Below are 144,179 nucleotides of genomic sequence, written 5' to 3'. Positions count from 1 at the left end.
ACTTAATGTAAATGTAAAATGTTACTCCCAACACCGCTGGCCATAATATAAGATGCCTTGTCTGCTGTTACTGAAGGTGTGTTTTGTTTTTTTGCATTGTGATGTTTTAGATTAGCTTCCATCACAGAGGCGAGTCATAGACAAAAGTTATGACAACTGCGATGTGATGGGTCACAATGTTAAAGAGTCAGACAAACTGATCAATTATAAGTGAAGTTCTGCATTTAGCTTGCAGACAACATAAATTTAGAAATCCTCCTTTGATAAGGAGTCTTTCCACTACCACTCTGTGGTCGGCACTATGAGAACCGGCATTTCCTCCAGCTCCAGCATGAGGGTAAGCTTCTTTGCTTTGAGAATACACCAAACAATTGTTGGATGAATTGTGACAAAATTTGGTACAACATTCAGTTCTACACTGAATGAATAGCAATTGCAACACGTTGGTTCATGGCCCAAAACGAACACTAGTCTTTAAAGGTGTGCTTAAATAGACTCTTTTGTGTGTTTCTAATTTGCTAATTCAATAGCTAATTTATTCCCAAGAATATTCAAAGGACAAAGATGCTGCTGGTCCAAGTAAATAAAGATTGTAAGCCAAGGTTGGCAAATAGCCCATGAGAGTCTTATTTCCCTCAAACCTCACTATTAAAGCTGGGCCAGGATTACTAACAACACTCTCTCATGTTACTTCAACATATGTCCAAGCACTGTTAATGAAGCTATGCTTACACTTACACACTGAGCATGAAGACAATCTGCAGTGCACGTTCAGTTCTATGAACCCATGTGATTATGTATATCATTAGCATAAAACGTCACTAGCTGCTGTAGTTTGAATTAGAAACATGCTATCTTTTTAAAAATAAAACGAGAAAAACAGCGCTACTTGGTAAGCCTGCTGCCATTTTCAGTCAACAATAAATAAAGTTTGGATCGTTTGACTAGCCACCACTCGTCACTTTCCATCTGCATATATTGATCATGTCTCATCCACCACTGGGAACGTGTAGCTGTGTTACTGAATTGAAACCTTCAATTGGGTCCTCTGGGTGCCATTGCAGCCATCAGAGCATGTAGCTACAGAAAAAAGAAGATATATTCCAGCTCCAGCTGATGCTTTGGAGCTGATAAATTTTAAGATGTGAAAAAGAGTGACAACATTTCTTTACCCGAGTCGTTTCTGACACATTCATGACAGAAACACAATAAACAATAAATTTGTTTTTAGTATATCAGTAAAATTCATATATTTCTTTAAGCTCATTTAAAAACAAAGTGCTTGTCGGTCAAGGTCTCGGGTATAATGGTTAATTTATTATTTACGAAAATCGTCGTAATTGATATGTTGGAAATTTAATTTTGGATTACGTATTTATTGTTTTGTTCAGGACACCACTTACATAAAAGTTATTTAGAGGAGCTATTCTTGTGAAAAGTCTAGGGCAGAAATAAAGAACGTAATAAGTTTAATCCATAAACCAAGTTTAGCTTTCTTTTGAATGAGGGTTCAAGTATTTAGTATTAGTCAGTGAAAAAATAGTTGTATTAATTAATTTTAATATCGGCGTGAATGCTGATGGGCTGCAATAAACTACAATGAGGAAGGATGGGAATAAGGAGGCCACCTCCCTGTGCTCAACCACAAATTTCCCTTCCTGCACAAATGTCCCCTTCAGCACCTTTACCCCAGCCCACAAGTTACAGAAAAGGTCTCAAGTCTAAAAATACCACATGTGGGTGCAAAGCATGCCAGGGGCTCCTGCGTGCAATTTTGGACATAAACTGACAAAATTTATACCATTACAAGATAGGGGGGGAGTAATTTCTGGCAAAAAGAATAAAAAATAGCCCATAAAACACTGTCTGAGAGGATGGACATGAGTAATAAATTTCACCAAGAAATGACTGAAGTCCTTGCGGCTGCCCTCATGGTTGACTTGAGAGACCAGTGAGCTTAAAAATAACTTGTTTACAGTCAGTTAAAAGGTCTTCAGGTGATTCTTGTTTTGCAGTGAGTCTGGCAATACTGACAGGTCATTAAAATAAAAAGGTCACAAATCATCATCCCATCTTCTTATAGGCACTTATATTTTGGCTTGGATAAATTGAGGCTTCAGGTGAATCATATTTATTAAATAAAAGAACATAAACAACATAATTTGACCACAAAACAAGTAGCTGAGTGCAACTGACAATCTTTTGTTATTCTAATTAAATTTTATTTACGCTTTTCTGACACTTTACCAGCAATATTTTAATATACAAATAGGAGTAGCTGCTATCTGAAAAATTTGTACATAAAATGCTGTATTGTGTGTATTTTTTACTACCTTTCTTTAAATATATCAAGTAAGCATAGTTGTCCTATGTTGATTGTTTTTGGTGTTTGGAAATAAAACGTGTTAAAAAGAATCTTTTTCATCTGACATTTTTGCAGTACATTAAAAATATGCTTTAAATATTAAAGTGGTTCATTCAACAATATGCTGATTAAGCACACAGCAGCAGTGTTTCAGGGGATTAATCAGTAACTTTAAGGTCACAGTATTACCTTATTAATTATGCAACATCTCAGAGTCACTCGTTGATAATTAGTACAAATCCTCAAGGTTATGAAAGTAGGACATATATACAGCCGTATACAGTAGTATTCTGAGCTATCCATACATGATTGAAGGATGGTTAAAGCCCAACAGGTAATCATTACACATATTCATTCAGTTATTTTTGAATAATTGAGACTAATTTTATGAGTTGTTTAAAAAAGAAAATGTGAAAAACCAAAAAACAGAAATAATAACTACGGTATTTAAAGATTTGAATTTGTATTTTATATCTTTTCGGTGAAATTTCACATATGAGGCCCAGAGAAATATCAACGCACGTGTAAAAGGCCACCATTACACTGAAAAAACAAAATAAACCCATCAGAGAGATGCCAGATCTTTAGGAGAAACCTGATGCTTTCTTAAAAAGAAGAAATGCACTGGCCAGCTCAGCAACATCAAAAAGCTTAAAAGATCACAGAGGACAACTAAAGTGCATCATGACAAAATAGGAAAACAACTTCACATCTAGCCAAGTCAAGAACACTCTCAATGAGGTAGGTGTAGCATTGACAAGGTCTACAATCAAGAAATGCCTTCAGGAATGGAAATACAGCTTGTTCACAACAAGATGCAAACCACTGGTTGCATTCAAGATCAACAAGGTCAGATCTTTCTGTAAAAAGATCGTTGAACAGATGAAACCAAGATTTACTTGTACTACAATGCTGCAAAGAGAAAAGTGTATACCACATTATCCGTCTAACATGACTTTCCATAATAATTACCTAATACAACAAAACACACCTTTCAGCTTTTCATGTATTTTGAAACTTTTTTTCAAGACCTGGAATATAAATGTGCCTGTCACTAAAGCGCTTTGGGTCAGCTTCTGTTGGTTAAATGTGCAATGAGCTATAAATAAAACAGACGTAACTTTCAGCACAAAAAGGTTTGGACATTTTCTATCCAATACCATCATTGGTGTCAATAGTATTAATATTTAGATCGATCACCACCTCTACTGCTCAGTTTAGGTCAAATAGTGCAGAACTGTTCAGACAGCCCTTCACAATGCAAATAGATATAGACCTAAAGCATACTGCAAAAGCAACCCAAGAGTTTCTCAAGGCAAAAAAAAGGATATTAGATACAAAACCTAAGAAAAAGAGACCCCAAATTAAGCAGAAATTGAAGTAAAGACCTAGCAGAGCGTCTCAGACGGGAAACGTAGTATTTGGTGATGTTCGTAGGTTCTAGACATCAGGCAGTAATTAACCTTAAAGGATTTTAATTTTAAAGTATCATAACATAAAACTGTGCTAGTCCATTTTGAGTCACTGATAATGAGACTGTGTATAAAAATGGATGTAATTCATGAACAGTTAATATTAAATTGTTGTACAAAACCCTTAAATTGAAGCTGAAAGTTTGCACTTTAATCACATATTGATTCCTTGACTCTAATCACACTGTGGTGGTGTGCTCATCCAAATGCTTTGTTCCACAAAGACACAATTTTCCCCTTATTTTCTTTTTGGCATATGATCTCTTAAGTATATTTCTCTATGTTGTCATATAACAGTGATATCATAACATTATATTGTTAGAGAACATTTAATATCATGGGGACTTCTCGACCCATTAAGCTACTAACAGAGGCTGTGCAGGGTTCAGAAAATAGGTTGAAGTAAAATTGGAGTCAAATAAACAACCTAATCACATTGAGTTTACCTGCCTGAAAAATTCAGGGGCTGAAAATCTTTGAAATCTTGTGGAAAAGAACGAAATAAGATAACAATGGTAAGTGAAAATCACCAATCCTTTAATATCCTGTCTCATTTGCCAAAAGAAATACACTTGGTTTATACATTTGGCTTTTGTTCCTTTCAAATATCATTTCAGCTGTCTAAGTGTCTATGACATTGCACGTGTAATTATATTTTATATGCAGTTGTTGTGACACCCAATCATAATGTACTGAACAGAAACTGGAAGGTTACTGGATGTAAGTGAAGATAATGTACTTTTTCTTCAGTGGCAAGTTATAAACTTAACAGCCATTAACCCTCTCAGGCCCAAATTAAGTTTTTTGTTGCTAATGCACAACCAAGTCCTGCAGTGGTACTTCTGAGTAAAAAAAACCTCATAAAATATGTATGTGGGGTAATCAGGTTGTTAGTTCTTAACTGTTGCAAATCTGCAACGTCTGCCTGGAGAGGGTTAAAACCACTGGGCACTTTATAGTTTAATAGTTTAATGGAACACCTTAGATTCTACTAAGAAATAATGGATGGGTACAAATTGGTCTGGAAATTTTAAGTGGCATTAAAAACAACAGCTTTTTAGGCTGGATACACAGCTCATTTGTCTCTAGTGCTTAAAAAAATATTTTTTGAGACATACTGGTGCATATCATGGGTTCATCAGAGTGTAATTCTAATGTTATCGTCCACAACCTTTGTATAATTACATCAAGTACCAATCTGTTTGCTTGGGTTGTGTTTGTTTCCCAATATGCTGCTCTACTGTTGCTTTTGCTGGCAGCAGCAAAGAGTCTTATAAGAATACATCACACAGCTTTCTTTGAGACACAATATGTGTTTTTGAGTGGTGAACTTACTGAGCTCGCATCTGTTCTGGGACATAAACAGTGATAGATTCAACCCCAAGAATGATGGCAGATGGTCAAAAATGTGCACACACACACACCGTTTTTATATATGAATAGACATGCACACACATGCGTTTCTTGGTTTTTTTAGGCCCCAAGCAAAGTGCAGGCTTGTAGCCCTTTTACAATTTTGCTGAATGGAATAATAACTAGTTATCCAAAAATGTTTGAATCAGGCCCATTTTGGGTAACAAAGCAAAAGGTGATGGACCCTAGCAACTCATGCTAATCATATTTGAAATTACTTGCATGAAAAAATCTGTTTCTTTTTATTTATTTGTAAGCTCCTCTTACATTTATTAGTGTAAGTGCTAATTTTACAAGAGGAACACTATCAGCACAGTTAATATTAGACAAAAAATAAGGTTTTAAATGATGAATTCATTTATTTAAGAGAAAAAAATGTATTTGCAGAATTGTTTTAATTCACCTGCATTGGAGTGCTTTTGAGCAGGAAGCCCCATTTAAGGTCAGACTTTGACTGAAAACTTCAAAAACTTACTTTTTCACTTTTTTCGCATAAGATCAGGTAGTTTTGGCAGGTTTTTTTCTCTTGTGAGCAAGCACTTAGCGACAACGGGAAGGAAAAACTGCCTTTTAACAGGGAGATGTCTCAGGCAGGGAGGGCTTGAAGGGACAGAGACAGGACAAAAAGAGAGCCAGAAATTAAAAATAACTATTAAATGCAGAGCTGTCATAAATTAAACCCTGTTTCTTTAACTAGGATGTATTTAAACAATTTTACAATCAGATGAGGATCAGAATAATTTTATGACATGAAAAACATAAAGCTGTAGAATTCAAAGGTGACTTTCTTTTCTAAAATGACTATGTAACCCCTGAAGGGAGGGCACCGTCTTAAAACACCTTACAGCGGTGCAGGATAACATAGATCACTACGAAACACTTAGGGGTAAGCCTGCTCATTAACTTACATGCTTTTCAACACAACAACTGTTCTGTTTACTGATGCTGGCATCAGTAATGGCACCGTAGGCTATGGCCAACACAAATGTAAGTGGGCAGTTGGCAGTGCTGCAATCTCATTTCACAGAAAGCACAAGATTTCTTTTTGCTCAAGGAAAAAATATCTTTAAACTTTTTGAGCAAATGAATTCAGTTGGCTCCACATTTTAGTGTTAATATAGTTTATCATTTACAACTTATGATTTCGAGCCTTTAAGTAAATAGTCCATGAGATATAGAATGCCTTTTGTTTTATAAAATACACAAATTCTACACTTGAAATCACAAGATGGTTTTGCTGATCAAACTTTTCTGTTCATTAACCTTTCCTTCTACAGATATTGGGGAAAACGATATGGATAAAAATCATTTTAAGCATATAAAATTTATATTTATATATATATTTAATCGGGAAGAGAATAAAGTATAATATATGCAGCTTGTGTAGTGATACTGGGTACAACAAATGCTAAACCTTCATTATGATTCAAATTCAATGTCATCTGTGGCTGGAACAAAGCAGATGAACTGTCCAAAAGCTGGACAAAATTTGGCCATTTTCGCTCATTACTTCACACTTTTTAGTATTTTGGATTGGCATTTCTTTTTTTTTTTTGGTTATGTGAAATAAAATATTCAGTTGGTTTACCATTTTAAATCTTTTAGGACAGCTGAATACAAAGCTGTTGTGTTTTTTCTTTGTAATATACACAATGATGCATGTAATCTGAATCTATTAAGAATACACAGTACAAAAGTGTCTCTCCAATTTCAAATTCTCCTCCATTTTTCTTTTTTACAAATCCAGCACTCACTTGGATTTCACATAATGACAAATGTGACTATACTGATTACAACTGTAAAGGGATCATGTGGTTCACAGCAGTAACTGCACATTAGTGCCTCTGACAGGGTACCTCAAAGAATGAAGTTATAATCACTGAGAGCTGACTGATCAACTTTATGATGCCTGAATTACAGCATCTAAGAGAAGGCAAGATGCAGGTTGTGTAAACTCAAGAAAGAAATATTCCATGGTGATCTTGAATGTCATTTGAAGGTACAGGAGGTGGTTACACACATAACTGTCTTCGTATATATCAAATGTGATGTGCATGTGTAGGTTTTTGTTGACAGTTAAACAGCTCACCAATCAGCCCCCAGCAGCTGAACTGCTTCAATTAATCACTGCAGAGTATGAGCTGAAAGTCTTAGAGCACCTCCCATTGATACATGAAATTTGCTTGGAGCATAAGTAATTGATTTTTTGCAATGGATGCATAACTCTTTCTTATGTACGGTCTGGCGAAAGCTGAGTTCATCTTCACTCTTCATAAGAGGCCTTTTAAGTGCACACAGAGAAACTAATCATCATAGTAGTACCTTTTATATTGTTAATGCTTCTGCACAGCAGTGATAGAATGCAAAGCGAAATATAAATTCATCATGTCTTCAGAGAACAGAGCCCAACAAAGAATGCAAACCTGGAGACTTAGTTTCCATCATGTTACCTTTTTGTCAACCATTGACTTATATGCATTGCAGAAGCCCCAAGAAGTGGCATGCCTTAATGTATTTTGTGCTTTCATTAATTTTCAGATGCACTGTTGACGTCGCCCCATTTAAATGATGAATATTCTGCTTTTCAAGAAGATTTCATGTCAAAAAAGAACCAAAAAGTAAAAGTGTATGAGTGCAGAAAAACACTCCTCATCACTTTACATTCTCATTGTTAAATCATAAGTTGAATTACCTGACTTGACCTGAGGTGAACACGCCTACCTGTACTATGAACAAAGCACGGTATCTTACTTTAGTAAGCTATTTTCACCATGTAGTGGCTACAATGGGTAGCTGATTTAGCAGCAAGGTTAATTTTGACAGCAAATTTCCATTTAGTTTTAGTCATAATTTAGGCATCTAAATGATTTTCATTTTCTTAGACTAAATGTCATTACAGTAGACTAAATCTAAAGTTGACTCAATTAACTAACATATTAAATTTGAACGTTTGTCATGTTTTAACCAGTGAGAGCAAGCATCTTATTTTCCTTGGCCATATGTGACATACGTGTGATATGAAGTTTGTCCATATATCTTCTCCTTATTTTCCTCCCAGGAACAGATATTTTGTTGCCTTTTCATGAGAAACACAAAGTATGGGAGTTAATAAAGCTTGCTTTTGGTTCTGTAGCTATCTAGATTCATGTTTTCGGTTCCGGTAGAAAAACCTTTGATAATTTGTTTTCCTTTCTAACTTTGGTTGTTTAAATGTGTAAGACCCAGAAATTCAGTGGTATTGAATGCTCTGATAAAGCAGGCAGAAGTAATGCCAGCCTAATTTAGTTATTACATTAAAAAATTTGCTGGCACAGACATTTGGATTCATTAGTGTCTTTGTGTAATTAATGCATTGTAAAATTTTTATGTGTTGAAAAAAAAAAAAATCATCCACCGTAACTGTACATTTTTTTCTTTTTTCATATTATTTATTTATATATTAATTAAAGTTTAAGGGCTCCTCAACAGGGAATAGAAGTCAGAGATGAACGGAAACCACCGCCAATAATTATTCAATTTACTAGTTAGTTTTTGGAAAGACGCTGTTTCAGTTAGTAAATTTAAAGCCTCGTTTTTAAGCTATGAGCAATATTCCCATGACAAGGAAGAAAGGCCATTCTTGCTCTTTTAATTCTTGCTCACTGGGGGCCTCATTACTCAGTGGTTGTAGTGAGAAAACACCAAGCTAAACAAGAAATGTCTTCTGCTTCAGCAACTTCTGCAACATCTTTTTCAGAGAGTTTGGCCACTCATAAGCCTGTTTAAATGATCTCCTGGTTTTGTGGCTTGGGTAATTGATGCATGTCTCATTACTGGCAAATTTGAGAGTACTTGCTGAACCTGTTTCAGAGAACTAGTGAGAGATCTCTCATCTTTAATTAACCTATACAAATCAGATGCAGTGCGTGTCATGTAGCAGTGAAAGAGAGAGATGTCAGTGCTGTGAACAGGTGAATGCCATCAGATTAGTAGGAATAAGGATTAAAGATGTATTTTAGGAATACCCCTCTCCAATATATACAGTAGGTGCCCCTCATTATATAATATTATAATGGGTGGTACCTCTGTGAGATTTTAGATTTTTAATCTGTTTGCTTGTAGGTTGTTTTAATTCCCCTGGTTTCCTTAAGTGTTAAATTGTTCGGTTTTTAGTCTGTGTATTGTTTAGTTACCTGTATTGCATATTTTGCATTTAGTCTTTCTTCCCCTTTGTTTCTGTTCACCTGTTCTTCACTTGTGTGTGCATGTTCACCTTCTCTCATTACATTGTGTATTTTTTCAACACTACACTTCTTTTATTCTCAATCAGATTGTCTGTGTATGCTCCCTGCCTGAATTCATTTAGCTGTTTCACTATTTGGGTTATTTTATATGAATTTTGTTGTTTGGTTAGGACTATCCACTGAATTCCTTTTCAGTTAATTCAGCTTGTCTCCATTTGGGCCCTCATCTGGCATATGTCAAAGCAAGAGATGGATACGGCTGTAAAGTTACTTAAAGATGAAATTCTGTTTTAAACCTTGACTGGAGAATTTAGGTAATAGTGTTTGGTCTTTTGAAACTGGACGGGAGAGATGAGAAGAGCTGACAGAGACACCAGGAACCGTCTTGGCTCGCTTAATTGAGCAGTAAAGCTCAGACATCGATAGTTGTCACTGCCACAATATTCACACCCTGCTGTATTGTGTGTTTTACTTTAGATGGCACCATAATTTACAAAATTGCCATCATTATTATTAATTACAATTATCATTATCAACCATCATTCTGTATGTACTGGCTCTGTAGTGCAGTGTGAATAAATGAGCTGCTTCTTCTCATCATTCTGTACATACAGTAATATGACTTAAAACTAAAGATTGAGACAATGAATGTGTTGCTAATGTCTGTATTGTACTGAGATAATTGTGGAAGTGAGAGGTACATTTTCTCTGATGTTTCCATACGACTAGAATCTTTATTTTTAAAGCCAAAGTATTTGTCCATTTTATCTACTAGAAACAAGTGTGCTAGTGCAGGTTTAAGGCATGTCTGCATTGCCTTCACATTTCAAACCCAAGGCTACATCCATTTTTTATTTAGTCTAGCACAATATGTACTACAATATGTTAACAAGATGCAGTATAGTCAGCCACAGATGTGCTGCATTTGTGTAGGAGGGCTGTTACTTTATTATAGCTGTGCTCCAGCGTTGTGCCAGGCTGTGTTGTATCACATCACAGATCATGATCTGGCAGTCTTTACATCATAAAGGTCCGGGCCTTTCTCTGATTTGAGCCTGATGATAATCCTTTCTCAGTCGGTATTGTGACAGGTTTGTGTCTGCTGTTCACAGACAGCTGAGCTTGTTTGTTTTCTGCCAGCCACATCCAGCCACTTGTCCTTTATCCTAGACCTTGCCATTACACCAGCATCCATCAGGCCATCCATCTATTTATCCAGGGCCACACTGAGGTAGTAGCTGGCACTGTAAAGAAGTCCAGCATTCCTCTTTCCAGCAAGGTCTTCCCAAGCTAGATAAGAAATCCAATCTGCCTAGTGTTCGGAGTCTATCCCAGAGTGTCCTTCCACACGAACGTGCCCAGAAAACTCTATAAAGTACATGTAGGACTGCCTCCATGTACTTGTTCAATGCGTAACGATCTATTTTCCTAATCTTATATTGAAAAGTCAGATAATGCCCTTTCATTCAGTTGCACTTAGATCAAATCACTGTTCCACTGTTTGAAAACTATGAGAGGACTCAAACAAGACAACCCTCAATTAGAAGGCTATGAAAAGAGGACTGTGATACCAAGGAACAAAAAAAACAGGATGGGAACAACACGAGATGTCCTGAGTAATAGATTTCATTACCCACACTGGGGAACAAGACATTGGTTGAACATTTAGAATAATTGAGATCGTTCTTTGTGCTTAGGGGAGTTGTGTAATGATGTGGATAGATTGGTCGAGAGGCTGTCATCCATGGAGTCAGATCACAGACGACCTCAACGTAAAAAGGACTTGACAGTGATGAAGTGACTTTTTGAAGCAATACCTGGAAGCAGATTTAAACGGTATTTCTTTGTAAGTGAATGGGAAAACAGGGTGAGCTTCTCCGGATAAGTAGCCTTCACAACACTGCAGCCACCTTTTACCTTATTGCAAATGTTTAACAGCATAAATGTATATTTTTTTAATATTCTGAGAACTAATTTCTATCAATATTTTTTTAAACGGGACAGAAAGATAACAGTTTAACTATATCTGAGGGTTTAGCAGATTTTTTTTCTGATAACCGGATTTTATCTGAGGTTATTTCACATTATAATTAGTTTTTTCCCACAATGACAGTATCGCCAATCACAGTTTGCGAGGATTCAAAATTTAAGATTCACCACTACTCATCATTGACAGGACGAACATTAATTCAACCATTCAAGGTAGTGACTGGTGTGCCATTAATGCAGCAAATACAAGCACTGAAGACCAAATCCTAACATTGTTTTCAATATGCTACTAAATTATATTAAAAAAGAAAATAGGTGGGAAAAGTTTAAGAAGAGACCCAAAAAACAGTCAGTATCAAAACTTCTCAGTTCTTTTTAAACATATAAATAACCTTTGGTGATTTGGTAATTAAAACTTTAATTAATTTAAATGTGATTGTGGGGGTCTTGTATAGAACACATTGAGCTCATTATGCACTAATTATGTGCAATTTGAAGTCTATTTCACAGTTGAGCAGGCTACTGAACTTTGTCTTTATCCTGCAGTTAACTGTTTACAACCACAATGAGAAGCTATGGACTCTGGATAAAGTCTGGGGTGAGTGAGAACATTCATGACCATCATCCAAGGTTTGCTGTAGCTGGACAGATTAAGAGATATACTGTGCTTAGTTTAGGACACCTTGCCTATTGCAATAATTAACAGATTGATTCTGCTCTTCTATTTAACACTGACTGATATGCTGAAGGTTGGGGTCGGGGGTGGAAACATGACATTTTAAGGTGCAGGTAACTGATAAAGTTGTAGTAACCAACAATAATTTGAAATGGCATCTGTATCAAATAGGAACTGGAGAGTGTGCTTAGTTTGTATGCAAGTGTTTTGGGTGTGTGTATGCTGTGCAGATGAGTGTACATGTGTGACAAATTGGTAAAAGATGATGCTGTCATTTTAGATTAAGTAGAGTGACAAGCTTCAGAGCTTCATTTTACACAAGAATCCATTGGATCAAAACTCCCACATACCTGCCAGGTTTATACCATCTCTACCTCTGCTTCTCAAACACTGCAGAGAAACCACAATTGCAGGCGCTGGCAGTGTACATTCAAACAGAAAACATTTCACTCTGTAGAATCTGCCATAAATTCCTACACAGCATTGTTTTGGGGCTGTGGGGGCACATTATCACTAATTATTTAGCAGTGCATTAATTCTATTAGTTTCTATCTGTGAGTAGTATTGATGTCTACATCTATATTGACATGTATCACAAAGTATTAAGGTCTTCTACCACAAATCTTTTTGTGTGTGTCATCATACTGTTGTTTTTCTTCCATTACTTATTCTGTTATTTATTTTGAATTTAAGTATCAGTCACCCAAAAAAGTAAGGACCCACTTAAAACATAAAAGCTTTAGCCCTATAAATAGTAAAAGAACAGAATGAAGCTACAGCACAAAAAAGCATTTTAATTTTCATATTTAGAGCAAACAATCCTTGCACATCCTCCTTATTTTTCGGGGCAGGTTTTTTGCCATATTTCAGAATTGTTCAAAATGATGCAAACACAGACGTGTGATGGGAAATAACCAGTGTTGGGAAGGTTACTTTTAAAATGTATTCCATTACAGAATACAGAATACATGCCCTAAAATGTATTCTGTAACGTATTCCGTTACGTTACTCAATGAGAGTAACGTATTCTGAATACTTTGGATTACTTAACATATTATCATGCATTTTACAACTACATGAATGTGATTTATTACTATTACTGAAGGTCCGCGGCTCCGAACCGTAGTTGTCACGGCGAGTGAGAAGAGCCGTGTGGAAAAGGAAAAAGAGGATCCAAACGCAGGCAGTCGTGAAGGTGTGAAGGTGATTTATTGAACACGAAATATAGAGAGGCAAACGGCGAAACGGAAAACTAAACTATACTGGGACAACTAAACTACAGAGCATGAACAAGAACACGAACATAAAGGAAGGAAGGAAGACGATGGTACATGATGGTGACGGCAGGGAACACACGGATGAAACATGGTGGGAACGCAGACAGACCAGCAACTACGATGACAGAGGACACGACTTAAATACACACAGAGAAACATGGGAATTACACACAGGTGGTGGACACAGCTGGGAATAATCAACAAGACGAGACAGAGGGAAAACTGAACACACTCACATGAGACGCAAACCTTCACAATAAAACAGGAAACGAGAACACTACACCAAGACGCAGACCTGAGAGACAGACAGACAGAATGACACATGGAACCTGAACTAAACTAAATGTGAGATACAACCGAGAACAAATCCTTAACATGAATAAACAGAAACATAGAATTCTAATAATAATAATCCTCATAGTGCCCAAAACCACGACAATTATTCAAAAATAAACTAACAATCCAAAACTCAAAATACTGGGTCGAAACTGACCCAGAACTGTGACAGTAGTAAAGGGACCTCTGACTAATACGGTTCTGTGTCGGGCTCGTAGCCGAAAACTAGCTTTACTTTGTTGTCTGGGTCAACTATGCTTGCAAGAGACAGAGAGAGGCGTTGAAAGGCTGCTCCAACGGAACTTATTGTTTCGGAGGAAAACACGAACACAGCGTACAGTCGAGTCTTAATAGCTTACTTACAACTGGGCTTGTCAGGCACTCTTCTTGGCTGCAGTGGTCATTATTATATTTACACACCGGTTGCACTTCCAGCTCCCGTTTTTGCTCGATGACAGCTCGTACTTTTCCTTTTTCTCCCTCCCTCGCTCACAGACACATAACAGGTATGGCAGTCCATTCTCCCTGCAGCACGGACTACACTGCCTATGATGCTACATTCTTTAGAGCTATGCCTGTAGCATTCTGCCTATTAGCTTAGCTTAGAATGTCAAATTAAAGCATAATATGTGGCATAAAACTGACACTTCTAATGAACCTTGTAAGTAACCCCCCCCCCCCCCCCCCCCCCACACACACACACACACACACACACACACAAATAGACTTAAGAGAGGTATGCTAAAAACTGCAAAACACTAACCTTCTGCAATTGTATCAATAGTTGATGAACAATACATTACATTGTGTTCTTTCTGCCATGGGTTGCAAGTTAGAGGAACCAAATACAGACACATGAAGCAGGTTGATTGAAAAGTCAAAGTCAAAGAATTACTACTACACAGAGACTATAGTAAACAAAAGGAACACACTGAGAAAACAAAGCACAAATAACAGACTGTATGCACAGTAACTGGAACTCAAATAAAATAAGAACAAAAAGGATTAAAATAAGAGTGTACAAATAGTTCAAAACCCCAAACAAAAACAAGCTAACAACAAAAAATCTCAGCGAAACCATGTGAAAAAATACCAAAAAATAATCAAAATGTCAATACATTATACTAGGACACAAGTACGGTTAGAATAGTACAACCTGTAGCTTAATTTGTTCTATTTGACTATTGGCGCATAGACGGAAAGCTGCCCACACAAGAGCTTAAAATACCATGCTGCCTAACAACAACAAAACACAATAGTGGAGCGTTCGCACTAAATTAGAACAGTGTGAGAAGGAAGGACTACAACTGCCACTTATGGGGTGCAACCACGTCAGTAGGAGAAACACAATTTGAAGGAAAGTGGCTAGTTAAATAAAAGCCGTGTGAGCTATCTGTAAAGCTTAAAGTAAAACATTAATTGACTATTTTGGTGCATGGATTGTGACTTTTTTTTGCTTTTTTTTTGCTTTCATTAAAAGCTCCATTTGATGTTGTTGACCAGTTTTCCTACACATCCGGCAGACGACTGCTGCAGACTTTTTAAAAATATATTCAAACCTTCTGGGAGTCTGGATGGATGATGATGGAAAATGGTCCCTTGGAGACTGAGTATTTTTCAATCTTGTAGTTGATAGGTTTATAAAGCAGAAAGTCATGGTGTGATTTACTATATAACTGCTTTTTATTTATCTAAATCCTTCATAAAAATTTACTTCCTATATGCCTGTGTATAGCAGTGGGGGTACACGCAGCCAATCACAAACAGATCTAGGTGTGCTGATATAAATTTACCGATCTTGATATGAAGCACTGTGAGTGAAGAAGACTGCGGTGACAAGGACAATGATAGGCAACAGTAGGCGCTTAGCACACACCTGTCACACACAGTGAATCAGGGTTGACAACCCCTCAACTATTGGCAAGACGGGTGACAGAGCAGCAGAGAGACCAAAGAAAAAAGTGAGAAAAGAGTGAGAGGGAGGAAAAAAGAATAAACAGTTAGAGATAAGAGTGGGGGTTGTAAACACTGGATAAACAATTGCCTTGTGTGAAATGGAAAGCACAGAGCAGTTGCATTAGTGACCCCATGAGAGTGAGTGATATAGAGAGAGACTGTTGGCATCAGATGCTCACACTGTCAGCAGTAAACACAACTTTCAGCAACTGAAGATTACAACTTCTGCAAGTGCCAGGTCAAATACACACTCTCAGCATTGAGCTTGTTCTCCGGTTTTTTCCATTCAGCCTCCTTTGCTAAACACAATCATTTTCATGAGTGCAATGCATTTGCGTATCTAAGCATATGTATTATGTTGCTTTAACCTCCTAGGACCCGGCGTCCACATATGTGGACATCACATTTTGGGTATTTAGACCAAAATACTCAATTTTGCTCTACATGGGCCTGATATCCACTTACGAGGACATTATACTGCTGCTGTTCTATCAAAATTTTAAATGAATATCCTCATTTGTGGCTGTTATTTTTCTTAAAAACAAAAATAAGGTAAAAAAAAAAATCTGGTAATTCTTTGTTTTTATATTCATCGGGCCCCAATATGCCCAAATATCAAAGAGAAATTAAAAATGCATTTCGTGGAAGAGTTCGGGTCTTAGGAGGTTAAGTCATTTCCTTGTGTCATACATGACCTGATAATTAACATAATTTACAAGTGTTAGAATGAAGTGCAAGAAAAATGCCTTTTCTTATCAGTCAGATAATAAAGGACACGAGAAGATGACAGAAAATACAAGTCTTACAACTAACTACAACCCCAAAAAGTTTAAGTGGGAAAATAACTGCAATATTTAATATACAACCACATTTCTTGGACAAAAAGATGTGCATGAGAACAATAAATACACAGAGTGATTCAGCAGACCAGAGGAGGGGATAATAACAATCAACAGAAACACACAAGGCATGACATAATAACACTAATAACTCTGTCTTACCACCCCTACAATTTACAGTGCAAATGTGTCCCCTGGTCAAATGTTAATTTGTATTGTGGTGTCATGGTGCATTTGTGGCTCAGATTAGATAGAAATGCATTGGGTGTGCTTGTGGTATACAATCTGGCTACATGTGTAAGTCTTACTGTATAATTTGTTGAATATTGTGATTAGCAGTTATTTTTCAAACTTTTTAAAAAAAGAATCAGTGAGTGTTGTAAAACTGCAAAATTTAGCTGTGATTCAAAAATATTACTGATATAGTCAAAATGATAGTATTGTCATCCTGAAACTTTCAAAACAAGTAAGTGACAGTGTTGTTCTTTTACCTGCCCCATCATAAATAAGTACAAGCCTATAATACAGAAAGTGGAATAAATAAAAGCTACTGGTCTGTACCTTAAACTGCACATGCAGGGCAACATAAATGACAGACACTTTACTCAGACACCCATCGATCCATTTTCTGGACTTATCCAGGTCTGGGTCACAGTGATAGCAGTCTAAACAGAGACACCTACGTCTCCCTCTCCCCGGCCACCTACTCCAGCTCTTCAGGCAGGACGCCATGCCATTCCCGACCCAGCAGAGCGATATAATCTCTCCAAGCGTGTCCTGAGTTTGCCTTGTCCCAGTTGGACATGCCTAAAACACCTCACGTACGAGGAGTCCCAGTCAGAAGCCTGAATTGCCTCACCTTGCTTCTGTCATTATGGAGGAGTAGAGCTCATCTCTGAGCCCCTCCCCTAACAAGGTCCTACCATATCTGAGAGAGCACAGACACCCTTTGAAGGACACTCACTTCTGCCACTTGTGTTGTCAGTGTCATTCTCTCGGTCACTACCTGCAGCTCGTGGCCATAGGTGAAGGTAGGAACTCAGATCGACCTCGAAATCGACAGCTTCACGTTAATGCTCAGCTCTCTCTTCACCATAACAGATTGGTACAGTGTCCGCATCGCTGCAGACACTACTCCAATCCATCTGTCACTCCACTCTCCCCTCACTTGTGAACGGGACCATGAGATACTTGAACTCCTCTACTTAGGATGACAGATTGTTCCTCTTTATGTGTGACTGCACAGCATTTTTCCCTCCCTGTCCCCTTGCCTATCCCACAACTTGAGACAATGAACAAGATTTTAAATAGTTCACATTTTGACTAGAATGGATTTTAGCCAATGTATATGAAGGGAAGGCTTTATATTATAGTCGTAAGAAGGTTAGTGTCTCTAACGCCATACTCAGGGCATCAGGGGAAGTTACAAGTCACTGAAAATTCACAAGCTTTGCAAATTATGTCGAATATGATGGAAACTAGCGCACGAAAAATCAAGCTGCAGTACATTCTGAGAAATAGAGTTTTTGTCTTTTTGTTCAAGTTATTTTTCAATTTCACATGGGGGGAAAATATCAGTGTATGTGTGGATAATTGCATAAAAATTGCTGTCAGCTATAGCTCAAAAATCGTATGCCAATTTAAGTAAACACCCAAAAAGTGTTCCCAGACAGAAGAGTAAAATAATAGTACAATAAAATTCAGACATCTTGGCAATTTGGCATTGAATTCAGACATAAAACTCAGCAGTGTCGAGACTGCATCGACAAAAACACAGTGTTTGCCTCATATTCACTGTGTTGGGATACGGTCACCCCACCACCACTTGGGTCACCAGCTTAGAGGGAGCACTTACACCCTTTTCCAGCAGGCTTGGCAGTGCTAATTCTAATCCCAGGCACTTCATACTCAGTTGTAAATCACCCAAGTACGAGTTGGAGATCATCTCTAGAAGAAACCAACAGGACCACATCCTCTTCAAAAGCAGAGATGAAATACGGAGAAGATCTACACGGACATCATCCACCTGATCATCCACCCTCTAGCTAAGCTATAGAAATTCTGACCATAAAAGAATAAAGAACAGCCCTGGCAGAGTCCAGCATCCACCAAGATTGAGTCTGACTAATTGCTGCCAATGCAAACTAAGGTGTCAGTACAGTTGTAGATGGACCAAATAGCATATGACAACGGACGGATACCTCATACTCTTACTCCCTGAAACACCTACTGAATGTCCTCTCAGTCAACAAAACACACATAGACTGAAACTTTTATTATCATAATGAAGCTATGATAACACAAAGAACATTACAGATGGTTGAGTAATATTTAAAAATTAAGAATTTTCCACTGAAAAATATCAGATGTTTACTATTTCTATCAAAATATTTCCACAGTGAAAACTGACATTAGCGTGTTGTTTTCAGGCCATGTGCTGTTCCAAATCAACAAGCATGGAAAAGGAAAGTGGCTTATAAAATGCTTCACAGAATCTGTACTGATGCAGGCTTACAAACCATAAGCTGTGAATGCGTAGCACCTGTTTTGTCTCTGATATGGAGGAAACACTTCATGAAGAAAAGCGCTTCATAAATCATGTTTTTTCTTTTTTTGATTTTCTTAATAAATCCGTCTGACAGCAGCATAAATAACTGAAGACGTTGGTTGAAGTTCATTTCTCTGTTGCAGAAAGAAGAAGGCCTCTCCAACCTTGCTGTATTTCTACCATTTAATTAAAAGGCCCTTCAAATTTTACAAGTGTGACCCTAAGCCAAGTTACTCTCACCGTGGAGTGGGAGGGCACTGGTGCCAGACTGGACTTGGACCAGAAAGAAGTGCAGGGACACTTTGATGCAGTATTAATCTGGGATATTTCCAAAGAATAGTGCTTGTTATTGTCTTTTGCTTTTTTAGATAAATGTATTTTTAAACTCTTTTAAACACTCACAAGTATTCATGTATTAGCACAAGGTTTTGTACATTCACATGACTGTATTTGGTGGATGTTGACAGAAGAGAACTGAACCTAATTTAAAGACAACTGAACTGGAAATTAAGCTGATCTGCCCATTCAGTTCCCCTTTTGTGTAGTTTTTGTTCTGTTGTGTCTGGATTGATGCTCTGAATAGTTTGTATGTATTTGAGTTCATGCATTAATGTAATGTAATGTAAAACAGCAATGAACTAAGCAATGCCCCCCCCCCCCCCCTTTAATGCATATGCAGGTGAAGAATGGTAGGAAGTTTCATAATGTAAAACTTCTAATATTTTTAGTACATTAGCGGGTTGCTTTGTTTTTAAGGACATAATAATCTGGCAGAGAACACAGAGTTATCTTTTGGGTTATTTATCCTGGGAAGTAAAAATCACGTTTACAGTCAATAATGCAAATAAATGTAAAAAGAAAAAAAATAACCTGCACAGATGTAATTACTGTAGTATACATACTTTCCCAGTGCTCAGTCCCAAGTTGTGCAGAAGATCCAAGGCCTGTGTTACTGGTGCAACGACATTAAAATGCATAGGACTGCAGAAAGAGTGCAAGACAGAAAAAAACACTGAACAAGAAGTGCCAAAATATCTGCGGTGGCTTAGCCTAATATAACACACTTAGTCAAACAAAACAAAGCAACCCGCTAATGTACTAAAAATATTAGAAGTTTTACATTATGAAACTTCCTACCATTCTTCACCTGCATATGCATGAAAAGGGGGGGGGGGAGGGGGGAGATGACTTATAAAATTAAGTACTCATCAAATAATTTATAATTGACACAATGTGCCCTTTAGAACTCTTCTGTCATTGTAGCAGACAGATACTCATTAATCTCTACTGTATGTACTCGCACAGCAGCAGATTGAGGGCATGGCAACGAAGCATGTCTGCCAAAAGTCAGCAATTTCTGTTTGGATTTGGGGGAAGAGCAGGGGAAACAAAAACAATGTTGGGGTCGTGTCAATTCACCTAACAATGATAAACACGTAACACAAAATGACATGCTGTCCTCCATCACTGCAGCAGATCCAGACAGCCATCTGCGAGGAGTAATGCAGCCTGTCTAGTCTCTGCTCCCCGCCAGTTACTCTTCTGCTCAGTTGTTTATTTATTTCAAAGTTGGGAGGAAAGTGCATTGTCATCCAATATTTGCTCTTTGGAAATATTATCAGTAAGGACAGACTGAAACAATAACTCCATTGCAGCACACTCTGTGTTCCAACAACCACATGATGCTGCGTGTTGATGCAATATGTGCAAGTCATGAATTTGTCCATTGGAAGGGAAGTTTCAGATTAGATCTTTTTTTTTTTAATGGAAAAGACCAACAAGTCTATCAGAATAATGACAAAAGTGATACAAAAACAGCATCTAAAATAGACCAAGCATGTAAATAACTGTAAGAAATTAGTTCAAATTGGGTGTACACCGCCTCTGGCCCTGTGGTAGCTGGGATAAGCTACCGTGATCAACCAAGTTACTGATCTAGAGCATAAAGTAAGCACCATTGTATTTGAGAGAGTGCCAGACAGACAAACACATGGAGAATAGAAAAAGTGACTTTCATGAAAGGATTCGCAATACAGAGTTCAGGAAATAGAGTGTGATTACATTCGCCGAGCAGTGAGAACTGGATCCCTGTTGTCACTGCTTATAACCTACTGTTTCCTGCCAAGCAGATGCAGGTGGGAAGTCTGTACCATGAAGAGAGCCAGCCGAGAAAATCAAAGACATCCAAAGAAATAGTTTTTACTGCTGTCAATCTGTCAAATATAAAGTATACATCAAACACCTCAACTGTGACTTTACATGCTGTGGGATTTAGAATTTGTGTAAGCAATTATACAAAGTCAGTCACTATCAGTACCAAGCAAAGAGGTCTTAATTAGAAACACAACAGCTTTAAACATGTTGCCTCCTGCTTGCTGGATGGAATCCATTACCATTATATCTGGCTTTTTAACATAATCAGTATCGCAGCATTATATCCAAAGCTCTATTTTACATTTTTTTTCACACATCTAATGTCTTCAGGGACAAAGAAAGTTTTCCTTGTTTTACTTTCCAGGTCTGCAAATTATTTCCTGCCAAGACTTTCCTGTACATTGTCCCAGCCATACAATTTCCATAGCAGCCCCAAAAGAGCCAGCGTTACTGTGCTCAAAATTAGATTTAAGGCTCCTAAAAACACAAATGGAGCTGATTCACTTTGTCTGCAGCATTATACTTAACTCAATAGAGAAGTGTAGCTCAATTTGGAAGAATGACAGCCTAATAACATGTACTAAAAATGATGGTTTTGACCACTCTGACTGACAATACTTGTAACCATGTCTCAAACTGCAATTATGATATTTGTTTACCTTCGGTTTTGCTTTGATTGCGGATTATGTTTAGTTTCATTTTGCATTTTTCACATTCTCCTCCCTTGATTTTAGTTCTAAAGTTAAAAGAAGAAAGAAAAACTTTTTAAAGAGAAGAAGATGGATTTTTATTATCTTTTTAAGTTTCTTATGAGCAGTGTTCAACAGTAATGTGTTAAGCATATTTTATTTACCATGAGTAATCTAAGAAATTACTATTTCTAAAACAGTTATGCTGCAGGTAGTACTGCTGGATTATTGCAGTAGCAGTTTTTATCAGATCTGTTTTTGTTTTTGTTCGTTTTCCTTGCCATCACCACAGGTCCGCTCGGGTCACGTCAGCCACACGGCAAAAAGCTAAATGAAGAATGCAAGAAGATGTGAAGAGAGAAAATTGTACTTTGAACAGCTGGAATATTTTCAATATTTTTAGTTTGTCTCGGTCAGAAATGCACAGAATATTGTCAATTCTTTTTTAACTTTGTTTCAGCAGGAGCACCTTTCAACCGTGAAAGCTATCTGATTTGATAGCTCAACAATGTGAAATTTGCTGAAAAATACACTCGCATTGACAGGAAGGCCTCTACCATCGGTAATGCAGACTCATATAAATTGGATTTTAGAGCAGGACACGGAGGTGGAAAGACCTTAATTGAACAAGATTTGAAAAGGCTCGGCACTTGTCAGGATTCATTGGCTTCAAGATAGCAGTTTGGGTGACTGTTGACTTCTCCAAGATCAATAAATGGAAATGATTCAGGCTTAACAATTTTTTAAAGCAGGATGGTTAATGAAAGCCATATAACAACAACAATAATAATAATAATAATAATAATAATAATAATAATAATAAAAAATAATAGGAAAGTAGTTGTATATCTTTTTTAAAGAATTAGGTAACGATAAGTAACATTACAAAGTAATACCTGAGAGCTCGTGGGTTTTAAGCATAGCTTTACACGCGTCTAAGCCATGGCAGCTTATGCTCAAGTGGAGCTTGTTTTGCAGACAAGCTGAAACCGCACATCATAAATCTCATGTTAGTATAAATTTACACATCGAGGCACATGTAGACAGAGGTGTGACTGAATACACACGCCTCGAGGGAAACAAATGGAGAAGAAATGAAGAGAAGATGATCGTGTCATCTGTGGGTGACAACACTTCCAGAGGAAGCACGATGATGATGATGCCACACTCAAAGTATAACATTTGAAGAAGGCTCCGATCTCTCACAGCTCCATTGCCATGGTAACAGCAAAGTGATGCAAAAGCTGGATCTCGCTATAAACTCCTGAAAGTTCTTTAGGGTCAGAATGCTGCAGCGGATTTATATGTACTGTTTTATATCCTACATTTGAATTCTGTTTGCAGTGGATCAAATGATTAATTTTTAGTTTGTGACCTATCGATCTGCATATATGCTTCTTATTTGATGAAGAATAAAAATGCAGTAGAAGACACATCACGGTGGTAGTCATTAGTCATCTAGCTTTTGATATAGGGGCAGTGGAAAGGCAGCAGAGATCTGATGTGTTTTAGCTATTTCCATATCTCTTAACCACTCCCAGCAGCTCTGTTTTAGAAGTAGTACAGAATCTTAAGGTGCATTTCCACCAGAGAAGTTATTCGATCCAGCGCTGCTGTGGATAAACTTAGCTAGCACCTGCATTATTGCATACTGTATTATTGTTAGCCTGCCAAAATAAATGAACATAAGTTGATGGATATGAGTGGAACAAAGTTTAACATTGGACTGGAACAATGGAATTTGTTTTCTTTCTTCTTTTTATTTTTTTTTTTAGTTTGATTAACTCGATTCAGGCTCGTTTCTCAGAACAAATATCAGGTTAATAGAAACTGTAAAAAGCTTACATATATAGGAAAGCTTAAGTGGTAGAGCTTGTAGTGATATCCAGATTCGGTTTTAGTTAAAAATGATTGATTACCACTTGTTTCAAAGCTGTTTTTAATCACTGGCTTTTCATCTCAGAAGACACTCACACAAAACACATTTTGTACTGAAACAATACACATTTCCTACTGAAGCAGGAATGGGTGAAAGTGATTGAATCTTGGCACTATTTCAGCTTTTGCCATAGGCTTGATTTGAAATAATAGAGAGTATTTATAAAAAGAAACTAAAAGGGCCGATAACTGCCTCAGGAGTCAGTGAAGACCAATAAAGAAATGATTTGATAAAAAGTAATATATCAGTTTTACTTAATATTAACGATTAAAAGTATATGTGAACTATGCACTAGCTATTCATTCAATGCCTTAAAACCAGTAAAACAAGGTCCAGTGTATTCTTTGTCTGACTAAAAGCAATTTAATGTATTAATTATAACAATCAGTCATCAATATTCTCATACAATAAACATTTGTATGAAGACTTTTACAGCAACCCACGTTGTTCCCTGTCATCTTGGTTTACACCAAATATTTGGAAATATTTGTTTTACATTATTACATTTACATGAGCAATTTATCAGGTAAAATCTGTCAAATTTCCTTGATAATTATACTTTTACAAAGAAATAGCTTTAACTTGTCTTGGTAAACCTGAATCCAATAAATAAAAGTAGTAAAAACAACAACAAAAAATATACTCTACAGGCAAAATGTACTGTTGTTGAACAGACACAGGATTTACTAATTAACAAGCACTATTTGATTTAATGCCTCTAAATCAGTTCTACATTTGCATTGGCATATATTAGGGATGTACCGATACCGGTATCGGTATCGGGTATCGGCCTCGATACCACATTTTCTAAAGTACTCGTACTTGTTAAAAGTCCCCCGATACCGGGGACCGATACCACGGTCTGAGACCTGTCTATGTTTGAGCGGCATGTAAGGGGTTAATCACAGGCCCCGAGTGCCCGCCCCCAGGCCCCGGCTGCAGCTCAGAGCTGAGAGAAGGGCAGGCGAGACAAGTCAGCCGTGTGGAACTATTACAAAGTGAACGAAGACGCGAAAACAAAGGCGGACTGCAAATTGTGCTCAGCGAAATTGTCCAGAGGAGGCTCAAAAGGTAGTGCATTTAACACAAGTAATTTAATCAAGCACCAAAATCCCAACACGACAACGAGTACAAAGAGTTTGCCCACGCTTATTTACCCATGTGGTACCCTGTGGGTGGCCAATCCTTCAAGCTCGGGTCCTCTACCAGAGGCCTGGGAGCTTGAGGGTCCTGCGCAGTATCTTAGCTGTTCCCAGGACTTCACTCTTCTGGACGAAGATCTCCGCTGTTGTTCCCGGGATCTGCTGGAGCCACTCGCCTAGCTTGGGAGTCACCGCACCTAGTGCTCCGATTACCACTGGGACCACCGTCACCTTCATCCTCCACATCTTCTCGAGCTCTTCTCTGAGCCCTTGGTATTTCTCCAGCTTCTCGTGTTCCTTCTTCCTGATGTTGCTGTCATTCGGAACCGCTACATCGATCACTACGGCTGTCTTCTCATGTTTGTCTACCACCACTATGGTTGGTTAGCCACCACCATTTTGTCCGTCTGTATCTGGAAGTCCCACAGGATCTTAGCTCGGTCATTCTCCACCACCCTTGGGGGCGTCTCCCATTTTGACCCCGGGACTTCCAGGTTATACTCGGCACAGATGTTTCTGTATACTATGCCGGCCACTTGGTTATGGTGTTCCATGTATGCCCTGCCTGCTAGCATCTTGCACCCTGCTGTTATATGCTGGATTGTCTCTGGAGCATCTTTACACAGCCTGCACCTGGGGTCTTGCCTGGTGTGATAGACCCCAGCCTCAATGGATCTTGTGCTTAGTGCTTGTTCTTGTTCTGCCATGATTGTTGCTTAGGATTTCTGGGTATCAGCCACCTTCTCTATCTGCCGGTGGTACATACCGTGCAGGGGCCTGTCCTTCCATGATGGTTCCTTGCCTTCCTCCACTTTCTTGGGTTTCTGCTGCCTGAGGTATTCACTGAGCACGCTGTCAGTTGGGGCCAACTTCGTGATGTATTCGTGGATGTTCGTTGTCTCATCCTGGACTGTGGTGCTGACACTCACCAGTCCCCGGCCTCCTTCCTTCCACTTAGCGTACAGCCTCAAGGTGCTGGACTTGGGGTGAAACCCTCCATGCATGGTAAGGAGCTTTCTTGTCTTTATGTCAGTGGCTTCTATCTCCTCCTTTGGCCAGCCTATTACCCCAGCTGGGTACCTGATCATGGGCAGGGCGTAGGTGTTGATGGCCCGGATCTTGTTCTTACCGTTCAGCTGACTCCTCAGGACTTGCCTGACCCTCTGCAGGTACTTGGTGGTTGCAGCTTTCCTAGCGGCCTCTTCATGGTTCCCATTCGCCTTATTTACCCATGCTTATTAGCACAGAGGAGCATAGCTGATGCTATAGCAGTGCGACGGAAAATAGTTGGGCATTTTAAACATTCCGCCTTAGCCTACTCTCGCCTCGAGGACATTCAGGGACAGCTCAACCAGCCAATAAAGAGACTGCAGCAGGACGTACAGACGCGCTGGAACAGCATGTATTACATGCTCCAGTCCCTCATTGAGCAAAAGCGAGGGCTGGGCGTGTATGTGTCCGAGCACGAACTCCCTGACTATCTCACCGCTCACCAATGGGCTCTTATGGAGACGACTGTTGCCATCCTCGCCCCCTTTGAGGAACTAACTAAAAAAGTGAGCAGCTACGACGCACTAGCCTCTGATGTCATCCCAGCTGTGACTGTGCTTGTGAGACTTCTAAACAGAGAAACAGACGAGTAAATACCTCGCAGCCCCATGTAACAGTGTGGAAAGTGAAAGGCTTTCTAGCTCAGTGTCACACATTATAGATGAAAACAGAAACAGTCTGGCTGCTGATAATGCAGAAAAGCTACTTTTCTTAAAAAAAAAACCCTGCCACTCACTTTTTCTCTCCATTAAGTGAGTCATCTTAGACTTGATGTTAATACCTACCTCAGTTGCACTGACTGCCACAGTTCTATGTTGGTGGATGTTGTTAGTTTATTCAAATATTGTGCACTAAATAGCAAAGATGTTTATTAATGTCCCTTGTGTTGTCCAAAGCGGCAGAGTTTACAATAAACTGAAAGCAATACTTGAGTTGCACTGTCACTGTTTAAATTTTTTTTTCACAATTATTTATTCTGTAATATGTTGCATACAACATGCTTTTCATTTTAAATAAATGTTCTTAATTCCAAACCAGTCCCTTGTTGGGTTTTTTTTGTTAAATTATAGGACTAAAGCTGTTACCTGTAAATTTAAATCATGTTTTTATTAAGTACTCGGTATCGGTATCGGCGAGTACTGAAATACAAGTACTCGTACTCGTTTCCAAAAAAGTGGTATCGGTGCATCCCTAGCATATATATATATATATATATATATATATATATATATATATATATATATATATATATATATATTAGGGGTGCAACGATACTCGTATCGATATTGAACCGTTCGATACAGTGCTTTCGGCTCGGTACACATACGTATCGAACAATACAAAATTTTAAATTTATTTTATCAACTTTCCTTCTGACGGTGCTGTCTGTGTTGAGCGCTCAGTGGATCTGCGCTTGTCAGTGCAGCCTAGGCGGAGTAGTCGAACGCAGATTAACTAACCGCAGGGCAAGCTAGCGAGACTGAAGTTAAGCTCTCCTTGCAACATGGCAAATTGAACCTCCCCCACCCTCATTCAGATCTGGCGTTTGGAACTATTTTGGTCTTCATGTGAAGTATGACCCTGAAGGTAAGCGCGTCATGGACAAAAGTAAAACAGTATGTTGGATGTGCCACGCAATGCTCAATTACATGGGTGGGAACTAGTGCGTTAGTGCAGTTAGCTTGTTAACGTGTTGACGCCGTCCAGCCCCATGCACGGGGCAATCCGCGGTAACTCGTTAACGGAGATTTGCCGTGTTGTGGCGTTAACCTCATTTCAGATTAACGCTGACAGCACTAGTGGGAACACAACGAATATGACTGCACATTTATTCTGACATCATCCTAGTGCAAAGACAAGTGGAAGCAGACAAAAACAACAAGCACGCATGCTACAAACTTTACCCGAGTCATTTAGACAGCCGTTGACTCAGCACATGATTCTCCTTATGAGGACCTGATATGTTTAAAATGCTGCTGAGAATATAGCCCAGAAGAAGCGTATAGTATAGCTTTTATTTTGGAAAGAGCCATTTCTCTGTAATAAATTCTCTTTTCCAAAGATGAGTGATTTCTCAATCAGATAGATTTATTTTTTTATTACTTTGTTGTTTCAGCAACATTAAATTTAAAAACTGCACTTTTGAGTTAAAATATATATTTATAATTTTAATAAATGACAAATTAAAAAGGCATGAACATTTTTTTTTGTATCGAAAAAATATCGAACCGTGACACCAAAGTATCGAACCGAACCGAACCGAACCGTGAATTTTGTGTATCGTTGCACCCCTAATATATATATATATATATATATATATATATATATATATATATATATATTTATATAACCCTCCATGCATGGTAAGGAGCTTTCTTGTCTTTATGTCAGTGGCTTCTATCTCCTCCTTTGGCCAGCCTATTACCCCAGCTGGGTACCTGATCACGGGCAGGGCGTAGGTGTTGATGGCCCAGATCTTGTTCTTACCGTTCAACTGACTCCTCAGGACTTGCCTGACCCTCTGCAAGTACTTGGTGGTTGCAGCTTTCCTAGCGGCCTCTTCATGGTTCCCATTCGCCTGCGGGATCCTACAGGTAACTGTCCTCTATGTCTGCAATGTTGCCTTCTGGTAGTTTGATCCCCTCCGTTCCTTCCCTGTCTTTGTTACCATCTGACTACAGTTCTATATATACATATATAGGCCTATATACATATATATATACACACACACACGCACACACACACACACACACATATATATATATATATATATATATATATATATATATATATAATTTTTGTTTTATTTTTAAAGAGGCTGTTGAGTTGTTCAGGAATGTCTTTTTTTCCTTAAGTTGAAATATATACAACCATATTGTACACTTATTGTGCATATTTCAGCTACTCCATGCTCATTTATTCTCTCTTTTACAGTTACAATTAAATGCTTGTCAGTCCTGAGTTGGTTGATTCCTTTATTACCTACTTAATGCAATTATCTGCACACACACAGCTCCTTTTTTTAATCGTTCATGTCATCGTATCTGAAAGACTCCCTGGGCCTAACAGATTGAACAGTGTCTATCTGCATATCAATTAAAACTGTTGAATTGTCACAGTTGCATAACACTGTATTAATAATATTTTCCAAATCATTAAAACCATTACAATCCCCTCGCTAGCTCAGCAGTCATTATTTTGTCATTTCCTGTCACAGTCTCATGGTGTTTGCTGTTTGTAAAGCATTGTTTGAATCTCTCCTTCCAGACAATCCTCTGCAGACTTTGGTTTCAAGATAAATGTGTTTCATGCCATTCAGTCAGAGAGAGACTCTCTAGTGAAATAAATACCAAAGCACATGTCTATTCATACCTCATTAAAGCTAATGTAATACTTACAATAACAGCATGGGCCAGCAAGAGCTTGACAACACAATTTTGAATGTTCATTAGAAGAATGCAATCAAAACACTCAGCTAATTGGCTTGACTAGTGTAATAGCATCAGATTTATGTGGCGAATCAGCTCTTCTTGTGGTCACTAATGACACTGGAGAAAAAAGAAATGAATGAAAAGGATATCCATGACGGTGTGCGCATTTGTGCACTGATCCCTGTGATCCAAAGGGTAAAACAGTGTTGCTGTATATGGGCTTATTTTTCGGCTTGCTCATTTAAATATCCAAGCTGAGTATTTGTATCTGAAAGACAAAAGCTAGAGCTAGCCTCCTTTGAAGTGTGATTTACTGTTGTGCTGGTTTTTAAGCCTCGCCTTTAGGTGCCTTTTGAAACACAAAGCACAAAACTGCAGCTTGAAATGTACAGAATAAAAAAAACAATGATAATAAATTGAACATCAATAAATGCAAAGTAACTCTATTTTTCATTTTCGCAGCAAAGTTTCTCAGGTGATGGAAGTATTTTTGATTAGCAGGTGGTCACCAGCCAAGCAATTTGCATTCAAATTGTGTTTGCTTACCAGCTTAATCCTGGAAGAAGAACAAGATGCTTTATTAATTCTGCTTCGCTCGTCAGTTAGTAAACAGCTTTAGGCTATTAAACAAGATGGTAATGGCAGTTTCTTTTATGTAGCCCTCAACTATTGCCTTTGCTAATGACTTTTAATATTAGCTCTGTGTGTCTTCTTAGGAGAAACCCTGTGATGCCATGTGTGTTCCAAATATGAGCTTTTATATATTGTTATAAACAACATTATATTGTTTCAACAATTTTTAAGTCACATAGAAGTCAGATATGTTTAATTTTGTATGTTGTTATTCCAAGCACCCAAATGTGATTCAAATGCAGACTTTCAACTTTAATGCAAAGGCTTAAACAAATTCAGGTTGCTATAACTAAAAAATAGTTATTTACACTATTTTCACACAATCAAAAGTAACTGAACAGACTAAAATTGATTTTTTTTTTTTTTTGTATAAATAAAAGAAATGAGTGCCTGAAGTCTAGAACAGATGGGCATGAGTAAATGATGTGGTCCCTCCCTTGAGATGTCTTTCCCTAGAACTTTACTGCAGTCACCTTATTTGCTGCTTATTTGGGGTCTTTCAGCTTTTAGTATTGTCTTCACTAATTGAAATTTCTGTTCTCTTGGTTCGCAATTAAGTAAGTGACTTGACCATTTCTTTGCCTTTAGGAACTCTCGGGTTGCTTTTGAAGTATGCTTTGGGTCATTTACGCTGCATAAGAGCATAAGAGAGTACAGCTCTGAACCCTAAACAATGGTTAACTTGCTCCATTGACAGCCATATGTGCCCATTCCATAACATTACCTCCACCATGTTTGACAGATAATGTTCTATGCTTTGGATCAGGAGCTGTTTCCGTGCTTCTCCATACTTTTGGCTTCCCATTATTCTGGTACAAGCTAATCTTGGTTTCATCTGTCCAAAGACTTTTTTCAGAACAAGGCACCTCTTGATTGTAGACTCTAACAATGCTACGGCTAACTCACGAAGAGTGTTGTTAACTATATTGTAAAGGGTTTTTTTCTTTTTCTTTTTTTTCTTTTAAATTCTACTTTAGTAATCTTTCGGGGTATTTCAGATCTTTTGCTCAGCACAGCGCATTCCTTCATTTCCAAAATGTAACCAATTATAGGTTTGGCCACTTTTCACGTTTTTGCTATCTCTGATAGATTTATTTTGGTTTCTGAACCTCATGTTGAGAGTTCCACAGAAAAGCTACCAAATACAAAGCTCTATCCCTCCCTTTAATCTCTCAAATTAATGTTGAAAGTCTACAACTCAATCAGAACAAACCATCAGTAGTGGCTGTTTGATATAAAATCAACTGTGGTGGTGTACAGAGGGTAAAATACAAAAACTGGGTCATTTTCCAATCTCTCATGGGCCTGATTGCAGTCCCGTTTGCTGGTGTTCCTGGTGTTTGATAGTTTATAGACCTGAAACCTCACAGTGTGTAACATTAAAGATCAAATACAAAAAATGATTTATTTATTTATTTTTTAACTACGATAGTCTCTATACCATTGTCTACTCATCAGATGTCTGATCAGTCCACCATTGTGGTCCTGACTAATCACATTCATAATTCTGAATCATGAAGTTTGTCGGCTGCTCCCAGCAGTTATTCTGTACGTACTTTCCTTTGTTGTTTTCTCAGACTTAGACACTAAAACCACTTGGGTATGGTTAGAAAAAGCTTTGAGTTAAAATTCACCCTTCAACAATGTTAACACTCAAGTTAATAATTGAACTAAAGGGTACCCCATGCATTAAAATGTCATGTTACCCATGCATTTGTATGTGAGGTCTGGGTAGAGAGATTAGCTATCCATTAATGATGCCGTATTGATTTTCAGAGAATCAAACAGCAGCTTCACACTGTAAACCTTTGAACTGGTAGAGCTCATTAAAATCATTTGATGGGCAACCATAAAGGACACGATTAAGTGGGAAGTATAAGGGCTTTCATGAAATTAACCATTTCAGATAAGTCAATAAAATCCTGATTGTTATAAAAGGTAAAGGACAGCAGTATGATGCTGATTTGCACAGCCAAGACAGTTTGCAAAATAGAAAGGGAAACATGCTGAGAGAGAGCAGCGGACATACTGTATGATATGAGGGTTTTTTTTTTAACATTTCTTCAGCACACATACCTGGATGGAGTGAACCATTCAACACTATGAATCTGTCCTTATCACTATAGACTAACTGCAGACCTACGGGGTGAGAGGCCCACCAGGAAAATGTCTATCCAGATGGTCAGTCCACCACACAGTGTGAAAAATGGAAAGGATATATTTAAGAACTGTCTTGTGTGACGGTTAGGAAATTTTATATATGGATTATCAATAATGATTTGAATGAAATAATGACAAAAACAAAACAAAAAAATCAATATATCACCTTGGATTTGTTTTCTTTTTAATCATTGCTTTTTTGTGTGTGTCTGCGCTGGAGTGGCAGTTTCAGCTCATGAATTGTGATTCACTAGCATAGAATAAATATATTTTCCAAACCCCCAAATCAAATTCAGTTTAAAGCCACCATTTGGTGTTGGGCTTTACTGTTCTGTCCCTATCATTTATCAGACACGTGTGTGGCAAGGGTTCACCAAAGTACAGCTTCTCACAGAGCTGGAAGCATCAACACTGCCACCAACAGGTCTTAAGCAGTATTCTAAATGTCAGTTTCTACCCCCAAAACCCCAATCATCTATGTGCAAGTGATTTAAACTCACATCTTCTGCCTTTGTCCACCTGTTTTTTTCTTTTTCTTTAAAGACAGGGGGGGAACACACTGAAAAAAATTCCTTCTGTTTGTTTGATGTGTGCATTGAGCATCTGGTTTAAGAAAAAGAAGCTAAAAAACAAAATAAAAATGAGCACAGGTCGAAAAAGCAGACAAAATAAGAACAGTTTCAAAAATAAAATCCGACTGATTGTTACTCCTACTGCATCTGGTTTTAGGCTTTCTCACTGCCCCAAGGCTTATTTGAGATTCTCTTATGATAATCAGAATTGCTGCTGGAGTTTATAACTGGAGGTTTGGACATAACACCTACACAGCTTCCTTTTTTCCCCAGGAAATTAAATCTAAATATGTGAAAGACTGAGAGAAGAGTTTAAGGACATAAGGAGAACTTTCATAAATAAATAAATAAACACATGCAAAGTGCATAAAATGGAAGGTAACTAGAAGGCAAGAGAAGTATATTGAAAAAACGCCAATGAAAAATGACAGTGATTTCCCTTTAGAAGATCTTGTTCACTACTGAATGCAATCTTTGTACTAAAAGATTGAAATCAGAATCATGAACTGTATTTTAATTACTTCACATCAATCTATTCTTCTTCAGTTTTAATTTGCTATCTGTACTAATCAGTAGCGGTTTTAGATACGGGCGACACGGGCGGTTGCCCGGGGCGGCATCCGCCTGTGTTGCTCGTACTAATGCTGCTCCAACATCAGCCAGCGCATATTGGGAATGGCATGGGCACCGATCGGTTTTCTATCGCCCATTTGCTGAGAGTAAGGACGCCCTCCGTTTGCGAAGTGCGCCTGCTGCTTGCGGCACAGGGAGGAGAGGGCGGGGCGGCGGGGGATTCTCTGGCTGGCTGGAGCGGCATCTAATAACCAACTCGCAAAATAAAACAAAATAAAAACAAACTAACAAACACGAAAACACCAGACATTATGATACAGACTTATAATTTGCACCGATGTTTTTGGTTTTTTTTTTCGAAATTCTATACACGAAAAGTGAGCGCGAGAGCCCTCGGTGCGCCTGCTCGCTGCTGAAGTCAAAGTAAACTTTACTGTCATCTCCGCTACATACAGTCCAGTATAAAGAGAGACGAGACAAGGCTCCAGTTACAGCAGTGCAAGTAAACAAACAATAAATAGCCTATAAGAAGAGTAAGAAAATAAATATACACTTTAGGACCAGGGGTAAAGGGATCAATAACAATTTTAAATTTATAATTTACCGTTTGCTGATTTACAGTCTCACACACAACCTGTCGAAAGGGGAGGGGGGCGGCTGTTTCCAAATAGAGCGCATTTCATTTATAATGATGTAAATCCAAGCCCATTATGTATTCATGATTTGAATCCTGGGTTGGGCGAAATCCCAGAAATACACCTTAGACAAAGCGAATCTGTGAACTAAGGTGTAGGTCTGTTAGGTCTACTGATCCAATAGTTGAGAGATGGGTGTTCATACTGGAGTGCAAAATTAAAACCGATGGAAGATGGACAAGAAAAGTTCAAAGCCATCAGGTGCTCAGTTTAGAAATAAGAGAAAAGAAGAGGAGAAACGAGCAAAAGATACAGGTAAGCAGATGTGTCATTGGATAATGGCAGGTCATCCTGAAACAATCAGAATCAGAATACTTTATTAATCCCTAAGGAAATAATGTGGATTACAGTTGCTCCAAAAAGTAATGGTAAAAATAGCAACAGTAACAGACTAATTAGACTAAATTCAGTATGATTCCGACAACAGTTTTATCCTTAATATGTTTTGTGTGTGTGTGTGTGTGGGGGGGGGGGGGGGGGGGGGGGTGTTTGCCCAGGGCACCAAACAGGCTCCACCACTGGTACTGATATTGAACAAACATAAATGAAAACTCATATCTGAGGTTGCTTATTGGCTCAGGGACAAATTCTTTGTGAACAAAGTTCTTTCCGTGGTGCCTTAAATCTTGCAGTATTTTTAATTGTAAGCAATTTTCCATCTTATTAAATATATACACACATGAGTGCTGATAGAAAAAGGCAAATCAAATCTTTGTTCTGTTCCTCACGCACTGGGGTCCCCCCAGGTTTCTGGGCTGATGTGCCATTAGAGTTTACATTATCCAATCTCTTGTAGTTTACAATGACGGTAGATTAAACGTTCTGCTGTTTTCATGCTGTTTTCCATTCACAGGTCTCAGCTGAGTGCAAAGACCTCTAACTGTGCAGCTTGTTATTATTATTATTATTTTTCTGAAGGGTCTGTTGAATAAATGAGCCAGCGGTTTAGAGAGGGAACAATGAATATGTTTTGAATTCAGTTCTGGTTTTAGCCACTTTTATATGTTCACTGTGTTCTCAAAATCTTCCCTAAGGACAGCTCTAAAGCTGGTTTGCGAATGGAAAAATGTGCAGTTATATCAACCTCTAGTCCAAACCCTTTGTTTAGTTTGTGTCTATTTGATTGATTGACTGATTGCAGTTTTGTTTAAAAATATTTCAGACAAAAGACAAACCATGCCACTTTATTATCGTAGTATATTTAGCTTAGTTTAGTTATCAAACTGACAGGGGACACTTGGGACCAGGAGAACCATGTGGTCACTGGAGATTTAAGAAAAATGTGATGAAGCTGGGACTCTTAGTCTACTGTGTGCACTGAATGTAATGAAAACTTCAGGAAATAGCAACAGGGTATATACACAAAGCACAGAGGTGCTGTGGAGTAGACATTTACCCTAGCCTGCCTGATAAGTTGACTTGGCCATGGTCACTGCTTGCTGCTGGGTATGAGGCTGAAATGGAGCATCAGATAAATACCAAGTTAGTCATCTGCTAATAAATACCAAGTCTGCCAGGTGAGTGCTCATTCCCCCCAGAGGGCTGTAAATGTCACAAGACTGTTTCCTACGCACATGGCCAAAAAGGTAAAGAAAAAAAATGTCTCTGTATGATATGCCAAAAACACTGTGCACACAAACAGACCTACACCGCACGTTTCTCTCTGTGGATTGCGTAGTAAAAACTCAATAAAAGCAAAAGCTGTGAACCTGTGAAATTAATCTTTTTTTTTAACCTTCATATAGTTTTTTGTTTGTTTCATCTTTTTTTAGAAACAGTGTTTGATTTAAAATAAACAAGGCGTGGCAAAAACATAAAAGTCAAAAGACTTTTCTGCCGTGATGCTCATCTCCCTACACAAACACATACGCTAATAGAAGTGGGTTTTAATATCTACAAGATCATGAAATCAAACGAGGCTTAGGATAATCAAAATCTGATAAGACTCTAGAGGAATGCAAACTTCTCTTCAATCTGCATCACTAAACAACAACAGTTACAGCATATCTGTTGGTAAATAAATTTCTGCTTTGCAGCAAGGCATCCACAAAACAATAGTGTTCTGTGTCAAACTGCCATCTAGTGTTCAAACATTTCAACGTGGTAGCAAGTTCCCATAGCTGGTCCTCCTTTGCCCCCTTGGTAAAATGAAACCGCCTCATCTTTTTATGTTATGGATCACTGCAGTCTTCGACAGCCTTCTATCATCTTCATCAGCTCTACACAGAGGTAGTCTTACCTGCTCTGGGAGCATTTTATGTATCAGCACTGACATGCACTTTCACACCTCCAGTCTTCTGGTCTGTCTTCTTCCTCTCTCTCCAGCACTGTCAGGGTTGTGATCGGCGATGCCTCCAGGAGTCGATGAGGTTCATCTACTCCAGCTTTGCCTTGTCAGTGTCAGTTATCTCAGCCTCACTCTTGAATACCAGAGGAGCCTTGGGCTGTTGCATAAAGCTCAATCATCTGCCTCACCGTGCGAGCAAGATCAGCTCTAATAAAAGATCAATTCTGCCATGCCGTTAAGCCTAGAGGGATATGCGGCAAATGATTAAGCTATTAAAAATGATTCCTTTTGATTGATTGGATTATCCTTGACTCTTTCTATTTTTTTTCTTGGGATTTTTCATGTCTGGATAAAAGTACAGATGTTTCTTCTTTTCTCTTATTATCCCAAAGCAATTTTAATTTTAAGTCAGACTGTCAAGGTAAGAGCAACCGGCCAAGGTCCTAACATTGTAGGGTAAAGACAAGAGAAGGTTTGATACATAAAAATTACAGGATCATTTTGTTCAGTCTTTCAATAATGTACTATGTTTACTGGTAATTAGATTACTCTCACATGCTAAAGATTAAGGTCAGTCTTTCACAGAAAAACAGAGAAAGCACACTTCCTCTGAAGAGGCCAGAAAAGGTATTTTGCTTTATAATATATTTTCTCAGGTTTCTTTTTTATATGTGCAGTTGTCATCTAGGCTTCTTTTGGCAGCTTGTTGTCAGCCAGGAATAAATTGCCACACCGCATTTGGATGAAAATTTCCCTAATTTCCCTCATGGATATGTGGATATCCATGACAAAACATGATGAGAATGGTTTTGGATCTGCGGGGCCTGATGGACAAAAGAACTGTGCTTGGAGAGTGTTTCTTTCCTGTCCCTGTGAAACCAAATGAAACAGAGAAAAGTGTTTTTTCCTGCCAGATGAATGTACAACAACACAGCAATCAAGACTGTGCCAGTTTTTTTTATAAAAAAAGAAACTTTTACTTGAATGCAGAATGAAGAAAGACTGCGAAAGTTGAATGTCAGTACAAAAACATGCATTTTTAAATCACAACACACTGAACTATAGAAGCCTTAAGTGTTACGGTCACCTTTTCGGAGCTGAAAAATGCTTCAGAATGACAAATAACTGCATGCATTTGCCTCAAAAAGGCGAAGGTAACTTTAAATTTCATGCAGAATGCCTTTCTATCTATGTGATCTTATACTCAAATGCCAAGCAGAGAGACTGCGGCAGAAATTAGAGTGGTACGAAAGGCAGAGTCAAAACACCCTTTGTTTTAATTGCAGTCTCAACAGGGCAATGTCTGACAGCCAGGCAAACACAGAGACTATTAATTTGCCCTCTTGCGCTGTTTTGGAGGCTCGAGCCATCTTCACATTTCACTGCGATGCGTTTGTTTACACAGTATCTCAGGGTATAGTTGACCACGAGCACAACATTTATTTTATTTTCAAACAACTTAGAGATAGAGATCTTACATAGCTTATCTAGCAGAGCGTACGTGATGATTAGACCTTCATCCGCAATGGTTGAATTCTCCCTAAATTCAGTAACAAGCTCCCAGTAAATAAGACTTTTCAAGAGGAACCTCCATATTTATGGGTGTTTTGTGGGGGGACGGGTGCTATTTCAGTTTCATTTCACAGAGCTTTCAGCTACTTTTTTACAGCTTCTGACTGGAAATTGATCTTGGTAGAGAGGGGGCCTGGTCCTAGGTAATTATATATTTAATAATGTTATCTCCAGTTGCTTGGCAAGAGCCTAAGGTGAGGAGACAGGGAAGCTGGAAAGACTTCACACTCACATTTGGAAGGTGGGAAAAAGAAATGGTCAGGATTTTCAGAGGGGCTGGTAGTACTGCCATCCATCTTTCAAAAAAAGTAATGGATTCAGCCTAAAGTAAAAAGCTAAAAAAGTCTTGAGAGGGGTTATACTGCAAACTCTTTTTTTTTTAGCCTCGACTCTTATCTGACAAGTAGTATTCACTGCCATTCTGTGCATCCTACTCTGCAATCAAAGCCACACATCAATCAGTTTGCTGCATGGCAGACAATTTAAAGAACATTGTTGTGTTTAGTTGAATGACAGGGTAAATGTAAAAACGATTAACTTCAGGCAAGTACATCTTGTAACATAACCCTTTCAAATCATAATGCCCTTAGCAGCATGTAGCATGCTTAATGATCATATCTCTAAAATGTTGCAAGTATGCCGCAAACTGTATTTAATGCACCTTTTTTTATTCTGTCTATATTCATTGAAAGTGGTGAGGTGATGGATATTAAGGTTATTTCTCACTTAAAAACAGAAAACTGTATGTAATGTATATGAATTTAAATTAAAAAAAAAATACAGCTTTATCCTTTATCTTTTGATACACCTTTACTCTGATGTTTATTTCCTCCGCCAAGGAGGTTATGTTTTTTGCAGTCATTGCATGCACATGTGCCATTCTTCCTGTCTGTAAGCACGATTGGTTGAAAAGTTTTGATTGAATACAGATGACACTTTGTAGGGGTGCCTTACATCCACCAGCTTAATGATTTATAGGTCAAAAATGGACAAAACAAACTCTAGAAACTAGTGTGTTGTGTATTGTCAACATATAAAAAGAATCATATAAAAATTACAAATTTAAAATACCCTCATTTGTATTTTTATTTAAAATTTTTATTTAATTTAAAATTCCCTAATTTGACTCTGACATCACTTTTACATCTCACATCCTTCTTTCTTTCAAAACACTCAGAATACACATCTGTCATGCTTCCCTTGTCTAACTTTTACTGCTCTACAAACTTCCAAAGTAGGTATGAAAAGAACAAAAAAAAACTGCCTTGATATAGCCTGTTAAAAGTAAACACCGCCCAGAAAGTGTGATGCCTTGGTGGAGGTTTGTGTTTTGAAGTGCTTCTTGTTAGTCTAGCAGATGGATGACGGATGACTTCAGGTGAATCCCACTGAACATGCAGAATGAACTTGGATACGGAACAAGAAGAGGATCATTAAACCAGAGTGGCAATGGCTGTGGAAAAGCACAAAAAAAGATTCATGCATGTTGAAGTGAGAAAAAAGAACAATGCAAATTCTATTAAACATCGCAGTTACAGTGCCACTTTGACTGGTGTATAAAGAGCTGAATCGGCTTGTGGAATTTGACTGTTTGGCTTTGATGTTTGCTAAATTTTTGCACCACTTCTGTATTATTTATTGCAGGTTTTCCAAATTCATTTGATGCAATTTCTTCTCAAAACAGAGCCTCTTGAGAAGAAATTGCAGTTGAATCCGTGGAAGAATATTAGACACGAAGAGCTGTGATAAATTTATGGTCACCTACTGCTTCACATGCATCTTTTATGGCAGCATTTTTGGACTCCGTAGGCTACAAGATCAGTGCTGTTTTAAAAACTTGTTCCAATTCTCCAATTCATGCCAAAAATACACTATTTTAAGTTTGTACCTCTTTATTCTTGTTAAAGTCAACATAATATTGACTGCAGTCTATCCCAAATAATACTGCAGGGTTTTGTTGTTGTTTCAACAATGGTTTTTTTTTTTTTTTTTTTGGCTTTCTGTGTTCTGTTTTGTGAGATTTAAGCATAAGAAAGTTTCTCTGCAGGAATCTGTAAAGGTCATTACTTGAAGTGTTAAGTCCCTTTGCACCCACATGTATGAGTAGGAGCAGAGTTAATCTTATCAGCTGAGACAATATTTAGATGAGCGAGGATTTCATCTTTGCACTTGCCTCTGTGCTGCAGGGTCGTAAATAACTGCAGGATTAATGAGGTGTTTCACATGTAGGGGCTTACATTTACTTCCCAATAAACCTGTGCCACGGACAACATCCCTCCCTTTATCTAATAATGGCATTTTAATAGGTACTCATTTCAAAACACTGCACCATTAACACAAGGGATGGTAGCAGGTGCGGGGGCTGTGGAAGTAAGAAGGGCATTTACCTTTGTATGGCTTCTTCTGTGCCAGTTAAGTAATAATGGGGGGAGGATTATAAAATGAGAGAGACCACAGGAGACAAACATAATACCACTTTAAATTGTTAAATACTAAGTTCACAGGAGGCAGACCTACAGGCATGTATTTGAAATCTAATGGATTTACTTAAATGTGATACGTAGGATGGCTATTGTTAAATACAGCCTCTGAAAGTCAAACAAATCAAAAATATTTGGCTTCTTAATTGATTAGTTTTGGGGCAATCAAGCTACTGCACACAAACAAACTTATCTCCTGCATATTAAGCTCATAAACGACTACCATCTCTTGGCGGTGTGTTCAGCTGAATCTATGGGTGAACATAATAAGTTGGGAGTAAAGTTCATTTTCCCTCATGAATTCCATTCAGAGACCAAAAAAACACTGCTGATGTTATTAGGACGGGTGCGTGGGCAATTTACACACATGAAAAAAATGTGGTTTGATTTTGATGAACACAGTATCTCATCAGTCCCCTTGTTAAAACTGTTTTATTATCCCAAGGGAAAAGCAAGGCCCTTAAATTCTGTACATAATTTTCTCAGAACAACTGTACCAAGTAATAGTATTATTTGTGCTGTGTGTGAAAAGTTTCTCCAATGCCCTCTTAAAAAGAACATATGAAAAATGAGTGATTCTTGTGGATAAATCCATTGGAATGAAACCAAATATATAAAAGAAATTACTTTGTAATTGAAGTGATAAAAGACTTTATTTCTGTAGACATACTTCACCCAAGTCAGTTTGAAGTGCTTCCTGTTGTAAAAGATAAATAAAAGCAAGAATTTATTATAAAACTCACCTAAATCTTCTTTTCTGTTGTTCAAAACTCCCCTATGAACAACTAATTCTTGGACATATTTTAAAATAAATTCAGGTTTGTAGAATTACTTCAGCATAAACTGCATTAGATATTTATTAAACGTTTCCAAAGAAGTACATTTTCCTGCTGGAAAGGAGATCCAGGAGATGGCCAATAAAGATACTGAGCACTGAGCCAAATAGGGGTAAATTAAATGGTTTATAAAAATTGCTCTGAAGGAGAGAGATGTTGAGGAGAAGCAATGAGGATATAAAGGAGTAAGAGTTAAAGCAAACAAGGTTTCATTTGCATATTGTCCTCTAGGTTTAACTACAGGGTGACACACCTACCCCGTAACTGAACTTGGGAAATGGATGCACCCTTTTTAAGGATCCTTTGACGAGCCACCATAAACATGCAGGTAGAGTTTGCTGAGGCTCAGTGCCAAGAGTCTACAGCTTTTATAGAGGACCTGACATTTGTCTCAAAGCTAGTATGAAAGGTTCCACATGTTCCCCTTTGCATTATCAGCATATATTTGATGGTAGATGAGAAGGCGTGGTTCGCAGTCTCCACTTTAATTTATCCCAAAGGTGTTCTGTTGGGTTGAGGTCAGGACTCTGTGCAGGCCAGTCGAGTTCTTCCACACCAAACTCACTCGTCCATGTCTTTATGGACCTTGCTTTGTGCGTTGGTGCGCAGTGATGTTGTAACAGGAAGGAGTCATTCTCAAACTGTTCCCACAAAGTTGGGAGCATGAAATTGGCCAAAATCTCTTGGTATGCTGAAGCATTAAGAGTTCCTTTTACTGGAACTAAGGTGCAGAGCCCAACTCCTGAAAAACTAAACCACATCATAATTCCCCCTTCAATAAACTTTGCACTTGACATAGCGCAGTCAGACAAGTACTGTTCTCCTCCTCCACTGGATTGGCAGACAGAGACACACACAGACTGAGACTCTACACACTGTTCTTGAGATACTTTGAAGGCCATAGGAAGTTTGGAGGCCTGTAGAGATCGACTCTGTAGAAGGTTGGCGACCTCGTTGAAGAATAACACTAACAGCTGACTTTGGAATAGTAGTGAGAATATTTCACACTGGACTTGTTGCACAGGTGGCATCCTTTCACAGTACCATCTTGGAATTCACTGAGCTCCTGAGAGCGACCCATTCTTTCACAAATGTTTGCAGATGCAGTCTGCATGCCTCACCTCTTGATTTTATACACCTGTGGCCGTGGAAGTAATTGAAACACATGTATTAAATACACTAGATTGGTGAGCAGTGTTGGGGAGTAACGGAATACATGTACCGCCGTTACGTATTTAAAATACAAAATATGAGTAACTGTATTCTGTTACAGTTACTGTTTAAAAAGGTGGTATTTAGAATACAGTTACTTTGTTGAAATAAATGGATTACACGGCGGTACTTCCCTGTTTCATATTGTCGCGGGTCAGGTCTGTTTGGGTTTTGTTTGACAGCTACGTTCTGCTGTTCCAGGTGGCAGCGTTACGGTTGCCATGGTTACAGGGTGACGCTTCGTGTTTCCTGGGTGAGAGAGGTCTTTTTGTTGTTGTTGTGCTAAGCTAATAGGCAGAATGCTACCGGTATAGCTCTAAAGAATGTAGCATCATGGGCAGTGTAGTCCGTGCTGCAGGGAGAATGGACTGCCATACACGTTATGTGTCTGTGAGCGAGGGAGGGAGAAAAAGGAAAAGTACGAGCTGTCATCGAGCAAAAACGGGAGCTGGAAGCATGTAAATATAATAATAACCACTGCAGCCAAGAAGAGTGCCTGACGAGCCCAGTTGTAAGTAAGCTATTAAGACTCGACTGTACACCGTGTTCGTGTTTTCCTCCAAAAACAATAAGTTCCATTGGAGCAGCCTTTCAACGCCTCTCTCTGTCTCTCGCTAGCAAACCTGACCCAGACAACAAAGTAAAGCTATTTTTCGGCTACGAGCTGACACAGAACCCACCGTATTAGCCAGAGGTCCCTTTACTACGGTTCGGAGCCGCGGACCTTCAGTAACAGTAATAAATCACAGCAATAGTACATTCATGTAGTTGTAAACAGCATGATAATATATTAAGTAATCCAAAGTATTCAGAATACGTTACTCTCATTGAGTAATGTAACGGAATACGTTACAGAATACATTTTGGGGCATGTATTCTGTATTCTGTAATGGAATACATTTTAAAAGTAACCTTCCCAACACTGTTGGTGAGTGAATACTTCTGGCAATATATCTGAGCGTAAATGAAGAATGTAAGTTCACCCATAATAGGGAAGTATTGAAATACTGAAAGTTCTGCAACTCAAAAGTCTCTGAGGCAGTTATTCATGTCTTCAAAGTATGAAAGGGGAGAACAGTAAAGGTCCTGGCTGTCACTCAGATGTAGCTAAGGCACAAGGTCTACTGGAGATGTCGAGATGTCACTACTTAAAAAAATGAAGGCAAAGAATGAGATTTTGCCAGTCCAGGATGAGTTGGAAGCTTCAGTCATAGAGGAGTCAGTCAGCAGGATGGCTGGAACGTGACAGCAGGGACCCTGAACAAGAGAAGAGCACTTGATGGACTGCAAAGAAAAGAAAAATGGCTTATACACTTCATAATCTTCTAATGATCCCTGTGCCAATTGATATCCTCATCTTTACTTTACTCTACTTTAAGTGTTTAATCTTATTCTGTTGTAGTTATGTACATAGACTCAAATTTATATAGTACTTTTCTAGTCTCAACTCTGAGTACTTTAGATTTTATATCACCCTATAGCTGCATGTTCATACAGTGCTTCATGCAGGATGGCTTCATGCAGAATCTACCCAGGTCCATTGAGGATGTACAAAAAGACTTAAACTGACTTAGAGATTCTAACAAGGAACCGTCTTGCTGTGAGATGAGAGTGCCGGACTAGCCTACCAAGGTATAGCTTGTTCAGAACTAGTTGGTGTTAATGTTTTAGGGAGGCAGACTAAGTTCATCTCATCTTTTTGTACTGGAGTAAGGTTTATCAACAATATGTAAAGCACAGATAGATTTTTGCTTTTGCATATGTTTAAACTGTTATAACGGCATTTGATGTTGATCTGTCCAAAAGCTTGGACACATATAGAGAATGAAAAAGAGAATTTATTCATATGAGCCAGACTTGACATCGATCAGTTGTAGTTATGGGGGTGGACATAATAATGTACCTACCCTTGAGTGACATGCATCGACATCCAGTTGCAGGAAACAGTAGGTAAGGTGCTATCAAAAATGTGACTATTGTTTTTCCTGTCAGGTATCAAGTAAAAATTTTTCCAGTAAAAAAAATTATGGAGTTGCTTGTCTGCTTGAACAGCAGGCACAGTGGCATAAAAGCCAAAACTAGTCTTGCTAACACCATTTCTCCATCCTCCCCCCAAAAAGATCCAGAGCTGTGAATATTCTGTTGTGAATATTGTGTTTTATTTAAACCCATGTCAAAAAAATTTAAATATAAGCTTAATTATTTGTTACATATATTATTACTCATGTTTTGCAGTAGTTGCACAGTCACTTTGTCGTGAGAATCACAAATTAACTGAAATCCAGTACCTCAGATCAAAGACAGAGGGCAGCATTGCGCGCAAATCCACTGCTGTCATTCCCATTAAAAGAAAGATGCTGCTCAGTCCTTCAGGTCTTTAGTATATAATTGTAAATAATTACATGGCATTGGATGACATTATTCTAAAAATGAGGACAGGGATATTGTGTAATGCTTACTAAAAAGGGGGGGGGGGGGGGGGGGTAAATAGCTCATAGACAGGTTATAAAGTAACAGGCTAGTAATGTGGCTTGTTGTTGGGGGGAGAATAGAAACACTGACACATGCAGTAGTCAAAAACTGTTCCTAAGTGGAATGAGGACAGAGTAGAGAGGACCACCTACTCACAGTGCATACTTCAGCTTGGGGTGCATGTGCGTTTGGCATAACTGGGAAACCTACTAAATGAATGGTTTACAACGCATGTTGACATATGAGCAATAGGAAGACAGAAAGGCATCTATGATACTACTTTATATATACTATCAATATTTTGATATCAACCATGAGTGTTTGTGTGCTTTGGTTTTGAGAAGCAGTGTTTCCAAATGCGTGCGTGCCATGACTCCAGGTTACAGCTCCCAGTGTGGGCTTCTTTCTATCCACAACACTCGTCAGAGAAATCACTCCTGTGAATGGGCTCCACTGATCCAAGCTGCAGCTGACTGACACCCTGTGGTGCAGAGCCAGCACAAAAAATGTTAGATTTGTTTATATGCTGACAATCATACTCTGAGCAACCCTGACAGGCAGTGAGACACATAAACAATGTTTTTGCTCTGAATCTCCAAATGAACTGAAATATGGATTTTAGGCGTATTGGGATGACCTGGCTGTTTTGATGATTACCAGTTATTTCTTATACAATTGAAATGGATCGAAAACAAAGTAGAAAAAAATTTCTTTTTTAATAATTGTTTTTTAATGATTAAAAATAAAGGCTTAAATAATTTGCAGTATTTTTACAGAAATATAAATGCTTGTTATACTTAATACACCACATAGTTTAAAATTGGTGTTTAGTTCCTCTTTAAATGCCCAATACTGGGGGAGTTATCACTCAACGTTTTATTTTATAAAGTAGTCAGTGGTGATGGTAGCTGGTGGTGGAAAATCAAATCAGTTTTTTATGGTCATATGATAATATTATTCACATTTTATGTGAATAGAAATGGGCTGATTTATAAAGCAGTTTAAGAAAACTGTTATGATCACCTCCTTACAAAATACTTGAACTCCTGGGCTTTCATATGTTTTATTCAGTCTGGCCTATTTCTGGGCAATTCCACCCAGTGAAAACTTCCATCTCTAAGCAATTCTTTTGGGCCCCTGGCAAAAATCATGTGTAATGTCACACATGCCCAGTTTGCAAAGGTCGCTTTGCGATACATTACTGCATTTAACAAAAGCAGGTTTTGTTCATCTGTGAAAGTTGATGAATTATGCTGGAACTGGTAAATATGAGAAAAATGTAGAAATGTAAATCAAGAGCAGAGACGAAATATACAAAATTTACTATTTTACTGATAGTTGATCCAAGAAATGACTGTTCTCCAATATTGCATATTTACAATATGAGTTCCCACTGGTCAAAGCTCTAACCAATACTCATAACACATGTAACCACAGAGAGATTTAGTATGTAAATATATACTGAGGACTCAGGCAAAAAAGCACTTATTTCCATGGGTCGCAGCTAACACAGTGCAAGGACTCTTAGACAGATGCAGCGATAATAGCCAAAGACAGATCCACCTAACATAGGCTCAATTGTGCAAGAGCTACATCAGATAAACAATAGCATTCAGTGCTTGTTTTAACAGTGGGAAAGTGATTTGACCTTGTGTCACAAAGGCACAAATAGACTAGGGTAGATAAAAGCTTTTCTGGGTGATTGGTATTATGGGAGGAACTTAACATAAATAACAAGCTGAGAATTTCTGATCAATTTGAACCAATACATTTTTAGTGCAGAAAATAAAACTTTTTGTGTCATGTGCAATAACAAATGGAGAAAACTCAAGGGTAGATCTTGTTTTCACAAGGGATTAGATATTCATTCTGCCTGTAAATAACAGACAACCTCAGATTATTTTTTGTAAGCATGTTAATTTAAAAAAAAAAAAAAGAATTTAAGTTGTGGCTGGTTTTACCTTTTAGGTTTCTGCTTTCCAGAAACAGATGGATGCATTGCCATCTGCTTTCAATTCGCATGGGTTTGTCCGATCTGGAAAGCGCACCTCCAGTTCAGTGTAGTGTGTATTTTTTTAAGACCTGCTTTCTTATTTGATTGTGTTTTCCCAAATCAATGTTTGGCAAGAGGATATTGCTTCATATAGTGATAAATAAGGGTATAATTAGATCAAAAATCCCCCAAACATGCTCGGAATCGTATGTTAAAAAAGATCTGAATGAACAAATTCCTCATATTCACGTTGCAGGTAATGCTTTGCATTTGCCACATGCATTTCATATGCCACATGTTACATGCATATCTATTGCACTATAATTACCAACTCTAGACGAAATGCTATTCTAATTCAACTCGTCGTGATTTGCAGTATTGAATTCTTGAGTTTGGTATTTGGTTCAGCTGTTATCAAATAGCCTTTGCATGCTTGTATTAATTCTTGGTTAAAGTCTTGAAATGAGAAGGGAAATAAAACATGTAAGAAAAAATTAAACTGAAATGAAAGAAATTGCCACTTGATGTGTGTATAAGCGGGTTCTCGTCTTGGTTTAAAGTCTTGAATTGATTTTACCTTGACACTAGTTCACTCATATGGTCCACAGTTTGACTTATGTAATTCACACCATTCATTATACAGTGTTTTTAATAGTAAATGAGCTGTAACATCTGTCAGCAAAAGCACTCAAAGGGAGGCAATTAGCAGAGTGACCCGCACCTATTTGTTTGTTCTTTTATGGAATGACTGAGTGACTTACAAGGTCTGTTGTTTTTAAAGTTTTGTGTTACACGGAGCACAAGACAAATGTCGTTTGGAGTCGCACATCAACATGATGTAAGGTTAATGTTTTTGAGCTTTTGCAGTGGCTCCAGTTATGACTTTAGTTATACAATCAGTCTGCTTTTTCTCTCTACATTTCTCCAAACACGCATCACGCCATGAAAGGTAGCAGTGTTCAGTTCCACATTCTCGCATAAGGTCAGTGGCAAAAGTCTGGGGTTCATTTTCTTTAAGTTTAAAAGTTTTTTAAAAAAAAAAAGATTAATGACCTGACCTGATCAGCAAAAAAGTCAGAAGTAGGCCTAAATTGTTTATAGAATAAGAATTTAAAAAGCCCTCAGAGCTAAATATTATATCCCTGCATTCTGTTATTCTTGGCCTTTTGACCTATTTGGACAAACAAAGCAGATAAAGGCTGAACAATGACACGCAGAGAAATGTCTGTTTCAGGCTTTTAGTGAACAGAAGTTGAAGCTGAAGTATAATTCTTCTCTGTGAAAAGGAAGTGCCCTCTTAGCCTCAGAAGTTAATATTAGCTCTTTGAGCTAAAATAGGTCGTTGCAGCCATTTTGCATAATTGCACAGCAGTCTCTGATATAGCCTCTGAAAATGTTCACTACTTTTCCATGTTAAATTCCTTCAGTGCAAGATCTCAAATCCTGCCAACAACATTTCAATGGGATTCAAATCTCAGCTGTGATTAGTCTGCTGCATGGCTTTATTCTTCTTCTAAGCTATTCCTTGGTTGTTTTTTAGCTGAGCTTCAGATACCCAAATGGAACAAGTTCAGCCTTTGGACACTTTCATGTTATTTTTTGTAGCATTTGCTGATCCAGTGATTCAGTGATTTGTCTGTCCCAAAAAAGCCTGGAGTCTCCTTTATGAGAGAGTGTGTACGATCCATGCAAAAAAAATCTGCACGAGCACATAAGAGGAAATTGGAGTGAGGAAAAAAGACAGAAAATGCAAAAAATGAATAAATCAAAAATCTGCCAGTCAAACATGTCGAGCTACCTGCTGTGTGCCGCTCTTGTCAGCAAGAGCACATCTGAAAGTAGCTATGTATGCTGTGCTTGTAATGATAATATGTAGTGTAATAATAATTTTAGGAGATCTGTCTGCTGGCCTTGTTTCCTAACTGGAAATTTACATAATAGCTGTTATGCTGCTATACTGTAGTATAGCAGCATAACAGCACTATCACCTCACAGTAACAAGGTCCTAGATTTGAATCCAGCATGGAGCCTATGTGATCTCCTCCAACAGTCCAAAGACATCCACGTTTTAAGCGATGAGTCTACAATATCTGTAAGTACTGAAAGCGAGTGAGTGAGTGTGTGTCTGTGTGAGACCTGCAAGAGACTGGCAAGTTGTTCAGAGTGTACCCCACCTCTTGCCATGAGTAGGGATGGGTATTGATAAGATTTTCACGATTCCGATTCCATTTTCAATTCTGTTTAACGATTCGATTCTTTATCGATTCTCTTATCGATTCTTTTTAAAAAAGGAGAACACTAAGGTCAAATAGCTTAGAACTTTGTTTTATATCTTCTCTTTGAACGAGATAGAAATTTAGGAGTAACATGGCCTTACAAACCCAACAGTGAGATCTTAAGAGATCCACAGCCTACGGCTTTTCGATGGGGTGTCACAGGGTCCCCAGGAAAAAAATTGTAAATGTAAAATAATAAAATAAATATTCTTCTGTAGCAATAACACAAGAATATCCTGTAATGTCCCTGCCTACAATTAAACACATTCACTTACCTAAAATCGGGGCATCTGCTGTGGCAAATGGGTGCAAGCCTTTGACCACAAACTTAGTCACTGCTCGGTGACATTCGTCTATCCTGGCCTGAAAGGAGACGCTAACGGTAGACTGCAGTGACAACTGCCAGCATCTGAGCCAGACTATGTCTGTCTCTCTCATCATGGTCACCTAAATGCACAGTAATGGCAGGTTTTGTAATAAGGCAGATCGCGCTAACATAATGTGCACTGTTAGTTGATTATTTACCTGCCGCATTAACGGGAGAGGACGTGCAAACGTTACCGCTGCTGCTGGGTTGAGATTCACGAGTCCGGAGCGGAATTAAAAACACGACATTCATTTAAGGTCATCGCGTGTTTTGTGAGCAAATGCTTTTGCATATTCGTAGTGTTTCCTCCCTTAAATAAAATATCTACTTTGCAAGTATTGCAAGTTGCCCTGTTGTCATCCGTTCTCGTAAAGTATAACCAAACTCTTGAGCGTTTGAGCCGCTTAGGCGCCGTGTTTCCTGCCAGGTAAATGACGCTCCGCAACGTGGTGACATCATTCGGGGCGACTGGAATCGATAAGGGAATCGTTTGCAAAAATGGCAAACAATTCCAAGGAATTGAAACAGTGGGAACCGGTTCTCAACAAGAACCGGTTTTCGATACCCATCCCTAGCCATGAGACAGGCTCCAGTCCCCAAAACCCTGAATTGGGTAAGTGAAAGAAAATGTAGCGATGGATGGAAATGTTTTATCTTTTAAAAGGTTGTGATGGTGCTGATATTCCTGGTAAGAAGACAAAGTGTGTAAGAGCCATCACATTGTCTCCAGACAGTAAGGCAAAAATACACATTATGCACAGACTTATAAGTGACACCCACGGCTGCCTTTCCTGTCACCTGCTGCATCCTGTCATCATCCTGTGATGCTGCTGTAAGTGCTACAATGTGTGTCTGTAGGACACAGTCTTGTTCTCTCCTCTACACTTTGGGTATAAAAAATGTGATGAGGAAAGTTTAAAATAACGAGTGGAACTGAAGATTTGATTTGGCTCATATGTATGGGTTACTCACCCTGCTGAATTTATGTGGGTGTAATAATGATTTCTTGAATTTAATATTGAATTTCAGTTCACTCCTTTAACACCTGTATCTACAGGTTCCCCTCTTTCAACAGACTTAGATTTGTGCATTGCCTTCTTTTTGTGCATAAGCCACATTTATAAATGAGAAACCAGAATCAGTATGGATCCGCACTAGACCTGTAGACTTTGCCTGTATGTTCACTGGCAAACTGTAGCTGTCTAGCCTGCCTCACATAAATGTAATTGTCTGAGTTCTCTTTGACTACGTGTGTAAAAGGGGTAACTTTCAGATGCCATGTCTTCACCTTCTTCTTCCAGCACACCGATGCCGGTGGAGCCAGTCCTGAAAGAAACAGCAGTTTGAATTCGACCCTGTAGCTGATATCACTTACAGAGTAATGATTTACTAAAGTATGTTTAATGCAAGACATGCACAAATGTGTGAAAAGCTGTAAGGATGTGATTTACATTTTCCATGCATCTTACTTTTTTGCTTTTTAAATAAAAACAAACATAAATTTGTCTTTAACAATCAGAAAGGATCAGATAAAGTTAGCATATTCCATGGGCTGTACTGTACTTGTTGTTACCCAATATAACACTTAGAATAACTCAGAATCACTGCCCTAATTTTGCTCATGCATGTCAGCACATCAAGCACATAGCCACTCCTAAATAAAAGCACAAACTAACAAGTCACTCAGCGTTTCCTGTTAATGTAACAAATCAATTATCTCTCATTTCCTGTACATCTAAAGAGCCAGTTTGCTCCGGTTTCCTGTTTGTGTCTCGAAGGAAAGATATTTGCCAGCAGAGCAGCTGTCTTGTTTGTGACAGACCACATGCACACATCAAACAACTTCTAATAGCTGTCTTATCACATTAACATCACATAAACATGCCATGAACCCATGGAGGGCAGCATGTGTACGTGTGTGTGCCCACTCCTTTGTTCAGTTGATACTGCTGTACCTAAAGCTGATGGATCTAAAAAACATGTTAGCTAACAGATGGCTATTTATACATCCAGCAGACATAGGGCACACAGCATTAACATTCATTTGGTCTCATTTTCACCTGATGAAATATTCATACATCTCTGGTGAAAAACAACAACTAGAAACAGATATGCGCAATTTAGCTGCTAAATGGTCCTCTATACTCAGCGGAGTTTTCACTGTGCTGGTGCTGGGCAGGTCATACAGGAAGAGCTTATGTGAGCTTGATCACTGAAAACAGCTGCCTGTTGGAACTGAGGGTTGTACACATGATAATGGGACTGGAGCGTAAACCTGTTGACCGTTAAATAAAAAGATTTTTGAAGGAATCCGAAAGGTTTTAAGTGTTGGGAAGCTGTTCGTTTGTTTGTTGTGATGAGTAACACCTTTAAGGTACATAAAATAATTTGATCTATACTTAATATAACACTGCTTATTTTGCTGTAAAAATTTCTGTCCCCTGACTTTCCACGGATTTGCTTCACAGCAAAGAACGAGCACCGAAGACCAATTTTAAATCCAGATAAATATTTTATTGTTGCCATCTCGTGCCATAAATGAAATGTGAAGGTCGTAAAGCACTACGCAGTCTGCTCATGTAGTCAGTTTAATTATTATTGCCATGATATGCATTTGAAATTACACTGAAAGAACATTTGAAAAACAAGGCATTTTGGCATCATGGTGAGATGAAATATATAAAAACAAAAGCCACAGGGAATGTTTCACATGGCTAACAGCAAAACTACAGTTTTAAATAAATAAAAAATGAATGAATGCTATGTAAAACACACGCGCGCGCACGCCCAGACACATCCACATGAATTCTTTCAGCAAACATATACATCAAAGCAGTCGATAACACTAATAAAGTACAATACAATCACCTGTCCCTTTCAAAAATGTAATTTCAGTGAGACACATGACATGGGGCTATGGTGGTTAGTTCCTGATTTTGTTTCAAAAATATACTGCATATCTATTTATACTTTTCCATATAAACAACAATGCTTCTGATAATCTTCATTTTTTTAATAATTCTAAAATACTTCTATAATATTCAAAAGGCATATGTACAATTTTCTCCCCGCAGCAGGTTTTTATGTAATTAAATCAGATTCTTCTAAAATAGAAGAATAAATTAAAGTCTGAGCACTCGTGTTTGCAAGCCCAGTGGGTTTAAGAGCCGATAGATGTTGTTTGTCCCACACACGTACTCTTACACAGATACTCAAAGGACATGTGGTCCCAGTTGCTGTTGGAGAAAATATTTAAGCTGAAAAATTACTTAAGTGATTTCTCAAATTTTCAGAGCAACTAATAGCTGTCTACTATAACTGTGTAACCCAGCAAGGCACTGATGAGTTGTGTAATTAGTGATAACACTACCTCTATTTGAGCTTCTTGTTTTCCCTACTGCATACTCTGTGCTCACTCTGTGTAAATTACGTGAAACACAGACCTTTATGTTTCAAGTTATATGAACTCGCATGCACATTAAAGCCCAATCTGTAAAGAGATGAGCCCTACTGCCATGCCTTTTCAGTTCACTTCCAACATAGCAAACTTTCTGTGCCCAAACATCCATGGAGTGAACAGCTAGACCAGACTTTTTTTTTTTTAAGAGCAGTACATTTGAAACCGCGTACGTGTACCAGTTTTATTTAGAGTCCTTATAACCATTTTACTAGAGGGCCACAGTCCATATCTGTGAGATCACTATAGGTAGTGTGAGGAGGAAGCTCAGTAAAGACAACGAGAAGATCGAAGGCGCTGGTGCTGCTGAAGGAACACGATGATAGTTGTACTGGCTTTGGATTCTGTCAGGCGGCTGCACCGTGATGTAACCATTGATGATGCGAACCACTGGGGGAGGCGGGGACTGCACCACAGAGCTGTAGAGAGAAAAGAGGCAAAAACATGGATTTAATAATGAAGATTTATAATATTTCTCAATTAAATGATGGGTCCTAAATGATGAACACAAAACAGAATGATTTTAATTGGTATAATTAACGAGGATCCTACATTCATTCTTTATTTGCATTTCTTTCACTGGTTTGTGGGCAAAGGGAATGAGTATTAGTGTGGGTAATACCCCACCCCCACCCCCCACGCGCTCCCCAACTGAAAAAACAATTAGTTGCACAATGATGCTGCACATTGCACACTGACACAAATTAACACTCATTAATGCAAAATAATTACATTTCTGTCAACTACATCATGGTTTAGCCTTTTAAGGGTTAATTGAATGATGGCTTTCACAATGAACCCATCTTCACTGCTGCAACATTAACGTTTGCTTACATTCATTGATTTTTTTTCACTCTTTTTATTACAGGAAAAACAAAACAACATCAGATTTTAATTTCAGAGGCTTTAAAACTCTGTATGCTGCAATTAGTAAACTACACCATAATTTTTCTACAGGCACTGGCTCCCATTTTGCAATTTAGAGTCACTACAGACTGGGTAGGGTCTTATTAATTCCAGACTTTTACTTTTTTTTTAAACAAAAAGCATTTTGTTTTGTTTCTGCACTGTACAATTCTTTGGTACTGTAGGGGAAATTGTGGCAGGATCAGCAGGAAAACCAGCCTCTCCACATCCACACATTGTCAAAAATTGCCAGAGAAAATATGCAGACTTGAGAAAGTCAACAATGGAAACATTAATGATGATGAAAGCCACAAAGGAAAAGTTCTCTGACAGAATTTCTGGGTGCTCAAATCACTGATTGTCACATGACCAACTGCCAATAAACCTGAAAGCTATTATGCCCTTTGTCACTCTTCCTTCACTCCCCAAATTACACAGACTGAAGTGTCTGTGAGGCAATGACTGCTTTGAGGTGGTCAAAACCACACAAACATCATAGCATTTCCATTTTTATTAAAAAGAAACACTCCTAACATAATGCCACTTTGCCCCAAATTTACATTACTCTTCGTACTTATTTGCATTCAGCCAAATACTCAAGGGGCATAGTTTTAGAGAAATTAACTTTAGTTTGTGTGAAAATGCCTTAAGAGGTGTAAAGAAACCAGGTGTGACATATCACTGTGTGGCCACACAACAGAAAACTGTGAGACTGGAATTGCTTCTTTTTCTCGAATTGCCTTACTTTCTCTTACTCAGCCACCTTTTTAGACATTAAAATATACAGGAACGTGCATAACATTGTAACGTCCATGCACAAAGAGTCCGTTTCATTTCTGCTCAAAATACCGGATCTTGCGGATTTAGAGAAAACACTTCTGCAGAAATAATGTACACAAATGTTCACAAACCTCCTCTGTTCACATGGAGAAGTGACACTATTTATTTAGCCTTTTCTTTCCATCACTAATTTGGACTAGTGCATACTGCATATTGAAATAATAATTACGGGTAGCACAAGTTCAGTTTTACAAACTGCTGTCTGCAACAACTTCTTAAGTCCAGATCTACATCTGAATAATGCTAATGTTAGCTGTTCACCCATTCTCTGTTTCAATTAAGATAAAATTTCTCTCTGTTTTGTGTCAAGATCACATGTTGTCCTTTTGTCTTTTCTCTTGCAACCCAAATTTGGGCAAGGCCATGGAAAATTTAAATTCCCCAAAGGTGTGACTGAATAGATTAGGACTAAGTTTATGTGTTGAAGTTCATATTAGCGTTACTGCTTCCAACCCAATGACAAAACTGTGTTTTGCCATTGCAAAAAAAATGCAGGGATGTTTCCACATGGCAGACCACACCTTGTGCAAAAGATTCCTCTTTGTCTGAAAGGTGATCTTATCGTGTTGTCCTGTGAGTTCCTGCCTGGAGCTACTGTGAGACCAAATCCCGATACTTAGCAGGAATTCCCAGGTCGCTCTTTTCATAACCAAGACACCTACACTAGCTTGGAACTAGTCAGGACTCATATACCACTGCAGGGCACATATGTGTATGTGCTGAAGTTTATGCAAACTGCATGAAGTGCATGGTGATGTGATATGGTGGCAGTTTGAGCCTGCAGCACTGCACCAGGAAGTGTCAGTTTTATTCTATATACAAGTGTGAGTTACACATTTCCCCTGACATCCTCTGTGGCTTGTTTCTGAGCTCTTGCTATCATACTCTCATTTCACCTGTGGCCTTTCATCTCAAGTCATTGATAACCCATATATAGAGAAGAAAGACCTTCACCTCTTTACTCCTCTTTCTTTCATCTTACCTCTCCTCTATCCGAACCCAGAGGTCATTAAAATGCCTGTGCCGCTGTTTCTTCTGCTTATTCCTCCTCTTTTTCTTTAGCATTTTTCTCTCAGATTTCTCCAGGACCTCCAGGCTATCTGGTGGCAGAAGCATGTGGGGTAACAGATCCTCCTCCAGAGTATGCCCCTGACCCTCCTCTTTGTGAGGAAGCTCGTGCAAGAAAGGTTCCAGCTGAGGCGACTCATCGTAATGGTCCTCCAGCTCTGGTGAGACGGGTCCAGATGATGATCGCCTAGAGGATGCACATTACAGTAGGGTAAGATGCTTTAGAAAGAAAGAGAAAAGGGGTTCGTTGCATGTCACTTTTATAATAAAATCATCAACTTTAGTCTTTAATTATCTTTAATCCTGCCAACGATGGTGCCAAGCCTGTCTGCAAAAGAGGAAGAGTAGTTACCCTGCCTAGGTGATCAGAAGCAGAAAACTGGGGATACAAGGCAAGCAGCCATATGAAGATTATAAGATGATGTTTGCCTGTCCTAAGCAAAAGCAAAAACTTGAAATCTTTATGCTGAAAACACATTTTTGTGGCTGTTTGAATCAAATCACGTGGGACAAAAAGAGATCATTGTTGAAGAACTCATCAAGTGTGGTGAACTATATGAGCTCCAATTAACAATGACCATGGATACGAAGGTGATGCTGGACTATACTGGCAATGAAGCCAGTGTTGGTTTCACACTTCACACTGCAGCCTCTGCACATTTCACCCTGCATATGATTGCCTGGAGGGCTTTACCATAAATGGAACTTCCATAATGCACCAAAGAAGATGCAGATGAAACAAACTGAGCACATCTTACAGCCTCTGTGCCTTGTCCAAGGATATTGCCATGGACACCAAAGAATGTAAGGACAAGGTCTGTTTTGCTGTTACAGGCAAAATAAACATCACATTTTCCTGTGAGGTCACTGAAACATGACATTATAGTCTCATGGGAGAGTCTACAAGTGCAGAGAAAGTGCTGAGCAAAAGTAGCAAAGTGCTGAAAGCAGGTTAGAGTGTTTTTATGCAGGCCAGGAGTTTATTCCACCTGACAGTCCTGTTAAAGAGCCTGCCAATAAAACATTAACATGACAGTTTAAAGTGAATATTTGATCATAATAAGTAAATGGCAGTGAAACAAGCAGGAGAAATACACTTTCAAATCAAGAGCAGAGCGAAGTAGAGCAAAAATTATTATTAATTATTAATATTATATATTATTATAAACAGGTCTCCATTCTTTCTCCATTCAGGATGCAATGGAAGGACAAAAAACTAAATACAGTCTAATAGTTAACATAGCTTCTTTTAGTGGAAGAACAAATTGCAAGTTGGGAAGCATGACAGAAAAACCTAAACTCTTCTTTTTGATACTATTTGACACTAGTTTTCCTTTCAAGACACGTTAATCACCATGAATAAACCAATACTGGTAACAAAGAGAGTAAATACACTTAGACCTGAAAACTGTGATGTCAGATATATTAATGAGAAGTCGAATAATAAATTGTTATACATGGATATAATGAAGGCTGTCTGTTCTCTCAAGACAACATCAAGGTAGTCTATGAACAGGCAAGATGTGGGTTCATCGCAGGCTCATAATACCGTATCAAACACGGGGGCTGTGTGTGAGAAAGTAGAATTACCTATTCATTCACTCAGACACAGGAACAAGAACACAGATTTAAAGTGAGATTACCACCCTCAGTGTGCCAAGGTAGACTGCATTACATGCTTCACAGCAGGAGGTGAGAACCCTACTTAAGTTGGCCTTTTCAACACCACTTCATTGGTGGCCAGCGGGGAATTTGTGACACTTATCTTCCAGTACAATCTAAGCTGAAACAAGAGAAGACTTGCAAAAAGCACACAGGCGGGGAGACCGAAAACACCATATAGTATATGAGAAACTGCATCAAAAAGCCGTGGATGTCTTACGGTCCAGTCCCGTTAAACATATAGCAGCACTATGATGATGATTAGACTGAAGCAAACTCACCGGTTTATGGGCTGCCCAGCAGGTGTGTGCTCCACCTCATATCCCTGACGACGAAGCACGTCAATAACTGTGTTGTTACCCAGAAAGTGACCTGCAACCAACAAGTAGAAAATGATAAATTTGCTGTTCTGAAGGGAGATGATGAGCTATCTCAAACTAAAATAAGCAGAACATTGTCAGGACAGCACCAATGCCAGCGACAGCTCTGTTAGTTCTCTTTCTCGTTTAACTTAAGAGTAAAACAAAAAGCAAGCCTGACATCACCAATCAAAATATTACGCATACATTTATATATCTGCTTCTGTCATCATTACAAAACTTATGATTCCTACATAAGTAAGTTGAGTGTTGCTTTTCTCTGCATCTCCTATCCACTTGTCATTGCCTCTTCTTTTCCCATTCCTCTTCCACGTCCTTTACTTCGAGCTTTCTTCCTCCATTCTTAATTAATCTTCTACCCTCCATATTATATCTCTTTTCTTCCCTTTCCATTTTCTTCTCTCTGCTCTCCTTCTTTCTTATCTCCAACTTCCCCTCTTCTCCTTTTTTCCCCTTTCATTCTCGTTGTGACCCTCTCAGCTAGGTGAAGTAGGGGCATTGAGGCTTCAGGTTGCCATGTCAAGAGGTCTCCATTCTTCCTCTCACTCTGACAAAAGGGAGCGGGGGTCCATTGTTTGGGCCTGCTCAGCCGTGGCACCACAGAGCTGTGTAAACAATGAGCCCCAGCACTTTAATCTGGCCTAGAGCCATCGATAGAGAGAGAGGTTAGCTTAGATGCACTATGGGTGTCGTGATGCTGCCCAGAGACTTGGACTGAATGCTGGTTAAAACAATGTCACATTATGTCCCAGCCATAGAAAAAGGCCAGAGAAGGGACTTCTACAATGTTTGCATATGATCTGCTAGAGTAAAACACTTAAACGATTTGTGAGTGTGAATTTTGTGAGTTTAGTCTTAGAAAAAGTCATTTTGATCCCATGAGCCCTATTTTCTTCTAAAGCCTTTTCTTTTTCCTACGCTACAAGCTAACTGTATATTTCTAATGTATAAACAGAAAAAATACCATTAATTATGCTTTCATATCTTATGTTTTCTGTCTTAAGGCACATTTACCTAATTCAGGTTTGCTAAAACGTGTAGGAGAAAAAACGCAGTTGCCACATAAAAAGACATTTTTTGTACTTGTCCAGTAATCATTAGCATGGTCGGCTAAATATCCAGAAGCCCTTAAACTCACAATGAGAGCTGAACCAGAACGAAACAGAGACAGAGACACTGTTTTCCAGCTTGCCCAGGTTTAGAAACAACTCAGCGTGATTTATGCAAGTTTAAGTCAGGGGATTAAGGTGGGATAAATGGAGCTGTTGAGCACAATATAGAGCCATAGAGAGGTGGGCGGACTTCAGACCTTCAAAGGAGCACAATTCACACACATACGTACACACACGCAAGCGCTAAGGAGGTAAGCCATCAATTCTGTCATGTCCCCAAAGGCCAGTGTGTTCACGGGGAGTGAGAGCATGTTTGACAAGATGAAAAAAAAGTAGAGTTCATTTATTCCTGAGTTTAAAAAAGTTTTTTTTTTAAATCCTGTGGCAAAAGAAAATAAAATAGAAAGTGACATTTGTGTGCTTTAAATAATTTTTTTTTTTTTAATAATATGCTATCTTATCAACATGCAACCAATGCTTTAAAGCAGATTTTAGGGCATGCTTAATCAATATAATAGAAAACACGAGTGGTGAGACTTTAAACTTTCACATGCTTGTTTCAGAGGGACATTTTTATTTTAGGCGTTTTTTTGGATGCCATGCAGCAAACCCTTCACACAAAGACCATTTTATAAGTGTTCCATTTAGCATGAAACATGGGAAACTTGCACTCTAATGGTGCACCCAACTCATGAAATTACAAACAAAAACAAAATGTAGACATCTTTGATTAAAAATGATTGATGCCCCAAGAAAAAGGTATAAAGTGGGAAAAGAAAATTACGTGTTAGGCCTGGATTTTGATGAAATATGACCTGTGTATGCTGTAACATTTGGCCACTGGCATGAACCTTATGGCTTTAACCTTATAGGCTATTTCTTTTGTAGATACTAGTTTCATTTGTGTTATATTAATGCAAATTGTCCAGAGAAACAACATTGCTCATTAATTATATTTATTTTAATTAAGATAAATAAAAACTAAGATTCTTACTTTTGGATACATTTCATTTTAGTACACTCTGTGCCTTTTGATAATAAGATGAAGCAATATTATCACTAAGTTAATGGAAAAAGTTAGCCTACACGAACTTAACAAAACATATACAAGGCCACACCCAGATGTAAGATTATTCCATAAAATATGATTCTTCAGTGAAAGCAAATTCTTCTTAGTATGTGTAATTTGTATGGATAAAAAATTACTAAAGTTACCAGTGCCCTGTATAATGTACCCTGCTCTCGCCCTGTGACTCCTGGGATAGGCTCCAGCCCCCCAGTGATCCTGAATTGGATAAGTGGTTAAGAAAATGGAAATGGGTGGATGGACAGAAAAAAGGAAGGCAGTGTTCTACTGCATACGTGAGAGATCATATCTAAAGGTATCAACAAGCAGAGCTCCACTACGGCTGCCTCCAGCACAGTTTAACTCCTGGTTGTCTCAAGCTAAATCAAAACAAACATATCTTTGTACCATAGTTATAAAAGTTGCAAATGTTAGGGTTTTTTAGAGTCTACTGGCTCACCATGTTTCTCATTACTAATTAAGTTTAGAGTTTAAGTTAAGGTGTTGTTACGTGTTGTTTTGGGTTGGGTACATAAGCAGTAGTTTATATTTATAGGGTCCCATTCAAAACAGAGCTGCAGGCTGCCGCCCAGCATACAGCCCACGCCACAGTTTTAAGAGCACACTTCTAGAATAACATGTGTGACATCTGACATATTTTCACTGATTACTCATTTAGACCAATTTCATACATTTTACATTTATGAAATTGGCTCTTACTTTCTGTCCTATTGCACAATATATTCACTGTATGGTTTATTTTGTACCACTGAGAGGGGGGAGATGGTACAGATAAAGACCTGTGACCTGAAAGCTTTCATTCACAGCTAACGTCCTTCATGGAGCTACATGCATACATGAATGGACCTCTGAGTTGGAGTACCATGGACCAGTTCATGTTATGGTTATATAAAAGTGACATCTTTTGTAATCATCTACCAGCAGAGTCTAACAATAACCATAAAAACTAAAATCTTTCAAAACACATCTTATAACATTGTGTCTGAAAGCTGTTACAGGGTAGTCATTTGCATTGTTGCAAAGACTTTTGCTGGAAAGATGGATACATCAGCGGCTAGTCTAGTTCTTACATCCACTTTCCCACACTGTCAAACTCAATGCCGACATCATTGCTCTAGTCCAGTCATTTTCTTGCCTGGTTTCTGTAAGCCAGTTTACCCTCCATTCTGTGTGCTGTAAATATCACTGCTCATTTGTCATTCTGCCATTCAGGCTCTAATTTGTTCAGCCCATCTCTGCCTCACCGTAGTCACTTAAAACTCTATACAAACCTCCATCTTCACCTGCACCACCACCAGCGTCTAAACTCCAAGGGGTCCTGGCCTAAATCCTATCGTAGCCGGGACTCTGTTGTTATGATGGGTCATCTGAGTCTCATCACCAAACAGAATAACTGAATTCTGTATCTCAATAAATTATGTTTCTCTTTATTGAACTTTTATTATGATATTGAGATAACATTACTTTCCTGGTTGACACTATAAAACCAGGAAAGTAACTCTATATAGTCCTGTGAAATACCAAGTACACCCTTAAAGCTTCCATAGGAATCAAGGGGGTAAGTAGATGCTGCTAATCAAATGCACACGATTAACCGATCAAGTGTGAGCATCTCTGTATAAGCAATAGTTTTGGCAGTTTGGTGGTCTGGAGCATGTGTGTTAACATAACAGGTTAACGTGAGGCCACATAATGCCACAGTCTTCCCTGCAAATTCATCACTAACGTCATAACGTGCAATGCTCAAAGAAGCTGCGAATAAACCGGGAGCTATTTCTCAGCATGTCAAAACAGTTAGAAAAAAACTGAACAGATATGCCTTATTTGGCATGGTTGCCAGGGGAAAGACTCTTCTCAAAAAAAGAACATGACAGCTTAGGAATTGCAAAGTTGCAAATGAACAAACAACCAAACTTCTGGTAACGATTTTAGCTTGTTTTGCAACCACAGGGCCTGGAGTCTAGAGCTAAAGGCTAATTGCAAGGCAATCTATCTACCAGCTAAAGAATGGTCAACATTTGGTGACATAGCAGATACCAAGCACACCAGCAAATCTACAGAAGAAACACTGGCTAAACAAATCAGTTTTGTTGCAATGACCCAATCAAAGTGAGACTGTGAGTCCTGTGGCAGAACCTTGAGAGAGGGATATGTAAAGAAATATCTGCAACCTTTAAGGAACTGAATCAACACTGTAAAGAACAGTGGTCAAAATTCTTCCACAACCATGTGAAAGACTTAGAAAGCCATACAAAAAAAATTATTACTTCGTTATTGCTGCTAAAGGTGGTGCTACTAGCTAGTTACAAGCTAGGTTCTACATGCTAGACTCTGCAGTCCACAGGACCTTTTCACATGACTTTAAGTGCTAAATGTGAATATTTGTCTGTAACATGAACAAAATACATTTTTGCTAACTCACACAGCAGTATTTGTCCTTAAATGCTTATCCAGTTTTCAGAATCAGTGTGTCAAATTATTAGAACATATGGTAAGCTTTAAATACTGTTCCTTTTCCATACACATCAATATTTACATTACAACTTGTAACTAAGGCTGAAGCAGCAGTTCTCATAACATTACAGCATGCTGGATAAACAAACTCTACATGTATAGGCACCACTGAGGACATTCTGCCCTACATAGCCTTTTCTTTCCGTTTATGTACACATGTTCCTTGCTAGTCAGCTGGACCCAGCAGCCCATAATCATGACCACTGAGCACTGAATAAAGCCTTTTACTGAAGACGATGACAAAAAGATATCTGATGTGTGGAGCGTTTGGTTTGCTTCTTTCGGGAAGATACTATTATTGGCCAAGACGTAGAGCCACAATCTTTGGCTCGAATGGTCATTTTCAGTTTTTCTATTCTTGTTCAGATATTTGACACTACAGCGGTTTCCTGAACATCAACTGTGCATAAATTACAGCACAGAGACAAAGAGAGCTATAAAAACAGAGAGATTCAGACTATTAAAATAACAAACTGAATTTCATGATCTGACATCTCTAGGACGTCGGAAGTACTAACCTGCCAAAGATTTTACTGGAAAATCACAGTTTTGGCTCTTTGAGCTGCTAAAAGTTGAGCAAAACCTCAGTGCCTTCAACTGTCAAGGAGACTTAGCCATCCATGGAGGCAACAGTCATGTCAAAGGCAAATGACAAGAAAATGACTGGTTATCAACTCACATAGAAATCACACAGCCATCCTGGTGTTTTTCAAACAATGCCAGCTCAGTATTAACACACATATCAAGTGTCTGGAAATACGGGCTCTGCTTACACTGCACTTTTTTAATCTCTAGTTAAGTCATAGATTTGCACGTCCTTGATGGACAGTCAATTCCTCCTTGTATTAAGCTGAAATACATGCAATTTGGTTGAAAAGAACAGGACACCGTTGGAAGTAATATCAAACCACAGGCATGATGATTAAACACTGTCAAGCTAGTTAAGAGTAATTACACACAGTGCCTTGTAATACAGTCTATCAATCTTCACTTTATTATTCTATGATAATTTGTAGACGGATAAAACATTTCATTGGATACAGCTGAAAATACTGGATTTCTTTTTTGTGAATGGTTTGTTTCACTGATTTCAAAGCAGGCTTCATGACTTTTTTCTTTCTATTTTAAGGAAAAAATGAACAATTGGCGTACAACCATGAAATCAAAAAAGCTTTACATAAAAGTGCTGCTTACTTTCAAGAAACTAAAATCTGACTCAAAAGTTTAGATTGGAGCAAAACAAATGAGTATTAAATAATTAATAAATATTGATGCAGTGATTTTTGTTTCTTTTTAAACAAAAGAAAAGTTGCAAGAAAGTTGGTGGCAAATCTACTTAACACTTTGAATAAGATGCGTGATATCACGTGATGCAGGTATTCCATCTTACTTTAACTAAAAAATGTTTGTAGTGACCACAGATATAAAAGTACAGTACGCTGAGGGTGATGGGAAATTAAATCACTTTGGGTAATAAAACCAAAGTACTGGTCATATAAGAAGTTCTGGTATAATATGACTTGATATATTGTTAACTAAAATAATAGAATAGTATAATTTTATTGAACAAAAGACCCTGAGAATTTTACAATAGCAAATCAAATACCTACCCAGAGAAATGCATAGTTGGTACTAGAGCTACACTGATAACACTGCTGTTGAAGGTGACAGAATGGAAATACATGAAATAACCACTGAGTGTTTAATCTGAATACCACAGTGTGATTGCACAGCAACAGCTGTTGTTGTACATACATGAAACTTTCATAATCTTCCTACAACGCACAAAGTCACAACTCCTCTTATACATTCAAAAGATAAACAACCAAAATATTGCCAAGCAACTGTCTACAGATGACCAATTTGTACCAATTATGCACATATTATGCACATATAAAACCATCAAATCATTTTAATTTCACAACAAGTAGAGTGCAATTTATATCCAAGGTACTTTTCGTGATGCATGACTTTAGCATGCAGCCTAGCAACCACCTACTAATGGGCTAAAACATTTGGTTTTTTAAACATGAACTATAAAATGCTAAAGTATTTCACTTTAAATATATTCACTTTATAGTTTGACCGTTTTTGACATTTAATTTCTATCTACAAAAATGCTATTATGCAAGATATGTTATGATGCCACCATGGTCTAAAATCACAGCCCAAATAATCCTGTATCAGAGGCATGCACTAGATTATCTAATGCAGCCAGCTTGTGGGCACTGTGATTTTTTTACCATTGGATGAGTCATGGAAAAAAACTTTTTTTTAATGTCAATGTCATTGCCTGGAATAAATTTAGCATGATGTTACATGCAAATATGTGTTGTCATTTTGATCCAAACCCCCTGCAGGATAAGGGTACTCTTTTCGTGAAAACATAAGAGAGAACGCCAAAGCCAAGACAGCTTTGGTTAAATGGGTGTGCATACAAGCCAGCGGATTTAGTCCCCACCCAAGTCTCAAGCCTTTTATTGGAGTACACCAACTTTCTAACTGTTGATTATATTACATTGTAACTCTGAACAGTTTTATCTCTTGCAGGTCCTTCAAAAACATAACTTACCACAAAGACTTTAAAAATGGTGGACTCTATAGCAGCAGAGCAGTCCAGCTCAGAGGACAGCGGTAGAGCTCCACGTGTTGTTTTAGTCAGACTCGACAACATATTACATCATTACAATCAGACCTCGTCCATTCAAACTCCTCCAGGATGTGGTTTTGAAAGGGAGATGCCAGTGATAAGAGAAAGCTGTGATAAATGATGGTTGTGATACGGCTGTAAGAATTTGAAAGACAAGCAGGAGTGATCATACACAAGAGAAAGCCACACACCACGTACCTTTATAGAGTTAGGCCAAAGAATGCTAACATCTCCACCAATACCAAAACATTTCTCCTTGTACTTCTCTCAGGCATGTTACTGTGTGACAGACAGTTCACTAATAGGCTTAATTCAGTGAAATAAAACAATTTACAATCAAACTGATAGCAATCAGGAATATGTAAACAGACACAGCTGTTGAAGTAGAGATGACAAAGAAAAAACGAGACACACAGGGAAGGGAAAACAAAGAGGCTAGACATAAATGAGGACAGAAAACAAGGCAATTCAAGACAGAAGCAGAAACAAAAGAGCAGATTTATCCTTCTTACAAAAGAAAAACAGATTGCAATGCAATACAGGAATGTGAAGACTTTAGATGCCAGACTGTGATAGCAGAGGACAAGAGCATCCTTTAAGGCCACAGTTTTACAGCTAAAACAAACTATTGAGATTCTGTAGACTCATCTACAGTATCTTGAAGCTGTGCCCATGCAAAGTTGGCTTACTACCACCAACCTGAAAAAATGAGTGGTGACGAGACAGTTTGAAGCGCGGTGTTAGCTTGGTGGTGGTTTTCAAACAATTAACCAAATATCTTGAGCTCAAGCTAAACTAGGGAAATGTGAATTTGAGAAGACATTACAACTAGACGTGAACTCCTCATTCACATAATTTCGATCAGAAAAGTTTTAGGTGCTTCAGAGGAAATCGATTACATTGCCTTCATCTCCTCTGACACTGTTTGTTACCACCAATTTGTTATTTAATGATCGGCGTCTCTGTCCCAGACAAGTGTTTTTCGTAATAATGGTCTCTTTAATGTGGATGTTATTTGGGAGAATGTGAGAGAAAGTACATGGAGTTGCATTGCTTAGTGCAAATTTGCTGCAACTTTGTCCGCACTTGCAAGATTGATGAAGACGGATCATTAAATGTGTTTGTCATTTAATTGTTTTGTCTTGCTTTGTGCATTTTTTTGTTTTTTTTAAACATGAACCATGCTTATAATTAGTGTGATAGCCGCTCAAGTGTCTGCAAGAAGTTTTTAAGATTGTGCTGAGCAACTGCAGCTTTAAATTTATGCTGAGCCTAAATGAAAAACAGGGCACATAAGAGGTATGTGGTGTGAGGTTGTTTTTTAAATAAACCCTCACTTGAAAATTTGTGGTGGCACACAGCACTTTGGAGCCGTGTTGGGGATTACATCTGTCAGGCTGCAATAGTCTACACTCTCTCGCTCAGCGCAGTCCTCATTTTTAGCTCCTTCTGCCAAGACATTAAGGGACTTGAGTACACACCGGCTCATTCACTGTGAAAAAGTGATCAAAGTTGGAAAATTCTTTACAAGCGAGCAGTTCTGACAAAATAAACCGTAGCAATGCCAATTCTGAAAGCCCCTACCACTGAATATCTCATTTTACAAATAAAGTTTCAGAGAATATTTAATAGGGGATGGTGCTGGGCCACCTGTCCACCTACAGCCTGGAACTGAATGAAGTAGACTTAAATAGCGTAAAGTGTAATGCTCAAAGTAATGCTCCTAAAAAACTGTACTCGTCACTTTCCAGTGCTCAAGCGCCAAGAAGGAGAAAAAAACATTGTGTTTGAATACCCGTGACTGAGAACGCTCTCTTACTGATATACAGTCTTTGGATTTCATGTTAAATTTTATTGTTTCTTCAGCTGCATGGTAGAGACTTTTTGAAACGGCAAAGTGAGACAGATGAAAAATGTATGCAAATTGAAGACATTTATATAAAGAAAGAGAAGTCAATTTGTGCAGATATATTCTTTTGAGAAAAAGAAACAGACTTTGTAAAAGATGCCTAGTTTAAATTAGCATTGCAACTTCAATATTATACAAGCTTACATACTCACCAGGTTCACCTAGCTAGTATTAGGTTAGGCCAACTTTTCTCTTCAGAACTCTCCTAATTCTTCATGGTACAGACTGAACAAGGTGCTGTACACATTCCTCACAGATTTGGGTCGATATCGAAATGATAGCATCAGAAAGTTGCTTCAGATTCATCAGCTGTACAGTCATAATATAAATCTGCTGTTCTACCACACTGCAAAGGTGATATGTTGGATGTAGACCAGGGGTGTCCAACGTCAGGCCTCGAAGGCTGGTGTCCTGCAGGTTTTAGATGTGTCCTTGATCCAACACAGCTGATTTAAATGGCTAAATTTCCTCCTCAACATGTCTTGAAGTTCTCCAGAGGCCTGGTAATGAACTAATCATTTGAATCAGGTTTGTTGACCCAGGGTGAGATCTAAAACCTGCAGGACACCAGCCCTTGGGGCCTGGAGTTGGACACCCCTGATTTAGACTGATGTCTGTGGAGGCCATTTGAGTACAGTGAACTCTTTGTTATGAGTTGTCCCAGTTTGAGATGATTTGAGATGACAAGGTGCATTATCCTGTAGAAAGCAACCAATCAGGAGATGGATACACTGTGGTCCCAAAGGGATGTGCATGGTAGGTATGCACCACACCATTACACCACCACCACTGGCTGGATGGAGCCACTCATCCACCCTACTGTTGCAGCAGAAATTGAGACTCATCAGGCCAGGCATCAGCTTTCCATTCTTTTGTTATCCAACTTTGGTGAGCCTGTTGAAATTGTAGCCTCACTTTTCTGTTTTTAGCTGAAAGGAATGGCATCGTGCTTCAAGGTTCGATGTGTTGTGTTCAGAGATACGCTTCTGCATACCTTGGTTGCAACAAGGCATACAACAGGCATTTTTGTATTGGCATCAACTGGGCATGTTCTCTTTTTCAGATCATTCTCTGTAAACCCTAGAGAAGTTTATGTGGGAAAATCCCAGTAGATCAGCAGTTTCTAAAATACTCAGACCAGCCTATCTGGCACCAACTATCATTCCATGTTCAAAGTCCCTTAAATTCTTCCCAAATTCTGACACTAAACAATTCTGACGCTGAACTGGCTGAAACCACATGCAAATGTATTTAGGCATGTACATATAGTTAAGTTGCAGCCATGTGACTGGCTGATTAGATATTTGAGATTTGGGATATTTAATAAGCAGGTAAATGAGTGAGTATGAGTATGTAACTATTATTATCATTTCTTCTGGGTCTGTTTGACCAGTGGTTCACAATCTCATGGTCAGGACACTGGAAGCTAATAAAAAGGTAGACGAGTGTACTTGTCAGCAAGCACACAAAGCTTTGTTCTGTGTGAGCAACACATACTGCAGACTTTGATGACCGTTATACTGAATCCAGAAAAGCCAGAACATTTTAAAGACTGTCAAAAGTTATCAGTTGTTGTTTTTTTACAGCAAAGAATGAAAAACTGTCTACACAACATGACCAGTTATGTTACACTCTGCCACCAGAATGTATTCCTGGAGGTTGCATACTGTAGCCTCAAAAACCACTTCCTCTCAAACAAAAACAAGACAGACACACACACACACACACACACACACACACACACACACACACACACACACACACACACACACACAAACCTCTGCGATCCTGCTGTGAGTCTCTGCTCAGGTTTTCAACTGTTTGAGCACAGAAAAAAATATACCAAGGGGAGTCGAGTGCCCTCTCACTTTTTAAAAAGAATTCCAGATCGTCATTTTTCTCAGACGTTTTCTCACAGGACTTCCATCAAAAACATGTGGCTTGGAGTGCAATTTTGTGCCTATTTAGTTTGAGTAATCTGCAAGAGCTGTAGCAGTTGTCCAGCGTGGCCTGCATATTGTCTTTGCTTTAGGTCTGTGTTATAACTAGAAGCAGATCCACGGGACAGAGTATTTTAAAGTCTCACTGGACGTTTGTGACTGCCATGTTGCCTTTACATCACAATCACTTTTCTTTTTCTCCTTTTTTTGACAAATTCAAAAGCACTTTTTTCAGACAGTTTTCCAGTTGTTCGTCCTCTGTCTCTATTCACTCTTGTTTTATCCTTCACTACCTATTTAAAAAGTTTGTGACCTGCATTGAACTGTGAGCCTACATCCTCCAGCTTTCTGATTTTAGCTTCATAAGAAAACATACCCACGTTTAACTTCTGCAGCAGCTAAAACATCTGAAGCAGCTTGGGCAAAACTTGAAAATGATGTTTTTCTGATTAAAACCTCTCATTCACTCCAGATCTTTTTAAATGCCAAACAGAAGTTATGACCCACAAAAGAGTAATTTCAGCACATGTTAATTAAAACCATACCATCTTAAGCTGATTATTTTGTTCTTTCTGCATCTTTAGCAGGAGCAGGAGCAGCAATGAATTTTTAAAGCTCCCTGCTTCCTTCATTTTCCTAATGCTTATAATTTAGGACACATGAAACTCACTCATTTATCAAGTCATTCATTTTAGGACTCTAATGAAGCTAACGACTATTTGTACTCTGTTCAACTAAAACAGTAGTTCATTAACTTCCTTGCTTCTTCTTTGCACAAACAGTATTGTGGGAACATTGTAAGACCAAGTTCTCCTCTTGCAGAAATAATCTTTGAGAGGACACAGATGTAAAACACAAAATAAAAATGCATTTGTTATGGAAATGACATCAATCAAGTATTTCTACAAAAAAAGATGAGCACATGTTCGGGCAGGCTAGGTCGTCCAGTTCCGTAGGCTATACTCTCACAGGGAGTTAGAGGACGGCCCCTCGCTTCAGAGCTTGTCTGTGTTTACTCTTCTTTCTAGAGAAGGTGATTTCTACTCCCCAGCTTCAGTATGCCCAACCTTCATACTTCTGCAGACATAAATAGAAGTTGCATAGGCAGAAGTTCCAAGATCACCCACAGTGTCATGTCCTAATGTTACAGAAAAGAATCCCCTGAGCATAATCTTTAAGGCCTCCCCCAAATAGTAAAAGCTAGAATGACCTACATTTCTTGAGCAGAAATAATCTTTCAGCAATAAGCGGTCAGAGAAATATCATCAGTTAGACATGTTATTCATGTAATTTCTTTTTTTACATGTATGTTCATTAACATGCACTGTCCCAAATAAATTGAATTAAATTAGTAAGGTACAGCTCCCTTGTTCAGCCATGAGCAAAGGTAACCTCTCTGAGTGCCTCGTTGATCTACTCTCCTCCTCGCTCGGTTACCCTGTCAGCTCTGGTATGTGTTTGAACTCTTACTTAATCCCACAGACTGCAGATAAAAATTGAGAAAGCCACTGTGATATCACCCATTAGTTAGTTAAGTCCCATTGTGAAGCCTTAAGGTCCCAATCCGCAGACCTAGAAACCAGCTGACAACTCCTTGGCAACCACTTGTTTCTAGGGAAAAGTTTGTATTGCCCGACTGGTTGGTGAGTGGTTGCTGGCTGTCTGTGAAACTTAAAACTCCAGTTAGACTAGGGCTGCTCGATTATGGCAAAAATGATAATCACGATTATTTTCACTGAAATTGAGATCTCGATTAGTTGACGATATTTATTTAACAATAACAATGTATTGAATAATGACTTTAAAGATTGTCAAAATATAATATAAAATAGTGTGCAAATACTGATAACAGTGCAAATGTTTGCAATATAAAAAATAAATGAAATATGTAAACATCTATGTTTAGTGAACTTTGCAGTGTTGCTCTGTGGTGCAGCTACGACACTGTAGCAAAGTTTACACACTATGTCTACTTGATCCACGTCTGACTCCGCGAACCCATAATGTTTCCACACCACTGAAGTTTTTTTTACCTCTCTTTTCAACCAATGGCAGTCACTCTCCTCTCCAAATAACTTCTGCTTAGCTTTCCGAGCTTCCCTCGGGTCCTCTTAATTGTTGTGATGTGTGTTCGAAATGCAGAGAGGTGCGCTCGATTTGGCACACGGAGCAGCGCAAGAGTAAAGCACGAGGGAGGTGCTAATAATCGGCTCAGTCATTTTTAATGATCGTTGAAAGCCCAGATCGTAATTTAGATTAAAATTCGATTAATTGAGCAGCCCGAAGTTAGACCTAGAGATCAATCAGTGAACCCTTGTAACATCTGGTTGCTAAGAAAACATCTGTGTTCCTCGACTGGTTGGTGAGTGGTTGCTGGCTGTCTGTGAAACTTAAAACTCCAGTTAGACCTAGAGATCAATCAGTGAACCCTGGTAACATCTGGTTGCTAAGAAAACATCTGTGTTCCCCAGACTGGTTGGAAAGTGGTTGCTGGCAATCTCAAAATGAAATAGGTCACCAAAAGACATATGGTGCTGCACCAAAACCCTGCCGGCAAATGCTTGGTTGCTGGCAGGTTGCTGCTGTCACTGTAGCTTGCATGGAAGATTCTGACTTGTAAAACAATGAATGAAGGAAACAGACACCATTTGCTTTAAAAGTAAAAGGTGCACGTTTTGAAACATCTTGGTTGCAGCTGCAAGGGAACAACTTTTACTTTGAAGGTGAAGATTCTCCATTTCTCTTTTGTGTTGCAGTAGTTTCACTGCAGCTCGGCTAGTAGTTCGCAAGCATCTTTGATTCTAACTGTGCACAACCATGGCAACATAATCAAAACCATCACAAAGAGGTTTTTGGTGCTACATGCCAGCAATAGCCAGCAACCTCTAGCAAACACTTGCCAACCAGTTGGGTAATACATTTTTTTTCGCTAACAGCCAGAGGTTGCCAGGGTGTCCTCTACCTGTCTTAAGGTCTGTGTGACTGAAGCCTGAGCTGTGAGTTTTTGCCATCTTTTCAAATCAAATTAGACCCAAATTAATACGTCTCCTATGAGTTTTCCTACATCAAAGCCAATGTAGCATTTTCCAAAAGATTACTAAAAATAAAACAGACTTCATTTTGCACCCAGTGGAGTTGCCCCCTGTTGGTCATTAGCAGGAATCCAAGTTTAAATCACTTAGCCTTCACTTTTGACCTAGAAGTCAGGGGCGATTTTAGCCCATTTTTGGGGGTGCTCAAAGCACTCCCAAAGATTTCTTACTTTTTTGACAATATTTGCTGTTTGTGTGACACACTACTAAAAATATAAAAAGCATTCAGTACTTGGTTGAGACGTAACATTTTAACAACAAAAGTATAGATACGCCCCCCCCCCCCCCCCCCCTTCCAAAATGGTTTGTTCCAGCTCTCCCCTGCTCTGGCTCTAGCGCTGTTGCTGTCAGAGTGATGGTGGCTGAGACCCAGCGGAGCAGAGGTGTAAGTGCCCGGCTTAAAACAGGACATATTAGCTGCATTTAACCTTCAGTTACTCTTCATATAGTTAGGTAGGAGTCAGGCCATGTTTCTTTTTAGCTGAAAAACATTACACCAGGTAACCTGCAGTGTTGAAAACGTGTTTTCCAATTGCTACCCTACAATCCGTCCTGCTCAGTAAAATCAGCAACATTTGACCGTCCTGTTGCTCCCATTGAAATTTATATAGCATATTTAAAATCTAAAACTTAAAATTGTCCGTAGCCTGCTGTTGTTACCACTATCCTGTTCGAAATGGAATGAGAGAATCTGGTTATTTTGTCATTTGTGCCAATATTAAACTCAGGAGCCACATTCAGGTAAAAGTGTAAGAAGAAATGATCTGTCAATCAAGAATAATGTTGGATGTACATGTGGTTTTGTTATTTGCCTTTTGGGTGAAAGTACACTGAGAGAAGACTTTTTTTATTAGTGATCTTAATAATATTTTTTTTCATATTAATGTAATTTTATTTATCTAATTGAATACAATCTATTTGTGTATGATTATCAGTCCAAAGAGGAAGAGAGGAAAGAGGGGAACATGAGGAGAAAGTGCAAGGTCAGGAAGAACCAGGTAAGGAAACAGAGAGGGAACAGTGACAGGCAAAACAAACTGTTAAACTGCTTGAGAGAGTTGACCACCAAAACGTGGTATATATATAATAGATAGATATAGATATATATAAATCTTATAAAGTTTGTATCTGTCTTGTGTGAAACTTGTATGAAAAGCGAAAACAGATATAAGATCCCTTGAAAATTATATAAACGAAACTTGTATGTTTTGGATACTTACTAAAACAACATATGAAAGTAATGAGAAAGTGGCCACTTTCATGAGTAAATCATATAAGTTTTTACTATTTCTTTTCCATATGGGATCTGCAGTAAAGATCTTCTCATACATTGTATACATTGTACCATAGGCAAAGTTGCCTCCATTTTAATATTTTTTTATCAATATTTTGTACATTTGTACATTTCAAGGACTCTATTTTTAGAGTGTATTTTTTATTTATCTGTATTATATTACACATACACATTAAAAGTGAATCTCTGTCAAAAAAATGCACTCAGTTTACTTCTTACTCACTATGAGTGTCATTCATTATTCTCCCGCAGTAATTAAGGTTAGGATATGTATTTTTTTTTTATTCCAATCCATTCTTCGTTTGCAGCATTTAAATAACCTTTATCAGATTTGATGGTTTTGTTACAGACTTTGAAAAAAGTGTTTTGCTTTTCTTTCACAAATGTGGGGATTACATTGTGTTAAAATGTACAAAACAGTGATGTCATGTTTTGTGACGAGGACCCAGGCACAGAGAGACTTGATGAATTTAAAAATCTTATGATTTAATAAAGAAATTTGCAGACTTGCACAGAGATGGTAAAATTATGATGACTGATAATGGAGATGAAGACAACAGACGATGAAGACAGGGAGGAACAGGGGTTTAAATGCACCAAGGAGACAGTCAGAGAAAACTCGGGACAACTGGAGACATTTAGGGATGCAGGGACTGACAGAGACAGGGAAGAAGTCTCATTGTGATGAGTAAAGTTTATCTTGCCTGGATGGGCAGCTCTCTGGGTGCTCAGCAACTGACACGTTTACCATAAACATAAATTTTTTTATGTTATTAACAAAAACTATGAACAAGAACATTATTACAAAGACTACTTAAATTTGAATTATAAATGTGGTTAATTCAGGACTTACAATAAAAAAAATCATTTGTTATTGTGTTGTTTGCACGGACCATTAATCTAACTGTAATGTACAGGCAGTGTTGGGGAGTAACGGAATACATGTACCGCCGTTACGTATTTAAAATACAAAATATGAGTAACTGTATTCTGTTACAGTTACCGTTTAAAAAGGTGGTATTTAGAATACAGTTACTTTGTTGAAATAAATGGATTATACGGCGGTGGAAACCCAAACAAAACACGCATTAAGAGGCTCTCATGTCTCTGTCTCAATCTCGCGGCCCATATCACCTCTACTTGCAGCTCGCATAATGACGTGAAGAAATATTTTAAAAAATTATTCACAAAAAGTATTTAATATGAAGGCAATAGGCAGAGTGTTACAGACATAGCCATAAAGAATGTAGCCTCATGGGCAGTGTAGTCCGTGCTGCAGGGAGAATGGACTGCCATACATGTTATGTGTCTGTGAGTGCGAGGAGGGAGAAAAAGTAAAAGTACGAGCTGTCACCGAGCAGAAACGGGAGATGGAAGCATGTAAATATATAATATATATGTACAAAGTTGACCCAGACAACAAAGTAAAGCTAGTTTTCGGCTACGATCCCAACACGGAACCCGACATATTAGCCAGAGGTCTCTTTACGGTTTTATGCCTTTAGGGTTCGGAGCCGCGGACCTGTTTTATATACACGCGGAATAGTTTTCTATATGAGATCGCTGCAAAAAGTGCAGCTTTACTTAATGGCCACCCTACTGTTACTCATTTTATATTAAGATTTAAAAATCTAGTTGGTATTGGTATGGCGAGTAACCTTCAGTAAAAGTAATAATTCACACAGCAATGTACATTCACGCAGTTGTAAAAAGCATGATAATATATTAAGTAATCCAAAGTATTCAGAATACGTTACTCTCATTGAGTAACATAGATGTAATACATTACAAAATACTGTTTGGGGCATGTATTCTGTAATCTGTAGTGGAATACATTTTAGAAGTAATCTTCCCAACACTGTGTACAGGACACATAAAGCTAATCTAAGCCAGAAAAGAAGTTACTGAGGTCAAACCTTGCTTTGCTTGTTTGAATGTACAGAGTCACCGTACAGCCAGAGACAGACTCATTCATACAGGAACTGTACATGAGAAATTTCCACTCAAAATCATCAATAGATGCACTGCTGCTAAAGATGTCATTTTCCTTTCCCTCTCCCCTTTTATATAGAAGCGAATTACCTCTGGTCCAAATGAAAACTGAGCCTCTGGGCAGGCATGTAAAAAGCCTTTTTCCAGGTGGATAAGGAAATACTGCTGAGTTTGAATGAGGTCAGTGGGTGAGGAGTTCAACTCTTTTAATAAATCACAGCAAACTGTTGTGACAAGCATTTAGTGCTGCAGCCGAGAGAGAAGCGTGAGCTGTAGGAAATATGTCTTTCAAGTACAGAGGCTGAGGCCTTTGACCAGATGACTTCAACAAAATGTATATATTTAGGAGCATTTCACTCAGCAGCTTAACAAGCAGTTAGTTACTCAGAGGGGCTGACAGGTTTATCGCTCTTTTATCCTCATGGAAGAAGACATTGGATGTGCTAATGAGACATTACAGATCGTGGTATCTTAACATCTGATTGCTAAAATGTTTTGTCTTTTAATCTGGGCTGAGTTTAATATTAAACATGCAAACAGAAACTACACACAGTTTCAAATAATAAGTAAAAGTCTGTCTGGCTGAACTCAAAGCAGCTAGTTGTTCCTCTCTTCTGACACAAAACCTCATCACGGTGTGTTTACCACTCTGGAGGTGGTAAACACACTGTGTCCACCTCCTCAGATTTGTTTTAAAAAAAACACCTGATAGCTGTTGTTTTATTCGATCAAACATGATTAAATATCTTACTGATAATTTAATTCATCATTAAATGTATCATCATAAACTAAACTTTAAAAAAAAAAGAAAAAAGTTAGGCATAAAGGTGTCATTCAAACTTAAATCCGGGACTTAATCTAGGATTGGCAGATGGTCCGGCCCTAGCTGCCTGTTTCCCTAACCAGTGTGTGGTAGGTCTGGTCTGGATTTTAATGGTGTTGGATGACATGTGTGTACTTGTGTCAGCGACTACCCCAAACAGTTGTAAACTGGCTGTTTATGAGTGTGAGGTTGCTGTGAAAAAAGCACCATATTTTTTTTGACTTTCACACCATCTGGGCGAGAAAAACCAAAGGGGCAGTGGCAGCGGTGATGCCGTGCATACAGTAAAAACACACAGCAGAGATCTGAGCCATGCATGTGGAAGATTTAACCTGGAGAAATCTCTAGTTAATCCTATGAAGCTACCATTTTATGCATGTAGGAGCAGTAGAGGCTTAGTTTATTTACACAAAAAAGTGTTGTAACAACAGTTATAATGTAATGATTTTCAAATGAGCTGAATATGGTTTGATTGTAGTGTGTGGCAGGATCATAAACCAATGATTCTGCATCAGTTTGTTTTAACTCTTCATCACAACTATATTTACATTGAGGGAAATATTCAAACCTATGTTTATATGGGGTTGGCACGGTGGTTAGCGCTGTTACCGCTGACTCCCCAAGGCTCAATGTTATCACTGTGCCAGTGGCAAAGTCCTGCCACAGACTAAAGCATGCTTTGTAAGCTGGTGACTCTAAATTGCCTGTAGGTGTAGATGTGAGTGTCAGTGGTTGCTTCATGCCATATGATTAGCTGACAACCTATCCAGAGTGTACCCCGTCTCCCATATGACTGTCATCGTATCTGCTAAACCTAATCCTACTCTGCACTTTGGGAGAGCAGCACCAACCATTGGCAGCAAATAATGCTTTAAAATATTAAACTAAAACAAACACCTGAATCCCAAATATCAATTGAGATTATCTATAACATTAAATGTGATACAGAACATTTTTGCTTCTGCATGTATTATTTCACATAATTGTGAAATAATAACTGTATCATTATCACATCATAAAATAACAAAAAAAAGCTTCTGAGTTACTTACAGTAAGATATGTCCACAACATAAGCACGGTTATCTTGTTGGCTTCACTCTATTTTTGTGGTACAGCACTTATGTGTCAATAAAAGCCACATAACGTCACTGTTAACATAAAAACTGATATAAAGTAGCAGCTGAAAATGGTTAGTGTCACACTACCATCTTAAAATGGTAGTGGGATATGGATTCACGGTAATGTCCATTGGTTCGAGAGGGCTCCAATTGGAATATGCCAGATATATTCTTATTATTCAAGTTGCTTTTAAATAGTTTGGCAAACAAATGCATTATAAATGTGGTTATGTTAGTACCCTTTGCTTATGTTGAAACTAGAAGACTCAGCACAGTTTATTAAGGGACTCCAGTACCAAGAACAACCCACATACTGACTTGTCAAGGTGCTTTGTGTGAGTTATGAGTTCATGTCAACTTCTGTCATGAGTTGTAGCTCATGAGCCAAAACATCCATTTATTACAGGCATACCCACAGTACTAAACAGCTCACTAACCAAGGGGTATTCACTTTAGCAAGGCTGTACCAAGCTAAACAGCAAAAGATCCAAAGTCAAACCTTAATTGTCTGTGAAAAGAGTCAAACATTTCAAAGTACAGTAACCGTTAGAGCCTGTCAACCACACTGGCTATTACACTGCCGCAAATATTTAAATTTGTGGTTTTGGAGCAGATTTTCAGGGGAATCATGGTGTGCTAAGGAGCTTCAGGCTGAAACGTGGATGTATTCAAGTTCAGCCTGGAAAAAGAAAAAACATTTGAGAGCAGGCAGAACGTCGCTCTCGGCCTTTAGCGATATGTAAACACACCATTTTATTAAAGTCAAGCATGCCAGGGTATGGCAGAGATTATAAAGGGAACAAGGGTTCAGATTGTATACATGGATTGGGTTACTGTACCTATGGAGCGGTGCAATAACCACTTCCATATGTCTGTCTGAACATATGGCACGTTTTCAACATCATCATTCACGTTGAGTGATGGGCGTGGTATTTCAGACAAACAAGTGGGGGGAAAAGACAAATTTCTAGGAGGTATTTACTTACAGTACAGTAAAGTACAAAGTTGTGACAGGATAGCTGTTTAGCTACGCAAAGTAAAACTCGAAAAACCTTCATAGTTTTACCATTATGGTCAAGACAAGAGCACGATGTATTGAGTCTAAAATCACCGCTCCTTCTAGGACTAAAGAACTGGCAAATATTATATGTTATGAGTTATGTTGTTAAAATCTTTTAAAAAGAATTTTTTAAAAAAAGGCAAATTGCTGAAAGCTGGCTCAAATCCCAGTATAGTCAAAACCTTTTTATTGACATGTTTTTGTATGAGGATGACAGGAAAGACTGGGGCAATGTCTCTGTTACTCTAATAACCCTGGTTTTTATGCTTTAGCAGAAAGATGGGGCACTAAGCATGACACAGGGTACTTTGTGCTGCAGGTGTATGAAACGTTTTTCTACCTTAAATTTTCTCATAACAACCAGAACTACTGGGTGGTCACAGAGGTCTGTGCACCATGAATGTGACTCTGTTATAACCGGCTCTTATCACCGCATCTCTTTTCCTTCTTCAAATCTTTATCCACTGCACTCTGTGAACTTGCATTAACAGGCAGTTTGCACAAGGAAAAGAAGAAAGGACTCTAGACAACAAAGTGTGAGGTGGGAGTAAAGACAGACACAGCCAGTGTAGAGTGAGAGCGTGTGTATGTGTCTGCTCCATTGGGCCTTAAAGTGTAGTGTGAGGTACTGACCAGCGACCGCTACTGTTTGTTTGACTGCTGCCTTCCTGACCACTATTCTGGCCAGACTGCTGAAAAACAAAGTTTATCTAACAGTGAAAGCTGGGATGCAAACCAATCACAGGCCACATTCTGGTGAATTTGAACATGAGTGTGAAAATGATGACAAGAAATTAAATAACAATTTCTCAGTTGACCAGTCAGTTTAGCGCCTACAGCTCAGTTCAAGTAAAAGACTTTGGCAGGGCCTCGTTTTCCACCCATGTGTAACAAAGCAATTATTTCTTGGTGTAAAAATCAGTGTGTATGTGTTCCTGTTTGCTCAAAGAACATGGGAAATTATTTAGGGTGCGAAAGCATTTTACTCTAGTGTGTGACTACTGTCCATTCATGGATTTTTTTTTTTTTCGTACAATGCAAAAACACCTAAATACTCACATAATATGGCTCACACAGTCAAAGATAACAACTGTGGGTCAAATCCAGTGCACGATTGTTCAATTATGACAGAAAGTATACATATCTGCACAAAACTTTTACGGCTTTGACTATGCATCTCCTAGTTCGGCTTGTTCACCAGCCAGTTTGAAGTGTAGCCTCAATTTCTTGTTCTTAGCTAACAGGAGAGGCACCCGGTGTGATGTTCTGCTGCTGTAGCCAATCTGCATTAAATGCGTGCATTTAGAGGTTCTCTTATGCATACCTTGGTTATAATAAGTAATTATTTAAAGTATTGTTGCCTTGCTATCAACTTGAAGCATTCATAGCATTCTTCTCTGGCATCTGGCATCAACAAGGCATTTTTATCCAGAGAACTGTTGCTCGCTATTTTCTCTTTTTAAGACAATTTTCTGGAAAACCTTGAGATGGTTGTGTAAGAAAATTCCATCAGATCAGCAGTTTTTTTGAAACGGTCAGACCAGCCCGTCTGGCACCAACAACCATGCCACATTCAAAATCACTTAAATTACCTTTTCCCCATTCTGACGCTCAGTTTAAACTTTAGCATGTCTATATGCACATATCTGCCTAAAAGCACTGAGCTTGTGTCATGTGACTGGCTGATTAGACTCAGTTTGTGCCATGTACTACCCATCAGTTCTAGAAAATAAATCAGCTTTTCTGTCTCGTCTTACTTAAAAATTGTCTTTGCTTTCTCTATCTGAACTTGTTAAGGTGCTCTGACTACAACGCTTCTAATCTCCTTTGTAGAAGTGCCCTTCAGACCTAATGAAGTATACCTAACAAAGTGACCAGTGAGTGAATTGTCTTGCTGACAGACAAACAGACAAACTGCATTGATCATGTAAATAAAAATTAAATATAAAAAAACAGCCATATTTCCTCATCACAGTTAACTTTGTACTATATTAGAATGTTAATGCTGAAGTTATTTTAGGTCATTATTTTATTTCCAGTGTACTTAAGTTGTTATGGCAATAAAGCTTACTGAAAGCAAAAATGAAAACCCTCAACAATTTTCCACATAGGTCAGTCAGGAATCTGCAGGCCGACCTCTGCAGTCAAATGGGATCATTACTCGGGAAAAGAAATATGTCAAATATGCTACTGCTGTTTCAAAAAGCACAACTCTAATTCCTCTGAATGAAATTTAATCTAAAGTTAACCTTATTCATAATCATAGATTACCTAAAGCTTTCAGCATGACAACTAAAGGGGAAGAATTCACTTCTTTCTGAAATTGTAGTTGCTGAAACGCATAATGCTGCAAGTCTTGTTTGTCTGAAAATGTGGAACATAAAAAATCTTTAATCTGTTTAAACATTCTTTAACGAATCAGAGCGACATGATATGATCAGTGATAAGACAGATCTCACAGCTGATAGCAACAGGGAAACGAAGTACCCTGACATAATGGGCTCCATTGTAGCCGGTGTGTGTGTGTGTGTGAGTGTGCTTGTCCTCTGACCCCACCCGGGATAATTAAGGACATATTTTACCCAGATACCCAGGGGCCTGTGTAATATGTGTGTGTGTGTGTGTGTGTGTGTGTGTGTGTGTGTGTGTGTGTACCATCGTGTGCCACATCCCATTCCTTGTACACAACGACCTAACCTGCCCTCCATATGTCTAAGACCAATGCTTCTGGGCTGATTGGCGATATCACTTTCACTCACCAGCTCACATGCAGACACACACATGCACAGCGAACACACATATAAGCACACACCCATACATACAAAAATACACACAGAGGCACACACCTTCAGAGACCAAGCCCTTGTAAAGGCACCTCCTTAGGGGAAAGCTCTGAAATGCACTCCTTGTTAGGCGCTGGGAGTGGGTTTTGTGTGTGTGTGTGTGTGTGTGTGTGTATGAGAGAGAGAGAGAGAGCGTGTTCATCTGCTTTTCCTCATCTGTTTCCTGCAGCAGACCAATAGTCTGTGAAAGCCTCTCTCTTTCTGCTCAAAGCTCACTGCTGTTCTACTCAAAAATGATCCCCCAAAAGTTTACACAGTAACATTACTTAAAAGCAAAAAAACACAAAACAAAACAACAAAATGGGATTAAGAAATGAATACAATTTGGTCCACTCTTCTTATACAGCTCTGTATAAGCGGTATGAAATTAACTGAAACTTTATGACAAGCCAAATTCAGAATGTAATGGCACTACTTTTCAATAAGACTCCCCTTATTGATGGCTAATAAATAGTTTATAGATGTGTTATTAATTATCTGTAAACGCTTTATGCAAAAATAAGCTGATTGTTGGACATTACATTAGAAAAATGTCCAAAATATAATCAATAGATCAATCAGTGATTTACAACAAAGACAAATTCAAAGGATTGAGAAAATGAATGAATCAATTGATTGTCCATTTTCAAAACAGAATAAAGAAAGTCTGGCTGATGGACTTATACACACATATAATGCACAGTGAACACACACACACACACATAGAAGTATGCTTGATTTCTGTTCTTATCGGCCTCCCTGTTTTCATTGGATTCTTTTATTAGATGGGTGATACTTATGAGGTTGCTATGTAGTGCTAAAAGAATTCAAAGTATTATGCTGACATTTCTAAACGATTCAAACACACCACAAGTCTGCTTCTGGTTAACTCTGCATTGATAAAATTATGGTTTATAGAAGATCTCCTTTAAACTAAACTATTTGGACTCAAAGTTGATAAAGACCATCATCTATCAGTCAGTGAGTTATTCATTCATAGGGCTGATTAGCAGCACCAGTTTCCATAAATCCAATGCAATAACATCCAAAAAAAATTGTTTTCTTTATTTAAAGACAACAGTAAGAGACATGAATTTCCACTTATATGTATAAATGTATATATATGTGTGTGTTTCTGGACTCTGCCCTTTCAGTTCTGGGAAGACAAGCTAAATTCAGCTTTTCTGGGACTTCTGTTCTAGAAAACATAGGTGGACATCACATTTTGAGTTGTCTAGACCAAAATACTACATTTTGCTCTACAAGTGTCTGATATCCGCTTATGAGGACATTATACTGATACTGTTCTATCGAAATTTAAAGCGAATGCCCTCATATGTGGATCTCATTTTTCTCAGAAACACAAATCAGGTAAAAAAAAAAAAAAAAATCACATAATTCTTTGTTTTTACATTCATCCAGTCCCAATCAGCCCAAATAGCAAAGAGAAATTAAAATGCATGCCATGAAAGAGTTCGGGTCTTAGGAGGTTAAGATGTCTTTGTTTTTTCTACCTGAGTTTGCTAAGCTGCTCTGACTAAGAAGTCTCTAATCTCCTTTGTAGGAGTGCTCTTCAAACAAAACTGGAATTAAAGTCATTATATTAAATGGATAAAAGTAATTATTATTACCCTGCCACCAAGGGAGCAAGCCAACAACCACACTGGACCATCCAGCCACGCACCCCAGAACAAACAAGCACCCACATCCCAAAGATGGGCAGAAGCATCTAGCCGGGAGCAGGACCATGTCCCACAGGGGTCAAGGCTTAGTGAGCCCCAGGCCCCGCCATGCACACACACACACACACACACACACACACACACACACACACACACACACATACATACATACATACATACATACACACACACACACACATACAGACCATTCACTCATTCAGTCATTTTGAAGGTATTTAAGTAAATTTGTGTCCAGAAGTTTTGGTCTGGACTGATGGAAAGATCTCATTACCACTTTACACATAGACATACACATAGAAGTATCCACGGGGAGGAACTCGTGGATTTGGGATATTATACGTATATAGCGGCATTTACTGTATCTAATAACACACTAGTAAACCAACAACCCACACTGCATATTATAAAGCTGATACTCCAAACACTGATCACAGAGTTCACTCTTCATTTTTTCTGTGTGTATTTTGTATAAATTAGAGAAAACCAACCTGCTCCAAAAGCAAAAAAGAAGCTCTTGTCTGGGTGTTCCTCAAGCAGAGCCTTGACCCTCTTGCCCATCCTTTCATTTCTCTTGTAGATGAGTTCCTGTCTGAAGTAGCTGTCTATTTCCTGGGCAGTGGCCTGCTCATTGGGTGGCAGTGTCACATTATTGAAGTTAGGGACCTATAGTTCCCAAGGTAGTTGGCCATGAAAGTAAAACACAGAAGACATGATTGTTTATTTATAAGTTATTTTCAAACCTTTGACTAAGGTTGAATCAATAGAAAATCTGAAATTCTTAAGACATATCGTTCAAGGGTTTTTACTTATTTATTTTCTTTACATGACTGATGGTACAATTGACTTAAAAACCTTTGGACTGACAAAGATCTCATGAGATTGGCAGGAGAAACATATAGCAATGGTGGAAGAGAAAGAACAGAAGTAGCTAAGTATGGAGAAAGTGCATGTGTGCGTGTGTGCGGAGTGGGGGAAGAAGAAGGTGAGGTGGGTCAGTAGGTTAGGGGTGAAAGTAAAAGGTTAAGGGTTGTGCCAGTTGGACAAACCTAAGATCAAGGGGTCAAAATGAATCTAAACTTATTAGACAGACTGAAAGTTACAGACAAGATAAGACAAGACAAGATAAGACAAGACAAGACAAGACAAGATAAGATAAGATAAGATAAGATAAGATAAGATAAGATAAGACAAAATAAGATAAGATTGTGGATGATCTGACCTGTGATGTGTCATGATTGAAGATAATGGAGTTGAGATCTCCACAGTTGTAGTGCCTGATGAGGTCTTCAGTGGTATATGGGACCTGTAGGCTTCCTGCCCTTAAAGACTCCTGTTGTAATAAAGTCTGGTTCAGGGCAAAGATCACCTAAAATAAGACAGGGATAAACAATTAATGAAAGATTTATTTCTACCTCGCTCTAAGACCCAGAGGTTTTTCTGGGCTCAAAAATATGAAGATCAAGCAAATTAATGTCAATTATATGTGTAAAATACAACTTCTAACAATAAAACAAGCAGCGAGTCAGCAACCTCACACATACATGTGGCCATTGGTATGTTCTGGTGTAATTACTGGATACCAGCAATAAACAGTGCCCTCTCAACTACAAGCCAAATCAATCTTTGAACAGTTATTGGCTGTGCAGTGTGCCACTGCTAAAACTGCCATGCAGCTGAAGAATGCTATTGTTGGGAACCATTTACTGCTGACAGTTGCATTCAGGAGGCTTCATTCTGTGACTCTGAGGTTTTATTTCAAGGCCTGCCAAACAAAGAGACAATCAAATTGAGAGTTAAAGATATTCCCAGATCAGCTGTTGAGCAACACAAAAAACAAAAACAACAAAAAAAGAGGATTAAGAGAAATGACCGCACATGTGGCTGTCAATGCAAGACAATGTCAATTATCCGTAAGAGAGAGGAGCTCTGCTGCTAAAAAACACAAATGTCTGACAAAAGGTGAGAGGAAAATCTTGAGAAGCGAGGAATCCACATAAGGAAGATTTTTGCTGTGATGATATGTAGTGGTAACTGCCACAGTGGGGAAAGGGAGAGGAGCTATCAGTTTCAACATAGTGCAGCATGCCAGCCTTTTGGAGTCCAGCCTGGTTTAGAGTTAAAATGATCCATTATCTGAAAACTATTTTATGTACACTCTTTATAGGATTCCATTTAAAAGTTGTTGAGCTATACTAGTCTGACCGACAGACACTGTCAGCAAACAGCAAACATGTTAAATTTTAGGCAAGACTGGGCATAAAATTCTGATTTACGTGTCCTATTGAATTAACCACTTTAAAAGGGACACTTTTTTCTGCCTGGACCCCTTTCAGCTTTGCAGCACAGATTCAGCTTTTGTGTGAGCATGAAATCAGCCAGTGTTTGGTTAGAGAGCCCTGGTGAGATGAAAGACATATGCACACATGCACATGCAAATATAGATATACACAATTACACATCAGCGCACGCACATGCTCAGAAAGCTGTACAGTCTACACATCAGACTTGAGACAGGGGTTCGTACAGAAAGTACCGCCAGTCACCTCAGTGCATGGTCTCCCTCTGATCTCTCACCGCACACACACAGACACATGCACACAAACGCACACCTTTCACCCTGGAAGCCATTGATCTCAATCCCAGTGACAGAAGAAAGTTTTGTATAGTTTATTTGCTTCTCAAAAGGAACAATGAGTCAAAGTGAATACGTTTTTGGTTAGCAGCAGAACTATGTAAATTTGTCCACAGTATGTCAGCATGTTTTTGCAATTAACAAGTTTGTGTGTGAAGCCTCAGCTCTTGAATTCTGTAACGATATGCATATCTGTATGCAAGGCGGACCCGAGCGGCTATTTTTTTGTTATGTTTTTGCTTTTTATGTTCTGCTTTCTAAGGTGCTCTGATGACACTTTTCCCCCTCGGCTTCCCCTTTGTGGGAGCCTCCTTATAGCTGAAGAGAGCAGGAGAGGAGAGCAGCGTGGAGCAGATGCCTTCTTGTCAGGGGGACAAAGAACCCCTCCGTCACCCTCTCTTCTCCTCTCCTCTGTGCTCCCTCCAGCTTTCATCGGCCGCGCATCAAAGTGGAGCTCTGCATATGAAAAGGACCCCCGTCTTTATGCCACGCAAATTAGCCTATCGCCGCCCCTCCCCGACTCATTTCACAAAAACACCCTCACATCTGTGCCATCTCCGTGAAGGAAGGCCCTCATCTGCAGGGTCTCCCCTTTTTCACTGCTCTCCCTTCTCCTCTTTCTGTGCTCGCCATGCCTTTCAGCCCCTTAAATTATGGTAGTGAAGGGAGAGGAGGAGGGAGCGGAGGTGTGGGTGAGGGGGAGGATCAGTCATATATAGGCAGCTTAAAGTACAAAAAAAAAAAGCGGGGAAGGAATAAGACAGACAGAAAGAAAACACTAACAAGAAAGTGAGGAAAAAACAGTGAAGTGGAGGACTGAAAGAAAGAAAACCTTAACAAATCATTCCTTTCTTTCTGCTGTAATCGTCCTCTTCTACTACTTCATTGCGGGTCAGCGGGTGCTTTTTCCCCACTCGGCTCCTTTCATCAGATCCCCCTGTTTCTTCTGCTGTCCCCTAACCCGCCCCCCTCCTGCACACACAGACAGACACACAGACACACCCCTTGCTGATATCAAAGCAAGCGGAGCCAATGAAAGTCAATAATTGTCCTTTGTCATGGAAATCTCCCCTCTTGTGGAGATGGAGTGGGGTGGGTGTGTGCATCTAGAGCAAACATCATCACGGTCAGATTCCCACATGTGGAGATTTGGAGTGTTCAGCGGTCCGGTTCAAAAAACTCTTGCTGCTCTCGCTCTGGAGTTTGGAGTCTTAGTTTAAGGTTTTGAGTTTTGTAGAGTATTGTTAAGGTGTTGCATCTCCTCAACTATTTAGTAAAAATTGTCATTTGGTTGCGAGCCAAGTAGAAAGATGCTTTAAATCTTTAAAAAAATTAAATGTGAAGGAACATGTACCAGAGCCAAATGTTGATTTTTCTCTAAAGCAGAGGTGTCAAACAAAAGGCCCGGGGTCAAAATCGGGCAAGCAAAGATGCCAGTCCATTCCACTGGAAGGCTTTTTCATTTTGAACTTTTCAGGATATTTTCATACGTTTTACAGCTTTTTTCTATTAATAAAGATCCCTTGTCATTCTTTCTACACCAAAGTAGTTAAATAATGGATAAACAATTAAATGAAAAGTTCCTGCTATAGATATATCTACTGAATCATTTGTCTAGGTGTCTTTCTTTAAAAGAAACACAATACTTTTTAAAAACAAATAATTTTTGCTATCTTGACAAACTAACATTGTCACAGATGTGCAGGACTGATAATGTTTGCTCTCTAAAGGCCCCAGTATACCCACCAGGCTTCACGGCCTCATTCATTTATGCTCTCTGTTATGGCAGCAAAGCAGGTAGCCACTACATTATTTTCCTGATCAGAGAACTACATGTGCACTGATATAGAAGAAGAAGAGGTCAGAACAAGGAGAAAAAACTGCCTTTTCCAGTTTTGTCCACAAAGTATCATCTTTTCAACTGTTCCAACATCTCCCTTTATATAATCTGTGAATGTTTGAGCATTTCTACTGATATACCATTAAAATGGCAGGAAAAAAACCCAACACAGTCATGTCTTCAAGCAGGTTACAAAACTTGATAAGTGCACGACCAAGAAACGGTGGCTAGTGACAGCAGATTTGACGTCAATTCACTGCAATGAATATAAAATATCCCTAAGTCCAAAATTAGCATTAGCTTTTTATTGTTAGCCAAAGCCACTAGACCCTATTTTAATGATAGCACGTGGCAGCTCTGTAATTAATCAGGTAACATGTGTCCAGGCTAACATGTATGACAACTGTTGATAAAGAGTGGGCTGTTGGTCTTTTAATAAGCATCACCAAGTTTGTTGCACTACTTTTCATGTGTTCAGCTGCTAGTGAGGGGAAGGGCTGTGAGCCTGTCAGCTTACAGTGGGCCTGTGTAAAGCAGAGTGTCAGCTGGTGGAAGTGAAGAAAGCACTGTTGATTTCAATACTGCTGCAAATGAGTATCTAATGCGATATAATCTGTACTTTTTTTTTTATCAATTAGTATTCGAGTATCAGTGTTTTTTGGTTTGGTGTCAAAAGGTATCGAAACTCTCAGTTCTGCTGACAAACCTATTCAGTACTAATGTGATGGCACCATAAATAAGTCAGCACAATTAATTCCATAACACAGGAATAATATAGGAATAGGAATAGTGTCACAGTTTAGAGAAGGACCTCTTTTGTATCCAGGGAAAGACAGCGGCACAACAACCAGCAGCATTCAACACTGGTCTGCTTCATGTTACTTTATGTTCAGTATATTTCGGCCTTAATGCTGCCATCATAATCACCATAATCATAACAAGCAAAGATAAGATGACTTTACGTCTTTAATCTCGCCAACAATGTCATCAACACATTTGGTCTGTATATAAATATATAGACTATGTAAACTATACGAGAGATCATGTCATAATATGAATCTGGCGTAATGTGACCAACATGTAAACACAAAGCTATATTCCTTTTATGGAAAGCCTCCAGCTAATTTATGTTATTCTGATTGTAAGAGCTGGCGCTGAGATTTAGAGAGTGTTTGACTAGTTTAATTTTCAGCTCGGCTTTAATGAGACACTAAAGATGAGCATGTGTGCTGGTGCGTGCAAGCGTCTTTGTGGTTTTTTGTGATTTTTCCAAATATTCTGTTTTTGCGTGCCTAAGTGAGCAGAAAAAGCATGTGGAGTAACACACGTTTTATAAAGTAGGCTATCCACACTGCTGACAAGCCATGTCCTCAGACAGATGCGCGCACACACACACAGAAAGAGAGAGAGTGAGACAGAGAGATCTTCCAGGCAATCTCCCAAGTACAAATGAAGACTCCCAACAGCTCCTCGGTTTCCTACTTGCTCTGTGATGCTATCACAGGAAAATACAAGTCTCCCTTTCTCTTTATCATACATGCACATAAATAAGACAGAAACAGGCACTGAGTATGATTTATACCAGAAACAGTAAGAGAAAGGGTCATACCAATAACAGAGAAGAAAACAAAGAAAAAAAAGGGAGAGAAAAAGAAAAGTAGTGAAAAGACTTTCACTACTGATGTTATCGATGAAACCTCAGGATGAGAGTATAGACGAAGATGAATGCAGACAGAAGTAGGCAGAGACGGGGATTCTGAATTACTTATGAGTGATGTTATCAGTGAAATGTTAGTCAGAGCAGTCAGCCCTAAAACAAGACCCATCAGGAGCACAGCAGCACTGCTAGGACTTCACAAAACAGTGATTCGGAGACCTTCTGCTGTCCTCAGGTAGTTAACATTTAAACACCAATGCCCTGTGATTTGATTGTGATGGGGTTCAGGAAGTAACGTCTATTTTATCTGAGTTTCCAGACAAAACAGGCTGAACTTCTAATACCTAAGATGATTTAAAAAATGTGACTGATTTCAAATTGATTGTTTTCTCTTTCATAGTAGTCTCATTGTGTATTTTAAACTGAAAGTCTCAATTTGTCCACTCCACAGTTTCAGAGGTTTAAAACCATGAAAAATGAACTTTCACGTTTCAGTGTAACATCTAACAGTCTTGAGAAACAAAAGCGATCAATGAAAATCAACAAAACGTGTTTCTTTTGTATTTTTCTGCTGCTTTCTGGTCAAATAAATATCCAATATTGGTTTTGAGCCAGGAAAAGGTGCATGAAAATAAAGAGAAAACCCAAATAAACTAAAACAGTGGTTTAAACCACAACTACAAGCTGAAAAGTGAAAGAAAACATAGCAAGTTTCTTTTTCTATAAGACTGTGGTTTAAAAAAATGATTTTAGTCTTTATATTTGTAAAGAAACGGCTGTTTAATGGCTATTGCGGCTGCAAAAGTGGAAATAAAGTGTTTTATTCAGCAGACATTCACTGACACTCCCACCGCACAGAAACCCACTGCACACACATAAATCTTTCACCACAGCGCAACCTTTTCACTTTCTTGCTGAAAACCCACCATTTAAACACAGATACGCACACCTGTCAGTTTGACTTATCCGTATTGCTGCTTCTTTCTTTCAATTCCCTCCTTCCAACTCCCCTGAGCATATTTTCTCTGACTTGCCTACACATCTCTCCCTCACACATTTATCCTCCCATCGTTTCATACCTCCCTTCCTCTCCTCTTTGATCCTGCATATTCCTTCACTCCCTCTTTTTCCATCCTTCTCTCCTTTGATCCTATAGATCCCCTCTATCAGGTCTTTTTAAGATTTGACCCTTACATTCCTCGGGTCACTAATGACCTCCTCGCTCCGTGTGTATGTTTTCGTGTATGTACGTGTGTATAACCTGTACAAGATTAGGTCTCATCTTAGTGTGTTTATATGTACATGTCTGTGCCTATATATGTGTGTGTGTGTGTGTGTGTGTGTGTGTGTGTGTGTGTGTGTGTGCTTAAATGCTTCATCATCATGGATTACTGCCCGCTCTGCAGAACTCGGAGCAGACCTTTGAAGAAAGATTTATTAATTTTCCAATACAACAAAAGAAGGAAAGTATTGGGCAAGGATTTCCTGTACAGGAAAGAAAGCAAAAGAATCATTGAAGTCCTCAGGCCCAAAGCTTTGAAAATAATAATGACCAAAAACGTATTCTCTCTCTTTAGGGAAAAAAAGTGTCCTCATATACCATTTATATTTCGTAATCCTCATGATCCTTGTGAGTTAATGCTGACATGAACAACTCCTTTAATAGCCAGGTTAAGCTCACAGTTGCATTTTAAATCACTAAAATACTAAAATCATCAGTAAGCAATTTTTACTTCACAAGTGTGTTTATAAAAGCCAAGTCATCTAAGATGAGCAAGGATTTTACTAATAGCTGTTATCAGTAAAGTAATATCTGTTTGTTTTGTCTGCTTTTTAAAAATGTTTTCAATGAATAAGTTAATGTGCATGTTTTGTTTCCTCATAGATCTCTTGGGAGGCTGAAGTTTAAACTTAGAGTGTGTCGATACAATTTCTTATTGATTAATTATTTGGAGTAGAGTTATGCCTCCAGACTTCAGCACATAAAGAAATGAGCACATGTCCCATGTACATCACACTGACTACAGAGAAACCAGCACTCAGACCACATTCATATGAAACCGTGACTACACTTCTCCTTCTCTTCCTCTCTGTGCGTTCTCTCTCTTTCTCTATTTATCTCTGTCCAAAACCTATCTCTCGCCCTCCTCGCTTCCCTTCTGTCTCTCTCTCCCTTTCTCTCGCCCTGTAAAAACATTCTTGCGGGGTGCATTTACCTTGGTGCCAAATATTTAGGCTGTCACAGGGAATCAGGCTCAAACCAAATGGCTCGAGGTTTCTGCACGCGCATTGTGTGTGTGTGTGTGTGTGTGTGTGTGTGTGTGCGTGTGCGCGCCCGCAGATCGTGGGGGTTGTGGTGATTGAAATGTCAACTTCTCAAACCCCCGCGCTCTATCCGGCTATACTGCTTCGCTATACGCTGAACAAGCTGTACAGGAGTCCTAACAACACGCCGTTTGCACACAAGGGTCATTCTTAGTCTGTGATCAGCCCCTTGATTTACTGTAATGTCTTCTTATACCTGATTGACTACCTAAGTAAAAATGCCAAAATGTCAAAGCTCAGTAAATCCAGCTTTTCTAACTTTTTATATAAATGATATTTATAATCAGTTATTTGATTTTAACAGTCAAATATTGGATTCAACCCCCCCCCATTTATTTTCACATCTTATTATCGTTAACATAACAACAGTGGCTTCTCTGTGCAAAGCTAATTTCCTAATTAACATAGAAGCACTGTAAACACACACTTTCTCACACACACATGCTGCCACCTGTCATCACACATTCTGACAGTGACCAAACAGGAGTGTCCACTATTCGCAAAATTTTCCTGCCTCTGTCTTCCTGCCTGTCACTCTTCCTTTCTCTCACACGTACATACAAAACAGGCCCACACAGCAACCAGCGAGCCGCTCGGCGACTCGATCCACCAAGACACAACACAAAGATCTTTAAAACACAGCGAGCCACAAGGAAAACAGCCATCAATCTCGACGACTGTCTGTTGACTGAAAGAACACTATTAATTCAGGACAGCACGAGTCAAGAACAACACTGCCAAGCTGTTTCATGCCGAGATTCAAACCAAAACAGCTGCGAACACTTACTGCAGACGCACACTGACCATCTGAGAATGTATGTGTGTTATCACGCAAACAGGCAAAGAAAGAAGAGTAAATTAATTCAAGATTTTCCACACTCAAACAGGCAAAAATTAGCCACCAGCCACGTCGGAAATAAATTGTTTTATCTTCTTTCATCTGGGAAAAAGTAGTAATATTTCGGTACAGCAGGTTGCTTCAATAGCAGAGTGTTGTATGCCATTGTAGACAAATGGCCGGTCATCGACAAACTGGGAATCGCAGCTGGACAAAAAAAAAACCCAACCAAGCAAGGATACAGGCCAGAAAAAGACTTTCCAGTATTTCCAATATCTGGAAATATCTCAGTGTCGAGTTTATAAAAAACATAGTTTTAGATTAGAATTAGAATTGCATTTTAGTCCGTGTGCTCTTTTGCACTCCAACCTCTGCAGAAACAGAAAAATCCCACTCAGTGCACTCATTCCACAAACTTTGCCCCCTTGGTGATGGTGGCAGCTATTTCATCCTTAGCCTGTGGCGATAACAATGTATAAATCAAGACTGCTTGATGGTTTCTTGCAAGGCCAGAGGGGTATTTATTAAAAGCTTATCTATTTACATCGCTGCCAAACCACAGTGATTCAAAGAATGGATGTAGTTTGTTATTTTTGAGTTGAAAATTCTGTTATATTCTGCAGAACTACTCTCATATTTGTAGTAAGGTTATTTTAACCAGCTTTTTGTCTTTATCAGTGTATGTACAGAGTAAACACAGACCAATCGCATGCATTCTAAGTCATCCACATCATGCTACACAGATAATTGAACCTTTATTCAGCACACATGTGAAAACAGGAAACTGCAAAGAGTCAAGATGCAGAAGTCCAAAGAAATCATGGAAACATATGAAGAAGAGGCTGAAGGTGAGAAGGTTTACATGGGAAATGTAAATTACGGAAGAAGAAGAAAAGGGAAAATTCAAACTACTACTATATGACCAAAACCTTAATCCAGCAGCATTGACTAAATTGCTTTGTTAAGATGATTATTTTGTACTTTTTTGAATCTGTATATTAATCCCGTAAAAAGTTTGGACATTGAATTGAAATACACCAAATTCCTCACTGTACAGGATGATGGGGGCAAATAATGTTTAAAAAAAACAACAACAGACAGCAGGATAAGAAATTGCTCTCCAGGTTCTCCAAGAAATAAAGACACAGCAGGAATTAAAAACCCACATAGTGCTATTTACCACTGGCCTAGACTCAGAACCAAATCACCGCAGGCAAACCAAACTGAAGAAGCCAGGCACATGCACAAGCACACATGCTTATTTACAGTAATATGCATGTGAACACTTTCAGTCAGCTTGCATCACTTCTCTTATTCTAAACAAAAACAGAGACTGGAATCCCAATAAACTCAACATCGACCTTTAACGCCATCAGCAGTATAAACGCTACACCTCCCAATCATCTACAGAATAACTCTATGTAATGGAAAATAGGCCCTTGCATCCAAACCATCTGAGAAATGAATCTGTTTATTGTTCTGTCAGGCTGATCAGTACAGGAGACAAAGGAAGTAAAGGAGATAAACAGAGGGCGAAAATATTTTTGAGACAAACAGCGGGAGGAAAGAGAGAATTGTGTTTCCACGGAAAGAAAAAAAAATAGCGGTTAAAAAAAGCAGATAGGTAGGCCGAGTGAAAATCAGAGAGTGTGATGGTTGTTGCTGTCCAGACATCTACCACTTCCCACAGCTTCACAACCACAGACTTATGAACAGTCAACAAAATATGAAAAACATCCAAACATCACAAATGTGCTGGGAGTTCAGTTTTCAGAGAAGTGTCCCTCTGCAACCATTGTGAATGGTACAAATATAAACATCCTGATACGCAAACTGACACCAAAATAGCAACTGTCAAAGCAACACAAATGATGAAATATACTGTAAAAACAGCAAGTGAAGAGGCTTCAACACGTTTTAGATAAGGGGAGGAAACTGTGAAATAAGAAACAGCCAATGAAAGATTCACACAGGGTCAAAGAGTGGTTTGCATACAAGTTTAGATGGTGAGGAATCAAACTTTGCATCATGTCTATAAAGTTTCTTTATTATTGCAGACTCAGAAACAGTTTCAAAGTGACTTCAGAAAAACTGCAAATGTGAAAAAAAAATACAGTGTGCTTGTTTTTTTCCCAACAACAAAGATACTGAGTTCAAAATTAAAATAAAAAGCAACAAGTACTCACCTGAGCGGTTTGCATCAGAGTGAGTCTGGTAGGTTTTGCTTTCTAAATTACTTTGAAAATAGATAAATAAAATCAATGTTTGGGGGCAGAAAAAGTATTGCAAGTAACAGACCATGAAAATTAGTTATATCAATGGTATTGAAATACATAGGTTAAAAACCTTACCAAACAGTTTTGTTGAAGTCACAAAACCATCTGAAACTCAAACCTCAAAAGCCAAACCTAAAGATGCTTCAACTTCTGAGTAGAAATTCCACAAATGCTGGAAAAGTATGTGTTCACAAAGGCTTAGGTACACCTTAGCTACTAAGGTGTACCAGGCTAAAATAACGTTTAAAAAACGCGCTAAGCCTTAGCGCGTTTTTTAAACGTTATTTTAGCCTGGTATTTGAATGCAGCAATGTCAATAATGTAAAATTTTTGACTATTTTCAAAAAATGATTCAAACACACATAATAGCATGACACGCAGACAAAAATGCACGGCACACAAAAACCACACACTGCATAAGTTTATACAACATATCTGTCTTCATCTACAGAAGTCAAATCACCAGACCATCACATTTGCCGTTGTATTCAGACCAATATGTGTCAGTTATCTAAGCAGCGATTTATCAAAAGGAGTGTTCCTCTGAAAAGATCTTATCTAAATCTACAACTATGGGCTTCCAGAATTGGAAAAACTGCTTTTACCATTTTTCGTTCACGTAAAGGGAAACTGTGCAGGCCGTGTGACACTCAAACCTCCAATTAGCTCTGTTCTCAGCCAAAAACACAAAAATATCAATTTTCCCTTCCAATTGGGTAAGAAAATGAGGCAGGGAGAGGTGAGGCAATGTTTAGTAGTTACTTTGACAGTCTAAAGCTTTTCTTTTTAGAGTGTGAGCAGCTTAATTCCTTTTAGAAAAATCAGCTAAATAGTGTCCTAACCTGACATGTGCAGGGTGTCTGGAGCACTATTTACTGTCAAATGCTTTCACCATAAGGTGTACTGCTTCACAATGAAAGAAGACCAGGTCTGCATGCAAGGCACCTTACAAAAGCCCAAGGAAAGACAGACATTTTCCTGCCTCTTCTTTGGACAGCTTGAGAATGTGGTGTGCTGCTGCCTGAGGTAAAGGCTATCTGATTACCTTTGCAGGTCATGATTAGCTGTGGAGCATGTGTAGCTCGCTGTCTCTTTGCCAGCTCACGTCAGATATTCGTGTAAGTGATCACAACTGTCTAATCAACCATGGTTACCATGCCTAATTCTATAAAGAGTTAAATTAGAGTGTTTAATCATGCCCACACAAAGAAGTAAGTGCCAGATCTGAATCATGTGAAGGCTACCCACATGACAATTTCTGTCAATACACAGTTATAAAAGGAGGAGAAAATGTGGGCAAGGTTTTGTGGAGCAATTTTAGTCTGACAGTGAACGTTAGATATATGTGGAACACTGATAATAAGATAAGCTACAGCTCTCCAGCTCATGCTAACCTTAAAAACCAGCACTATGAAGATGATTCTAATGGTTCCTTCGTCATACACACATTGTAGCTAATCTTAAATTAATGAATGAATAAAGTTATTACCAGAATTCTCAGCAGAATACAGCAAAAAGATCATTTCAATAGCATCTTCCTCATTTCACATGACAGCTATTCATTATTTACAAAACATTTCACTTTTTAGCTAATTTGTAGAAATTGCCACGCAGCAAAAATATCTCAGAAGCATCTAATAGTGGGTCGAGAGCTGTGTTTTCTGAAACTGAACACAGCCTGGCAAGTGACACGTTAGTAATGGCACGTAATGGTCAAAAAGCAGCTTTGCAATGTATTTAAGAAATCATCACCTAGCTGGGGGGGGGGGGGGGGGGATCTAGTGGATGCTCAAGGCAGCTATTCATTACAGACCTGTGAATGAGGTGTGTAACAGAACTGAGACAGTTCAAAACATCTGTGCAGAACTCTCACAAAGTGTGCTGTGTGGCACTCACCTGTGAAACTTCACCGAAACCCCAAAAATGTGGACTGGAGCCAGAAGGACACAAGTGCATTTATGGTCATTTATGTCTTTTAAAAGTTTATTCAAACACATTAAGTATTATCAGAATCATTTACCTGCTTCATTTAATGGTCAATAACATCATTGTATTTTACAGACTGAAGCCGAAGCCAAAAAATCTTAACTGGAAATACGTGCTACAAATGTTTAATCAACCTTTTTCTAAGTATGAGAAAGCTGACCTCAAAGCAAACATATGAAAATATAATTATCTGACATTCCTTCAAATTAAAAATGATAAATATATTATTTTCCTAATTTTAAAAAATGTCCTTTAGAAAATAAACCCTTTTGACAAGTTCCAGGTGACACAGAAACTATTAATCCTCTGTGCAGGAGCTTGTGGACAGCTTTGGCCTTGTATCACTCCAAGTCCAGGCTGAAGTCCAGCCAGGTTTGGCTCACTTCAACAGGCAGTGGAGTAACTGGATTTAATCCAGACCAGCCACAAACCTCAGCAGCACACAGAAAGCATAAGCTTACCAGGCAGAATTTATGAGAAATCATGTCATACGGCGAAAGGTTAATTTAAAAAGCATCTCCATTTTTTTTTAAGCATTCAGTGATGATCCAGCTTGATAATACCTCCTTGAAAGGTGTTCCACTGTTTTCTCTAGGTCAGACACCGTGGACACAACGGAAATTATTTCACAATCTTGTTGTTGAAGACAGAGGCCAGGTCTGTGACCACTTGCATTTAGTTGCCATCTTCAAAGCAGCTTTGGTGCACCAAGATAGCAATTAAGAAGTGTTAAGATGGGGCCAGTCTGTTATTAGTGCTGTAAGTTTGCGATTGAATGAGTCAGGTTGGCAATAGGGTTTGTTTTTGATGAAACAGCGATTAACTACCAGCAAAAACTGCAAATCTGTTGCACATCTACACACACAGAAATCCACATGAACTACTTGCATTCAGAGGCTACTTAGAACCTCACACATTTGAAACAGAAATCCAGATTTTCCACCACAAATAGTGATGTGATTCAAATTCAGGCGCTCAGCTAGCTTGCTTTTATATAGTAAAATAACCAGAATACAACCAATGAAGACTGACTTAGATCAACTGCAGTGTGTTTGCAATATTTCTGTGTTCACGAATTGTCACTTTTCCAAAATTGCTAGCAAATCTTCGCCAATCTGTCTGCAGTCACAGTCGCACCGTGACTGTTTGGAGACACGTTACCTCGCACAATCACCTTGGTTGACTAACGTTTGAGGGAGTTACACCCGCAGGCTTGCCTCAGACACTGAGGCACTGATTTTTCCTAGTCGCAAGGCAGTTGCTGTACTTTTACTCTAGTGTGACTGAGCCATTAGCGATATTACAGCAATTTAGCTATCAAGTAATCCTGATCAATGGCTTCATCAGTCATGGGAAAACAAACAGGATAAAATTTACCAGAGTCAAGACTGAACCATGAGAAGCAACCTTTTTTTTTTAACAAATCCTTTATCATGACACTTTTACTTCTAAACTGTTTTTACTTAGCTTGTATCTCTTTTGCAATACACAGAAATAAATTACACTAAAACAAGCATGTATGGGATTTCTTACTTTTCATCAGCTACATGCTAATTTAATGCTAATTGGTCACGACTTAGTATAAACAACAAACCCGGGGCCTCAACCACATACAGCCCGCAAAAATGTTAACATACACTACAATAGAGGGATTGATGGGCACCAAACAAATTTAAATTAGTGTCATAACGACTCCCGCAGCTCTTACATGTAACCTACATTAGCTTTAATTAAGCGAAGGCCTTAGTATGTGAGGGTTAAGTTAATTTGCAGATGCTGAGCTTTTCTTACTTAAATGAAGGTGGCGGTTCACTGAGACAACAAAATCCATGTTTCTCTGTGAGCTGTTTACTTTCAGTAAGGTTTCATAATCAGATGTTGGAACAGTGGATGGAAAACTGCCTATTAATACAAGCAGTTTCAGAGATATCTTTCTGTTTATCTGAGTTATTTTTACATGTCCCAATTCAGTTATTATACATTAATCCTTGAAAAAGATCAAGTCAGCGATTAATTATTTCTAATGAAGTGTGTTTAACTTGTGTTACCCTGGATCAGGATTAGTGACTTGCATTTGTTTGACATAAGTGGCAGCTATTATGTGCAGTTTTGCATGTTTTCTTTAAGAGCTTATGTTTTCTAAAGCTTTGAGTGTAAGTGTTATGTTTTAATTTGGAGCATCCATGTATGAATGCAGTGTAATGTTGATACTATAGTTCTCTGGAACCTGCAGAAACTTTCATAACTTAGCGTTAAGTCAGAAAGACAAGCTATTAAATCCCTAACTGAGCAGCAGAAGCTTGTGTTACACAACCAGGAAAAGCCTGCGGCAGTCTCAAAAAGTCAAACTCCGCTCGGCGGGAGTGTATTACTGTATATACTTTCAGGAATCAAAGCTCTTTTTCTTGGCATGCAGTTGGCACCATCCAGCTGAATCTCATCCACTTTGAAGCAAATATACTCAAAAAATAAAACTATGCAAATGGGTGGACTTACACAGGACAGCAAAATGGAATTTGTAACGTTTTTCTAGCTTGGTATGAAGCCGGTTATCTAATGATTCTTTTAAAAAGGTGTGCAATGATCACACAAAGAATATCCTGACAACAAGAGAAATTAAAGAAATTCTAATATCTCCTCAAATATTTGAGACGCGTAAACTTTAAAGCGAAGAAGGGAGTGCTGTAATGCGAATGGCACCACATTCAACTCCTCAACCATCAGGAGAAAAACAAAATCTCTGTGGTGTTTTATTCTTTTCTTTTTTTGCTGTTAAAATGAAAGCAGCCAATACAAACTACATATCAAGAGTCGATACAGACTGCTGATTTTTGATATGTATTCTTTTCTGACTTATTGCCAGGCTTCAGTTTCTATCTGTAAAGTGATTTGGAAGTAACAGTTGCCGCTTCTTTGTCTCTGGTGTCATGTATCGAGACAGATTGACAGATAATGTGTGAGGAAATGCCAGACATCTAATACGGGACTGTTTGGTCAACAGTGGGGAGGAAATCAAGCACCGCCATTTGACATGAAACCGAGGAAAGAAGCTGTAAGGGCATGTTCAAAGTTCAACCATAGAGCTGCATATGCACATAAACATGCACTTATGCATACACACAGATACAAACCATCATTCATATCCAACTCCTGCAAACAAGCACAGTGCACATGTGCATGGAAATATTCACGTGCACATGCAAGCAATAATAAACGGATACAAGCAATTATATGAAAAAATATACACTGGACAAACACGCCCCAAGCTGTAATTAAACATGCGCAGTTTACTCCCTGTGATCAAAGTAGAGTGAAGCAAGATAATCAATTATTTTATAAACAATTTAGAGACAAAATGCTCAAGTTAATGCTGGGCATAAGAATACAAATGACTTTCTGCAATATGAATGAGATCATGCAGCTGCACTGCAACACCTGGGCAACAGGTTGCATGTAAATAAATGTTTTTCACTAGATCGTGTCCTACTGCGCTCAGTCCATATCTGCTTTGTTGGCTTTTTGAAAATTGCACTGCATGTTTGCCTTTAATATTTCAAACAGTGACGTTTCCTTGGCAAAACCGTTTTAGCAAGTTATTTTAAAAATATGCACGATTCATCATTTCTCCAAAATAACAAATTAATATTCTTTAAGCCAAGACAATTATTTGGCAGAGCATTAAACTTTGACTTCAAGAGTATCGTAATGAGCTTAATAAATTCAAGTGCAGGTTAAAATGTTAAAATGCTGTTCTTTTCTCTTTATTTTGACTGCAGCCATAAGAGCACACACAGACATTTTCCTCGTCACATGCTCACTGCTATGGCTTTTCAGTTGGACAAATGAGCTCTAATCAGATTTTCTCCTGTGTATTACTGTGTAATACTGTCATTATGACACCATATGTTCTCTGTTTCTCAAACGAAAGAATTTTTGTTTTCCCAGCCAAAACCAATACCACTGCCCTGCCCGCAGTGATGATGATTCACTGATGCAGTGACCAACAGTTACCTGCAGTGTAGCAATAGTTTTGAATTTTGCATTTTGATAAAGAGATAAATTATTTTAATTTAATTAATCTAATTAAAAAAAGTTTTATCTATAGTCTTACCCCACAACATGTTTGAACAAAAACTCATAGGCAGGTCTCGTCCCATAGTAGAAGCTACTAAATAGCCTGGATGTCAGGCTACAGAAAAATAGTTAATTTAAGTTGGCAGCCTTAAGCTAATTCTGGTACAATGCATGGTTCCTTTTCAAATAAAACCATTTTAATTTAATTCAATTAACTAATTAAACATTTGAATCATTAGTGGCCTAGAATATGCTAGTCAGTAAATCCCTGAGAAATACATTTATTTGCTTTCCTGTTGAGAGTTAGACAAACTGTTGCGAATGCTCTCATATCTGTGCAGTTAATCTGAACCATGGAGAAAGTGTGGCTTCATGCATAAGTGACTAAGTCTTGTGTAGAGCAGCACACTGAAAGCTGAGAAATTAACAAAACAATTAACATTTATATTGTTTATTGCTTACAATAGATTCGGTTTTGACAGGCAAGCTCCTCCCATGGTCATTAATACTTTTTTTGTTCATGTAGTTGCTCTTTAGTATTATGTTCCTGTAACAGCACACTTCTGTTACCATATCTCCTTTGATGATCTTCCATAAATGTAGAATTGTATTTAAAGTTCAAACAGTTTTGTAAAGATTAAAAAAAAAAGGATGTAATGGGTAAGTTAGTGTAGTAAGAAGCCTTTTTGAATTTGAGGCCAGAAACAGTTGCAATTTGTTTTCACACGTGAACCTCACATACTCTTGGGTGAATCAGGTTGGGACACTGTCTAAAGTTGCACTTTCTCAAATGTAGCACACTGCTGTCAATGGTCTGAAACGGTTACATTCTCACTACAAGACATACTCTGGTTTTTTTCTTAGGTGAGGGCACAGCCGGGTTAAAGTATGCAGGAGGCAGGACACTTGACACCAACTCGCTCACTGTGAACTCACCTGACAGTGACCTGTGCTATTCTCAAGTGGACTCGATTGAACAGCACAGAAACTTTGTAAGGAGACGGCAGGTTAAAGACGGCCTCATATCCGATCTACATTTGTTTTTCGTGTGCACCTCCACAGGGTGATGGCTCAAAAAGTTCAGGGCTGATGTGCATGTGTGAAAACAGCTTGGATTACAGACATGCAGGAAGATATGATAATTAGGTTAAAATCACTAGTGCTATTGAGCCTTGTCCATGTTAAATTTTACATCAGGCAGAAGTTGTGTTTGGCTTTCCTTAGTCAAATATCTCTCTAATATCTTGTGCTTCTCCTCAGGCAAAAAAGACGAGCCTAAAAAGAGGGAAGAGAGGCGAACTGAAAGTCTAATGAGAACTGAACTGCTCCATCGAAAGAGAAAACAGCTTCATTTTGAGTCTGTGATGTTATAAATGTGAGTTTTGTTCAGGTATCATGAGGCCTCGCCTTATGAAACCTCGCACATCCAGAGCTCGGTGGCTCATCAGTTTATGTGAAAAGAAAATACCACAAATGGAGTTTCAAGGTTGTCAAACAGAGGTAACGTCATGATACCTTTAATGGAGATGGAGTCACGCCTTCCTTCCCTAATGGCTCTTCTACTGATCTCAGTCTGCATCTCAGCTCTCCCTGTTCTCCTGGTCATGAATGAACCAAATGGGCTCAAAACATTCTTTCTCTGTTCTCCTAGACGTACACTGAGACCCGCATTCATCACCTCTCCATGCACCATTACACCCAATGATGGAAGCAAAGAAACAACACTTTCATTAGCAGGTCTGCTCCACTGAGGTGTGGAATGTCTTGTGGGTATCCAGCAACAGTGACAGAGAAAGCCAGCCTTCATGCAGCTATTGTTGTCCTCAACAAGCTCACTTAGTGTAATGGGCAAGGCTGAGCTCACTCTTCAAAAGACTAGGGGCACCACGCAAGAATAAGAGCAGTCCTGCTTAGCCAGATTAGAGATGTGACAAAAGAAAGCATAATAAGTTGTGGCATGAAAATAATGACCTAAATTTGCTTAATTTATATTGACAAGCAAAAAAAATCTTGTTTTTTTTATGTAAAAAAGTTGCGCCAGGTACCAATATTCTAGGGTATCAACAAATTGCCTGCCTTTAAGATCCATGAATCCAGTAATTTTTCTAACTTTCCTAAGCCATCGGTCCAAGAAGCATTCCTGCTGCATGCAGTAGTTCAATATCTAAACTTTCTCAAAATTCATATACTCTAGAGCTCAGATTTCCTTGCTTGATGCAATTACTTTATCTCTTTGTGAATGTCTCAAGTACAAAACCACAGAAACCTTTCAGGGAAAGATTTGTTCAAAATGTACAGCATTATCTTTATATGTAAATGATTGCATTATGCCATTTGCATTCCCTTCTGTGAATTTATCTGTTTGGATACATTCACAGAAGGCAGGAAGCTGGCTCATTAGCTGATTATGGAAAGAGTTGATATTATAAAAACTAAATGACAGTGAGATGATGTGTAATTCTTTCATTTCTTAGAAAAAATACCCTTTAAAAGATGTACTTTGGATGTCAAATTATACATGATTGCAAGACCTATTTGTCTTAAACTTCTTCAAGGTTTTGGTAAAATTCCTGAAGGGCAACCATGATTTTCCAGTGCAAAAGTCAGAAATAAAGACCCAGCCCAGCTAGTGGTGCAGTCATCCAATCAGCTGTGGAAAGGTTTTGTGTTGATTTTTCACAAAAGAAGAGAATGTCTACATCAACTGTGGCTTTGAAAATCAATTTTACTTCAAATGCATACCCATCTGAGTTGTTGGAAGTGAACAGGCCTACATGCTGGTTTGTCCTTAACAAAGGCACGAGGAGAGAACTTTTCACTGTTTCAGTACATTAAATATTTTTATTTTCCATGCCAGAGCCAAATAGCCAGTGAAAACATTACAGAGACTATTACAAACCATAAATGTGCTTCTCTATTTGCAGCCTGATTAAACATCTCTGTCAAGACTGGTGGCTGAGGCGGCAGTATTGTTTCACCAAGCGTGTATCTCACTCATCACACTCTATCTGGACATCTTACAGTTGAGTTGAGCTAAAAGGCTTTAAATGGAATTGCCCTTTTCAACTACAAGGCAGAACTGTGAAAAAAGGTATAAAGCAGGCTGCTTTAAGCCAGCGGGGCGAAGGCGTCAGTCGAGCTGCTGGTGATTAGACTGCAACTGAGTGTGGAAATTACGGAGTGCCAAGCTGTGTGTTGTTTTGATAGGATCAGGACAGGGGTTGTTTTCAGGACACTACAATCCATTGTTGAGCCTTCTGGAGGTTTTGTGGACCTAATTAAATGGAAGCTGCGATGATGGAAGGTTTAATCACTTTACAGGTCTGTTGACAAACCCAATTTCAGCCACCCGCAACCTTTCTCTGATATTAATAATGTCTAAAGACCATGTCTATACAACAAAATAAGCAAAGTATCTATGTCTTTCATAACAGGCCAACTTTGATTCGGGAAATGAATTAGGAGATATGCCACCTCCCGTAAATGATTCTGGGCATTTAAACTTCTTTGCAAATGCTGGTGATAATGTCAGGTACATACACCAAATCACCATTGGAGGAATTTGAGCAGTACAAACAGTGCAAACTTCAGACAACTAGTTGTTACCAAAATGTCCTTCTGTTTTCTTTATCTTGTGTTAGTTATTTGTTTCATTATTGTGCCAGGGCAACACAGAAATCATTATAGAACATATAAAGTTGTTTAGGTTTTCACTCCCTTCAAACATTTTATAAAACTGATGTGACGAAACAGATAACAATAGCCGGTTATGCTAGTTATACTCTGACATCAATCAACAAGACTAACATGGGCCAATACCAGTGGTCATTGGATACAGAGCCTGCCGTAATATTGGTATATCGCCATAACAGAATGCCAGCCTCTGATGGCAATGTAGTACCTAAATAGGGAGCTACTTCAGCAACCTCCAACAAACTAATCCTGCTAAAGGTGGAAAGGGCAAACTTGCTTCACCCCTCCCAACACAATCCAACAGTAAATAAAGTAAATGACTCAACCTAGCATCCCTGGAACACTTGCTAGTTATGCTCAGTAGACAGAAAAGGGAAATGGTGGATGGAAATTACTGATGCTGTTACATGATGGAAAAGGTGGGATTTAGCCAACTAGTTAAAATGATCAACCCAAGACACAAAATTCCAGATTAGAAAATATTTTTGAATTTCTGCTTTATTACTACTTTATTACATAAAAATATTACATAGCTCCAGAAGGGTTTTAAGATTACGTTACTTTAATTACTGTTAAACAAAAGTGTTAAGCAGTTATGTTTCTAGTTTTATGCTTACATTTGTTTTATGTTACATCACTTTATATGATGCTTTGTCACAACTGCTACATTATAATGGGCTGAACTTTGTTCTGAATTGGGCTCCTCTCAGTTTTGCTGTTGTTCAAGGTCGTGGTAAGTAGGGGTGCTGCAGCACCCCCTGCCAAGTGCCAAAAAAACCTAGATAAATATGTTAAAAACCTTTGTAGTGCCAAGAGTGTTCCTGTTATCAGCTGTCTAAGAAATCTGTGATAGGAAGTTGTAATATATTAAAAATGCCAAGTAATGATGTTTTTTTTCTTTAAACATCACCAGGTATCATGGTCAAATGACTTTACATAGTAGCCACTAACAGTTAAAACTTGGTGCATTTTTTAAATGACAGTAATATCAAAACACTTGTTTTGTTACCAGCTAGCTTATAAAAAGAGCACAGCAAAAGACCAGCATATTATAGAGCATCATCCCCCTGATGACTCTCAAAACTGTTCCTGTTGGCCTCACCAGAGTGATTATTCTCCAGTGACGCTGTTCAATACATTACAGATGAAAGTCACACACCTGTTACTGATGAATGCCTTCAAAGACATTTTGAAAACTTGGGACAATTTCTTCCGTAGAACTCATGAAGAAATTCATCGCCTAAACCTTGGAGCACCTTTGGAGTATTATATTTGTGCACGCAGATGAAAGTAACCCTTTGGCCTATTATAAGCTGCTGCAGTTTAATATTGTTATTAGGCAGTGGTTTTACAGTCCTACATTTGCTGCAGAAGGGCATTTGACCATATTGTATGCTGTGCAAATGGCTTTAGGGCGAGTATTATATGCTAAAATGATAGGTTCTAGTCAGCAGTGTGCAAACAGGCCTGTTGTATGTCCCGACTGCTGTATCTTTAGAGACTAAACATCTGCAATACCTGAATCCTCTTTAATGTTTTTATGGATTGGCTCACCTGTGTTTGTGCCTGATGTGTGCGCCCAGAAGTTTAATTATTGTAGTGCCTGAGTTAAGATATTGTAAAAAACTGTGTCTCATCTATGCGGAACAGTTAAGTTAAGTTTGGCTGTTTATTCTTGTCTGCTGTGTGCAGTGGGAACTATTAGTTGCTACGCTGACAGACTTTTTAGAGTTAAGTTAAAGCTGCTGGGAGCTTGTAGCAGTAGGTTCTCACTTCAAATTACATAACTTGTAATCAGTGACAACAATGAATTGAAAATGGAAATTTTGGTAGCAGAAATCAATGTCACTGGCTGCAAGCTGCAATCACGAATAAAACATATTTTTTCTAAAGTGTCATAAATATCATTATTGCAGATTTCCTGGAAATATCGAAGCTTTATTAATATATCCACTGGCCATTGGATATTTTGTCTAATTATGAAAAAAGCATGCTTTCTAGAAAGGGGTTAGCAATTAGCTGATACTCATGTAGTTCTTATTTATTAGAGGACACTAATCAAAAACACTCACAGTTATTCAAAGCCATTCTTAAATCAGTCTTAGATGTTTAGAGCACAAGCTAATTATCTTACCTCAGTGAGAGGGAAAAAATGCTTTCACAGTAACTGTCATCTATCACTCACATGCCATGTGTTTATTAAGATGTAAGCACTGCCATGGGGAAAAAAGATTTCTATTAAACTGCCTACACCAACAAGTAAAAAAGCATAATTCATTTTACATATGACTGATTATATGTGCTGTGAGATTATTAAAACCCTTGCTTCCATCTCTAGAGAATGCTTATATAAGTGGTGTTGGGTGGTTTGAGTTGAGACTTATGGTGGCCAACAGGGCGCCCTTTAAAATAACAACAATTTAAGCTTCTGGGTGTTAGGCTAAATGGTGTAATCCCTCTAACTCCCGGCCAGCGTTGGCAGAAATTCCACAGTAATATGCGACATGATTTCATAGTGGCTGCTGTCTTTGAGACATGTTTGTAATGCTGAAAGGGTCACCGAGGGGCACAGACAGATAAACAGAAAGGCTGGGAGAGAGGTTTGAGGAACAAGGTTCCCTTTTTTTCTGGTGCTTTCAGACTTGACTTATTAGAATCCATTTTTCCTTAATAACAAAAGGATGTAGAGAAACAAGCACTTGGATGTTTATACAGCTGATTACTCACACCACACCTTACTCCACATAAGCTATGGGAAAAGAGGAAAAGGGACAAGAGGGCGTTACATGTCCAGTCTCATTCATTTATATTACACATACTAGTGTCCTATGCTGATGTATTTTACAATATATGAGAGCGTTGGGGGGGGGGGGGGGTGATGTTTATTGAAACAAACAAGCCTGATGCATGAAGGCCGAAGCCTGAACCCACCAGCTGCTTCATGTAACATCACATCATTTGGCATCATCAGCATGAGATGGATGTTGTTCCGACTCGGAAAGACATAATCGCATTCAGAAAAAGCACACATCTTAAAATAATGCTTTTCTTAAAAGTCCAATCAGTTGATCACTCCTCTGTGGAAGTTAGTAGAAACTTATGTACTGCTACACCTTAAATGTTGACTATGGAGACAATTATAGCCCAGCGACCTTTTTATGCTTGTGTAAATTGAAACTGTAGGTTTGGGAAATAGCATTGCTTCAATGTGTCCACCTCACTCTCCTTGTCATGTTTAATTTATCTGAAACAGTCTCTGCTGTAGGATTACAGCTGTACCACTGTGTTTCTGTTTTTTGCAATATTGACAATTCCACACAAGCAAAGATGAGACGGTATGAAGAAGTACATCTCTCTAGTCAGTGAAGTTTCTAACTAACCTGGGAGAAGTTGAGCCCATTGAGTGGATGGCACTGTTCCTCCACCTTCTCAACAGCTCCTGTTCTCTTCCTCATCCTCTCCGCCTCTTGGGCCAGATACAGGTCCAGCACCGGCACCCCTCTCGTCTTAATGTCTGCCTCGGTTAACGAGTTCACCATCAGCATCACCCAAACGGGTCGCTTCCTCTCCCAGTTCCCAGCGATGGCATTGAAGAGGTAGTCTGCGTAGAGTCCCTTCCCTCTCTGATCCGGGGTCATCCAAGAAGGCATCATGAGCTTTACATACTCAAGGTGTCTTTTAAGTCTCCTGTAAATGTCTCTGGGTAATACGTCCTGCAGGTTCTCACCTTGAGGAAGCAGCTGACAGCTGGTCAGGGCTGAGATGGTGTAAGGGTCTGTTAGGTCCAACTCAAAGTAGACAATATTGCTCTCCTGGAAGGCCTGCTTGGAATTTTCTGGGATAAAATCCCAAACACGTGTGTAGGGAACGTGGATTGTACCGTAGAAATATGAAGGAGGGTCCCGTTTGATCATCCACAGGAAGGAGTTTAGGTCAGTTTGCTGTGGGTACAAGAAAAAAATATTAGCAAAGCTACAATCAAGATAGACAAACCCATTCATGGGCCCTCTTCCACTTATCCAATTCAGGGTCAAAGAAGGTCTGCAGCCTATCCCTACTGTGATAGGGCAAGAGGCAAGATAGATCCTGAACACGTCGCTAATCACACACGGAGACAGACAACCATTCACAATTTAGAATCATCAATTAACTAAAACCCATGTATGTGTTTGGAGTGCAGGAGGAAGCCAGTGTAGACACACAGACATGTGGAGAACACGTGAACTCCACACAGTAATGCCCCCAGACTGGATTCAGACCCACAACCTTCATACAATGAGCCAACAGTCCCAACCACCAGATCCAACAAACAAACATAAACTGAGTGGTTCATAATAACATGCTAAATATTTTACTTCTTATGTTTGTTCGATAGTCCTAAACCACAATCTCATGAAATATAGAAATATAGAAATCCTTAATGTAGGAGATTCCTAATTGTCTAATTAATTCTAATTGTGAGTTGCTCAAATAATCAAATTATCACCTAAGCACGTAGCACCTAAACAATAGCAACTCTAAGAAAAGAAAAAAACATAGGAAAACAAGCGAGAAAGAAACAAAGGGGCAAATTTACAGTCTTCCCATTATGTTTACATTACAGCCTGTCTGACACCAACTGTCTCTTTGTCTGTGAGTGGCTGTTTATTAGACAGACCACTAACACGCTGATAATGACTTATTAACAGGCCACTTAGAGCCCAAGTGTCAAATGAACAATACACATGTCAGTGACTGTCAGACTACAGGCTGTTGCCCTGAATGTTTTCCTTCCTGTTGCTGCTGGATCTGACCTCAGATTGGTCTGAGTTACTCTGGGGCATGATGAATGGTGTTACAAGAAGACTACTCACTAAGAGACTGAAAGGTTATTTTTATGAATGCACACATCTTTTTGTAGATTAGATGAGGATCTACAAATAACACAATCCCAATACACAAAAGGAGTGTTAAAAGAAATAGTTCATTGATTAGCTGACAGAAAATTGTAGGCAATCCACTTCTTTGTAAGCTTGTTAGTTTTCAAATTAAAGCTACATTAGAGATTTGGAAGCTTTTTTTCAGATTTCAAAGATCAGATCATCAATTTATTAATTAAACAAATAATGAAGAAAAGTGAGTAGTTGCACAAAAAACAAACTGGGCTGATTTTACAAGTTATAAAAGGCAGATTTAACTAAATCCAAGACAGGTCCAGTCTGAGATCAACTATTTTATGTGTTATGCAAAAAAGTGCAAAATTAAAAGCAAATGAAAAGACACAAAAAGCAACACTGTTGCAAACTAAAACAGTGTGATCACTCATACACTCTCTCTTCATACAACTTACTTTCCTGTTCAGCTCGCAGCTGGCGGAGTCCTTCAGCCTCCACTGGTCTGCTCGGACCAACAGTATGAGGCAGGACTGAATGAATGCGCCCAAAGTGCCCCGCATCGTAGCTGTCTCCAAACCGTGCACGGTGGCCTGTGTTTACTCTACCACAACGTGTTTGCAGCAACTATACCAAAAAAAGCATGGACCAAGTCCTATTTCCACAGCTTGAGCTCCGTGCGGTCACGTAAAATGAGCTGACAAGTATCCGATAAACCGCCGGACAGAATCATGTTGACTTCAGCCTCCTGGACTCAACGCTGCCGCTTCACGTGTGTCTGAGAGAGAGAGAGGCGGTCATAGGAGTCTACACAGGGTCACATCATCCTCTCACTGCTGGTCATGTTGGATCCCCCTCCAACAGACACACACTCCCCTCTCTGTACTCCCTTCTGGCAAGAAAAACTGCGCGAGTTTATCCAAAAGTTGCCTGCAAAAGTTGAAGCAACAGGTCCACGCCGTGCCAGCACCTGAAGCTAAACATCAGAATAAAACTCGGGATTACGTTTTGACCTCTGTTTTCCTGATGTCTGGTTTGGTGAGTGTGAGCGTGGTGCACGAAGCCACACTTGCCAGATAGATATTTAAAAACCCCAAACTTTTGCGCACACTGCTCCGTCTATCCACCAAGACTGCACTGTTTGTTTCTGCGTCTCTCTTTCTCTCTCTCTCTCTCTGACGTGTGTGAATGAGCACCTACCACCCCACCCCCTCCCCCAGGTTGTCTGCATAAACCCCACCGCCACCACCGTGCTGCAGTCCACCCTTTCCTTTCTCTCTCTCTCTCGCTTTCTCTCTCACACTCACATACAGTAATCTGATTAAACGTCACCTCTTTGATCACAATTCATATGTCAATGAATTCAGTGTGCATACCTTTACCAGACTTAAATCAAGAGCAATTTATCACCGATATGTGTGATTAACAAAGCTACACTGATTACAGCCTTTATCCCTGATTTCAATTATTGTTAGACTGATGAGGTCTCTTTTTGTCGCCCTAGAGAAGCAGGCCCTAAAGGCATTGTTTTTTGGGGTGCTGCTCGAGATCCCGTGGATAGATTATCATGTTCTAGTCCTTAATGCCTTACAAACAGGAGGCATTCGCATGAGAAAACCTGCCATAACACTGGCTTACATCTGGGACAGACAAGGAAACCGCAGAGCTTCACCTTTTCATGAAAGGCCAGCAGAGACATGCAGCAGCTGAGAAAAGGTCAGTCACCTCGCCCTGAATAAATAAGGACTACCAATATGACATTTTTACTATTCAGGGTCCACGTAGAAAATGTGTTTGTAACCTATTTTATATATATTTATTAGGTCGTATTACCATTAGATCCAACACAGCTTTACATTTTCTAATGTTTTAGCAGTTTTGGACTGAATTTCCTAAGTAAGGCCTTGAGGTTTATATCTGCGTCTCGAGGCCGATCTGTGCGCTCTGGCTCGAAACCCTTGGTTCACACGGTGGCAGTGAACACATGTTGATGTTTTCAGACGTCTGAGTAAATACGAAATGGTTTATTGACGCGAGGAACGACCGCGGGGCCCGATTTCTGTCGCTTGCTGTTTGCATACAAATAGAACCGGCTGGAGAGAGAGAGAAAAGTGTCTTGTATGATAATTGGTTTCAACAGTGCAAGACATTAAGCTCACGGAGTCAATCTCACCGAACGTAATTGACAACGTTGACTCGTGCGATTTAAATCCGTTTAAATCATTTAGCAGTGAATGATGATAATCAGATATGTGGCTGCGTGTGCATACATTTCCCCTTGGTACACTAATAATCTGCTGTGTTTTTGCATAGCTGTGTGTAAATAAACCAACTTTACCAATATCTGTTAAAGCGCCTCCTAGTGGATAGAGTCGCTTCTGCTAGTTCCAGAACTGGACTGAAGGAGAAAAAGGAAGCAGAGAGGATGGAAGATAGGATGAAGGGTGAGACGACAAATTCAGTCCAGAAAAGTAAAGACAGAAAAGAAGCAGCGGTGTCAGCTGAGTTTATTCTGCCCAAAGATAGTTTGGAGATCATTCTCACCATCTTTTTAGAATCCAGAATTGTAAATATAAATTATAACATATGGTTACTCGTGCTATTTTCGATCCATTTCGACTTCACTCATTTATGAACATCGCTGCATTTGTCTAATGATGTTAGTGACTAACAGGAAACTGTCAATCATGCACATAAACAATCTACTGGAAATGATCTTTATCTTAAGCTAATTTGTCCAATCTGTTGGCAGGACGCATTCAGAGAATCAAAAACAACTTTGAATGTGTGTGTGTGTGTGTGTGTGTGTGTGTGTGTGTGTGTGTGTGTGTGTGTGTGCGTGCACGCATGTGTGTGTTTGATCATTTGTTCTGTATGAAGATTAAAAGAACATCATCTGTGTGCGACTAAGCACACACCTGTTTTTTATCTGGCAAAGGCTGTTCGATCATCCTCCCCAGCTCAATGTAGCATCACATATGGCATGCCTGGTGTAAGAGCCCTTAACGTGTGCTTTTTATGGTTTTTTATTGCAGCAGAAGTCACAGTTTTAGTACCTCGCTTGGAGCGAGGATCAGAATGAAGTCTGGGGTTCATGACTCCTCAGAGATTAACTAACACGTTGCTAAAAATGTCCCGTCAGTGCAAAATACCTTTGCAACTAAAAACCATATGACACACCAGCATGTGGGGAGATTAAAAGCACCTAGTTTTATGTTCTTGTGGTTTGAAAAATGTTTTTTTATTGTAATGATATAAGTTAAACCTTACCAGGTGACTTTAAAGATGATTTGGTTTTGTGGTCAGATTTTTTGCGCAAGTGAACTAAATGTTAAACCAGTAATCCACAGTTTTATTAGTTAATTTGAATACTCCAAAAAACACTGACGATATTTTGTTCAAGTTGAGTGCAGTAAGTCTGTTTGAAATCTGGAATGGATTTCAGTGACCTCCTGTCAATACAGATGCAACATTACATCTGTATATTTCCACTTTAAAGTGGCTTTGTTTATGAAGATCAAACAGAACTGGGGTCTTCTGAGAGATCCTGAGCAAACATCCGATTCGGCCTCTTTAGAAAAATCTTCAAAAGCGTCTCACAGTATGGAAATGACCACATATGTTTCATTTTTACAGATGGGGTGGTGAATGCATTCGATCCTAACAGGTGACTCATACAACACTGTTTGGGGTTTTTTGTTTTCTAATGCAACAATATTGTAAAATGAGAAAATTATATCATATATATGTGTATGTGTGTATAGAAACACCATGAACAAGATATAACAAATAAAAAGAAGAAGAAGAAGTTTATATTGGGTCAAAAGAAAAATGCATAAAAACATAAACAAAACATGTCATGTTTGGAGATGGGTCTCTCCACTGAAATCCACTAGGGCTTGTTAAACAGCGACACCTGGGTGTGGAGCTTTTCAGACCTCTGAGATGGAACCATGCTAACCACTCTGGTGGGGAAGTACCCCGTGCTGGTGTGGGAGGTTGAGTGGTTGAGTTGTCTGGCCTATGCCTCCATTCTCCTGCAGTTCCATTTCCCAGAGTTTGTTGTGGCCTCTGGTGCCCAATGGACACTATACCTGAGTTGTGTGTTTTGTCTCTGGAGAATATTCCTGAATGTTTGTGAGACCTCATGGTTGGGTTCCGGTGCTAGAAACACCTTATTAGCAATCACAGGCTTACTTATTTGCAGCAAAACACTTAAGGTCAAAGTTCAAAGCTTGACTTTCTGATTGTATCATCAGATATGAGGCGCGGTTTCTTGGACACTTGGGGTGGGTGAACAGCTAACATGTAGTTGTGGCACATTTTTCCTCCACGGGACATTTTTGGATACACTGTGAAGATATTAGAGACATGGAAGCAAAGAAAGCCATATTTGGACCCAGTGCTGGTGGTTACTTGAATTGTGGTCAGTAGGCTGTCAGCGCCTGTTGGAGCTGAAAACTAAGAATCATCAAGGGGACACCGATGATGAAGGAAGCTGTCAAGCTGAAAAAGAAGACCATTTGGGCTTGGCTGACCTAGAGGCCTCCAGAAGAAGTAGACAAGTACCTGTGGGACAGAAGGACTACAGCTGTGATGTAGGAACAGTTCGGTTAACTTGAACGAGGTTTTGGCAAATCCACAGATGATTCTAGATGGGAAACCAGGGCCTGTCCTGAGCTGTAATCAGTCAGGGAGAAAAATAGCTGACCTAAACTGTGGATATTGGTAGTGGAAAGCACATTTTGATGACGTGTTGAATCAGGCACGAAAAAAAGAACAGGAAGAGATGAGAATCATATGGACTGCATATGCAGTTCCAGTAATTGTCCGATTACAGATGGTCAGTCATATAAACCACTGTCTTATTGTGTCTAATTGAAAAGACCTGGCTCTAGTATATACAGCTTGTGTGCTGGCAGATGCCTGATTGCCTCCATGCTTGCATTGCCTGCCTGTAGACATTTTCACACATGACCTCCAGATAATGTCTGAGGAATCCGGTTGATAAATTATCCAAATATGCCCTTTTTGATATTTAGCACAGTAATCTTTGGAGATGTTCTCACTCCAAAGATTTCTTCGGGTTAGGCACGTAGGGGCCCGGATAAAGCCTGCAGGACCCAGGAGACATTGACTCCCACTCGCTAGCTGGGATTTCTCGGGACAGTTACCTGCATGATATTTTTCACATCAGCCCAATCAGGCATCACATGGACTTTTTACTAGAGAGCTGGCAGATTAAAGACTGTCCCAAGTGTTGTCACGTGTACCTTTGTGTGGTAATGTCTAGACAAGTTCAGAGCGGCAGTTCATGCGTGAAAATGGTCTATGTGGTTTTAGTGGAGGTGGCTGGCTTTTATTTCCAACACACATTATTATACAAAGCAGAGTGTGTTCAGTTAAACCTGGAGTGGATCTTTATGTGCAGATATGAGAGAAGTTTTGATATTCTCATAAAATATTAAGCCACAGAATATATATAGTACACACTATATTTCGTTTTTAGCCTCAGACATTTTCAAGTTACAGATAAAGACTTTTAGTTTTCAAAGAGTTTTGTGAATTTTAAAATAATACTTTCATTTTAATTTATTATTAAATAAAGGGTGATAAATGATTTATTGATTGTCCTCTGAGCTCCTATAGATGATTCAGTAACAAATGAAGTGACCTTCCAATACCATCTCCCTGCTTTAATGGCTGCAGATGCAGATGTTCATGCCAAAGTGTCACTGGATCAATTAAACTACATTTACCACTTTGAACATCAGTCGATCACGTTAGATCAGAAGTAAGTAATACATAGATGTCAGATAGATCATATACAAAGACAGACTTCATTATGTCTCTCTTACAGAAACTAGACCAAACAGAAGATCCAGAGGCTGAGGGACAGTTTGTGTGCTAGCAAGATAGCATAAAATAAAAAACAAGGCTGTGGATGTTAAACTGTTAGTCACAACATGGCTATTTTTTTCTCATTGATTGCTTCACTTCATCTGTTTACCTGTTATAGATCTGGTATATTTTTGGTAAACACAGGACTCAGAAGATGTCCAGGAAAGTAACAAAGTCTGTAATGTCTGTGCTATTTAGGGTAAAGGTATTTTAGGCCCTTTGGGTAGATTGGGTAGATAGACTGAAAGAGACTTCTTAATTTTTTTACAATCAAGACAGTGACTCATAGTTTTTATTAACTATACAAACCACACAGAGGTGCCCTATGGAATGTCCTCTACAGGCAAATCCTGATCTAGGTTGTGTCCTGTGTTTGAGGTGGTCATATAAAATCGTGATCCAATCAGAGCCATTTAGAGTATTTATAAATGAGTCCCGGAGGGTATTTGTCTTCGTCAGGCAGAGAAAATATTGCTTTATTGCACAGATATTTGACTTTTATAATGACATCTTTTTGGGTTTTGGAAAGAAAAAGAAAGAAAACCTCACACATTTTCTTCCTATGACATGATAATTTGTCCTGCTGTTTTGCTCTGCTTACAGTAATCCCATCTATTCTAATCTGTGACTTCTCAACACAAGACAGCCAATCTCCCAGATATCTCAGCTTCAATGAGATTTATATATGAGTTTCCAGTTTTAGCAGGGACACAAACCACATGATGGTTGTGTTTGATAGTCACAGCACATTTAATTATCTGGTACTTGTAAACATCTATAGTTTCGCATTTCAAAAACAAACATGACATTAATGGCAAATGGCACAGACAGCAGAAAAGGCATGACTGTATGGTTAGCTGTGATGGAAGTGGTTGTGTGACTGAGCCTTTAGTCACAGCTTCAAAGGCAGAAGTGGTGTTCAGGGTAAAAAGCACTTACTGGAATCCAGGGTGTCCCGGCGGATCTGTGGGCAGACACACATACTTGTATACTTGATCCAAAGCTCTGATCCCAGCTTATGTTCGTAATTGTTCATCACCCAACCACCTTCCTCTTAGTGTCTGTTGTTGAACTCTGTTTTTCACGTTTTTCATGTTTGACTCACATTCGTGCGGTGTGGTTTTCCTTAGGTGTAAAAAAGCAGAAAAATGTTGATCGTGTGACAATTTGAAGTAGTTTTCTGATTCTCAAGGTATTGTTGCTAAATGACTTAACTTAAAAACATATGTAGAGGATTGCATTTATACCAAGTCAAAAAAAATCTTTAAAAAAGTTAATGAAGAACCAATCAAAGTGTGGTTACGACTGTGAAACAAAAGGTGAAGGTGACAAGGTCTTAAATCTGCACTTTTGGTTTAATACTGACAGGTGCAGCTTCTCTGTTTGCAAGGAGGGTTTCCTGCATGGAAGTTAGCCGGAGGACGACTCTACCACCAAGATGACCTGTGACCTCACTGGACAATTTCTTTGTGGCCTTGAACTCTAGTTTCAAATCCATTTGTTTTTTTCTTCTTCTTTGGGGTTATTATGTCAGAGTTTCGACTTGATAACACAACATGTCAAGTTACTTTCTCAGAAATTTGAGTGGGCGGGTTGAGTTTTGGGATAATGGCTGGAAATTTTAACTTATTGGCATTGGCCAAAAGTCATGTTTGTTTCCACCACTGACAAAAAAAAAAGTGGTGGACACAAGCTCCCTCGGTGTTTTCCTCACTGTAAAGTTGCTGACTATCTACCTCTGTATTTGTTAATTACTTTTATTTGTTTTATTTTTTATTTGTCTCCTGTTTGTTCCATTTAATATTTCTCCCCTTGCATGACTGTTTTTATTTGTTTCACCTGTGTTTCCCTCCTGTGTTGAATTCCCTGATTACCCTTTTTATTAGCGCTGTCTTCTCTCAGTCTGTGTACCTGCTCAACATGCTTCCTCTCCTCACGGACTTGTGTATAGTGAAACAGATAATATTTTCTTTAAAAAAATAAACATATATAAAAGAGCATTATTTTGGATGTTGGTAAAATCACTAAAACTGTAATTTAAGCTGTTAATTTTATATCACACAATAGAAAGTTTGGGATTTCAAATGGCATGGTCTGATTTAAGATTTAAATTTCTTGGGAAATGAACATGTAAAAATACACGTTATGTGTTAGGTGAGGCAATCTCATTAAAAACACCTAGATTAAGAAGTTTTAGTGTATTTTTTTTTCCATTTTTTATTTGCAAGGTATTTTGTTTAGAATGATTGTGGAAAAAAAAAATTCATTCATTTTCTTTGAGGCTGAAATTGAATTAACTCAACCAAATCAGATCAAAACACTGATGCTGAGGCTTCAAAATACAAAGTCCAAAAGGTGACATCACAGTGGTACGTCCATCTTTTACATACATTACATGTTGTATCCACACTTGCTTTGATTTTAATTATGTTGTTAAATAATACAAGACTCAAAAATAAAAATACAGAACTGCAAAGCAACTTGATAAGAAATAAAGCAAAACTAAGACCAATGAAACCCATCCCAGAGCCTGCAGGGTCCACCATGCTGATGAATCATTACAGAAGTCAACCTATAATCCAGTATGGTAGCTGAGAGACCTCATCTGTTTTGAATTAGTGCTGCAGCAGGCACTACTCCTTCAGTGTTTTTTCCTCCTCAGGTTTAAAGCAGATTTTTTAAAAACGACTTGTTTCAGAGTTACATTTCAATTTTCCAAAAAATTCTCCTGAGATTGTAGCAACAAATACTCACTAAGGATGCAGTCGTAATGGTGGGATATTAAATACGCATATGTTTCTTTCCCCTAGCTCTCTCTTTTAAACCACTTTTTTATTTCAGGCAGTGTGAATAACAATAGGAAATACCTACATTAAAAAAAAAGCTAACAACTTCTCAAAATGAAGAGCCACCTGAAACTACCACCTGAAACCGCCAGTGTAAGCATCTCTGTTTGGTCCTGTTAACAGATGACTTCAAAGATGACACTTTAATGGAGAAACTGTGGTGCATCATTTCTTTTTCAGGATCTATCACTAAATGCCAGATGTAACATAGTTTGCATGGCCTGAAGTTGAACTTGTAGGCCCCCAAAGTAGTAGGAACAATGTCAAATGCCAGACTTTACTGATAAGTTGTTTATGTTGCTAAATACTCATGCAGAGTAGAATAAAACTGGCCTAGTGATCAGGATTGTCACCCTAAGCATGCAAGTTAACAATCGGGGCAGGAACGTGGAGGAAATATTGAACAGAAACATTAATATAATCATTACACATGATTGCACTGTAGCATTAGGTAGTACTGAACCAGTAAAATGTCAGAAACCTAAAACAAAAGAATTGTTTCAGTATGAGATTTGTCCATACCGCTCCAATTACCACGCCTGTCACTGAAAACTAAAGGCCTAACAGTTAATGACTGTGGAGGAGGGCAGCTGTATATGTGAAAAGCAACGGCAGGTCGACTCACTCGGCTGTCATGTGTACATAAATCTGCTGCACTTTCTCTGTCTCATCATCACACTGGAACTCAAACAGACACATTTTCATTATCAGAGGATGACTAAACTTGCTTGCACTCCTTTTCCATTAAGTTTGATCTCCATCACACCAGAACATGGAAAGGGGACAGGGTTTGGGTCAGCAGCAAAGCCAGAATTAGAATTACTGCACATCAAGAGAAAGAGAGGATGAAGGGGTGTGAAGGAATGCAGCTGTTCAAACAGCTCTTTGATTTAGTGGTCACGGCGCCCAGTGTGACTCACTCTGGCTCAAACACCATGGCGATCACTCAGACGTTCATCCCTCTGGCCCGGTGGATTTCTGCTCCCTGTTGACCTGTGTGTGTGTGTGTGTGTGTGTGTGTGTGTGTGTGTGTGTGTGTGTGTGTGTGTGTGTGTGTGTGTGTGTGTGTACTATCTGCAGTACCTGAACTTGATTACTTATACATGGTGTAAAGGTTAATGTTCATGTAATGTACTTACACAGCTTAGAGCCTCTTGAGGACAAAGATTTTTAAAAAGCAAAAGTCAGAAAAATTGCTGATGTAGAGCAGTGTTTTGTTTTTTTTTCTTTCTTGAAGGTTTGTTTCCAAGGAGCCAGACTTTCTTGTAATTTTAAAGTGGTCTTGTTCTCCAGGCTTTCTGAAGGTCATTCAAAGCTTTTCTTTGGACATTGGCTACTTTTTCACTCATTTACAGTCCGGACCTTTTAATTGACCTTAAATTGCATCTTTGGGCACTTTGTTTTGTTACAAAAACACATCATCCCAAAGATTACACAGTTTAAATAGGTATTACCTTGTATTTTTACAATGTGAGTCCCAAAGAGCTATTAGCCAAAAACTTAGCATATCTCAGCACATCTCTGATCTGTAGTGTGAAATTAAGAAATGTCAGGAAAGTGGAGGGCAAAGAAAAAGTAGCAGGCATTAAAAACTGTCTATAAGAGATGAACAGTATCCAAAGTCACGTTCTTAAGACACAGGAAAAAATCCACCTGGACCTTCAGTTGATCACTGAGCTTTTTAATCTCAGTTCCAGTCTTGTGGAAGGAAAACAGGGAGAAAAGACTGAGGTTGCCAAACTACACAAGAACTGGACGGGAGTCATGAATTCAAATTTGACATTTTTGGTTAAAATTGTCATCAGCATCAGGCTCTGTCATGGTTTGAACAGCATTTCAGGCCATTGCATTTTGATCGACCAGGAAAGCATCTGATTGGCTTCATTTTTCACAGTGATCCCAAACACATTACCAATGCAATAAAAGCATACTTGGACAGAAAACACACATAGATTGGCCTCCCCAAAGCCCAGACCTCAAGATTACTGAAGCAGCGTGGGATCATCTTCACAGAGATCAAAACAAAAAGCAGCCAAAGAAGAGCTTTGAATGTCCTTTAAGAAGTCCAGAGAACTACACCTGGAGACTACTTGAAGAAACAAAAAGAAAGCTGCCTAAGAGACTTTAGGCTGTGTTGCTGCGCTCATACCAAATATTGACTTACAAGCTCGTTAGAATTGTACTAGCTCTGTGTTACCTTATATACTGTATTTCAATGTACCTTGAAACATTTCAAACATTTTTCTGCATGTTAACCACTCGTGTTTATGATGTGACATGCTGTTTCTGTGCTGACGATAGAAAAATAAATGAATTATAGAATCAAAGGTCCCATATATGTAGGAATACTCCACATCTCCTATTAGCATTTATGAATAAATAAATAGAGAAATGGGCATCAGTAGTAAAAGCCACGTACTACTACTTGGAAAATAAGATTTTTCAAAGCATGTGGTTAACCAAGAACATCATATGGTACATACTAGTTTTATGACAATGAGATGCAAGTCAAAATCAATATATAAATCATGCAATAAAATTGAAGAGGTTAATGAGCAATCTGTATACAGGACACGAGGCCAATACATAAAAAGGCTGGAGTTTCATGTAGAGAAGAAGTGTTCTGTTTGTTTACTGAACTCTGTAACCTATCACTCAACCAAAGGCATTTTAACAAGCCTGTGATAAGGCCAATAATATGACAGAAAAAAATAAATCTTCGTGGCAAATGAAAGCCTCCTGTCTTCAAAAAGCATCGCCTGCTTGGACCTTTTTTATAAACCGCAGCCTTTTGCGCGCAGCAGCTGTCTGTCAAACTGATCCCTTCAAACTCTGCTCAGTTCTCCTTTCTCGCAGGGGTCAACACAATATAAAGAGCCACTCTGCCTTCCTTTCACTCTCTGACTGTGTCAACAGGCTGAGCATGAGGTTTCAGTTACACTGGTGCACTTCTCACCTATGTTTCACTGAAGTCATGCCAGAAATGATAATGGAAAATTGGAGGGCTTGCCTGTGTGTTAGCTGACCGTGATGGTGTGTGTGCCCATTGGTTTTTGTGTGCATGTCAAAATCTCAGGTCAGGTGCCCACCAGGCTTCAATCCAAAAGTGCCACCACCTGATCCGTGTGTGCCTGCGAGTGTGTGTGTGTGTGCGTTATCGTTCGTGCATCAATGAGAGCCTTGTGTTATCAGGCCTCTGCACCTCCCCAGCAGCCTGATTGAAATGTAAATTGAAAGTGTCATAAAGCCTATATTGTCAGCCAAATGCTAAGTTATGAAGAAATAGTAACAGGCTCTTTCATTAAGGGAATGACAGCTCGTATTTGCTCTGATTTTCCTTTCAATGGAATGTTTCCGTAATGACTTCAATACTGAGAAACAGAGAGAGGAAAAAGGAGGGGAGAAAAAAACATCTGGGATCAATGACAACATTTTCTTTGGATATTAAAAAAAAATGCTGTTTCTTTGACAGCATTTTAAGAGCAACAATGTTTTTTAAAATAGGTGTACCTTACTGTACAGGTCACACTTCCAATGGCTCCACAGCCTTAAAGCGTTCAAGCTGTTCAACGTTTTTAGAAAAATAAATTAAAAAGAGAGAATCACCTCATCCATGCCAACAACTTATAAAGTTTAACTGTAAAATTACAGTCGCATCATTGTATGTATGTGAAACATTGTTTTTCTTTCTTTTTTTAAAACGAATTCATCTCTGAGTTTATTATGTTTCAGAGAAGGTCTGACCATGATGGTATTATAATGAAGCAGACACTATGTTTTTATGTTTCAAAAGACAGAAGAAGAATTTATGGCTTTTGTCTAATCCACACATTTTTTTTTCAGTACTTCTGGTTAGTCTCTATTCATGTTGTTCATGACTCAGTGTTTGTCTGTGACTTTCACTGGTCTCAGTTTTTCCTCTCCAATTCTTTGTAGTTGAATTATACAAAATCAAGTTTAGCAAACTGCAATACAACAATCACAATGTGAAGTGTCCATACTTTCCAGCTCATATAAACTCAAACACTAATATATTGATTTTTAACATTTTCTCACGACAAATTGTGATATGATATACAACAGATGAAGTTTCGTTAACAATTTTGTGTAACTTGTAGGTCAGTTCAGTCAGCCCGACAGGGAGTAAGTATGACATGGAGGTAAACCTACACTTTCTTTCCTGGTGAACATGGGAGAAGCTTGCCTTCAGGGCTTTAGCAGCAAGACTTTCTAACATGTGAGTAATGCTGTCAAAGGGTCTCGCCTGACCCAACCCATAATCATTTCCTATACCTAACCCAGCAGTTTTCTATGACCATGCAAACCAAAACACAGTGAGAAACCATAAAAGAGGAAGACATTAAGATAATAACGCAACTGTAAGTCCAAAAGAAATATTTAGTATCCTTATTTTCAAATGGTGCACACATTCAAACCCACTGGGGGACAGGCCTGTGTCTGATTCATTTGTTCACCATGGCTTCCTACCTACACACTGTGCTGTCATTCATCCTTGATGATTTCCCAAAACCTTCTGGGGTGACTTTCATTCAACTGAGTGGGAGCCACTCATGGTATTCACATTTCTTAAATACAGCCATGCACGCTTTCTTATAAAATAAGCTCTCAAAAAGGCCTAGAGCTAATAGGATTTTTTTTATTTTTAAGATTGTAGGCTAAATCAAAGTATTAGAAAAAATATGTTTACAAAGTGAACCCACTTATGGCACAAAGTCACAGTTCATCCATTAAAGATCACAGGTTGCCCTAATGTAACAATAAGTATATGCAAGAGGATAATCTTTGGAAACATCGTCTGAGAAATGAGTAAAACTTTGTGGACTGCAACGATGACCTCTCCTCCTTTCAATCATACTGTCAGTGTGAGAAGTGAGTAACCAGAGAAGTGTATTTATATTGACTCTGGACGTCTGCCTTGACGTGTCACGAGGAAGAACCCGGAGGCCGAGGTTAGAGTGAGAAAAAGAAGATCGAAGAATGGGACACTGATACTGGGAAGTTCTGTTGTCTGCAGCCTCAAGGGGCATCTGTTGCTTTGTTTCCCAGGCCGGGTTGAGTATGAGTGAGCAAATTCAGTTTATAAGACAAGCAGACATGCAGAATCAAAACTCAACATTACCCCTTCTGGCATTAGTGACTTTGAAGAACAAAGATGGGGTGATAGACAAGGCAAAGTGCAATAATAGGGAAAGCACACTAATGCCACACTTGCATTTTACAGGTAAGAGTGATTCTGCATTAGGGACAAAAGAATAACAAACATCCTCGATTTAAAAGCCATTTTAACAGACAATCATCAGAATTTGTCTCATGATCAAATGAAAGAAGCTTTGTTGTAAAGAGATTAATAAGGCAATGACATTTATGGCCTCTTACATATAGAATCTTTTAATTTACCCATAACTGATCATTGTCTTATAAGAGAAATACACATTTTAACTTATTTAATAAACGAGTAATTTTAACAGCAAGTAATGGAAATGTGTGGTTTTAGGTGATAACAAAAGAAAGCCCAGCAGCCAGTTTTATACAAGCTTTATTTACAATGTCATTTTTAGCAGTGTAGGAAGCACGTTTTCATCAGTAAGCCCTCATTGGACAGGTGCTATAATCCAAAGTAGACAGGATTTCTACTTTCCTCATTCTTAAAATGTCTACACGCTTCCCAAGTCACATACTTATGTACATATTGTGTTTGTATACAAGCTATATAAAACTTGGCAAATGGAAGGTTATTTGCTACTTCAATACGAATTTTTTTCTTTTTCACAGAGTAAAAAAAAAACAAAACAAAAACCTACAGCAAACACTGCACGTTATGATTCCGACTTGTTAACAGCTCCCTGTTCATATTTTCTTTTTAATACAGTTTGACTGGTCTCCATTGTAGGTGCGCAACCAGCTAACAATAGAGAATACTGGGTAGTCATTTCATCTTAAGCACGTTTTAAAGGAAAAATGCACCACATTAGGACAGAGTATTGTAGGATTACTGCTTTTGTCAATTAGAGTTTGGTTAATTAGAAAACAATGAGTAATAACCTCAGCATTAGGTAACTTTACTTTGTACTGACAAAGAAGTGGCATTGACGAGGTCTGAAAGTAGTCCAAACTAGCCGATTTGATGTATTATTAAAGAACAAACAGAAGCAAATAAGAGCAACAAAACACAGGAGCTGATTTTACTGGGATAAAAGGGGTTAAGACATTGTGCTTTTTCTTAAGGGAGATTAAAAAAAGAAAAAGTTTTCCTCAAATCCCTGATATAACTCTCAACAGGTCACCCACAATGTGGATGTGTTTCATTATATACAGATTTCTTACCAGCGTATGGGGATGGACGGTTAAGAGTTCTGTGGAATAACATTTACAGCTGAAACTGCAGAGGTCACAGGCTAATGGTTTCGAAAACTCTGGGACAAGACACCGTCGTACTTTGCTACTGTCTTCATACTTGAAAATATTCATCCATTACTCAGTTTTGGAAAACAAACATGACTTGCAGACATAACATTTTAATGCAGTTAAACATCCATCCTCAAGAGCTAATGAACCTCTTTTCCCACTAAAAAGAAAGAAAAAAAACTAAACAAAAAAACCCACCAGTCTTTGCAGGCATTAAAAAACATGACCATTTGTAGGGCTGAAGTAAATTATTAAATTAAAAATAAAGAGTGATTTGTTTGTTATAGCAAAAGAAAAAAACTTTTTAAATAAAACGATTTCTAAGAAAATTCTCCTACTTAAGAAACGGGAGGTACATGTAACTTTGCACTTGTTCACAAACTTTATCTTCCTTTTGTTGCATAAGACAAGTATTTAAATGATGGATATATTACATCCACTGTAACAATATGAGTGGTGCTATAATACTACTAAAAGTTTAACACTGCTGTACAAGCAGCAAAAGAATAAGCTGTTAAGAAAAAAAAAAATGCACACCATGAACCATTTAAGCTTATGTAACATATCAAATAGAAGTAAAATAGATTAAAAGCAGAGAAAAGCCCACATTAAGCCCAACACAATAATTTATGAAGTTAAAATCCATATTTAACATTTTTCCCCAAATAACAAAATAAATGTGTGTGTAAGATCTATTGTTACAGAAAGAAAAGGACCAAATTAATGTTTTCATATAACAAATTTAAAAAAGGCACTAAATCGGATGATGCAACCATCCCTCTTATTTAAATTAATGTATGCAGTCATACTTTTGACATACATTTAACCTTGAGTCCCCGCTTTTCAATAGTTTCATAATCTTTAGGGAAAATAATGACATTTATTTATAGAAGCTACATAAAATGTACAATATTACTCACAGTAACATCAATGTTTCTCCATTACTAATACTGTAACATGTTTAAGTAGTAAGCGTCCAAATACAGGATGCCTCTCAACTGTCTGATGTGAAGGGTTTTTTTTAAAAAAAAAAAAAAAACAAAAAAAAAAAAACAAATTATATATATATATATATATATATATATATATATATATATATATATATATATATATATATATATATATATATATATATATATATATATATATATATATATATATATATATATATATATATATTTTGAAGGACAGTCTATAGTCAGCAGGACCACTGGAGACCATTTCCCTTTTAGTATGATGAACCAATTTTACTTTAAGTGAATAGACAGCACATTAGCCTGCATGAGCTAATGCACAGTTTCATGTCTGTACTACCAAGAATTTTCAAAGGCAGGTCAAATGCAAGGTAAAATACACCGAGATATGGTAGGGCACAGGTTATTTGCTTCTAAAAAAAATTATTAATTATTAAAATTAGGAATCAACTGAAATTTGGCTAATATCAGAAACACTATGTAGATGTGCGTTTAACAAAACAAAACAGAAAACTGCAAGCAGGCTTAATGAGGGCTTTTACTGCTTTTCAAAACACATCTGTAACAATGTCTTTCATTTAAACACTTTATATTTATATCTCTGCAAACACTTTTCGGGCAGCATTGTTGCCTTTAGTCCAAAACTGGTTGCATTCAATACTTGAGGTAAAAGCACTTTTAAGATGCAATCTAGCAACATGTTCAGGGCTTTCATAAAAAATACTTACTGTAGAAGTTAAAAACAAACCTGTTTTGTTATTTGCAGGTTATACCTCTCAAATATTACCCCAATCCTCGAGCCACACAAATAAACAGATTATGCAGGAATATGTCATTGAGGTATCCCTAAGCAGCCAAACAAAACCAGGTTAGACATAAATACTAGAGAACAGGCCTATTTAAACCCAAAACTTGACTGACAGATAACTTGCTTACTCCACTCCTTTTTCCTGGTTGTTTGTAACATAGGTGTAACAGACTTGATGCAGTGTGGAAGCAAACAAACAGGCATGTTTATGAAGGCTACAAGAGGGGAGGAGGAGAGAAGGAGGAGAGAATGTAACAAAGAGCATCAGGGTGAGGGGAAAGGAGTCGGAATGGTGGAAAAATTAACAGGGGAAAGGAGAGTGAAGGTTTTCTTTTCCAATCCCGTTCCTCCCCGGGCTTGTCTGGAGGTTATAATGCGTGACACCGCAGAGGGTTGTTAGTGCTCGCGCTGCTGCTAGTGGGCTGGTTATTCGCAGACTTGAGTCAATGCAAAGTCATGCAAACAGGTAGGTAGTTCATGCACGCGTGCCACAGCCTAGCCCAGCTGGGGGTCAGTGTAGGCCACATAAAGAACAGGCCAGGCTACACAAGGCTCGGGCAGGTCATTGGTGTGCCAGTCATGCAGGGACATTGCTGTTGAGGGAGGGGGAAAAAAGAAAAAAGAAAAGAAGTAATGGTCAGATGGCAGGGCTTTTTAGCCTAAAATCAACAATCTGCCCCTGATCTAACACTAAGCAAAATTATTTCAAGGTTAGTAAGTTATGATTCCTGATATGCGTTAAAACTGGAAAATGACAACGGAACAAACAATCGGTTAAACACATATTGAGAAAAGCATACCCTATTCAAGACTCCCATTTAAAGTTATATACCTGTATGTAGTTTGCATTTTAAACACCCTTTAGCAAACCTGGAAAAAAAGTGCTTTTTACTGTGACAGCAATGAGCTGATTATAGAAAGTGATATGGAACAGTCCACTCTGATGTGTGACACTGAACAGGTCTTCATGTCCACTCTGCAGATGATCCAGAAACTAAATCTCTTTCAACAGACAGTCCTCAGGTCTAAAACTCTCCAACCATCTCACCGCTAAACGTTCTGTGAATACATTATTTTGTCACGTCATATTAGGGGGGAAGGTAAACTTGACAGATTGCCAAGGTACAGACATTTATATCAAACACTATGGCACATAAGGTGTTGTCTGTCAACTCTGTAAATGCTGGTGGCTCCTTGTTCTCTTAGATACTTAAAACTAATTTACACCAGTATGTACACTAGCACAGGAAATCTATCAAGTCTTAAATTGCACCACCTGGAACAATTTCAAAACCTAAAGAAGTCTTCTTTTTTTTTTTCTTCGGGAAAAAAAAGCTACCATTCACAATTATTGCTGCACCATTACCAACAATCATGCAGTCCTATTTGAAATCACTCAATTAAATCAGTTAGAACATTTAGCAAGCAAATCAAAGATTTACACGAGACATTACATAATCCTATGCTTTGATGTATTTGCTGGTCGAGACTGTGAAATGAAACACTGACACATTAAACTAAAAGTTGCTTTTACCTCCTTAAAGCTACATCATAAAGAGTTACAATAGATGACACAGGACAGAAAAGCTGTCAAGTCCACTGCAAAAAACAAGCTGAACTTGAAAATGTTACTACAGGTAGAGATGTGCATAAATACTGCATGAACAGGTAGAGCGGTTCCTCTTATCAAAAATTACAGTAACTTGACAAGGACACACGATTCTTCTGAGCCTTGCGGTCTGGATTACCTGCATGGCACAAGTTTACTACATAGCACAGGTTCAAAAGGGTCAGTGGTAGAGAGGGAGGAAGAAAGGATGTTTGGTGTGATTGGTCAGAACCTATTAAATATGCTGAAGCCTGATAAAAGGTAGAAGTCTTGCATCATGGGCGTCAAGGTAAAATACGCTTAAGGGGAGGAGAAAAAAAAAAAGGTGCAAGATTTGGGGCAACCTTTCTTGGCATCTCTACCTCATGGATCTGATCAAGAAGGGAAAAAAAAAGAAAATCAATCGGCAGGAAATGCAGGAAAACATTTACTTCCATTAGAAATGAATGAAAACAGAATGCCTCAAAATAGGCACATTGTTCGGGGGACTTGTAAAATAGCTGGCTGCAGCATTTCGTGCCCTACTGCCATCTACCTGGCGGTAGCTGACTGGGCGTGGCCAGGATACTGGCGCCGTGTGCTGGTGGCTTGTCTCTGCCGGGCCAGGAAAGACTGACCAGAACCAGTGTTGGCGAGTCGATCTTCAGCAGCCTTCTTCTGCAAAGACATACCCTGGTAAAAGAAACAGAGGAGGAAAGCTTAAGGCCCCATTTGAAAGTCACTACAAATCAGCAACACTCCAAGTCAAAGACAGCCCTCAAGAAGGAGCACAGACTGTTAACACACATATTAAGACAGTCATTAGATTATCTGCTAGTTAGTCCACCAAGCCTGAGGTATAGGAAATTAAATTAGCTGACATTCAACATTAGTGCTGATTTAGCAGCTCATGAACAATAATACCAGCAAATGATCAGATATATAATGAGCAAACAGCCATTGACGTTATTGAATAGTCTGTGCTGCCATCTAGTGGTGACTTTCTTGGGCAAACAAAAAGGGGTGTTTACCCTCTGTGGTAGAGAAATTGTGTTATATCTGTTATCTACAGCAGAAAACATACGCAACATTTAAAAAAAGCTCCTATTATAACATTTTTGTTTTTCAATGCTTTAGTAGATGCTTTGTTCAGCTATGAATTACTTCCTGACAGTAGCTGTTTCTGTGTATTGCTATTATTACTTGCTTGGCCACAAATCTCAGCTGTATGTGCCACAGTGCATTTTAAAAAGAAGACCAATCGCCTGTATCACCAGGATTTGTTTCAGACTGTATAGGTGCTCCTCACCATATTGTACCAGGCTGACACAATCAGTTTCTCCTCGTGATCTCTTTGGCTCTTTGTCTTGTCCATTTCTTTCTGTTTGGAGGAAACATGAAGGCAAAATCAACCTTAGAGTGGAGGATGTTTCTAAAACAAATATTGGCACGTGAGTCCATCTATTACTTATTTTGACAGGCCGGACATTTTTTCAGGCACCCTAATTCCCAACTAGATGATTGATTACCTCCAGTGAATGCAACATCCTCTCCTTCTCCTGCAGCTGGTTTTTTAGGGCTTGGACTTCAGGACCTGAACCTTGGTTCTGTTTGGGGTCCAGCGTTCGGATTACCTGTGAAGGACAAATTCAGGTTATGTTTGGGGGTTTTTTTGTGTCCCATACAGCTCGCCCTACAGAAGACTATTCATTTATGGACCCTTTGCTAGTAAACATGTACTCACACTCTTGGCTTTTTCGAGGTATTTCTTGTATCGCTCCTCCATCTGTTTCATGTCTTCATCTTTTTTCTTCAAAGCCTCTTCCAGCTCCTCCACTCGTTGGACTGAGAGGGGAAACAGCATCTTAGTTTAGATTTCCTTTAAACTAACTCATACATTTTAATGTTAGTTTATGAAGAGTTACCTGTACAGCAACATTACACACAAAATGTTTTAAATGTCAGCGTGTTTTGCATATTCAGATATCACCGTAAACTCACTGCTGGTGTTGTATTTTGGCTCCATTTCATCAATGAAGGCATTTTTCTTCAGCAGTTCATTATTCAGCTCTTGTACTTTTTCCCTAAGAAAAAGAATATCACGCCTTATATCAGGTAGCTCACAATATGAAATGCAGAATTAAGTGACATGGGCAAATTAAGTTAAAACACACTCACATGTGCTCCTCATATTTCTTCTTCAAAATAGAAGACTGGAAGAAAAAGAAGAAAACAAACAAAACGGGCAAACGTGTTAGAAATCGTGGTATCAAAATTCAATCATTCCTGTACGTTGAACTGTTTTTTGGAAAAGATCATGATCCAAGATGTGGAAAGATGAAGAGATGAAGAGACCTTCAGTATAGTCAAAGTGTTGATGATACTGAGAATGTACTATTAAAGCAGGAACCTAATTTCTTTACATTTTGAATCAGCACCAGTCCCCAATTTGAAATCAAGGCAACGTGCAGCCAGTATAGACAAAACTCATTTTCAGAGTACTGAAAGATTACATGCTCTGATTGCTACAGGGAAGCTAGAGGAGAAGACAAGGACTTTGGGGTTTCTATCAGCGGAGGGGATTTAAAACTACTCACAAGAACAGAGAATATTTGCGACTTGCTACTACTCTAAAGTGTAAATGCTACATTCGGTTACACATTTTTGTTAATATAAAAATGTTATAAAAAGCTATGCAAACATCAGAACTGAAAAGTCTAAAAGCTGCAACTTGCTGAAATCACAAAGATATACTTACTATAGTCTGACAGTGGAGAACAGTTTGAAAATAACAATAATAACAAAAGAACAAAATGGCAAAAATTAAAAAGAGGTGCCAGATGTGACATATAATAATCTGACAGTTTCACATCTTTGATTCTCACATAAATGTCGCATCTGTACTTTCAATGTTATTTGAGGGAAATAGTTTTCCATTCTCTTCTTTCTGTTTGCATGATTTTATACACTGTTCTCATGATATTGAGTGAAAGGAAAGATGAGGCTGATACTGAGCTACAGTGACGGACAAGAAATTAAACCAGAAACCCCACAAAAGAAAACAAGTTTTAGATCAGTGTTAATCAGGCAGTAAAGATAAAGTTAAACATGCACGTAAACTCTCTTCCTCACATCAACCTTCCTGGGAGATGCTCCAAATCGCATTTTCTTACAAATCCCATACTAGGAACTAGTTTGAAAGAGACAAGGAACAGAGAGGAGGGCCATGAAAACATTTAGCATCAGAGGGGAGGCGGCAGGCAAATGTGTTAATAAGATGGAGAAAAATTAGAGTTGCTGAATTGCTGAGGAGCTTCTATTAATCTCGTTCACTGTCGCAATCAAGCCTCAAACACCTGTCTTTAACACGGCTAGACGTTGTCCCAAGAAAGCTAGGGTGTCTAATGCTACAGCTGAAATAATTGTAAATAAATAAAGTATATCAATAAAATGAATGAATAAAATGACATATGCGCAGAAAGGGGAATGCAAAAGCTGTTAGAAGTTGTTAATGTTTACAGTGCATTGAGGTAAGCAGAAGAATCAAAAAGGCTGATGTTGTGAAAAAAATGTTCGTTGCCTTTTTCACTATTGCACATGACTTTCCAGGACCTTAAGCCATCAGTAGAAACAGAGCACTCTCTGAAGTGTAGTTTGATTGCTTTCTGTGTTTACTGCCACCAGTAAACTGGTGCTGGAATTGCACACAGTACAGTATGAGTACAAGCATTTACTTACATCATCTACTTTTGAACCCTGTTCTTGAAGATTCTTCTGTAGCTCCTCTACCTGACTCTGTTCCTCCATCAAGCGTTGATTTATCAACCTAGACAACAAGTACAAAGTTTCACGACAGTGTTGTTATTTTCAACAAATCAATGACCAAACTGCAAAATAAACTGTTGTAGATCCAATATTAGAAGGAGATTTTTAGCTGATAAGTCATTCACTGAAATACAACAAAGACAAGAACATCTGTGTGGAGAAGTAAAGGCGAGAATGACCCACATTCCAGCACACAAGTGAAAATGTGGCTCAATATTAATATGAACAGACCAAAAGGAAGAACAATATTATTGTTTGCTCTTCTCAGATTCTATATCAGTGAGACACTGGGTTCAGTAATAGGTGATTTCCTGTTAATACCAATAAGCCAATACCAATGTCTTTGTGCTCGATGCCAACCTGTTCTCTGTCTCCAGTTCATTTTTTCTCCTGTTGGCATCCTCGAGTAGACTCTGCAGCAGTGCGATCTTCTCATTGTCTGATCCCTCCTGAGCCAGTTTCAGCATCTTGTTTTCATGCTGAAGACGGATCACGTGTTCTCTAGAAACACAGAAGCATCAAGAGCGTTAAACTCAAGTAACAACCATACTTGTTTTATACCACAGTCTCAAAAATGCTTCAGAATATTAATCTAAATGATGAACTTAAAATTTACAATATTTTATGTTATTTACTTTTTGTATCATCTCATGTTAGTATAGGGGACAACGTGCAGAAAGGGAAACCTCAACCACAACAGGAAGAGGGCTCACTTTGAAATGGTGTACTCCTGTGTACGGAAACATACACAAAAGCAAGCTCAGGTCAAGTAGTGAGTGTAAGTGAGATATTCACTTCAGCGTAACTAATCACTGTAGTGAATCACCTTATTACAACACTGTCTGCTTAATGAATTATACCTATGGCTGCTCCGTTTTAGTGTTTCTGACAGTGTTACAGCAGTGGGTTAAATCTGACAAATTCCACACTTGAGTCAAAAATGTTATCTACACAAATTTGGTTGGATATACCCTGTATTTAATACAGCAGGAGATAAAGCTTGAGGCCAGCCTTGTCTTGGGCTCTAGTGTGACAGACAGCCAAATGAATATAAAGCACCTGAGAGCCTTACATTCAGCTAATCACCGAAACAGCAGGATGGCTAGGAAGCTTTGTGTCAAGCCCTGTTTTTAGGGCATGGCACATGAATCCATTCCAACTGAAGAACTGACTGTTTCCAAAAAATTTATTACTGACTACAGGTACTGACTACGACTTTCAGGTGAGGTGCAGTTGGCTGAGGGACTGAATTTTCAGCTGCGAGTACGACTCACTGTTTTACAGTTCAGATTAAATTAACAAGCAACAGGTGCCTCTTATAAAAGCAGCATGTTGATACTGAAAAGTCACCAAAAGACATCAACTGGAACAAAAAGTCATTAGTCATTCACAAAACAACATGTTTTCATCATTTACCTTTACAGTAAATGAACTGCCTGGATGGGGTTAACCTTCCCTCTCCCTGAAAGTAGCTTTTAGAAGATTTGTATACAAATCCACATTTTTCCTGGGTTCACAAGTACTGAATAAAAATTTAAGCATATTATCCAGCCAACAGAAAATCCAGCTGTCCTGGAAAGCTGCTGGCAGTCTGATGTAACTCACACTCAATTATTACATAACGCTCTACAGGGTTTTTAAGTGAAACCCATCCACCATATAACAGCAGAGAAAGCCTTGAAGCGGGCTTGAAACTATCTGGTTGTAAAATAAATTACACTAGAGACATATTTTACTATCCAAAATTTAGGAATCAAGCCTTAAAAAGCAAATTTATTTTACCAGAGCATTACTTATATTCTTTTTGCATAGTTTGCTGTTGTATTTGTTACTCAATCATTCGTTTTTTGTTCTTTTTTATTTTAAAAAACTAACTTCTAGGATGATCTAATATCATTATTGGATCTGTCCATCATATTCTTCTCTTTCATTTAAAATAATCAAACTGGCGCAAAAACATATGGGATAAAACATATATATACACACACACATACCGCATCTCTGGAGTTGTGATCTCAGCAGCCAGTGAATCAGAACCATCGTTGCTACCCAATGGGAATAAACCTTTAAATGCAGATATTCGTTGTAAATAAGATGAGCAAGAATTCATTAAACTTATAAGAGGCAAAGCTACACCTATTATATTTCAGGACAAAGACATTTCTTCACCTGATGTGAACTGTCCCTCTTGAGCTTGAACACAGTGTAGTTCCTCAATAGTTTCCTTCAATGAATCTCTCTCACTTCGCATACGCTATAAAGAGACAAAGAGTCAAACGTGTGAATGAGCAAGACAGACAGAAGGTCAAACAGCCAAAGTGCAGGATCTGGAATCAACATCAGTGTGCTTAGTAGTAAAACATTTCCAGTAAAATACTTTCCAGACAGCTGGGCGCAAGTACCAGTTATCAAGAGCCTTTGGTCAAAATTTCCTCTCATGCTAAGTTACAAGGTTTGGCTTTTCTAGCTGTAACAAATTTGATTTCATCTAAAAAGAAAAACAGGTCTGAAAGAACAGTAAAGTGGCATATTTCATAAAAACAAAACAAACAAAACATTAAAGTAATTCTTTTGTATTTCATCAGTCCTAATTATAGTCACATTAAATATACGTACATCTTTTTCTTTTTGTAAAGAATCAACTTTCTCTTTGAGGCGTTTATACTCAAACTCCATCTTGTCCGCCTTTTTAGACTCCTCTGACAGTCTGTTCTGAAGTTCAACCACCTGTGAAGAGAGATGACAGTTCAAAAGAAGACCTGATCGCTAAAAAATGATTACACAAGCATGAAAATTGTAAAACAGAATTGGATTACAGTACTAAGACTGGGAAAATGTAAAAGGTATTTATTTAGGAACAGGTACCTGTCTCTTGTATGTCTCCAACTGGGCTTTGGCAGCATTCGCCTTTCGTAGCTCTTCCTCTAAGCCAACATTACCCTGCATTAAAGCTGTGGTTTTCTCTTCCATAAGCTTGTTCTGGAAAATACGGATATAAATATTTTAGACTGAAAGTCATGTTTCACAATCTGATTTACACGTTTTCAAGAACTACAGTGTTAACACTCATGAGAATAAAAGCTGTATTAAAGTTGCTGTGCGTGCGTGCATGTGTGAGAGAGAGATTGTACTTGTCTTCTGAGCAGTCCCATGTCCTCCAGTTTCTTCTTGTAGTGTTCCACGGTGCCCTCCAGTTTTGACACCTTGTCAGATGAGTGCCTGCGAGGAAAACAACAAGCAGTTTTATTTTCACCACTGTCATACTGATCCTGCTGATTTCCACACTGGATTAGTTAAAGTTTAGTTTATGGACAGATAACAAGCTGTAAAGCTAAAAGTTTTTTAAGCCATAGTGTTTTCTTGGCTCTTTTATTTTCTGTCTTTAGGCCAATACATCTACTAATGAATGAATGCTAAAATTAAAACTTGTGCTTCACAGCACCTTAGCTAGAATTACTACAAACAACAAATCTCCTATCTTATTAGTTTTTTAGTTTGTTTTAATTTAATAATTTTAATATGTTAAGGGTTCGTTTTGCATCCTCACAATACCTGAGGACATCGATCTCATCTTTTAGAGACTGGGCCTCATCAGCCAGTGATGTAAGGTCTTCATTCTGGGACTTCACATCCAAAAGTTCTTTTTCCAGCTCCTCACAACGGATCCGGTAATCATCTTTTGCTGCCTCCAACCTAGAGGGAATTAGAAACAAGTGTCATTGAGCCTGCAGATTTTGGGCATTAATCAATTCAACCCTGACTTGTTGAAATTCCTTTTCACGTTGCATGCAAATCGAGACCTGAAGGTTTCTTCCTGTAGCTGCTCCAGTTGCGTCTGCAGCTGAAGATGTCTGCGTCCAGCAGGGCTGTTTATATCCTCTATGGAGTCAGACTGGTTAAGTCTCTCCATTAAGACCTGGTTTTCTGCTAGCAAACTGCTCTTCTCCTCTTGCAGGGCTGCCACCTGGAGAAAGGGAAGTGTTGAAGAAAAGGCCAAATAATGGGATACACGAAATCATGAGTGAAATGAGAGGAATGGGATAAGAAAAGGTAAAAAAAAAAATGGGACAGCGTGGAGAAAAGAAGGATTAACAGGAACACAAAAGGTGTGGAAATGATTGGATTGAAGGGATTTTAAACACATGAAAAGAAGAGATGCAGAAGGGAAACAAGTTAGAGATGATTTATAACTTTCACAGTGTAGGTAAAATTTGCTTGTTTCCTTTACAGCATCCAGGTCCATTAGTTTAACAAAGACACACCAAACACACCTTAATAAGGCAAATCAATTAACTCCAACATGGCAGAGAGGGCTACATGGTTGGTGTTTTCTCAGTGTGATGGGCAAAGCAAAGCAAAAGCTAGGTGCTGCTGCATTTTAATGTAAACAGTAAAAATGAGCTATATTGATATAATTTGTTGAGAGAAAATACAAACCTTTTTTTAAAAAAAAATGAATATAGGGATTTTTATTAATTTGCCTGGATCAAGTCTATAAACATGACTTAAAACACTGGAAAATAATTTAATCCTTCTGGGACTTTAGGAAAGTTATCTAGTGAATCTATTTTCTCTTTTTTTATTTTATTTAAAACAAATATGGTGTGACTCACTCTCTCTTCTAAAAAGCTTAACAAAATTCCTACGAAGACTGTTGTGAATGTGAAGCAGGGGAACTTTCCCTTGTGAAAATTCCCTTATGGCAACAAAACTGTATCACATCAAAGATGCAAACCAGACAGCTCAAAAAGCAGGAAACAGGGTGGAAATCAGCTGCAATTAATTCCAAAACCAGCTCACAGGTTCCTCAAAAGATACCAAGTGCCTTCGGGTACAGGCTTAATAATTTTGCTGACTGCTTGCTGATCAGAGTTATGCAACCAAAAAAATAAATAAAATAAAAATTTGAAGACTGCATATGTTTAAACAGTGATGAACGCATTCTTCCAATAAGTGACTCATTTCTGAATTCATGAATTCTGAATTTATGAAATGTTAAACTATTTCCCTCGCTTTCTACTATTGCTGTGGAAAAGCATGGGACACACCAAGGTAAAAGAAAGCCACATCTGACACAGCCAGACCAAACTGCAGTTGTGCCTGGTGTGCTCCAACAGGACAATGTGTACAGTTGCACAAATGCTTGTGCACAAATGTGTACACATACATGCACACAGAATTTGGAAAAGGGGAACCTGTTGCAAGCAGGCTAAAGAAAAATCACACACCATGAACATAAGAAAGAAACAAAGAAAATAAAGTTTGGATTTACCCTCTCTTCTAGCTCATTAAAGTCTAACCTCAGTCTATCACGCTCCTCTTGGGCACGGAGAGCCTTTAAACCAAGGCAAACAGTATTGAAAGAGTAAAGAGGAAAGATAAGAGGAAACTGATTCAACACAAGTGGAGAGCAAGTATCCCTTTAAATTACAGCTCCACTTTTTGGCAACAACTGCAATTAACAGAAAAAAGCATCTCAGTCTTTCATTTACAGAGAAGATTTTGGTCTGGTGGGTCTGATCGCCAATTTGGCAAGGAAGTTATTAAATGGGACATGCCAATCAGTAGCAACGGATTCAACAATTTTGATGACATCAATCCAAAAATGGAGCTGCTTTTAAAGTGTAACTAAAAATATCTGTAAACTATATTATGAAGTATGACACTTATGTAACAAATGAGTTAGAGCAGAAAAAGTAAGAATAAAAAGTTGCCAAGTTGTTCACAACCTTATTGTAATAGCTTGTAGTGGAGTGTAGTGGCAGAGTAAATGTACACGGTGCTAGCCGTGAAGAGCCTAAAACCACTGGGCGTTATTCATACAAAACCAACCTGCAAGTCAAGCTCGCGACACCTCTGGGCAATCTCTTCCTTGGTAGCCAAAGCATCATTCAGCTCCTCAACTGTCTTCTTCAGCTGAAAACAGATTAAGCATAAATCAAGAACTGTTGCTCCTCAAAATGTTTTATGTAGTACACTTAATAAAAAAAAGGAAAACAATTCTATGCAGATTTGTCAAAAGTGAAGTACATCCTTACTGTTTTCATATAAATTAAGAGGGTAAGTAGCAGTCAGGTGCTGCTAATCAGTGGATTTACTGATCAAAAAAAACAAACAAACAAAGAGAAAAAAAACAAACATTTTTAATTCAATCTAATCCAATAGCAAAGAAGAAGGTTTATAGAAAGACTCTGAAATCATCCACGTGAACAATATAAAGGCAGTAAAACTACACACAACAATAAAAACATTGTTGTTTTTATTGTTTTTATTAAATCTACATCCAAAAGATACCAAGTACACAAAATCATAAGACATAATCCTCCAAAAAAATCCCCCCCAAAACAAACAAAAATCCAGGTAAATAAGAGAGACATAAAACTAAAGAACGCTATTGCACAGGTAATAAAAAAGTTTAGATCCTATGACATCTTACTCGTGTTCTTCTCCGTCTGCAGCCTGAAGGAAGTGGTTCAAATTCTCTGAAGGGGATGAATCTGGCTCAGCACAATAGCTCAAGGCCTTTCACACTACCTGCTGCTCATATACAGCAGGGAGTAGTCTGTGGGAAAACTATTATTTTGCTGGCTACCCTCACAACTTTGTTCAAGCCTATGCTGTTCTTCGCTCTAACATGATTATGAGAAAAAGTTCATAGAAAAAGACTGAACAAGTATACAAGTATGGATAGTTTTGATGGGTTGCCAGGATTTTTTTCCCACTAAAACCAACATAGAAATAAGACTTGGGTTTGCAAAGCTACATCTGAGCAAAGCACAAGAGCTCTGGAAAAGAGCAGATCTTTGGACAGACGACAGACGAGACCAAACCGGAGATGTTTGGTGACAATGCACAGGAAAAACCAAACACAGCCTATCAGCGCATCTACCATCTGTCAGCCATATCCTGTGGCTGACAGATGGTATGAAGCACCTTATAGTAATTGAGTGGATCATGAACTGATCTGTATACCAAAGTATTGTAGAGTCAAATGTGAGGCCATCTGTCTGACAGCATGGCCAAAATTGGGTCATCCAACAGACCTATTATCCCAAGCACAGCAGCAAATTTACAAGAGAATAGCTGAAAAAGTAACGATCACGCTGTTGCAATGACGGAGTCAAAGTCTAGATCTCAACCTGAGTGAAATGCTGCATAGGATCTTGTCAAAGCTTGAAATCTACATACCTGTCTGTCCAGATCCACATATGAGTCAGTTCCTCCTGTAGCTGGAGTCTCTTTAGTCATCAGCTACAGATACAAACAAAAATGATTAGAAGTGCAAACAACACTAGCGATGGATACCATTAGTTTTATTGGTATCAATATTACTATTTATCATCAGTATTATTCCTGAATCGAATAGGTTTCAAATTTATAATTAACAGTACCAGTGACCAGAGTGTGTTTTTTATCCATAAAAATGTGACCAGTTAGCTGTTGATCACTAAAAAGCAAGAATCAAAGATTCTTACTTTCATTTATTAGTTATTATATGCACATAGATAACAAGGTACCTCTTGGATGGCAGTCATGACAACATGCTGCACTGATTCTTCCATCACCATTATGGTTTTGATGTATTCTAGGGATTAGAGAGAAAACCAAAATTATGTAGTATAAAGTATAAAGTAGAACATAACTTTCTGAATCAGTGGGTAAAGCAGGGAGACAACACAGGACATTGGCCTCTTAAATCCAATATTCACCTTGTTTCTGTTCACAGGTGACAGCGCAGCCCAATATAAGTTGTAACATCCTTCCAAGCTCAGCTGCATCAGAGTGTTCTCCAATAAGATTAACATCAGGTAGTGGGAAGTCATTAATATCCTGGCCTAAGACCTAGAGACAAGGATAAAATATGTAAGGGCTATACATTGTATTGGTTTGTATTTATTTATCAGGGGCAATGCACAAGAACATGAATCTCCTAAGAGAAGAGATGCATTGTACCAGATTTACATCAGTTACTAGATCATTTCTATCCACAGTCACTGGGGAGATCAAGCAATAAACACAAATACACAAAATCACGTAAGCAAGGAAAAATTATCCTAACACAAATTCAACTGGTAGTTCCTTCAATAAAACACAGACTGTAACACAGCACCAAATCCCATATAACAATTACTGTCACACATAAACACAAATAGATCAAGAGGATAAAAGAGAATCCCCCTTTTAACATCACATGAGAAAGAGTGGGAATAAACAGTAGTTCAATGAGCTTATTCCACTTCCTGCCAGCTTTAAACAAAAAGGCAGATTGGAACAAAGCAGAGTTCCTTCTAGGAACTTCACAGTCCCCTCGAGTTGTGAGCTCCAAGCTCTGGTTGTGTGTTCTGGGGGGTGGCGCACAATATTATGTACAATTTAAAAAAGTGAGTTGTACGTCTGCATTTTTAATTTTATTTTACATATTATATACACACATATACAGTGTATTGGGGTTTAGTCCATCTGGCAACCAGGTGAGTGAAAGAAATAGTATTCACTGACTAGTTGCAAGTCATTGCTGGAAGTTGACTGTAGTTGCTGGGAAAACGATTGCTAGAGTCCCAGGCACATAGGCCTGTGTAACCTGTCGCAAGGGAAAAATGTGTATTCCTCAACCAGATGGCAATACCGCCTTGTGATTGTTTTGGTCACTACTATATTGTTGCGTTTATAGTTTGATTAGAAGTGATGGACTTGTCTACAAACTCTTGCCAGCTACTCTCCGAGCTGTTAAACTGTCAAAAGTGAAACAAACCAGAAATGATGAAGGTCTTTTTACAAAGTAAAAGTTGTGCCTCAGTGCTGCAGACAACATGTTTCAAAGGGCACAACTTTTACTTTCAAGTCGAATGGTCTCCATTTCCAGTAGGTATCACACTTTATGAAGTTATCCTACCCCTCAGCTAGAATAACACGACAGATAACCTGAAAAGTAAACGCGATTAACTACAGACCACCGTGGCAACGTCTTAGCAACCTAGCAATCGGTATCACATCCAATAAAACAGAAAATTTTAAACGATAAAATCACATCAGAAACCTCAAGAACAACTGGATTATTATGACTTGTGATGACTTAAGTTGACTGGAGTGCAGTAGACAATCACTTCTCCTCTACAAGAATGTCTGGATGTCAAGTACTGAAAGTTCATTTTAAAATCATTATAGTAATGTTAATACTCTTACCTCCTGGATATAGTCTAGGATGCCTTTCAAGATTTTCTTTAGATTGCTGATCTGTAAAAGAGAAGAACGTATATTATTAGTAAAATTCAGGTTTAATCAGCAAATACTGATAAAAAAAAAGAGACCATTTGACAAAGCTCATGTCATGCACACTTTGCTATTATTGAAATCAAGAGTAAGTGATGTTTACCTTTAACCTCCAGTTGTCTCCAACGTCTGGCTTGATTCTGCTAATCCAAGCATCACTAAAATACACTACATCTCTAGAAATTTCAGACAAACAGACAAAAAACAAAATAAAACAATGCAAAGTGGGCTTTGGTAAAAGTAAAAAAAAGCATACCAAATGAAATGACTGTTTTTTTTTTATTCATTTGTGGACTATGGATTTAATATAACTTTATAGAGATTAAACTGTATTTGTTTACCTAAACTTTACAATGATGTAATAAGATTAATCAAAAACTGTTTAGAAACATTGCATTTTCTTTCTACGCAAACATTAACAGTAACTACTTACATTTTCTGTAGAACTTGTGCCATGACAACACCACTTGTCAGGTCTTCTACAGTCTTGCATGGAGCCTCTACTCCAAATGTCTGGATCTGAAATAAGTAAACAAAGTGCTGGTTACAGAACTAAACTATACAATTAAACAGGAGTAACCAGTGTGTTGAAAACAGTATAACATGTTTGAAACACTAGAAAAAGCCTATTATAAGATTAAACGCCCTATTTTAGGGAATCCCTTGCTCACAATCATACTGTCACGGCTGTATGCTGGCCAGTGTCATCACACACTTATCTGCTGTCCACTGAGCAGATCCACCGTAAGCATTGCAAATTTTATAATGGTGTCTTTTAATAACTCTCAATCATCCACAGTACTAACAAGAACTCACAGTTATTGCTCTTGTGGACTTCACTTGTCATTCTGCTCAATTTCTATTATATCATTATTTCATTATGTCCCTTCTAACTATTTCACATGTCTTCTATTCCTACCCTCCACATTTTTCTGTAGCATACCCCTCAGGCAGAAAGTCTGTTGCCCAGAAAGAAGTGATATCAGTCTGCATGCCAACTTCACAAGAGCCAAAGGAAGAAGATACACTAAGAAAAGGGATGAAAAACCTAGTTAAAATCCTGTTTGTACATAATTCTGTCTCTCTCACTTTCTATTATATAGTATAGCATATAGTACATAATGCAAGACCTCTATTAAAAGTAAAAGCCAACCAGCTGTCCACATATTTTGCTCATCAACAACGACACAGGTTAGTGAGGTTTGTTTCTTGCGTCAATCTATTTTTCTGTGAGTGACATAACAAACTGAATGAATGACACAGAGGTACCAAAAAGACACCAGCAACTTTGTCCCGGTTCTACCTGCTTGTCTCTGTGAGTGTCATCATTTTAATTCATGTCTAGTACGTTTTCCCGCCCTGCTTTGTTATGCCAGGGTTGAAACTGAAAAGGCTGAACTGAATACATGTTTATCTTGCTGCAAGTCTGAGAGACTGACTGGACCAAGACTTTTACAAGTGTTTGCTGTCACTACCGAGTTTTAACATTTATTTAAAATTGAGTGTTTTATCTTTTTTTTTTAAACAAGATTAAAAATGAAAAATGAATTCACTATTCTACACACACACACACACACTTATTGATAAGTGGAAGAAACTGGATGGATGGATGAATTAACTGTACTAAACTAATTTGATTTCTAACTATTTTAACAGTTTCACACCAATTTATATTTTAAGTTAACAATTTAAGTCTGGGACCATGGGAAGTGTGTTATTATGTCACAGAAAAGCAACTAACAGCACTATTTCATCATTAGGAAAGAACAAGATTAGTAAACAAGAAGACACTTGACACTGTGCACCTTAGAAGGACACAGCTCGTGTGGTGTGAGGGCAGCATGACATTGCAGTAACATCTATCTACAAGGAAAGCTTTTAGACTACAGTTGTATTTAGGCTGGACATGAAAGGTAACGCTACAGTTTATATGCAAATTTTGAGACTTTTCCGCTTGTCTTTTTTTTTTTTTTTTGCACTGTAATTACATTGGGGGGCCAATTAGCTGCAAAACTTTATCTATCACTGCTTTCAAAATAAGCGATTTGTCAAATAGTCCTAGGCAGGAGGAACTGAAAGCCAGACACTGGCCAGGAGCCAACACAAAAGAGAACCTAAACAATAGTCGTGATTATGTAACACCAATTACTAGGAAAAAGGCAGAGAAACTTCACCTGATTACCCACACCCACAGTTTTCACTCCATCTACCAGCTCACTTAAACTCTTTTGCCAGCTTTAAAGTACAGGATACAGTTACTTACTAACTTCCTATGTTTGATGCAACTGGGATAGACAATAATAGCAAGACTTGCCTCTTAAAACATTTGCTAAAGTAGCAATAAAATCATAAATCTGTAGCTTTTAAATGTGTTAGCTTTTTTAGACAGTATTAAAAATATGTTACTAAAATACGAGCACGACAACAACACAAATCCCTTTTCTTTTGAACAGCCACTGAGTTAAGAGGAACTGAGACAAGACAAACATCTAAGTAGAAATGGCTGCATGGATCCCTATTGTTATGAACTTAGTACTGCACAACAGCAATATTTGGTCTGCATCATTTCCTTTTGCAGGAAAGGCAGACAAGGAAAGAAAATAAAGGATGAGCCAGCCCTGCAAAAACCACACTGACCACTAACAAACGTGACACTATGCCGGGCAGTCCTTAGCTGACAACACGCTGTGAGAGTTGTACAAAAGAAATGAATTCACAGCCCCTGACACGCAATGGGCTTTTGTGCTTGATTTAACGTATTACCTCAAGTCATCTTAAATCAATCATCTACTTTTCCACTTTACTGACTGATAAAATTTTCCTTTCATTTTTGTGTGGCTGTAGCTTGAAAAAGATCCTACACTATTCTTTCTAAACAATAGTGGCTTTCATGGTAATGTGAGCTTGACAGCTTTAGCTGTATGTCTCACTGTCCAAACCAGCGCAATACATACAGTAACACTATATAACAAAGCTGGAAAGGAATGCATGCTCATGTGATTTCTAATAAAAGCCAAAGCTGACCAGTGCAGGTGGGTTGCTTTATGTGCAGGTGTAGGACATTGTGCAGTTGTTGATCAGGCACAAATCTAAAAACAATTAACCCAGCAATTACATCAGTCACAAAAGGCCAATCAGCCTTCAATCAAACCTAATGTTTATCGCCAATATGCTGGATTACATCACTGAATATAAAAAATATGATTTCATTTTATATCCATCCTCTTTATAGTCTCTACGTGTATGTGAATCAACAGCTAAATACATGCAATCGGTAGTTACAGAGGACTAAA

At 38.5% G+C, this 144,179-nt stretch overlaps 2 protein-coding genes and 1 pseudogene across 7 annotated transcripts in view; all 3 read right to left on the bottom strand.

The window, feature by feature from the left end:
- Nucleotides 1–17,401: 17,401 nt before the first annotated feature.
- Nucleotides 17,402–26,022, bottom strand: LOC148102166 (uncharacterized; annotated as a pseudogene).
- Nucleotides 26,023–52,132: 26,110 nt separating this feature from the next.
- trabd2a (TraB domain containing 2A) lies at nt 52,133–110,394 on the bottom strand. The gene is made up of 7 exons (XM_006788763.3): nt 109,707–110,394; nt 107,758–108,318; nt 84,276–84,422; nt 83,545–83,719; nt 57,842–57,932; nt 55,813–56,085; nt 52,133–53,503 (listed from the first exon to the last, which is right to left on the bottom strand). Exons 1-7 carry the CDS (start codon nt 109,809–109,811, stop codon nt 53,296–53,298), a joined length of 1,560 nt encoding a protein of 519 aa, XP_006788826.1. The 5' UTR covers nt 109,812–110,394; the 3' UTR covers nt 52,133–53,295.
- Nucleotides 110,395–126,148: 15,754 nt separating this feature from the next.
- Nucleotides 126,149–144,179, bottom strand: part of hook3 (hook microtubule-tethering protein 3) — a 22,070-nt gene continuing 4,039 nt past the window's right edge. Inside the window, exons 2-26 of one of the 6 annotated variants that reach the window (XR_015719299.1) lie at nt 141,320–141,405; nt 140,990–141,062; nt 140,800–140,850; nt 139,326–139,458; nt 139,134–139,201; nt 138,805–138,867; nt 137,449–137,532; nt 136,889–136,951; nt 135,417–135,580; nt 135,169–135,309; nt 134,748–134,835; nt 134,482–134,595; nt 134,233–134,343; nt 133,786–133,870; nt 133,611–133,680; nt 131,977–132,117; nt 131,530–131,617; nt 129,970–130,004; nt 129,793–129,875; nt 129,536–129,636; nt 129,321–129,425; nt 129,101–129,172; nt 128,348–128,484; nt 128,045–128,183; nt 126,149–126,796 (exon numbers count right to left, since the gene is read on the bottom strand). Coding sequence is in view for 5 of the 6 variants with exons in the window: in XM_006788758.3 (XP_006788821.2) it covers nt 126,781–126,796; nt 128,348–128,484; nt 129,101–129,172; nt 129,321–129,425; nt 129,536–129,636; nt 129,793–129,875; nt 129,970–130,004; nt 131,530–131,617; nt 131,977–132,117; nt 133,611–133,680; nt 133,786–133,870; nt 134,233–134,343; nt 134,482–134,595; nt 134,748–134,835; nt 135,169–135,309; nt 135,417–135,580; nt 136,889–136,951; nt 137,449–137,532; nt 138,805–138,867; nt 139,134–139,201; nt 139,326–139,458; nt 140,800–140,850; nt 140,990–141,062; nt 141,320–141,405 (2,172 nt within the window). In the remaining variant the exon portion in view is untranslated. Of the gene's footprint in view, nt 128,485–129,100; nt 129,173–129,320; nt 129,426–129,535; nt 129,637–129,792; nt 129,876–129,969; nt 130,005–131,529; nt 131,618–131,976; nt 132,118–133,610; nt 133,681–133,785; nt 133,871–134,232; nt 134,344–134,481; nt 134,596–134,747; nt 134,836–135,168; nt 135,310–135,416; nt 135,581–136,888; nt 136,952–137,448; nt 137,533–138,804; nt 138,868–139,133; nt 139,202–139,325; nt 139,459–140,799; nt 140,851–140,989; nt 141,063–141,319; nt 141,406–141,829; nt 141,849–144,179 lie in introns of those variants that run through there. The other 5 variants (XM_087843631.1, XM_006788759.3, XM_006788758.3 and 2 more) reach the window with 5 other exon arrangements.

Source organism: Neolamprologus brichardi, chromosome 7 (genome assembly GCF_056152115.1).
Source record: "Neolamprologus brichardi isolate AB-2024 chromosome 7, ASM5615211v1, whole genome shotgun sequence".
NCBI lineage: Eukaryota > Metazoa > Chordata > Actinopteri > Cichliformes > Cichlidae > Neolamprologus > Neolamprologus brichardi.
Note: the sequence above shows the minus strand (reverse complement) of the source record. Positions and strands in the feature narration are given on the sequence as shown.

Bases quoted from the DNA above. Each gene is read 5' to 3' on its own strand.
- trabd2a (XM_006788763.3), bottom strand. From the start codon at position 109,811: ATGCGGGGCACTTTGGGCGCATTCATTCAGTCCTGCCTCATACTGTTG. The intron at 83,720-84,275 runs GTCAGATCATCC...TGGGAACTATAG, and splicing joins TCAATCATGACACATCACAG to GTCCCTAACTTCAATAATGT. The intron at 53,504-55,812 runs GTAAGATGAAAG...TTCTCTCTACAG, and splicing joins TGGGTTCGGATAGAGGAGAG to CTCTGTGGTGCAGTCCCCGC.